Source organism: Podarcis vaucheri, assembly GCF_965113315.1.
Source record: "Podarcis vaucheri genome assembly, chromosome: 17".
Classification (NCBI taxonomy): domain Eukaryota; kingdom Metazoa; phylum Chordata; class Lepidosauria; order Squamata; family Lacertidae; genus Podarcis; species Podarcis vaucheri.
The window spans coordinates 1,196,968-1,337,900 of record NC_138755.1 but is presented as its reverse complement, the minus strand read 5'-3'; the positions used below and the strand labels follow the sequence as shown (position 1 = coordinate 1,337,900).

Here is a 140,933-nt window from a genome sequence, read left to right as displayed (position 1 = left end):
GAAACACCGTTTACCTTCCCGCCAGAACGGTACCTATTTATCTACTTGCACTTCGTGCTTTCGAACTGCTAGGTTGGGAAGAGCAGGGACCAAGCAACGGACACTCACCCCATCGTGGGGATGAACAAAGTTTCAAAATCCAATCCTAGGCAGTCAAATTTAAAGCATAGGAATTAGGCTGTAAAACCTAATTTAGAGGAAATCCAGCTATGAAGTAAGCTGGCTCCCTTTCTTACCCCCCTTAATAATCACACAACAACATGGGAAGTAAGCTTAGAAATATTATTTACTTGCTTCTTACCATGTTTTAGTTTATGGCAATGGTGGCAAGTTTTGGTATCCATCCCAACTTCAACCCCTCCCCAATGATTAGGTTCTAAATTATAGCAGTCTTATTATGCCCCATGCTGGCATTAAATGTGTATGCAAAACCTTTTATTAGCTACTCTTCAGCCATTGCTTTCAGAGTGGCTTACCAAACAAAACTATAAAAATACAGTAAGGAAGGAAGATGGCAGCTAGTTAAATGTCCAGTATAAAATAAGCACACACTAAAAGGTTGCCTGTCTGTTTGGGATAAAACATAATAATCTTTGATTTGGTTTTCTTTAAGCGTAGAGCCACAAACCTGAACCTCTAGTGGTAACTCAGGGACACAGTCCAAATAAAGATCTACCTAACATATATTTTCTCATATCAGATGCTTAGCGTTGGAATGCCATTTGGACTTTCCGTCTGCACTGTGGTTGTCAAGGGGCTTGGGGGCATCAAGTGTACTGCTAATTCAAGGGGTCAGACATTTGCAAGTCTTAGTACTCTAGATTGTCCACTGCTTTTTATTTTTTTAACTTTCACAAAAAAACAGTACCATCTACAAAGTTCAAAACAAGGCAAATAACAGTAGTGATTTTTGAATTTACTTATACTGTAGTAATGGAAAAGCTCAGAAATGTAATGGCTATAATGCTGCTGAAATCTCAAAACAAGGGATAGAATTGTTTAAAATAGCTTGTCAATTAAACTGTAAACCAGCTGGATCCATGCAGGGAGGGGGAGACATTTCCTCCACTAGTGAGGGGAAAACTCCACAGAACTTCAATCCATTTGATTTGGCTTCTAAGGAAAATGTCACTTACAAAGCAGAATTTCTGCAATGCTGAAAATTTCTGCCAACATGAAAAGGTATCAGTTTTTGAACAGGATAATAGAAAAATGAAAGCTATCCTTGTTTGGAAACTAATTTATTGAGGTGGGGCCTCCTGTCAGTGGACAATCTCCCTGAGTATACCCACTTTCTCCTCACAATTGCCTTTAGGTGGTTTAATACTCAGCAAGGTAAAAACAAATATGGGCCAATGTTCTCTAAGACTAAATGACAGAAGAAGGGTTTGGATTTGATATCCCGCTTTATCGCTACCCTAAGGACTCTCAAAGCGGCTAACATTCTCCTTTCCCTTCCTCCCCCACAACAAACACTCTGTGAGGTGAGTGGGGCTGAGAGACTTCAGAGAAGTGGGACTGGCCCAAGGTCACCCAGCAGCTGCAGGTGGAGGAGCGGAGACGTGAACCAATGGGAAGGTGGGTGGAAGAATGGGGCAAAAAGACAACCAACTGGAATAATCATCTTTATTTATTACTTTTGCAAATTGAGATGAACTTATACTAAGACACAGTTCCTGGGGGAACAGAGGCAGAGAAGGGTTGAATATTTGGAGCAGTGAAATCAACCACCCCAAGAGAAACTGTTTTCTCTCAAACTCTCCAATCTGCTGTCCCTGTAAGTACATTCACCCTACTCAACTCATAAGGGTTTCCTCAGTTACAAACGCAGTTCCTGCTGCCACCACCAAAATGCCCAAGAGACTAACTCTTCTTCCAGCATATCACATTGAAAACGTCCCCTCTAGGAAGGGCTGGTGCCTAAAGGAAGATGTCCCTTCTGGTCTCCTCAGGCAAATCTTGGAGACCTTGGAGTTCATGCAAGCCCTGCAGAGAGGAGTTGGGAGAAAGACAGTCTGAGCCTAGGATGGTCTGCTGATTTCCTAGAGCATCTCTTTCATACTGCACCATAAGTTAAGTGCTATGGGGTGCAGCACATCTCGCTTTCAGGCTGAGGGAGCTGGCATTTGCCCACAGACAGCTTTCCAAGTCATGTGGCCAGCAGGACTAACTGCTTCTGGCACAAGAGAACGCCACAGCAAGTGCCAGAGCACATGGAAATGCCATTTACCTACCCACAGCAGCGGTACCCATTTATCTACTCATCAGGGGCGCCGACTTATAAAAAATATTGGGGGGGCCCATATCGGGGTCCATACTGGCGGCAGGATGGCAGTGGTGCTTTTGCATGCAAGAACCGGCCTGCCCTCCCCAGGCTTCGCGCCGGCCACCCCCTCCTACCAACGTCACCTTAGCCGAACCCAGAAAAAAAGCCCCGCTCCGGCGGCGGGAACTCCCGTCCCCTCCATTCTCCCCTCACCCCGGTCCCTCGCCGGCGACGAATACGCCGTTGCTCGGCCCCGCGGCTCCATTCCTTTCTAAAGTCCCGCCGCTGGGGGTCTTCCTCTGACTGACCGACCTGCCCGCCCCTTCTCAGGAGCTCCTGGTCACTTTGGGAGGCGTGCGCCGGAGTCCCCTGCACGGTTTTTGGCAAGGTGCCTAATAATTTTCTTAAATTATTGGGGGGAGCAGAGCCCCCCAAACGAATTTTTGAGGGGGCTCGGGCCCCTTCAGGCCCCATGGAGTCGGCGCCTATGCTACTCATGCTGGTATACTTTCAAACTGCTAGGTTGGCAGGAACTGGGAGAGCAAAGGGAGCTCACCCTGTTGCGCAGATTCAAACTGCCGACCTTCCGATCAGCAAGCCCAAGCGGCTCAGTGGTGTAGATCCCAGCGCCACCAGCCAGTCCTAAGCACCAGAAGTAAACATGCTTCCCACACCATAGGCAGCACTCCAAGGAAAAGCAGGCCACAACTTTCTGCTGCTTTCCTCCTTCCCCTGCTGGATTCCTGCCCAATAGGAATCTGTCTACTTTGAGCAAGGAACACCCATCATTACCTCTAAAACCATCCGAATATTGGCTTTGATCTTGGCAGAGTCTTTGGTAAGGGCTTCACTGAGTCTGTTGGAGACAGAAGAAATTGTGGGTAAGGAAGGAGGGTGGATGCAGCCTGAAACTCTAAAGCAGGCTTCCTCAACCTCAGCCCTCCATGTGTTTTTGGCCTACAACTCCCATGATCCTTAGCTAGCAGGACCAGTGGTCGGGATGATGGGAATTGTAGTCTCAAAACATCTGGAGGGCCGAGATTGAAGAAGCCTGATCTAAAGACTCTTGGACCATTCACAAATTAGGGCAACATGCTATACCGGGAGGAATTTGCCTGAGCCCACTGAACACAGTGGAACTTTACCTTCAAACAAACATGCTCCAGACTAAGTGGCACAAGGAGAGAGAGGGCAGAGTTTGCTTGTTTCCATCTAAGAGATCTCACCTGTGCTTTTCTGGCTCTTCTCATTGCTTTGGGGGGCTCCTGCCATCTGCATTCCCAAAGCATGGTCTGCTTGCATTAGCCAGATAATTGGTTGCAAGAGATCGTCACCCTAAGCTATTGAAGAGTGCTCTTGTGAGGCCTGCCAACTAAGATTCCTTGGATAGCATGGGGGGCACAGTGGGACAACTGAATTCCTTCTACTCACTCTGTTAGTAGCTTGTTCTTCTTCTCAATGAATGCAAGCGCCTCAGGAAGAGTCAATTCCACAAAGAACCCATAACCCAGTGCTACAAATATGGTGGAGGCATCAGGCCTGCAGGAAGAAAAGGTATTTAAAATGGCATGAATTTATACCACTGAGTATAAATGGGAACACTTACTTTGGAAGAATGGATTACTAAAAATATGGGATATTGGGTGCATGGTGAAATTAACGAATATGCAAAATGAAAATGATATACAGGTGGTACATGACCCCAGTCAAGCTTGCAAAAATCTATCATTTGCCCGATAATAAATGTTGGAAATGTAAAGAAATTGAAGGTACATTCTTTCACCTTTGGTGGACGTGCCCAAAGATTAAGGCTTTCTGGGAAATGATATATAATGAACTGAAAAAGGTATTTAAACATACCTTCCTGAAGAAACCAGAGGCCTTTCTCCTGGGCATTGTCGGCCAATTGGTGCCAAAGAAGGACAGAACTTTTTTATGTATGAAACAACAGCAGCAAGAATACTTATTGCAAAGTATTGGAAGACACAAGATCTACCCATCCTGGAAGAATGGCAGATGAAGGTGATTGACTACATGGAATTGGCAGAAATGACTGGCAGAATCCGAGACCAGGGAGAAGAGTCGGTGAAAGAAGACTGGAAGAAATTCAAAGACTACTTACAGAAACATTGTAAAATTAATGAATGTTAGAAGGATGTTGGATAGAAACTAAGTGGTTTCCAGCTGTAATGCTTTAAGAGATATGAATTTTTTTTACAAATGGGTAAAAGTTTAATGGTAAGGATTTGCTGAACTAACAAATCGAACTGGAATACAAAGAAGGGAGGTATGAGGAGGTCCGAGGAAATAAGTGTATGGAAGATATGTTATTGAAAATCAATGTGTGTTTTTAACTGTTTTTTATTTTGTATGTTTATTTTTCCTTTTTCTTGTTATATCTTAAAAACTTTTAATAAATATCTTTTTTTTAAAAAAGAAATTAACGAATATGTGTAATGAATGTTATTTTTTTCTTGAAAGAGAAAACCGCTGTTTTCCCAAGGGCAAAATACTTATACCAGCTGGGCAGAGAGGTGTTTGGCCTTGCAAAGGCTGAGCCTGAGCTATGGCAGCTACCCTGCCATTCCTCCCGGAAAGACCTGGCTTTTAACTTCCGAGTTTCTTCTGCACAGATTGAGCCGATCTCCCTTTTCCACTTGTCCTGATCCACAAGCCCAAAGGAGTCTCTGTGTGAGTGGTTTGATGCAGGGCCACCAAAAATGCTAGAGTGATCAATTCTAGTGCTTTATTAGAAAAAAGTGAAAATGGCAAGCCCTCCTCATAATTTCTCCGCAAAAGGCTAATATACAAAATGCAGGCTACGTTAGTTGGCCTCAACAGCCCAATTAACTCACCCCTAATTTAGGGGCCCTTTCCCAACTCTCACCCATCTCTCAGAAAAGGAAGTAGTGGGCGGGCAGGCAGCTAGTCTCCTGACTAGCTAAATCGAAACTAAGGCTCAAAACTTCTAAGCAAGCAGATAGGTACATATGAGCTCATTCTTGCAGCAAATAACCATTATATATATATATATATATATATATGCAGGTTTTGGTGTCTTCGGGTGTCTTCCCGTGTAAGAGTCGGGGTGTCTGTGCGACGTTTCGACGAGGTCTCACTCGTCATCTTCAGGCTGGTGCTTTCGGCTTCTTGTTACTTCTAAACTTGTCCACATGGCTCCTTGTGTGCCTTGGGGTGGGCAGGAGGGAGACACAGCTGTTTTTACAGGAAGGTTATTTTTGTTCTGCCTGGCCTTCCCCCTCTTCGTTGCTTTCCAAGCTTTCCAACGAAGAGGGGGAAGGCCAGGCAGAACAAAAATAACCTTCCTGTAAAAACAGCTGTGTCTCCCTCCTGCCCACCCCAAGGCACACAAGGAGCCATGTGGACAAGTTTAGAAGTAACAAGAAGCCGAAAGCACCAGCCTGAAGATGACGAGTGAGACCTCGTCGAAACGTCGCACAGACACCCCGACTCTTACACGGGAAGACACCCGAAGACACCAAAACCTGCATTCCTATACCCGTGAAAATCTACGAAAGCAAATATATATATATATATACACACACACATACATACACACACGTTTTTATTAATTTTTAACATATCAATTCCAACAGTCATAGAACATAACTTCTCATCTTATACAATATTTTTAGACTTCCGTCAACACCTCTGATTATTTTCTGTTTTTATCACTTATTATGCATTTAATTTCATATTACCTTTAATTATCCTTAACTAATATTTCTCCTCATTGTCTTTCTTGCAATATTTCAAATAATTCCCCTTACAAAACTTCTTGCAAACCTACTAGCATAATCTGTTCATCACAACTGCTTTTCAAATAGTTCGTAAATTTATTCCAGTCTTCTGAGAATTTCTGGTCCCGCAGGTTTCAAATCCTTCCTGTTAATTTATCTAATTCTGCGTAGTCCAACCATTAATCCTGTTGTTATCTTGACTACCAAGATGGCATTTACAGGGCTTCAGGAACTTTTTCACTGTTTGCTACCACACACCACTGCCTGATCCAGTTAGCCCAGCCTGATTCAGTTAGCTGAAATCCTCCTTAAACTGCTACTCACATTCTCATGAATAACATTTATAGAGCAGTGAAAGTGTCCAAAGTATTTCACACAGCTTGTTCCACTAAATCTTACAATAACTCTGAAAAACAGGCCGTGTTACTATCCCCATGCTGCCGATGGGAGACTGAGACATGCTGGGTTACCTGGTTAGCTTGTGGCAAAGGTAAAATATGCCTTCAATGACTGACAGATGTTCCAATAATGAGGAAAGCTATCTACTTCCCCCTCCATAGTAGATTCCTCAGCTTCCCTCAGCAAGAAGCACAATTTGTCTGCCTGCCTGAGGCCTCTGAAGCTTGAAAAACATCATACACATACACAACACATCTGCTTTCTGATTGTGGCACATAATCTGGATTGAGTAGGATTATCCAGAGATGCCTGCTTTGTTAGAGGGAGCTGGATTAACTGGCCTTCTGCCCTTTCTCAACTTTTAGGATCCTAGTGTCACACTTTCCTTACACGCAAGGATGCCATGAAGGAGATGTGCAGAACCTTTTTCAATGGAGAACTACCGTATTTTTCGCTCTATAACACACCCTTTTCCCCTCCTAAAAAGTAAGGGGAAATGTGTGCACACCGATCCCTCTTGCTCTCCTGGCTTCAGGGATAGCCGCCCGAAGCCCCCTGAGCGCAGCGGGAGCCTCCCGCTGTGCACAGGAGGCTTCGCATTGCTTGCGCTGAAGCCAGGAGAGCAAGAGGGATCGATCCCTCTTGCTCTCCTGGCTTCGCGTCGCTGGAGAGGTGCTGTGCAGCTTTCCTCTCTGGTCAGCGCCCCTTCAGCGAAGCGGGAGGAGAAGTGGAAGGGGCTCTGCTTCTCCTGGTGCTTCGCTGAAGGGGCGCTGCACAGAGAGGGAAAGCTGCGCAGCGCCCATTCAGCGAAGCGGCAGGAGAAACGGAGCCCCTTCCATTTCTCCTCCCGCTTTGCTGGAGAGGTGCTGAGCAGAGAAGGAGAGAATATTTTTTTTCTTGTTCTCCTCCTCTAAAACTAGGTGCGTCTTATGGTCGGGTGCGCCTTATAGAGCAAAAAATACGGTGCATTCCCTTGTGGATGATTCCATGGGCAAAACATTAGATGCAATTTTTCTTTTTGTATAGTAGTTTATACTGTAGTTGCACAACTGAAATAAATATTTCACATGGCAAAAGCACTTGAGGACAGTGTGAAGAAGGTCAGGTGATGGGTGTGATTTAACATCCAATACCCATTTAAACACGTTGTGGGAGGGGGTGGGGGAAGGGGAGTTATTGGTTTGTTTTGTTCTTGTTTTTATTATGTATATTGTGTTTTTATTTTGTGAACTGTTCTGAGAGCGACGGATGAAGGGTGGTATACAAATGCAATAAACAAAGAGGCCTGGAAAATCCGTTTGGGACTGCGGCTCCCCATCCCTGCCATAAATAGGGCCAGGCAGTATCTGGTTTTCAGCATCATGATATATCAGCAATATATCATGATATCTGAAACAAGGATGGAGTTATGTAGAGGAACTGCCTGAATTCAGGGTTTTTCCCACATTGTGATTTTTGCCGGCGCCTGTTCTTGTGATTCACCGCCCAATGCAGGAGGCAGGGGAGAGCTGAGCCATTAAGGGTTAACAAGGGCTGCAGGAATCAAGAGAAGCACTGGCTGGCTTCACTCCCCCCACCCCCGTGTGTGATTTTTGCATAGCAGATACACCATGATTCACGATATATTGCCAGGTCAAAAGTTATGAAACAGTTACCACAATATGGATTTCAAACCAGTTTTGGACAATATATTTATATATCACCCAGCCCTAGGCATAATCCTTACTTTTTATATCAAAGACAGGTCTCTCCTGTCACTGGAGCAGACAGGAAGTCAAGGGGCAAGAATACATGTGAAAATGGATACAGATGAGCTCTGTCTTTGTGCTACTCACACTTCTGCATTGACATAGAAATTGCAGCCTAGATCCACTTGAGTTGTCAGCTCCTGGCTTCCTGTCTCCTGGGAGAAAAGGAAGAAACGTTTACCGATCTCTGCTCTCTGGAGTAAAACAGCTGTTATAGTAAGTAACACGCAATAACATCTAAACCCCCGCAGAACACTGCTGCAGATCTTTCTGTGTAAAGTGCTGTAGGCAGCTTAAAGAAGTTTTTAGTTACCTGCAACCGCTCAATAATATTCTTGAGCTGCAGGTACTGAGCCATCTTTTCATAGACCTGATCCCGCTGCTCCAGAACCTTCCTGGGGAGAAACACCAACAACGGTCTGGAAGCACGAGCAGAAAGCGGAGCACAAGAAGCCGAGGGCTCCATCTCACAGCCGGGGGTGGCGGCGTGAGAGGCGCCCGGGAAGGAGACACTCACCGGAGGTCCCTCTGCAGAACCTCGCTGACGAAGGCCTCGTACTGAAGCACCTTCTCCTGCACCTGCCGCTCGCCCGGCATCCCGGCCAGCTGCCCGCCGGAGATCGGCGCCACCAAGCGCGGCAACTCCGCCTTCCTCCCGCGGAGACCAGGAGACGCGGGGCGCCCCGTCTCTCAGCTCATGGCCGGGGCCCGAGGGAGGCCAGGCGCGGGGGCGCTCTGCTCGGCAGACTCTATGGCGCACGCACGCGCGCTGGCAGGCGGGGCGCAGAATGCGCAGGGGCGGAAGGCGACTTCCGGCTGCTACATCCGGGTTCCCTTCAGAGGGGGAATCTTGTAACTGAAAGAAAACGTGCCTCTTTTAGGCCCAAAAAAGGATTCCTCTCGTTAGAAACTGCTCGCCCCTCTACGTAATTCAAGAGACGTTTCTTTTGGTAAACAAAACTGTGTTCTGAGCCCGCAAATACGGTGCAGGAAATGACGTCGTTTCCGCTAGGGTCAACCTCCGACCCCCTTTCTCCTGCTATAGAGACACATCATCTCCATTATCGCCACAAAGCTGGAAACCGTGGCGGGCGCGAGAGAAAGGCGACCGGAAGTCGGCGTTGAGTCAAAGGCGCAACTTCCGGCGCCCTATTTGTGCGTTTCCGGCCCCAGGAGCCTCTTCTCTCAGACGCCATGGCGGCTCCGGAGCTGCGCCTGGACGGCTCCATCCGCTTCTGGGTTCTGCTGCCCGTGGCTTGGATCGCGCTCGCCATAGGGGTTCTGCGCCTGCGCATAGCGGGCCTGCTGCGCGGCGAGCGCGCGCTGGGCTGGCTCGAGCAACGGCAGGACACGTGAGCGGCGGCGGGGGGCGGGGCTGAGGGAGGCCACGCCCACATGCCAGGCCCCTGAAGTTGGAGTCAGGGAAGAGGACGCGAAAGGGACGCCTCCCTGTTTCCCGGGATGGGGGTTTCTGGGCGCAAGCTTTTAAGCTTCACAGAAGTCTGAGCTACACTAAGGTTTCCAGATTTCTTTCAACGAATCTGGACACTTTTCAACTAAATAGGTGGATTTTACCAGGATTTTACCATTTGTAAATCCGAGGTCTGCCCCGGGATCGGGACGTCTGGTAACCTTAAGCTACACATGACCAAGAGTCCTGTGACACTTTGCAGCCTGCATGTTTGTTTTCTTTATGTATTGGTAAGTTTGAAATAGTGTTTCTGCTACAATCAAGTGTAACAGCACCTTGCTGACAATCCAGAAAAATAGGCACACTTGGAATAAAAAAGCACAAACCACCATAATAAATGACAACCTTCCATATGCCATCTTCCTCCAATAATAGAATCATAGAATTGCAGAGTTGGAAGGGACATCAAGGGTCATCTAGTCCAGCCCCCTGCAGTGCAGGAATCCTGCCCACAACCGCCCCTTCCAGTTAACACCCAGACACCCTGACCCGTTGTGCTGCTGGGCTGTCCGCGTCTCGTAGCCACAAGGGCTACGTTCTCCTTCCATTGTCAGAGGCATCACACTTCTGAACACCACTTGCTGGGAATTGCAGGCAGCGGCAGAGCATATGCCCATGCTGCCCAGGGCAGGCACGCTCCCGGGGGGGGGGGCGTGGTGTGGCGGGTGCCCTTCTGGGCATGGTATAGCCACTCAGGTGCATGGAGTTGCACACGCGCCTTGCAGCCTGGGGCGGAGCGAGCAGACATTGGGCGCACTGCCCATCCACAACTGCCAAATGCCCCCTCCCTCAGCGAAGACACCCCCCTTCCTCCACCCCGATCACAGGTGGACAGAGTACTGTGTGTTCATGTCCAGCTTGCAGGCTTCCAGAAGGTTGTGAGAACAAGGTGCCAAATAATGAAAAAGCACAGCTGCTTAAAATATTGAAACCCTGCCTCCTTCCAAAAGCAATCTGGAGCAGGGATGCTTTAACCCAGGGGTTGGCAAAGTTTACCTCGCCTGGTCCGGTTCACTCCATCAGAGATCCCTCTGCGGGCCGAATTGCGTGCATGTGTGAGTCCGTGCACCCGCAATTTCCAGCATCTGCGTTTGTGCAGACGTGATTTCTGGCACTGTGGACGTAGGTCCCTGCACCGCGCTGCGCCGATTTAGCGCAGCGTGGGGACTCGCCAAGCGGGTGGCTTGGTTCGGGGCGGCTTGTGGGCCGGTTAAATGACCCCCTTGTGGCCCATGGGCCTTAGGTTTTCTGATGAAGAGGAAAGAGGCCGCTAGACAGGCTTTGTTGTGGAGGTGTTCCAGGACTGCTGCAAATACCTGCTGGCCACTAACCCCCAAGGAGAAGCAGATGATGTAGAATGGAACAGGGAAAGGAAACTTAATACTATATCTATCATTTGTGCATGTCTCCACTCCATGTAACTATATGCTACTACTACTATATCCTTAAAGGACGCGGGTGGCGCTGTGGTCTAAACCGCAGAGCCTAGGGCTTGCCGATCGGAGGGTCGTCAGTTCGAATCCCTGCGATGGGGTGAGCTTCCGTTGTTCGGTCCTAGCTCCTGCCCACCTAGCAGTTCAAAAGCACGTCAAGTGCAAGTAGATAAATAGGTACCGCTCCAGCGGGCAGGTAAACTGCGTTTCCGTGCACTGCTCTGGTTTGCCAGAAGTGGCTTAGTCATGCTGGCCACATGACCTGGAAAAACTGTCTGCAGACAAACGCCAGCTCCCTCGGCAACTGGACCTAATGGTCAGGGGTACCTTTACTTTTACTATATCCTTGAATGATAAAACGTAACTTAAGTAAAATAATAATGTTGGTACCTAGGATTGTCAAATGAACACGCTCTGTCTAACCGCCTCGACGACTTTGACAGGTCCTCAGTGCCACCTTCTGGGTCTACAAAGAACCACATGAATCCATGAACTAAAACACTCTTTATTGAATGGGTCATTCATAAAAAGCAGATAAAAAGCAGATACACCATTCAGAAATGTCAATAGCCCATTCACAAATCCTTTTTTTTAAAAAGGATATTTATTAGAATTTTACAAACAATAAAAAGTTACAGAATTAAAAATAAAATAAAAAACAGAGTAACAATAATAAAAGAAAAAGAGATACAAAAATACAAAGACAAAATACATAAAAAGTAAAAAGAAGGTTAGAAAAAAAAGGATCAATATTTTCATGTCTTATATTTCAATTACTTGTTTCCTGACCTCCTCACACACCCCTTTTTTGTATTCCAGTTCAAATATTTAATTCAGCAAATCCTTACCCTCTATCCTTTATCTTTACTTAATATCTTAACCTATTTATAACTATATATTTCCAACCATTGTCAATCCGTATTTACATATTCTTATTAATCTTTTTACCAATACCGCTTATTTTCAATCCAACATCCCTTTAACATTCATTAATTTTACAGTATTTCTGCAAATAGTCTTTAAATTTCTTCCAGTCTTCTTCCACCGCTTCTCCCTGATCTCGGATTCTGCCGGTCATTTCTGCCAGTTCCATGTAGTCCATCACCTTCATCTGCCATTCTTCCAGGATGGGTAGATCTTGTGTCTTCCAATACTTTGCAATAAGTATTATTGCTGCTGTTGTTGCATACATAAAAAAAGTTCTGTCCTTCTTTGGCACCAATTGGCCGACTATGCCCAAGAGAAAGGCCTCTGGTTTCTTCAGGAAGGTATATTTAAATACCTTTTTCATTTCAAATCCTTCCTTTCCCCTTGAACAATAGCTGTAAATTGTTAACGGCAGGATCTGGGAACCCCCGATCTTTATCAATAACCTCAGAATCCTTTTGCCCACCAAGCATTACCCCCAGCGTCACCGTCCCTGCAATCATAAACAAAAGAGTGATCCTTAGCACCAGGGTGGGCAGTATGGGACTCTCAAACACTCAGACATCTACATATGTGCTCATGCTTTTGTATCACCAAAACGTCAACATTCTAGCAAGCTGCTTTTGTCTAACAAACGCTTACCTGTAATCTCCCCAATATGTGTTTTTCCTTCCTCCTCGCATATCCCGAGGCGTGGGAACCAGCGACTGCACTTGAAATGAAACTGTATATAAGTATATATTGCCAGGCTCTACATTACAGCCGTAGGAGGGAGGCAGTGGAAGACAGGAGTGCCTGGTGTGCTCTGGTCCATGGGGTCACAAAGAGTTGGACACAACTAAACGACGGAACAACAACAGCAACACATTACAACCGCATCTGTTCCAACTCTACAGACAGGGATTCTTACCTAAGAGATCTACAGCAAACCTTTTTGGAACTAAAATATCCGCCCAATGAAGTTAAACAACAGATCAACAAAGCCAGACTGATACCCAGAGAGAACTTGCTGCAAGACAGACCCAAAAAATAACAGAACACCACTAGTAATCACATATAGCTCCCAAGTTAAAACAGTTCAGCACATCATCAGATATTTACCACCTCTCCTAGACAACGACAGTTCACTTTCTCAAGCTCTGGGAGGAAGACCTTTCATCGCCTACAGACAGCCACCCAATCTTAAACAACTCCTCACCCACAATAATACAACAACCAGACTTAACATGGACACTGGTACCAGAGACTGCAGTAAACCCAGATGCCAACTTTGCTGCCACATACACCCAGACAACACCATTACTGGCCCCAACAACATCAAACATACCATCTCAGGCCTATTTAATTGCTCATCTTCTAACATTGTGTATACCATCAAATGCCAGTACTGCACTTCAGCTCTCTATATTGGACAAACAGGCCAAACCCTACGCCAAAGGATAAATGGACATAAACCTGACATCAGGAATCACAAGAGAGAGAAACCAGTAGGACATTCAATACGAGATCTCAAAGCAGCTGTCTTATTCCAAAAGAATTTCAGAAATAGACTTGAAACCAAACTGAAAACTATGGGGAGCCCTGGTCTGAATAGAGATATTGGATTCTTGTTTCATTGCACATGCTAAAGCTATTTTTGGTCATCTGCATACTATTCATTGCTTTTTCCTGTAGGACTAATTGCAGTCGTTAACAGTCGTCAACAGGTTTACCATACACATTAGCCAATCACCCATCTCTACTACCCTTCTGAGAAAAAACCCACCCCACCCTCCCACTATATATAAGGGTCTGGTGACTTTTGCTTATACCAGAACAAACGTACGGTACCAGTTACAGATAGGTAGCCGTGTTGGTCTGCCATAGTCAAAATAAAAAAATTCCTTCCAGTAGCACCTTAAAGACCAACTAAGTTAGTTCTTGGTATGAGCTTTCGTGTGCATGCACACTTCTTCAGATATGTGTATCTGAAGAAGTGTGCATGCACACGAAAGCTCATACCAAGAACTTAGTTGGTCTTTAAGGTGCTACTGGAAGGAATTTTTTTATTTAAACTTACAGTAGTTGATCTAAGTTTGGACAATTTTTTAAAAAATATTATTTTTGTATATAAGTGTGTTTTGCCCTTTTGTTCAGGGTTTCTCCTCCATCCTGCATGTGTGAGTGAGGACCCTGTTGCAACAGTCTGTCTTCCTGACAATAAAGATCAGGCTTACTTGCTGCCTTGCTCAGCATATCTCAGGTTGCTCTCTGTTCATTCTCCAACTGATAGAGAGCCTAGCGACCTCTATACAGACTTCTTGCGTACCTCCTACAGGGAAAGAAGCAGGTTTTTAATATTTCTTGATCACAGATGATACAGTGTTATAAGAAAGGAAAAAACCCTGCTCTTTTCCCCTTATGCGGTATCCAAGAGCCCATATAGAGTCCTTAAGTAGGTTCCCTATTGGTAGGAGAAAATAATGGAGGCCAACCAGAGTATATTGAGAAGCAAATCGACTAGTAAGTCTGATCTTTATTGCAATAGAAAAGTACTGTTGCAACAGGTCCCCACTCCCCACACACAGGAGGGAGGAGAGAACCGAAAACAATGGTGCACAAGTCCTTATATAGACTTTTGAAATTACCCACCCTTTAGGCCCCCCCCCCCCAAGGAGGCTGTCGGCAGCAGTGGAGGTGGTCTACAGCAGAAATCCTGTTTGCCAGGATACCTGATGATTGCATTACCTGGGCAGCCTGGCCATTCTTTTGTGATGGTAAATACTTTAGTTCCTGAATCCAGGTCACAGGCTCACCCTATTCATACACAAATATGCCCTTAAGACAGGATTTGTAAGCAAAAAGACAATGGGAAGGCTTTCCCCATTTTCCTCCCATACTGCAGAGGAATATTTGAGGTCTCTGGGAGTTTCAAAATGGCTTCAGGATTGCTCTCCTGTACTATTACAGACATGTGGTTTCTAATGTATGTGTTTGCCTTGTACATTTATGAACATTTATTTTTGAGACCTTAGAATTCTTATAACAACAGTATGGTCTCAGAGGATGGATGCCAGGAGCATGGAGCCCTGGACCCGCACATTTAAGGCTTTAAAAACCAAAATCATCCATTGAAAACAGTTTTCTTCCTTGCAGTATTTAACTTTAACCATAAGGAGAGCTGGTGTGATGCAGTGGTTCGAGTGTCGGGCTAGAACCTGGGAGACCAGGGCTCAAATCCTGGCTCAGCCATGAAGCTCCCTGGGGTGACCTTGGGGGGCCAGGCACGGCCTCTCAGCCTGACCGACCTCACAGGGCGGTTGTGGGGATTGAATGAGGGGAGCAGAACCATGGAGCTCCTTGGGGAACAGGCGGGATAGGAATGCAATAAATGAATACAATTTCTCAAAGTGGTTCACAACATTGAAATCAGATGCATAGATGACAGGTCCTGTGAAATGTGTCCAAATCATACTTAAGTGTGGAGTTCCAGAATTGCACTACTGCTTTGTTCGGACCCCTGAACATATTGCTCCAAGCAGCTGTTTGTCTGTAGTCATGTGGATTGCATGAGTAGCTGTGAGCGGGCCAGTCTTTTACTGCCGCATTTGGTTTGATGATCTGATCCCATTACTTTTGTTTGCAAATTCTGTTGGACCTACAGCTGAGTTGAGTGTTCTTTGTCTGTCAGGCAGATTCTGGCTCGTAGTCGCCTCCTGAGAGAAAATGGACGCTTCCTAACTCATCAGGTAAGGGAGAGTGTGGGTGCAGCTGCTTCTGAAAATTCACTTGCCTCCTTGCAAGGGTACAGACATAAAGCTAGGAAATTTCATGGTCCACACACAACCTCCTTTGGCTTGTGACCCAAATGTGATCTATTCCCCACAGTGGTTCTGGATTAATACTGGAACCACTTGATTGATGCAAGTCAGAGGGGTTTTTGTTTTACTTAGGCTGCTGGCCTAAAAAGAACTGATATGAGGGTTTGAATAGCAGAAGTGAAATTTTATTCCCCTCTCTGAATTTCTTTTGTAATTCTGTCTTTTCATTCTTGAAAAGGAGGGGAAGAGCAAAAGGGTGCTTCTTTGGGGAGGGGTTGGGAGCACCCCTGCCGTGTGGCTATTCTCAAGAATGCCTGTATCATTGCTTGAGACCATAACTATAACAAATGGGGTTTTTTAAATACATCTTTGCAATGTAAATATATTGAAGGGCAGGCCTTTGAACGTCTCCTGCCTTCACCCATCCTGCTCCAAAGCCGGGAATGGCACCCTCAAAAAGGCAGGTGACCAACACTTCGCACCTGTGTGCTTTTACCTGGAAGGAAGCCCCACTGAAGATTTAACTTATTTATTTAACTTCCGAGTACATATGCATAGCATTAACATAAGAAACTGCATGCCCTTGTTCAAATCTTTCCTCTTCCATGAATTTAGTATGTGACATGAGGCCATTCGAAGGTACTATCGGGGAACCTGTAGATGCCGCCGCCCTCCCAGCTCCCTTGGGTCCTAGCAGTCAGGGATGAGAGGAGTTAGTCTGGTTGAAGATGTAAGGCGGTCAAAGATAATGCATATGAAGCCCTTCAAACCATCTCAAATGCAATGATAACCTTCCTTGCTGAAAACACCTTCAGCTCATCTGGATTTCTGAGGCCCTTCCTCTTTCCCCAGGGCTTCCTCATGCGTAAGCATCACTTCAATAGCCCTGAAAGTGGCTTCTTCCGCCAAACGAAGCGTAAACTGCAGCCCAGAAACCTGCTGACAGGTAACCACGGGAATGGGCATGGGAGTACAAGGGGCAGTGGAAGGGTTCTGCTGTCTCATCCCCCCGCCCCCGTCCCGCTTGCTCAATCAGTGCTGCTGTCCAACCATGGGACTGCTGCCTGGAAGCAGTGATAGACTTCATGGGGCCCAAGAAGCTGAAGCTGATAAGGTGGAGGTCCTGTGAGTGGGTTCCTTCTGTGTCCCACCTTCTTCTTGGAGTGGTGGGACTCCCTTTGAAGGAGCAGCTTTGTACTGTGGGAATACTCTGGGATTCCAACTTGCCACAGGAGATTCGGGTGGCTTCTGTGACTGTGCCTTCAGCCCAGCTTTGGGCAACCTGCCAGCTGCAGCCTCTCCTGGGCCATGATAGCCTCACCTCAGCTGACTGCCCATCTGGACTACCATCACAGCCCTCGAAGGTGGCCCAGAGGCTGCAGCTAGTGCAGAATGCGGCTGCTAGGCTGTAAGTGGGGGCACCATGTGGCACTGGTTCTGAAGGTGCTCCTGCACTGGACCCAATTCAAGGTGTTAGTACTAGCGTAAAAAGCCCTAAATGGCTCGGGGACCAAGCACTTTGTTCTCCAGTATAAACCACCTTGGACCCTACAATTGGCAGGTGAGGCTTTGGCGGCAGCAGTGGAATAAGGGGGGGGAGATGAGCTGCCAACCATGAGGGGGCCTGGTTCTGTGTGTGCTGGGGCTGGTGCCTGTGGACAGAACCTGATTTGCCCTCCAGAGTCACCAGCTCAATTTAACAGACATTGGCTGCCTCAGGATATCAAACCAACCAACAAACCAGTTTTTTAAGGCAGGGCTGTGAGCGCTCTGTGCTCAAGTTTATTCTGGACCAACGTGGTGCAAAATCTGCAAGAAAACGAGCGGTTGGATTCTGTGGTCTGTATATAAATTATGCTATTTAAGCACCCTTCCCTTATTTTGGACATTTTGTTCAAGTAGACCCCTGCTTGTGTTTGAGATTTCTGCAGCTATCATACGTCCCCACACGCCCACAAACCCCAAGGAGTTAGAACTTGCTTTTGTTTTTTCTTTTGTAAGATGCTGATATTCACATAAAACCAAATTTTGTTTTTGGCACTTCCTTCTGTGGTTTCCATGTGTCCTTGTGGAATCCCAGTCTGCACAGTACCCTGTTTGACACACACCTCTCTCTCTCCCTCTCTCTCTCTTGCAGATCCCAGCCTGGTTATGGAGATGATGAAGGGCAACTTGGTCCATGTCCTGCCCATGATCCTAGTTGGAGGCTGGATCAATTGGGCCTTCTCTGGCTTTGTGGCCAGTGAGTGATGCGGGGATTTAACACAGGCCTGGAAGCTGCAGGGCGGTGCCCTCGTGGAGACCCATTCCTTGTGCAGCAGAGGATGAAGGGAAACGGTGGCCCTCTAGCTGGTTGCTGGACTACAATTCCCATCATCCCTCACAGTTGGCCATGCTGGCTAGGATTGATGGGAGTTGGGAGTGTCAGGAGCTTGTCCTACACTCGAGTAGGACCCTAGCAGAGACACATGCCCAACTGGCATGTTCCCTCCCTCCTGGTCAATCGTTTGGGAGCTTCAAAAGCTTTCTTCAGCCCGAACATCACAGCGACTGATGCCAACAGACACTGGCACACTTAGGGATCTACAGAGTCTTCACAGCTTGCAACTCAGCACTTTGGCTAATCTACTTTATTTACATATAAACACACACAGAGCATTACAACATGGCTCCCTCTCTCTCTAGCAGCAGACAGCAAAGAGAAAAAGAACAAAAGACAATAGTCCCACTTGGCGAAACACAGTAACACAAACATCCTGTCTCCGTCACTTCCCACTCTGTGCAGTCAAAACATACACCGTCATGTGATAGACAAAAATCCCATGACTGCAATCTTGGAGCAGGAATTCTAACAGGGAGCCCAATAGCCCCTGCAGGGCAACAGGGGACCCCTCCCCCTGGTGGACAATTTTAGTATTGCTGTATGTGCTATTTGATTACAGTGGTACCTCAGTTTAAGAACAGTCTGGTTTAACAATGATTTGGTTTACAAACTCCACAAAACCGGAAATAGTGTCTTCGTTTGAGAATTTTACCTTGGTGTAAGAATGGAATCTGAACGGTGGAAGGGCACCGGCAGAGGGAGGCCTCATTAGGGAAAGTGCACCTTGTTTTAAGAACAGTTTCAGTTTAAGAACGGACTTCCGGAACGGATTAAGTTTGTAAACCGAGGTACCACGGTATTTTGTTTCTAAATCTGCTGCTGTTTTGTTTTTGTTTTGCTAGGAAGAGCAGTATAGAAATATTTTAAAATAACAATATTTAAAGAGATCATTTAAGGCAGGCATTGGCAACCTCCAGCCCTCCAGATGTTTGGAACTACAATTCCCACCATCCCTAGCTAACAGGACCAGTGGTCAGGGGTGATGGGAACTGTAGTCCCAAACATCTGGAGGGCCGGAGTTTGCCTATGCCGCCAAGATGCACTCTTCCAGCATCCGGTGTGTTTCATAGCCTTTGGCTCAGCTTGCCTGTAAAGCAGACCACCACCCCTAGTCGTCCTTTTATTCCAGACCAGAGAGCTTGGGCTGAGGGCAGGTTGCCTCTAGCTAAATTAGGTGGTTATGAATCAGGAAGGCCCCCGTCCAAATCTGCCCTCTGCCCTGAACTCTTAGGAAAGTGATCACCCCTCTCAACCTCTTTCCCTCCCTGCCACCCACCCAGCCCAGTAATTTACTGGGATTCTGTGACCTGCATGAGAAGATTTGGTAAGAAGGGATTGTAGGCCCCTTAAGTTGCTCCTTTGCTTGCAAGGGGAGGGGGCTTTAGCTTGGGATCTGAGCTGATCCGGAGGGTGGCACTATGCGCCAGACAGCTGGGAGCTGTAAATCACTGAGGAGGAGGGTGGTGGGGCAGCAGCCCTAGAGCTTGGGGTAGGCGGGTCCAGCTCTAACCCCTCTCCCTCCCAACCTCCCTCCCTCCCTCCCAGCCAAGGTTCCCTTCCCCCTGACCCTGCGGTTCAAGCCCATGCTGCAGCGTGGAATTAGCCTGCCTTCATTGGACCCCTCTTGGTAAGCACCTGCCTGCCCCCAGGCCCAGCCAGCCCTTCCATGGGTTTGGGGTGGGGGTGGCTTCTGGCCTGGGTTCCCACCCTGTGGGACTGGGGGCCAGGAAGGCTCCCTGAGATAGTCACTGACAGATGTTTTCACTTCCCAGGGTGAGTTCGGCCTCCTGGTACTTCCTCAACGTTTTTGGCCTCCGCCGAGTGTACAGCCTCATCCTGGGAGAGGAGACTGGTGAGCAGCTTGGGGACGGGGAGTGGAGGTGGGGTTGGTGTCTTACTTGGGATGTACCTCTTCAGATTGCAACGTGGAGGGTGGATGTTTGAGTGCTTATTGCGGCACGAGCTTTCATGAACTAGAGACTACTTTGACAGCTGCATGAAGTGGTCTGATACTTTGGGGAACCAGTTTGAAACCATGGGGGGCAGCGCCCAACCGCTCAGGGTTGTAGCAGTCACATGTTGGAACTTGCTCTGTACAGCCACTCATTTCCTGCATTTGACTACTCTTTGAAACTCCACTATTGCTCTATAGGTCAATGCAGAGGAACAAGTGTCAAAAAACCCCATTTCTGCTGAGAGTTTACACCTGACAGTTATCTCTTGCCTTGTTGTCAACTTGCAATATGCCTCCCTCACAAGCTTCCCTGATGTTCTCTCCACAGCTGCAGAGCAGAACCAGCTGCTCCTGCAGGACCAGTTCCTCAGCCCAGCTGTCCCCACCCCACCTGATCCCAACAAGGCTTTCAAGGTACTGCCCTAGTTTGTTTCAATGGTTTCACTTAGGTGAGAGCACGTAGCTGATAAGATTAGGTGCAGTCCATTTGATGCAAGACTAATTGGCTGGATGGCATCTTATCTGCAGGGCGACAGCTGTGCCACTCCAGCTGCTGTGCCACAGTGAGACTTGTGGGCGTAGGCAGCCCCGCATATCCCAAGAGCTGGTGCTGTGGCCCAATATGTGCGCTAGACAAGATCTTTTTAAAGAAATGACAGGAGGGGGGCTCAACATATGGTTGGACTTGCAACTCCCACCAGGCCCCAGACAGCACGGCAGTTGGTCAGCGATGATGTGAGCCAGTTTCCCCTCCTACCTTAAATCATTGCCATGGCTTCCTTGGGTGGTCTTAGGAGAACCCTCTCAGCTATCCTCCCCCCACCCCCAACAAGGAGACAGCGCTGACCTTTCCTATGGGATCATTGTAAAACTGTATTGTGAGTGAGCATGGGAACACTTTGGAAGGGCCATACAAACACCTCGGGAACAGTCAGCGCTGCTCATTTTGAAGCTTAGAGCTTTGTGCTTGCCAGGGCTGTCACCTAGCAAACATCTCTGATGGCACTGGTGTTTGCACACACAGCCACACACATCCTGTTCAGCACAAGAATTTCTGTTTGTGCAATGGGACTTCCTTCTTCCCCCCTCCCCAAAAGTATCCCAGAGGGCTGGGGGAACCATATGGACCAGATTTAAGGGGCACATGGGAGAACATTCCGTTGCACAACCAGAAGTCCTTAAGCTGACGGAACGATGGTCTTGGTGCTGCTGGATCCGACCCTTCGATTGCAGCTTGATGCAGAGCTTGTATGTGCCAGTTTCTGCAGCGATACGCTGCTCAAGGCTGACAGACCTTTTTTCTCCATCCAGGCCGAGTGGGAAGCCTTGGAGTTGGTTTCTCACCACTGGGCTCTGCAGGATGTGGAAGAGCAGTTGATGTCACAGGACCTCAAGCTGGCAGGGCTGCCTGGGCCTGACTGATCCCATCCTGTGACTGCTGCAGGCTACTTCTGTCCTATGGGACAAATGTGTGTGTGCAAGAGACCCTTTCACCTCCTTGGGAGGTGGAAGAGGCTGACCCTCCCTGCATAATCAGTGTGGAACGGCTTTTCATCTTAGAGGCAGGAAGGTTGCAGAAGAGTGCTTGAAGTCTGTAGCATGACCCACCCCCCATCAGTCAGTCAGAGCAGTGGGCAAATAGCCTCTGTGGAACTGGCTCTGGGTGCCTGAAGTCTTGCAGGCATAGCTGGAGCCAGCAAGTTAATGTCAAAAAGCTCCTTTGCTTGTTCTGCTTGCAGAGAGAGAAGCCCAGTGTAGCAGACAGCTTTATGGGATGCCAGTCCCAAGTGTGTGTACAACAAGTTTGGCTATTAAAAGCAAGGTAGCTGCAACAAACCCTGCTTTACTCTCCTTATTTGCAGTCTCCATGTCTGGCCTGCCCCTGGTGGCTGGTGCATAAACACTGCCTAGGTTCTTCCACGCTGCGCCTTGAAAGAGTTTTCGAGAAAAGCATCACCTCCTTAACCTTTGCAGGGAAAGGGAGGACTGAGTGGAAGCTCAGGGCCAGTGTAACTTGAAATATAAGGCACCAGTTTTGAGCAGGGGGGCACACAATGTATTAACTGAGAACTCCAGTAATGCTTCTGCCAAGTTGAACAGGCTACTTAGCACTGTCAAAGGCCTCCACCTCCAGCCTCTCCAAGAACCCAAGTTGAATCCCATCCTGCAATGTGGGGTGTACTCTGCCCATCCAGTTGAGTTCTTTTCTCCTTCCGAGAGAGAATCATGGCCTCCACAGCGCAAGCTGGCCACCACATTGGAGGTTGCTGTCCAGAAGTTGGAAGAGTCATGTTGTGGTTGCCTCTGTCCTGGCTGGCAGAAACCGATGGTTTGGAGAACACAATCCTCCTCTACTTAGGGGTAAATGTATCATAGAAGCTTGCCAACTGTCTTCCTCCCCAGAGGTCAGTCCACTTCTAAGCTATCCAGCACCAAAGAGCATGGAACAGCTTGAAGACTACCAGGGAAGCGTGCACCTCCCTGCTGCTGCTGACCAGATTTGAATTCATTGGTGTGGCATCTCGCTCCCAGACATTGGTTTTCCTTACCCATCCCTCTGCAGAGCAGATGGCAAAAGCAGCAGAAGGAAGTGCAAGTCTACCGCTCTCTTATGGCTTGCTACAATGGCCAGGAACATTTGCAAGAGAAGTCCATGAGTGGCACCATGAATTCTCTCTGTTCCCACACGTGGGCCTAACTAGGATGGGACATGCAGTGGCAGCTTGAGGCTGGAGATGGCGGGGCCTGAGGAGGCTGGAAGTGAGTCAAAGCACTGCCACGACTGCATCACAACCTGAAGCAGCGCAGAAGTCGCCAACACAGTGCCCTCCAGAGGTTGCTGGGATTACAAAGTCCTATAAGGCCGTGGGGGGGGGGGCGTTGGGGGGCATCCAGTTGGCTTGCCCTGTTTGTGGAAGAGTCCTGGATCCAAAGAGAGGAATGAAGCGCTCAGGAGGGAAATGGGGGCAAAAGGAGGCCACATGCCATTTGAAAGAAGTTACTTTATGTACAAGTTTTGCCACATGCCAAAAATATTTTCTTCTGGGGAAAAAACACACCTTCAAAAGAAAAGAAAGAAGCCCCCATAGTCAAGTGAAGGAATATTCTTCCCAAACTCCTTAAGAAAATACCCGATGTGCTTCTGCAGGCCAACCCTGCCTCCGCGGGTGTCCTGTCCCTGCTCTCCCCAAACATTGCACACAGAAACCTATTTACAAGCCAGTGCAATCCCTGAGCCTGGAAGCAGCAGCAGTGGCACCAGAGACACTCGGCAGAGGGGAGAGAACTTCCATGCACTTCTCTGCGCCCAGGGCAGGCGCAACACCCGAGGTGCCAGGGCAGAGAAGGAAGGGGGCATTCAGTGCTGGTGGCGGCGGGTGCTGGAGACACTCCTCCTCTGCCGGGGTGGGTGTGTGGCAGCAGCAGCAGCTGTGACACGGTGCAGGCCCCAAACCCCTCCGTGGCCTTGCCACAGGCTTTGCTGCTAGACTCTGAAGCGGCACCTCGGCTCAGCAGCTCAACCACCACCCCTGTAGCTAGAGAGGGGCTTTGGAAGCAGCCGGCTGTCAGAGAAGGAGGTCCATGAAATGCAGGTCAAGGAGAGCTGCTGGCTGTGAGAGGAAGACGGCGGTGGGGCAATGGCTGGAATTATTGCTCTCGTTGAGGGGAAGAGGAGGCACTTGGGAGGTGAGGGGGGAGAAAACAAGGGTCTGTTTATCCAGCCAGTGACCAATGGGAGGGGTTTTTTGGGGGTGGGGGAAGTGTCCCAACCGGCTGCAGAACCACAGCGGGGCTTGAATAACTTTGCAAAGTCCTGCAGGGCTGCCTAGAGCAGAGGCCCTAAAACCGGGAGCAGCAGAATAAGGGCAACTCCCCCTGATGCTAGAGAGTAAAAGGGGAGGGGGCAGCACCCACAAGGGATCACACGAACGATGCACACATCCCCTCCCCCATGTGAGATGGAGAAGAGGGACACTTCCCCCCTCCCCCTTCGCATCTTATAAAAATGCTGGTGCAAGACAGTGGCCCTGTCAAGGGGGCAGGAGACAGACACACACACACACACACACACACACCCCAAAACACCCCCTTCAGAGCAGGGGAACTATGTGCAAAGCAAAGGGCCCTGTGCCTTGGGGCACAGCAGAGGGGATCCATTCCCCCTCCCCCCTATTCCATAGCCTGAGTAAAGAGCTGCTGCCCTTGGAGAATCCACTGCTGGCTTCAGTCTGAGGAAGGGAAGAGGCAGGGCATGCAGCTGCCCTCCCCGGCTGCAGAGGGAGGGTGGGGGTCAAGGTCAGTCCACATCCATAAAGTCCCTACTGCCTTGCTCTCTGGGGTGGGTCTCGCAGCAGGCCCCGCCGCCACAACCGCCGTCCTGGTCTCTGGAACCTGCGGCACTCGGCGCAGCAAGGAGGACAGGGTGCCGGATCTTGTCCTGGCGCTGGTAGAAGAGCACATAGGCAGCTTTGGACTGTTGGGGGAGAAAAGAAGCACAAGAGGCAGCAGGTGAGGGCAAAAGAGATGCTTGGGAGCCTGAGATGCAGATCAGGGGAAGGGGGGTCACAGGGGAGTTCAAGTGGCATAGGATGGGGCGAGGGAGAGTCAGGGGACATGCAAAGGTCCACACCGTTGAGTTAAAATGTCCTCTGCCGCTTCTTCAAAGAGGATCAAAGCAACTTGCACTACAGGAAACTCAGTTAACAAAGAATCAATGGGGTAGAGTAGATCACATAACCAAGAAGGGGGGGGGGGTTGAGTTCTCCTTGCCCCACATCTCCAGGCCATGAAGCTGATAGAGCAAGTCATTCTCAGAGTTGTGAGGATATTGTTGGGTTGGAGGGGGGAAGGAGAGCAGTCAGATCTCGAGATCCACTGCTTGAGGGCTGCATAACTGCTACCCTGAGCTCACTGGAGGAAGGGCAGAGTGCCAACGTGAGAGAATCAAGGTCCTGACCCTCCATTCTTAGTCCAGACAGACCGCGGTGCCAAGACCTCCTTCCTGCCCCCACTGCACCCCTCAACTTGTTCAGGATAACACCAGGGGGCTCCTGAAGCAGGAAAAAGGGATAAGTATCAGTCTGCTTGAGAAAAGAGACTGGAGGACAACCAAGGTTCTGCTTCTTCCTTGCAAATGAAAAGCCCAGTCTGCTCAGAGACATGCCTTGCTGAGATGCGGTGGAGGTGGTGTTGTAAAGCGATGCACAGGCCATCGAGGGGGAGATTGTGCCAGCCTGCCAGCCAAGAGGGTGGGATGGCATTGCCACCCAAGACACCTGCCAGCAAGTGCCAGGAAGCTGAGCCCCTCCAGGGCTGCCCTGCCTGACTCACCTCAACCTGGACTTTGGAAACTGCAGAGACACTGCTGTCATCAAAGTAGAACCACGTTCCGCTGTCTTTGTTCCGGGCAAAAGTCGTGTCTAGAGGGCACAAAGACCAGTCAGACTCACCAAAGTGCCCCTTCAGGTGCTTCACAATCACAGCACCTGTCAGCCACTACCTAAGCACTTTGGTCCTCCATTTGTGGAACCTTCCTCCCATTTGAAGAGAAAAGAATCGGGCCAGCTGGAGCTTCTGCACAAACAGCATTTTGCGTGGCGCACCCAGTCCTCTGGGGAGGGAATCTGCGTGGTGGGCTCCCTGCACTGCTCCTCTGCTGCATGAATCCTGCCGCTAGCTGAGGCATCTATCAGAAGGGCCTCAGTTTACATTTAAAGCGGAACCGAGCAAGTTCTAAGCTGAACTAGTGTCCACTAATATCTCTGAAACTACAAAAGGGCTGGTGAGGTCTTAACAGTTGGAGAAGGGATTTTCATTCCGCACTGAGCTTTTCCCCTCCCCTCAGGGACACCACTTCCTACCCGCCCCTCTTTCATCTACCAATAGCCAACATTTGTTTGCACTTAGCCTTTTCTAATAGCAGCTGTTTAGTCCCCATGTGAAATTCTGCAACAATGAATTGTTCCTTTCTAGACTGTTACTGTTTTGTTCCCCCAAAAAGAAATAGCTCTCGCACAGGCACACAGGCCACATTCACCTGCAGTGCTAAAGAATGGTTTAGCATCCTGATAGGCCACAGCAGGCCGTGGGCTTGTGTTTTGGGCAGGGGAGCTGCAAGACACTTCAGTTTCTGTCCTAATTAGCCAGAGTTCAGTGTGATGTCCTAAACTGAACTTAATCATAACTATGGTTACAGAAAACAAGCTGGCTTCATAAACCATGGTTTGAAGTTGGCTGGTTTTCACTAACTATGGCTAAGACTAATTGAACCGACACAAACTGCGGATGTCACAACAAGCTGAGGTTACCCCCTTCCTCAAGGAGTTTCACCCCATGTCTCATTTAATTAAAGCATCTGCTCTGTTGTATCTGTACAGCATGTCACCAATGCTGGTTTCATTTAGTTGCTTCTACTGGCTCAGAAATGTTCTCTGCTCTGTTGGTTTGTACAGTTTTTAATGCTGAATTTTATTATTCTACTGTTTGATGTGAACCCCCCACCCCTGGGAGGGGTTCTTTGTAACTAGAGGGTATCATATAAGTATTACAAGATGGTGATAATAACAATATAGATTTAAATTCAGTTTACCGTATTTTTCTGTGTTTAAGATGATGTTTTTTGCTAAATTTTGTTAGTCAAAAATTGGGGGTCATCTTATACATGGAAAAATATGGTATTTCCTTGATCTTCCTGCAGCCGCCAGAGAATGCTTCCACACATGCCGCCCTTTCTCACATGCACACACATATGTGCCGGGTCATGGGCTGCGCTGCAAACCACGCAAAGTTACGGGCAGCAACTGGAGCACTGAAAGGCAAGTGCATCTGGGGCCCGCTCCACTCCTTTGCTTGGCATGTGTGCCCTGGAGAAAGAAACCGAGTGCCAACGGCTGCCTGGGGAGACTTCAGGCTCTCCAGCAGTAAAGCACAATGTCCCTTCAGTGCCACCGCCAGGAGAATGGGGGTTGCGGTCAAAATTATCTCAACAGCTTTGAGGGCAATTGCCCCCCAAAAGCTGAGCAAATTCTTAATTTCTTAGTTTGAGGTTCAAAAAAAATAGGGGTTGTCTTATACATGCAAAAATATGGGGTGGGATTCACCTAATAAGCGCTGCCCAGGGACTTCCACAATGGGGCTTTCCTTCCCTCTCCCCTCTCTGAGCTCCCCCTGAAATTGGCTCTGGGGGCATGTGGAAATTGAGAGAACTCGCCAGAACAGCACACAGGGAGGAGGGGAGGGATCGTTCCATCTGGCAAGCTGAAATGCTTGCGCAGACAGAATTACTGGAAAGCCACCCGTTAGATCTCAGATTTACCTGTTGTGCATTTTCACTTTGTAAAGGTAAAGGTACCCCTGCCCGTACGGGCCAGTCGTGTCCGACTCTGGGGTTGTGCGCCCATCTCACTTAAGAGGCCGGGGGCCAGTGCCATCCAAAGACACTTCCGGGTCACGTGGCCAGCGTGACATCGCTGCTCTGGCGAGCCAGCACCAGCGCAGCACACGGAAACGCCGTTTACCTTCCAGCTATAAAGCGGTCCCTATTTATCTACTTGCACTTGGGAGTGCTTTTGAACTGCTAGGTGGGCAGGAGCTGGGACCGAACGACGGGAGCTCACCCCGCCGCGGGGATTCGAACCGCCGACCTGACGATTGGCAAGTCCTAGGCACTGAGTTTTTACCCACAGCGCCACCCGCGTCCTTTCACTTTGTAGGAAGGATAAATGAACCAAAGTCCTAAGTCTTCGGCTACCCAACAAAGCAGGCTCTAGTTTTGCTGTTAACCATTTCATTTCAACTCCAAGTGTCTCTTCCCCACCTTGCATTCATTCCTTTCAACACAAAAGGAATACATACAGCCCCAAAATAATACATACAGTGCCCATCTCGGAGACCCCCGTAGTGGTTCGACACGGCGATGAGGTCATATTTGTACAGTGTGGGGTCAGTGTCTTTCTGTGGCTTGATGACGAACTCTGAGAAATCGAGATCCCTACAGGATAGAGACGATAATGCTGCTGTTTTCTAAGGCCAGAGGGGGATCCCCTCAGCAACACCCTCCACATAGTTTTGGGGCAGAACCAGCACTGGCATCAAAAGTCACAGCCACCCTCAAGGCATATTCCTAAGCATCATGCTAACTTCTGGGGTTTAAGGCTGCACTTTCCTGAAGTGTTTTCAAGAAGACCTTGAAACACAAACACCCACTCAGAAATTCTCTCTCCCCCCCCCCGCCCCCGTAAGGCCCGTTACTTCCTGCCGACAGCTGAGGACAGTCTTGTGAATCAGCCCATAGAAAGTTGCTAGCTTTCAGTTGTTTTTACTAGACTGCTAAGAGGGAGAAGAAAAGGCTAAGGAGTAAACCCCACAAAATTTTTGAGTGGAGTCCTGCAGATGGCCAAAGGGCACGTTGAACGCCTTCTCCCGGCAACTCCTGCAGGCAAGCTAGGGACAAATGCATTGTTCTGCTTCCTTTGGAGGCCAAAAGGGGGCAGGTCTTGTCTCTGGGCAACCCAGAACTTCCACACTGGCTGCCCAGGCGTGCGCCCCGGAGGGGTCACTTTGGTGTTGCTAACACACTGGTTTGACTGCCCACTCCACTGTCTCTTGAGACAGACGGATGCCAACAAGTGACTTCTAACCTCTGTTTCCCAGCAGGTTGTGATGGGAGAGAAATCCTTTGCTTTCCGCAAAGCAGGAAAATGCAGACGACTGACCTCCGAGCACACTAGTAAGAACAAATGTCTTCTGCCAGTTGGGTTGGTGCAGGAGGAATGCTTAGACATGCTAGTGACCAAGGGATCTATGAATGCCACGAACAAACAAATGCCAGGCTGGCGCAGGCTCCCAAGCACCACACAATTCTGGAGTGCCCTCTGGGTGCCCTGAAGTCAGACATGGGGGGGGGGGGACCATGCTGGACTCTGGACTCTCATCATCTCCACCTTTGGGCCACCCTGACTTGGGCTGATGGGTGTTGAGAGCCCACAGGGCCCGGAGGGCCACAAGTTCCCCAGTCCTGCATGAAAGTCATTTTTTAAAAAAGCAAATGTGCTCCATTTTATCAGGTATCTTCAGAACTGGGGAACTGCTCTCTGCAAGCTGCATAAGCCAGCTCCAGTGGGAAGTCAACATGCCTTCTGAAAAACCTTTATTGATACTGGGTTTGAAAGGAGGAGGTAACTCTTTGGCTCGTGGAATCCTGAAAATTTAACAAGCATGCCTGTTTCCTCTGAAAGATTTCTCCCCAGTGGAATGATTTCAGAGGCATGAGCCACCCAAAATAAGCTGCCCCCATGTCTCTTCTCATCCCTACAAATTGTCTAATGATTTGGACCAAGTGGCTTACTGGACAGGGAACTCCACCAGGGTGTCGAGCTTCTCCCTGGAGAACTTGGTGTAGGAAAAGCGCTTGAGGTGGATGATCAGGATCTCTGGCAGCGACCACAAGTCCAGCTTCTTGGTGGCCAACTGGTGCTTCTTGCAGGTGGGGCAGTACCTGCACGAGAGGAGCTGGGGGTGAGCACAGCACTCAGAACAGCAGAAAAGCCACAGGTGTTTGCATGAGGACTAGCAGGCAACCCATCTTAGGAGACAAAGGAGGAATCCTGAGACGGGTATCTGGGTTGGGGATAGGAGAACAATCATGAAAATGATTTGGGCAGGGCATCCAAAATCCTGCAACACACACCAATTCTGAAAACTGAAAAATGCCTAGCCAAACACTAGGTGAAAAAGAGGGTCATCAGGAGGATCTGCAAAGAGACTGGCATATTTACCCACCAGCCCCATGGTTCATCATCTCTTTGAAGTGAGAAGTCTGGAAGTCTGATGTCATCAGCTGTGATGGACCAGAAGACTCTGCCACTGATGCCCGCTGCACATGAAGGCATGTTGACCATGATGAAACCTATGCACATCCTGTGTGCGCGGAGGGGTGGGGGTTGTCTTCCCCTCTTACATAACAAAAGTGCACGGGGTCACATTGCATGGGGGGGGGACGACTCCCTCCTTCTCAAGATCCCCCGAAGGCTCTCCAGTCAGGCTAGGCAAGAGGGTTCCAGCTGTAAGGCTGCCACTACCAGGCCAGAGTCGAATGGGGCCATCTGCACAGCAAGCAATACCAGGCCTGAACAGTTTCAGCCATAAGAGAATCTGAGGCGCTGCAGCTTTGCCAACCCAGCTGCCTCCAGGATTCGACTCTGCTCCACCGGTAGCTCCTTCCCTTCCTTTCTGCCTCTGGAAGCAAGAGCCCCACCTGACCCACCAGGGCTCTCACCAGGGATTCTCCTCCTCCAGGGTCTCCACGGTGGTGAAGAGTTCGAGGCACTCCTGCAACCTCACTGGATTCTTCCTTGGCGTGAAGTCCATGCAGTCGTGCTTGATGTAGCCCTGGCAGTGAACACACAGTGGGGGGGGGGAGAGGTGAGCAGAAGTGGGGAGGGGGGCGCCCATCACCCTCCAGTTTTTTGCTTGTTGTCCCTGAGAGCCAGGCTGGCAGGAACTGGGAGTCCAGAACCCTCAGGAGGTCTGCCAGGTCCCTGTGGCTGAGCTGGAGGAGGGCAAGGGAAAGAGAAAGGAGGACGACTGGGGGCAGGAAAATGCCTCGCCCTCACCTCCGCCTCCGCCTCATTGTAGTAGCGTTTCCTCATGTTGGAGTCCCAGTCCATGGCAATGTACGGTTGGGCTGTGCCAAGGGGAGAAACTGTGGTTAAAGTGGCAGGAACCCCGAGCATCTCTCAAGGCAGTGCAGGGGGAAGACATTCATGAAACCCTAGGCTAGAAGGACCCTGAACAGGACTAATCCTGCTGCTCTCCAGTCGCCACTGCCACACCCACTACAGTCCCACCCCCTACAGGAGTATCCAGAGGGCAGGGTGTCAGAAGGAAAGGGGCCAAACAATGAGGAATTCTGCCACTGGAGCAGAAAAGGGTTTCTAGCCAAAGGGCCATTTCCCTTCCAGGTAATCTTTCGTAGGGCACATTTCACTGGTGGCTGCAATTACTCCAGCAAGGCAGCCATTAAGACCCTATACGGAGCCTTGACACTCACTGACCAGAAGGTGGAAAGGGCTGTATCCTTAAGAGCACAAGAGCCCTGAGAGATCAGGCCAAGGCCCCGCCTGGTCTGGCATCCCGTTCTCACAGGGGGAGACCCCAGGCAGGACCTGAGGGCAGCAGCACTCTCCCCTCCTGCAAATTTCAGCAACTGATAGGACCACCAAAATTAGTGGACCTAAGCGAGTCGTGTTCATTCGTGCCAACGGGTCCACTCTGGTTAGGACTGACCCGGGACACAAGCCTTAATCAACATTCCAGTAGATGAGTGTTTGCATATCTGAGCTGGAGGCCGTTAAACAAAAAAGGTGAACCTGAGAATGTCAGAGAAGGGGGCTGGAATAGCCCATGGACACGTGTGCAGCCAGGCTGGGAGAAAGGCTCCGAAGAGGGCCCCCCCACCCCACCTGTTGCTGCAACACCCGCAAGGGAATCCCAGAGACTCTCCCGCCCCCCAATATTGGGAGCTTGCATGGACCAGGAGCCAGAGGGAAGACTCACAGTTGAAGGAGACGGTGCTGCCCTCGTCCTGGGCAGCCGTCCGGTCACTGGTCCCGTTGGAATTGACGGCCTGGAGGGTGAAGAGCAGCTTGCGGCGCTTCTGGCAGCATTTGCGTTTGGCCTGGTTGGCTGTCGGGGGGCTGGGGCTGGAAGAGGGTGTCTGGGGGGACTGAGGGGGCTGCTGAGGAGCTGGGCTGGGGCTGGGCCTCCCCTCCACGCCAGCCCCTTCCTCCCCCACAGAGGCGTCCGAGGGGTTTTCCTCTGCCTCCGAGCTGGGCTCCTGGCTCGTGGAGCCTTCTGCCGTCGTCTCTTCCTCCTCCTCGTCCTCCCCTGTTGTGCATTTGGAGAGGAAAGGACAGGCAGCAGCCAAATTAAAAACCTGGCCAGCCCCCCCCCCATCAACACTCTGCCCTCGCACCAACCCCTCACCTTCGCTCAGCCCGTTGGGCCTCTTGTTGTAGAGGTCCTCCTCATCCTCCTCACTCGGATCCTCCTCTTCTTCAGAGTCTGGTCGTGTCACGTAGCGGCTGCCAAAATGGGGGGAGAGGAAGCAAGTCACACCCTTGGCCACTAGGGGGAAGCACTGTCATGGGCAAGATCCACAGCTCTCCCCTGTGGCAGCACTGTACAATGAAAGGTGCTGCTGGATGAAGATTCGAGTGAAGAAAGCAAGAGACACATGTTTGTCAACTGGGAGAGGCACAGGGCTGGAGGGAGAGCAGGGGCAAAGCTACTTTGCAGAAAAATAATGTTAAAAGAAGATTCCGTAAAGTTTTTGCTTCAGGCATGAACCAAGGTTTACTAGGTTTAATAGAGAGCAGAGCGTTTGAGCATGAATGGGCCACATCTCCCCCTCGGGAGCAAAGTGCCCCAGATCATGCACTGAACGCTTCTCGCTTTTTGGTAATAGGAATATCCCTCTGAGCATCTGGAGATCAAGGGGGCGCAACTATGGTGCCCTGCACTGCCAAGTGCAGCAGCAAGCCCAAGGCTGCTGCAGGGAGATGGCAGGCAAGTCCAATACAACACACCTGCCGGCCCCAGGGCAGTTCTTCCATCTGCCATAACTGCAACCACAGCTCCCTGTGAAGATTTCTCTCCCCTGCAAGCAGCAGACCTAGAGGGAGTGGCCTCCCTGCTTTTGAGGGGCCTGAATGGGGAGTTCAAACTCAAACTGGAACCAACAACCCAGCTGGACTTTTATATCTTCTCGCACACAAGAAGAGAACCTAGATTGCTGAACCCAAACCAGTTTTTAGGGTCATGCAGGAGCGTCCCCAGATCCAACCCCTGGCATCTCCAGGGAGGGCTGGGAAAAGAGCCCTGCCTGAACCCCTGGAGAGCTGCTGCCAGCCAGTGCTGACAATACCAAGCAAGACAGACCAGTGGTCCAGCTGAGGGTAAGGCCGTTCCCCATGTTCCTTTGTTTCTACTGAATTCTGTGCTACAAACCACAAAGTGCGGCTGAAGCCGTTCAGGAAGTGCCCTGCCAAAGATGTCAATCTTGAGGGACATAAAGAAAAAAAGGGGTGGGGTAGGAGGAAGCACAGCATAGGGGAAGGCAGATATGCTTCAGATATGGAAAAGTACCAGAAAGGGAGCAGACCCCAGCAAGGAATTCCTAGGAAACAGTACAGCCCCAAGGGGAAAGCACCTCGGAGTAAGGAAAGGAGATTCCCATCCCACAAACCTGTGGGATGGAAGGAGCCATTACTTGCAGGGGACAATGGGCGATTGGGGTTCAAATGCATCCTCAGCCTTGAATGCTCACTGTGTGATCTTGTCTGTGAAAGTCACCCAGGGCTGGTTGACCCATGCGCAGAAACATCATTTTGAGGCCTACCATCAAGCATGAATGAGGCCACCAGAACCAAGGGTTCCATGTCCCCTCCAAGGTTTATGAAACAAGAGACTGTTCAGACACACAAGCTGCTGGCCCTCCAATATGGAGTAAAATCAAGAGATGGACACTGAACCACCTGGATCTCACCTTCTGGCCTTCAACTTGAAAGTTGGGATCCAGGAGTGGACAGCACCCTGACCACAGGTGAGCCGCACCAGCACCATACAAAACGCAACACAAACATTCCCAAGTTCCCCAAATACATATGTTTGGGCTAAGGGTGGGTCTCAGGTCTAGACAAAAGTTGAAGACTACTGGCCTCCCTGATGCAAAAAGGAAAACAAAGGCAAAAATAACCTAGGGCAAAACTCTAAGTCTCCCCGCTGCCTTTGGGCTGCAGGCACATCCTAGAAGGCAGGCCCTGGGCAAGGCCCTTCACCCTCTTCAAGCAAGGCAGCCAAAAGCAGGAAGGGCGCTCGGTCTGGGAGGCATTGGAGGGCCAAGGCTGCTGCCAGGAACTCACGAGAGCCGGTGCAGCAAGAGCTGATAGAGCGAGTCCCAGGAGAGCTGGTCCCGGGGCACAGACACCAGGAGCGGGTGACCAAAGAGAACCACCCCATAGTAGGTGTTGCTGTAGTCGCGGCCCTGGGTGCGCTCGCGGAGGTACACAGGGAGCACCACTGCATCTGCCGTGGCCGGATCCTCCAGTGTGGACACAGACACCTCGTATCTGGAGGGAGAAGGAGACAAAGATCCAGAGGGGGCGGGAAACAAGCAATGCCCCCCTTGCCCTCCCCCAAAAGATGAGACATGCATATTACCAGGAAGTTGGAGTAAGGCTTTGAGTGCGGTGGCACCTGCCCCCTCCCTTGACATATTAGACCGGTGCCGCCTCCGTTGTCTTTTTGGCACCTGCAAGACCTCCCTCTTTCACCAAGTGTTTTAGATATGCTGGAAGCTGCCCAGAGTGGCTGGGGAAACCCAACCAGATGAGTGTGGGGTAATTGTTACTGAAGTGGAGATCTTTCTCCCAGGCTGAGTCTGCATTGGAGCTATTTTTAACCAGTTCTATAAACAGAATTGTTTTGGCATTGTATATATATATATATATGGAACTATTTTTCTTTCTACACTTTTCTTGTTTTATGTTCTTTGTTTATGTAACTGTTCTTTGTTTCATTTTACAGTGGTATATTTCATTGTTCTAACACACCTTGGGGCATTACAGTAAAGGGTGGGTAAGAAAGCTAATAAATATCCAGAGGGCAGGCCCTGCCAGGCCTCCAGATACATTTCAGCAGCAGGCAGAAAGAATAACAGAATTGCAGCGCTGGAAAGGACCCCAAGGGCATTGCAGCGTTCGGTAGCTGCCTGTATGCTACAAAGAGCCACTTCTGTCCCTGCCCAGAGATGCTCTTTCTAGGGCCAGTTTCAATTATCTCACTAACTTCCATAAGGCACTCTGTACACATGAGCCCATTTCTCCAACTCTGGCCAACATCAGGTTCCAGAGAGGTACTGCAAAGATGCCCCCCTCCTCAAAGAGAGCCCCTCCCTGCTGGTCTTCAGGTGCAGCCAAGACAAACCCATTCTTGCAGATTCAGGTAGGTAGCCGTGTTGGTCTGACACAGTCAAAATAAATAAAAAAATTAAAAAAATTGTCCAGTGGCACCTCAGAGACCAACTAAGTTTGTTCTGGGTATAAGCTTTTGTGTGCATGCACACTTCTTTAGCTGCACCTTCTTGCAGACCTAGCATGCCTAGGCATCTTCCTTCTCCAGTGGATCTACTCCAACCCCCTCTGCTCGCACACTCACATGAAGATGTCGTCCCGGTCCAGGATGCAGCTGAGGGATTCTTCCATCTGGTAGATCTTGTAGAAGCGGTGACTGAACACGTCAGCCACCATCATCTGAGAAAGAGAGACACACCGAGTCACCACAGAGGGAAGAAGGAACTAAGGGAACTCTTTTACTGATTATTTATTTAACCAGATTCAATCAAAATCTCTAAGCAGTTTACTTAACATACGCACTAAAATTACTGATTAGAAAAACCAGATGTTTTTCTCTCTGCCCCCAAACTCACCCGCTCAGCAGGCACCTCTGTATGCTTGGAGAGGCTGTGGCAGAGATCTAGCACTTTCCCGGCCTTTGGGACAATCAGTCTGTGCTGTAAAGAAAAGAAAGGGAAAAAGGAAGTTCAACGTAGTGCTGAGAGTCTGCCTGGAACAAAGCCAGAAGCCCAAACCCAAGACAAGTTGCTGTGAGGTGACCTGTCTCCAGCCCACGCTGTCTCCTTGGGGACCACCTCCCAAGGCTCCCTTCAGCTCACGGCCAGATATGAGCAAGTCCTGCCCCCGCCTCTGTGGTGCACCCTTGTTCATTGTCCCCAGGTAGGAAGAGTATATACAGGAAACTGCTGGGTACCAAATCACACTATTGGTTCCCTCTAGCTCAGCACTGCCAGCAGCTCTCCAGGGTTGCAAACAGGAGACATTTGAAGCCCCACCTGAAGGTGCTGGGGATTGAACCAGACTCCAGGCAAGGCATTGGCTTTCTGGTCCTTACTGCAAATCCCAGCGACTCAATCCTGGTTCATGCAGAAGCCCTGCTCGTCTTGCCAGGCACCTTCCCTGACTAGTTGCTTACCTGTTCGGGTTTCTTGCTGGGGTCCATGGACACGAAGAAAACCTCCATCACCCGGTCCTTGCTGATGGGCAGGGGAGCACTGAGGTAGCAGAAGGGATCAAAGGTCACTGAAACCTTGCCACATTCGGGGCACACCAGCGTTGACTTGAAGAGCCCGTGGAAGATGTCAACAATGATGGAGTGGTTGCGGCGCTTGTGGTTCCGCCACGCTTCCTCCGCTACTTCCTGGGAGGGAGAAGGAAGAGCTGAAGGAAGGACAGGGCTTCCCTCTAGCAAGGGGCACATCACTGCCAAGGGGTTCCAAAATACATACATCCAAAACCCAGGCACAAGCCTAGCTGATAAATCAGTTTCTAGGACGCAAGGCTGGCAGTCGAGACCTTTGTCCTACTGCTGCCCTCCAGGGGTTTGGGGCTACAGCTCTGTGCTGGTCAGGGTGGTCATTGCAGGCCAAGCATCCAGAGGGAGGAAGGCTGCCTTAGAAACAGCACTGAGCTGCCCGCAAAGCACAAAAACCTCCTGCAAACCCCCTCAAGGACAGAGCTCTCCTCCAGCTTCCCTCCTGCCTCACTCCTCTCGGTAGGATTGGAAGCCCAAGAGCAAAGCTAAGCTCCTCTTTGCCAGCTGTGGAGGCGAAGGTGGGATGTGCCGTCACCTGAGATATTGTACAGTGGTAGAAGGCTCCAGAAAATCATTAAGATTATGAACTGAATTGAGCATACAATGACAGAGTATTTCCTGCACCCCACCTTCTATGGCAGCAGTAGGGGACCTGCGGCCTTCCAGTTACTGTCAGACCCCCAAGTCCCATCAGCCACTGTCCGTGTGGTCAATGGCTCAGGAATTGCTGTCCACCAGAAATCTCAAGGACCACAGGCTCCCCATCCCTGCTCAGGGCACTGCCTCAAACATCCTCCAAATTCCATCATTCGCCAGTGAAAAAGCTTTGGCCGAGTCAGCACCTCTGTTTTCCACCGCATGTTACAGGGAGCTAGTGACCTGCTCCGTGCGGCTACACTGAGGATCAAGACTACCGAAGACTTGGCACATCACTGAACTTCCTATGGAAGCAACACACAAAGAGCATGGAAATCACAACTGAGAAGGTTGCGAGTTTGCCCAGGTTTACTCCCAATGTGCCGCATTCATTAAAAAAAACAACGCAACAGTGGATGGGCCCCAGAGTTGAAATCCCCAGCGCTGCCAGGCCCTGTACCTCCTGCTCACCTCGTCTGGCCTCCCTGCTGCATCCTTCAGCTCGATGTACTCCTTCTTCTTGACCCGGTTGAGGTCCTCATGCAGCCCGTCAAGCAGAAAGGAGAGCAGCTCCTGGGAGTCGTGCTGCTGGTAGCCAAGGAACTGGGAAGCAAAATGGCCCACTTTGGTCTGCAGGGAAGAGGAACACCAAGAGGGTGGCCTTGAGCCCCAAGGAAGATGGCAAGAGAAAGCGCAATGGCGAGGAAAAGGAAGCTCACCTTGAACATGCGAGGCACGATGGAGCGGTGGTGGCCGGACCACTGCTGCTTGATGAGGTCAGCGTAGGCCTCTGCAATCTCACCCTTCATGCCCAGGGGGTTGTTGAAGTTCAGCTCGTCCAGGTAGCGGTTGTTGAGGAAATACTCAGTAAGAGGGGGCACATTGCTGAGACACTGAGAGAGAGAAAGAGGACCATAGTCCATAGAAGGAGGAGCTCAGCAATTCCAGAATGGAACAGGTCTTGCATATCCTAAGAGCCTCAGCTGCTTGTGTATTCCAAGAAAGTCTTTAGGTACAAGAGAGTGAAAATAAACTTCCAAGTATGCACTGAGACCTGCACAGAAGACTCATTCCCCCAAGCCAGGATATTTATCCTGGCAGTTCTTTGCCCCTTTGCTTCCTGGCGGCTCCTCAAGCAGCTCAGAGAGCACACGGTAAGGACACAATATTAAGCGGCTCACCAGTCCGGGGGGGGGGGGGGAAACCTGCAGAAAGAAGATGACCACTTGGCTTCTCTGCCTTAGGAGGATCTAGTTCCCATGCATTAACCCACCAACACCTTACCCGAGATCTCCCGGTGTAGGGCAGTAGACAAATTTAATAAATGGTAATAGTAATAACTGGAGAACTGCTTCAAGTCTTTCCAGCAGACAGCAAGTTTTGCTATTTTACTCCCCACTAGTGGGCAGACAGAGAACTGCAACAGTGCACCCTGCTAGAGAGCTCAAGCAAAACCCTCCTTTTGGCCGAGGGGCTCAGCCTCCAAGCAACAGCCCCCCCTCAAGCCTCCATTTTTATTTACTGTGCTCATGTCCTACAAGGAGCTCAGGGCTGAGTCTGCTGCTCTTCTCCCCACCAGCCTCCATCTTTATTCCCACAGCAACCGGAGTGAGGTGGGTTAGGCGTTAAAGAGACAATGACTGCTCCAAGACCACCTGGCGAGCGCCACGGTCGAGTGGGAAATTTGAACCCAGGTCTCCCTGGCCCTAGTCCACCCACTTAACCAGCTACGCTGTCCTGGCTCTCAGCTCTGCACCTGCCACAGCCTGCGCCTCCTACCTGCAAAGCAGAGTTCATGAAACAGGTGTTGCCTAAGTTGGTGAGACCGCAGACGCCAGGCTGGCCCTGATAGAGTTCCTCGTCCTCGAGGGAGTTCTTCCTGGGGGGGGGGGAGAGGGAGACTGTGAAGAAGGGCAGCCAGCAGGATGAGGCCCAGGGTCAGGAGCCAGCCCACAGTGAATCACACAGCACAAGTTGCAGTTAACTCTTTAATTGCAAAAACACATTTGGCACAGGAGTGTCAGGCCTAATGAGCACAGTGGCGCATCTCCAGTAGGTTTTGCCTGCATGAAGCCAACACTGAGACAGAAGGTCCCCACCTCTCTCAGCTGCCTAAGCCCCCTCCTCTCCAGGGTTTCCCCCAAGCAATTGGAAACTGTGCCGGCGTGAAGCCAACCTCTCCTCCACCCTCTTCATGCCTCTTCTGGTTCTGGGACACCAGGGGGAGGGGCTGCAAGAGGAGGAGGAGACCCCCCCCAGGTTCCTTTTTATTACTTATTTATCATTTTCATTTTTTTACAACTTTAAACAGATAACTTTGTCCAAATACAAAACATACATTTATCGTTGATTTCCCTCCCACCCCCATCCGTGGTTCATTTTCTTTTCTACTACATAGAATAGAATCATAGAGTTGGAAGAGACCACAAGGGCCATCGAGTCCAACCCCCTGCCAAGCAGGAAACACCATCAGAGCACTCCTGACATATGGTTGTCAAGCCTCTGCTTAAAGACCTCCAAAGAAGGAGACTCCACCACACTCCTTGGCAGCAAATTCCTCTGTCGAACAGCTCTTACATATTCTATTCCGCCGCCACCCCACCCCATTCTCATTTTTCCAATTTTGTATCAATATATTTTTTACTGCTGAATTTATTCCAATGCTGTTAACATTTTAATGTTTATATTGTTTTTCAAATATCTTTTCCAATCTTCCTTAAAAATCTCTTATTTCTATACAGTGGTGCCTCGCAAGATGAAAAGAATTCGTTCCGCGAGTCTTTTCGTCTTGCAATGTTGTTCGTCTTGCGAAGCACGGTCCGTCGCAACTGCGCCTCTTCAAGCGGCTTTTAAAAAAAAACGCAAGACGTTTTCGTCTTGCGAAGCAAGCCCATAGGGAAATTCGTCTAGCGAAGCAACGCAAAAACGCAAAACCCTTTCGTCTAGCGAGTTTTTCGTCTTGCGAGGCATTCGTCTTGCGGGGCACCACTGTATATTCTGCCAATTTCATCTGCCATTCTTCCTTTGTTGGTGTCGTGCCCTCTTTCCATTTCTGTGCAGACACCAAGGGTGCTGCTGTAGTTGTGTACACGAAGAAATTTTGAGACCCCCTGGATTCTTCACCAGCTGGACTCTGCTCTGCCTCCGAGTCTGGACTGCTCTCTGCCACAGACTCTCCCTGTTCACTGAGACCTGTTATACCCCTTCAGCTTCCACCACCTCCTCTTCCCAGCCTTCTTCCTCAGACCACGCATTGTCGTCCCACCACAAATCTCTGGGCTATGAGCCTTCTTCCCTTGGGGGCTCTCCAGCTGGCTCCTCCCACCATTCCTCAACATCCATGACACCCAACTATCTGCTGGAACAAACAACAGCCAGAGAACAGCAGCACCTGCAGCCTCCCACAGTTCAGGCTCAATCTGCTCCTGAGATGCAGCAGCCTCTCAGGCAGGGAGGCAGAGTCTGAAAGCGCTGAGGAAAGCCAGGTGCAAACACCACATGCAGGTACTCACATGGTATGTGGTCTAGAGCTGGGCCAAGTGCCGTCCTTACTCCTGGTCTCCATTACCACCACCTGGCAGGAGTGCAGGTGCCAGCCGGGGGAGGGGAGGAGAGACAAAGGAAGGAAGGAAGGAAGGGCTGGATTAACTGCCGTGTATCCGAACAAGCGTCTCCGAGGGGCTCATAATAGAAGCCTCCATTCTTTCAGTCCAAAACAGATGGGCCCAGAAAAGGCCAACTGGTGGCAAAGCATCTCAACGCACTCATATACACTTTTAAACTGTTTAACTAACTCCAGCACACTTTGTTTTAAAAAAAGGGAAATGGGGCAGTGAGGGAGAGGTGCTAGCGCAGGTGTCTGTCTGAAGGCAACTGATTCTTCTTTTTTTGCCCCCTCGGCCTCACCTCCCTCCATCACTCCTCCCAGTTTTGTGTTGTTGGTTTTCAATGGCAGGAACAGCAAGAGGGTATGGGCTGGTTTTAAATCAAGCTTATGTGATGGACACTTCTCTGTTCTTTATTAGCATCCAATGTAGTAGAGGGGAAGACAACCCAGCATCCAAGTCCAGGTCAGGCCAGCCTGTGGCTTGTGCAGGGGGGGAACTGGCTAGAGATTCTGAAGGGTGCTCCTCATGATGGTGTCAAAGCCTCACACAGAGGCTCCACACTGGGGACCCCAAGAGGATATGAACCCATCCTTCCTATCCCACCCAGGCTATTTTTCCCTCTAGCCCAAGCTGACCAGTGAGCTCAGAGCAGACTAGACCAACTGGCCATAGCTCTCCAAGGCCAACTCAAACCCTTGGACTCAGGTGTGGAAAACCGTTGGCCCTCCAGATCTTGCTGAACTGCAATGCCCATCCCTCTTGGCCCTCCTGGCAGTGGCTGGTGGCAGTTCTGGTTCAGCAACATCTGGGCAGAGGTTCCTCACACCTGCTTTGAATGGACATGCCAGGGATGGATCCTGAGATCTTCTGCCCGCAAAGTAGCCCCAGACCCTGGCAATAGGAGCGTTACCTGCCCTGAACTGAGGCAGGCATCCAACACCGTCATCTGCAAGTTCCGTAGCCGCTCACATGAGCCGTCTGAGTTTTTCACCCACAACCTTGTCTCAGCCTCTGCTGGAACGGAAAACTGGCGTCGTGCTTCCTTCAGCACCGTTTCTAGGTGAAGGAAAGAGGTTGTTTTATTTATTTATGTTTAAAATAGATATGTGACCAGTGCTTTTTTCTGGAGGTACATACCCCTAAACATTTTGTGAATCTAACAGAAGAAACTAAAAAAAATTTTTTTTAGTTTCTTCTCTAGCACGGTGAATCATCCATTCTGTTGCCACCCCCGATGGCAGCCTCATTTCCTGTCATGGTGTTTCCTGAGTCTCAGAGGGAAGCGAGCGTTTAATGTGTGGAGCAGGAGTTGGAATCTAGCGCCTCACGGCAATGTGGAAGTTACTGTGAACTGTCAGCTGTGTAATATAAGGTAATGCATGTTCTTTGTACTTTTGTCCAATTTAATGTATTAATTTTTCCCAATTTGAACCACAAAATGGATTTTCTTGAGTGAAAATGAGTGTACCCCTAAACATTTTTTTTAGAGGGAAAAGCTCTGTACGTGACCAAAGGAGAAATGGTCCCTCTGTGAGAATCCTGGGCCTTCTTCCTTCTCCTCACAGCCCGTCTTGTCTCCACCATCTGGGTCCTTACCGATAACGTCCATTCGGCTAAACTGGGCAGTAACAGGGTTGTCCATGTCACTGTGCTGGCAAAGGTAAAGTTCCACCAGGTAAACCTCCACTTTCTGCATGCTGGAAAGATCCACCACCTGAGAAGGAAGAATCAGAACTGCATCCGTCAGTAAGAGACCGTGTACCATTAAAGGGGGTGGGGGAAACCTGAAGCAATTTCTTCTCTGCCAACACCAAGGGATCCTTGAGGAACATCAGTATTTCTGAGCAATGTGGAATACGTTGTTCTGTTGGACTCTACGACAGGAAAAGCACGTGTCTCCACAGTGAGTTTCTAGTTCTCATGGCTGTGAGGCAAAAGACTGTGCAGGGAGTTTCTGCTAAAAGCTCAATAAAACTTCACAGCCCAACTCCATGTGCCGTTTTGCTCAGAGGTGATACTGCCCCGCAATCTGAGCTGAGGTAAGCACAGGACTGCACCCTTTAAAGCAAGGGGAGCTAAGGTCCGGAGAGACAGAGAGAGAAAGAGGGCCCACTGTGCACCAAAAGGGAACAAGCAGAGCACTTGCTAGGATACTGGGCTCCACCAGAGAGCAGGAATGGCTCCAGAGGGGGCTGTGTCCAGTTAGTCTCTCTCCAGCCATGACCCCAACAGGCCCGCCAATCTTTTCAGCGCCCCCTGCAAAACAGGGCCGCTGGCGTAGATTGCAGGGACGTGGTAAAAATTTCTGAGAGAACGTTTATGAAGGACGCCGAAGGAACCTATGCTGCCCAGGGGTTGCCAGCCTTTTGGCGCCCATTGGGGCACCTGCAAAGCACCAGAAGTGACATGAGCACCGCGTGCGGGAAACGCCCTTGCCCCTGGGCCAGAGTTAGGTTTGCAAAAAGCCACCAGCTGGCCAAAGGCTCCCTCTGGGTCTAGTTCCAGCAAGGGGAGGGCATGGGACCTTCCGGGTGCCGGGGCCAGCCTCTGCAGGCCCTGGGGATCAATGATAAAGCACACTTCCAGTTAAAATTCTTCTTATTCCACACAAGACAGCTGCTGTCACTGACATGAGGAGAGGAGTTTCACACAGAAAGTCCTGCAGCCTCTCCTCACATTCCTGTCACACTCTTGGTACAGTGGTACCTCGGGTTACAGACGCCTCAGGTTACAGATGCTTCAGGTTACAGACTCCGCTAATCCAGAAATATTGTCTCGGGTTAAGAACTTTGCTTCAGGATGAGAACAGAAATCGTGCAGCGGCAGCAGGAGGCCCCATTAGCTAAAGTGGAACCTCAGGTTAAGAACGGACCTCCAGAACGAATTCAGTTCTTAACCCGAGGTACCACTGTACTCTATAACCAGTGCTCCCCCCCCCTAAAGAAATGTTCAGGGTTTTTCTCATTTTCCTACTCATATTGAAATACTGCCCCTCAATGAGGCCAAACTTGGATTCACAAAATGCTTAGGGGTATGCATACTCCTGCGTCCCCCCAGAAAAAGAGCACTGTCTATAACCTAAGCTAAATGGCCTGTTATTACATCCTGGCAAGTGCTGGCCATTACAATGGCTGGAAAGCGGGCAAAGAAGGAGAGCTTCTGCGTTGGGAGCAACCTGAGCTAAGGGTGGAGATGCCAGACAGAGGGGGCCAGACATCAGTTTCCAAGGGCTGAGGGTCCATTAACCTCAAAGAGGGTCTCCAGGGACTTTTCTGCATAAGAGTGAATGGAAAGCACTAGGCTGCACAGGTGAAAATAAAGGCTGACCTCAGGGATACCTTTGGCGTGGGGACTCTGCCAGTTGCTGAACCACCAAGACTCTTGGGCAGCCCTCTCTCCACTGAGAACCAAGGGAAGTCCCAGCCAGTATGGCGGAAACTGGCTTCTAGATAGATAACCTCTCTCACACACAATATGCACATCAGGTTTGAATGGGGTGGGGGGGGAGCCTCTCCTCCCCATTCTCTACCTCATTCTCAAAAGCTCCATCTCTCCTCCTCTCCCTTTGTCACAGCAGAATATGCCAGTGCTGAAGCTCTGGGCTGGGGGGGGGGGGAGACAACCTGTGGCCACCCAGACGTTGTAGGAATCCAACACACAACCAATTGCTCAGGGATGTGATGGCAGCTAGGAATCCCAATATCAGGAGCACAGATTCCTCAACAGTCCATGCTCTCTAAGCTACAAACTTCTCACCTTGCGTTCAATGGCTGGCTGGTCATGCTCAAGGCCATACCAGGTCACCAGCTTGTTCCAGACCTCCTCTGGCACCAGAACGTATTCCTCATGCTCCACCAGTCTATCCTTCAACCGGTACGACTCTGTATCTGGGAGGATGGAAGGAAGGAAAAGGGCTTGAAATCCAACAGGGCCGTCTGTCTGTGGAGAAGGAGAAAGGCTGGCACAGGACCTTCATCAGCAGAACTGCCTGCTGTAAGACGGGAAAGCTACTTCTCAACTTCCAACCCATTTCCCCTCCCATGATACAGCAGCTGCATCAAGGAGCCAGCTCTGGGATGGAAAGCCAGGCAAACAGCTGACTGGGCATCTTTGGATCTGTTGCCACATCTTAGCCCACTCCCCACCCCACAGGGTTGCTGTCTGGATAAAATGAATGACATTCTGGGCTCCTTGGAGGATGGGGGTAAAAATGACATAGTGCTGGTTTTCATCTAGCCGTGCTGCCCTGGGAATGTATGTCAAGGGAAGAAGGGAAGAATCTCAAAATAAAATAATAGGACAGAGGAAGCTGTACCTTCAAAGAGCTCAGCATTGTTGATCCGTCCAGGGAAAGAGATGGAGTTTTGATCTCCAGATTCCACGTATGCTCTCCACTGTTTGTACCAATGATTCTCCAGCAAATACCTGTGGGCAAAGAAACAGCAAGTTCAAATCCAGAACCACACCAGTGTGCATAAACATAAGCAGGCAAGTCTCCCTCCATCCTCCAGCCCAACCAGGGTCAGGAAGGATGCCTCCTCCACAAGGAAAGCTAAGGTCTCAATCCAAGGCCTTGCAACTGTGCCAAATACTGCACACATCTGCTTGCAGCTTATCAGTCCAGACAACTGAGAATTCCCACTATTTTGATTGAAATAGAAAATTTCTAGTCCTCTTGACCACAGAGATAAGCTTTAAAAAGGTAACAATCACACCATCCAAAGGCTCAGATAAGGAGGAGGCAGGTCATGGCTCCCTTCAGCTGCAACCACTCTTTGCAGCTTCCTGTCACAGACCCAGTACCAGCTCACCCAGGTATGCTAATATCCAAAGTCCTCCTCTCCTCCACTTCCCTAGACTATGGCAGTAAAGATGGGCAACACAGTCACAGCTTCGACTGAAAGCAAACAGGTGTGCCTAAGAAATCATAAGTTATTTCTAGGCCCATCATCTAAAAATATTTAGTTAAGTAAACACCTTGAACCAAACTATGGCTTAACTTAAATATATATATACATATTACCCACACTTCAATCTATGTGCTTTGTTGCAATGCGAAAGAATACACAAGGTAAAGGTAAAGGTACCCCTGCCCGTACGGGCCAGTCGTGTCCGACTCTGGGGTTGTGCGCCCATCTCACTTAAGAGGCCGGGGGCCAGCGCTGTCCGGAGACACTTCCGGGTCATGTGGCCAGCGTGACGAAGCTGCTCTGGCGAGCCAGCACCAGCGCAGCACTTGGAAACGCCGTTTACCTTCCCGCTATAAAGCGATACCTATTTATCTACTTGCACTTAAGAGTGCTTTCGAACTGCTAGGTGGGCAGGAGCTGGGACCGAACGACGGGAGCTCACCCCGCCGCGGGGATTTGAACCGCCGACCATGCGATCGGCAAGTCCTAGGCACTGAGGTTTTACCCACAGCGCCACCCGCGTCCCAATACACAAGGTAACTTTTGCTTATTAAATTGTGGATTGCCACATCATTAGAAGGAAAGACCCTCACTTGCAGCCCCACAGAATAAAAGAACCCCTTCCAGTTGCTCCTGGTTCAAATATCAAGTTAGCCAAGAATTTACCAGGCAAGCCCCTGCCATTCAGTCTCAACCCCAATCCTACAATTTGCAACTACTAGATAGAAATGACCATTCCTCACACCAGGGACAGGGCAACGGCGGTCCCTCCAGACATCAGCTGCCATCACCCTGACCAGCATGGCCAATGCCCTGCAAAAACTGGAATTTTAGCCCAGCCAAGACCCGGAGGGCACACATTTCCTCATCCCATTTTGCAGGGTCACTGTGTAAGAATTAGACTGCAATCCAACACTCACCTACCTGGGAATAAGCCCCACTGAACTCAGCAGGACTTCCTCCTGAGACACGCAGAGTATTGTGCAATGTATAAGAAATACTTGGGACGTTCAAAGTAAGAGTCTTTCTATTAAATGGATTAAATCACGTAGCCTCAATTATTTGCATAATTTATTCTTGCATTCAACTTGCAGATGTGGATTGTCTACAAAAGTCAGTTTTAATTTTCTGCTTGGCAGTAAACCAAGATCCCTGCCCTTAATCTCCTTCCTTCTTAGTCAACAGCCTGGATTTCCATGGGCAGAAAAACCTGCATTCCACCCCCAAGGTGGTTGATTTTATATTACCCCTTTATACCACCATAGGGTCAGCTCAGACCATGAAATATGTGTCCCATCCTGAAAAACAGTTCCCTCTCCTATTGCCCTGGGGCACTATATTAAGAAGTCCACAGAAGGGAACAGGCTGTCACCTTAACACCAGCCGCACGATGGCAAGGAGCAACCTGACAGCAGCGGAGCCTCTGCCTGATCTTCCAGTCACATCTCTGGCGGCTCAACACAAACCACAGGGCCATAAAAGGGGTCGGCACAATCTCAAATACATATTTGGTGCGTTGTAAGCAGACCACCTCGAAGTTTCCACCCTTTTCACGGAGGAAACTTTGTTCTAGCAGCAGCATCAAGGTTTGGACCCCTTCCTCGTAATATTGCCTTGGACATTAATGTAAGTTCAAGTGCAGAATGTTCAGCTTCCGTCCTTTTGTGACTGTGCAGGGGTCTCTGGACATTAAGGAAAGCAGGTGGGGTAAGGGGAAGACCCCCCCTCTCCTCTTCCCTACATCCAATGGCACACTCTCACCGACTGAACTCAGCCCTGGGTGGTTCCTCCATGGGGCCAGGAGGAATGGGAAGGGCTGAGGAGGGGGAACCCAAAGGCAAGATCACAGCTTGCAAGTGTTACGCTGGCTCAACATCCACTGGCACAGTCCCACTGAGAACCTGGGAGCGACAGCATCTGATACAGCCAGCATCCTTGAAATTCCTCAAGGCTTTGGCCCGCATGGAGAAGCAACACATGAAATGAAAGCATGCCTTTTAGTTAAGACAGACATCAGCCCAGCAAAGAGTTCTATGTAGCTAAAAAGCCTGCCAAGTCTAATATATGGTCTCTCTTTCCTTTGCTCACGATTTCAGGCCCAGATTAGTTCTAACTCAAGATCAATGAAGACCATTAATTGGCTGGGAAACATTTTTAATGCTAGGAAAAAGTTCTAAGTTCTTCTCAGGCTGGGGAAACCAGTGGCTGGGGAATCCCTCAGGGCTACCACAGTGGGACAAATCTTAGGAAGGAAAGGGCAGAACAGCTTGTTGAAAGCAGTTCACCCCCCCCCCCCCGGGTGAGAGTCTGCACCAGCTTCCCAGGGAGCTACATATTGATCATGACACTCATTCACTGCCATGCAAGGCTGGCTGCTCCCACTAGTGAGTCATGGGGAGGAAATTAAATGGGGAACCAAACTGGATCTGTGCAAGCAGGAACTGCGGCAGCTTTCTTGTCTCAGCCCATTGTGTGAGCAGGAGCAGAGGGGAGAAACAGCAGGGGAGCCTGTGCAGAATGAAGGGCACAGGAGAGGCGTAGAGAGCTTTAAAAAACAAGGACTAGAACAGTGGTTTTCAACCTTGTGGGGTCCACAGCTCCCTCGACCAACCACATTCTTTCTGCAGCTCCCCTGTGGAAGCCACTTACCCTGGGGTTCCATTACAGAACGTGCATTAAGTGGGGACTTCTCCGTTCTGCCCTGCCCCTTTTTGGAGCCACTTTTGGACACGTGCAAGGGGGAATACAAGTGTCAATGAGAACCCAAGCAAATGTGTAAAACTAAGGAACTGTTATCATTACTGAAGTTGAGGAGGATTCTTGTTTGTGTGTAGGGAGGGGGAGATTTTAAGAAGATCAACAGTCAGGCAAAAATGTTTCCCCACTTTTTTTGCCATTGTTTTATTTCAGGAAGATAATGGGCTGCAAGTTAAAGGTGTCGACTCCCCCGAATGTTCCTCAGAGAGAAAAATAATGCAGGAAGATATGGGCTGCAAGTTAATGAAAGGATGCCCCCCCGGGCTCCCCTGAATGTTCCTCATGTCACCCCAGGGTGCCACAGCACACTGGTCAAAAACCAATGGACCAGAAGCTTGAAGTTGGTATGCAATGTGAACCGACTTACTTGTCCCACACTTATCTCATTTACGCTGCAATCCTATGCACACATTTACTAGGAAACAAGCTCTTTTGAACTCAGTGGGATGACTGGCTTCCAAGTAAAGGAGGGTGAGATCAGACTACGCACCTCATGGAACTGCAGAGTTTGAAGGGACCCAAAGATCCTGCAATGAAACGAGGAAGCTCTGCCTTTCTGCTCTGTGACAATGGAGGTGGTTTGTTTCACTACTGGGGCTGTGGTTCCCCAACTGTCTTCCCCGAGACACAAGTGCATGTTAGTTGGCACAAAACAGGTGGAGAGGTAAGATTTCTCTAAACCCCATCTAGGAGAAAAGTAGATGTAGCTGACACAGGGAGTCTAGGTTCAGTGACAAAAACAGGAAGTTTGCCAGATTATCGAGGGTGAAATTAAAACTCATTCCACAGAAGATAAAGCCACACAAGGATACAGAAGACCGCCAAGCGCTCATGCAAGAGAGACAGGGGGTGCTACCAAATGAGGCTGGCCTTGTAGGGGGGCAGCTGAGAAACTGAAACTTCACTGCACTTGGATGAAGCCACTAAGAGGGCGGAGGGGGGGGTAAGAAAGCTTTGGAACCAAGCCCACAGCAGGTCTATGGGGGATCACCCACCTCCAAAACTAAGGTAGCCCTTAAAAACAACAACTCAGTGCTGGGGGGGGGGCAGGAGCAGCTCTCTCCAACAGTCACTCCATGCTAAGTACCTATTGACATTCTTTCTGACTCAGACACAGACACAGAAGCCTTTTCTTGGGGTGGGGATCACCAAAAGGTCACCTCAATAACCCTGCTAAACAAGAAAAAACAAAGGGGGGGAGGGAGGTGACTGGTTTTCAATCACATAGTTGTTTAGAAATATTTGAATGCTACAGCAAAGCACACATTTTGGCAAAGAGTTTAGAACCACGAAGTCTTTTTTTTAAAAGGGAAAAAAAACCATGTAGGAAGAGTGGGTCGCATTCACGAAATCCACTGATGTAGTTGGAGTGTCTACCCAAGACACAGGAAGGAACAGAAGAAAATGAATTAAACAACCAAACGCAAGAAGATGCCAAGTTGATTCAGAGCAGCTATTGCCTCCCAAAAGAAAAAAGGGGAATAGCATTTTCATTCCGGGAGTGAACATGTCAGCAGTACGAGAAATGTGCTCCGGGAGAACTGGAGGCTTTGGCTTCCCCCGGAGACTCCGGGAGCCGAAGCAGCGCGTCTGAAGGGAGCAAATCCCGCGAGCTTCCCGGGAGAGGACATGCCGGGCAGGGAGGCCTCCCGGGAGCCGGCGGGGGATTCCCCGAGGAAGGAGCTCGCGACCCCGTCCCAGGAGGGGACTCAGCGCCGCTTCCCGGAGGGGTCTCCTCGCGAGGAGCCTCCGCCCGCCCCGCTCACCACTTCTCTCCGGCGCGCAGCGGGCGCTCCCTCCCGGGCTGCTCGGGCCCCTCGCCCTCCACCTGCCGCCTCTGGGCCTCCAGCCCCGGCCGCCCCCGCTCCGCAGCCATCGCCGCCTCCCGCCCGGAAGCCCGTCGAGGCGGCGCCCGGCTCCCGCCGCCACGCCCCCCCGCTTCCGCCGGCCCCGAGAGGTGGGGCGGGGAAGGGGAGCTGGCCGGCGCCATCTTGAGGGCGGGGACTCGGGCCCGGCCTCCTGGCTGCCCCGTCCCTAGTCGAAAATGGACGCGGCCTCTTTTTCTCCGTATGCCGGGTGCCGTCAGAGAGAAAGTAAAGGGGACGCCATGCATTCTCTTCCGCAAAACCAGGCCCGCGTCCCAGGCCGGAAGCTTTTGCTGCCATGTTTGTTGAGGGCATGTTCCCTGCGCTAGCCCGTCTGAAGTCAACCATCTTTGGTGCTGGTAAATGTGCGGGGCGGACAGAGACGCCATCTTGAGAGTGGCATGTGTGATTTTTTCCCCCCCTTTCCAAACCTTAGGTCCTCATCTGTTTAGTCGTTTAGTCGTGTCCGACTCTTCGTGACCCCCTGGACCAGATCACGCCAGGCACTCCTGTCTTCCACTGCCTCCCGCAGTTTGGTCAGACTCATGCTGGTAGCTTCGAGAACACTGTCCCACCATCTCGTCCTCCGTCGTCCCCTTCTCCTTGTGCCCTCCATCTTTCCCAACATCAGGGTCTTTTCCAGGGAGTCTTCTCTTCTCATGAGGTGGCCATAGGCGCCGACTCCATGGGGCTTGAGGGGGCTTGAGCCCCCTCAAAAAATTTTTTGGGGGGGCTCAGCCCCCCCAATAATCTCGGGCGCCGCCGCCGTCCCCCGCCTCCTCCCCACCTGCTCCCTCGCCAGCCAGCCAGCAGCGCGCCCAAGCCGGAGAGCCCCGGCCGTCCCCGGGGGCGGGGGCTCCTGCCTCTAGCCCCAGGTTTCCCGCATATCAGCTGTTCCGGAGCTGATAAATAGGCAGCAGCACGCTCTCCCCTATTCGCTCACGAGGGGGCGGCGCCACTTTATTTGCATATTCATGAGCTTATTTGCATATTCATGAGCTTATTTGCATTTCACGAGCTTTCCCGGCCCCCCCAATATTTTTTATAAGTCCGCGTCCCTGGAGGTGGCCAAAGTATTGGAGCCTCAGCTTCAGGATCTGTCCTTCCATTGAGCACTCAGGGCTGTTTTCCTTCAGAATGGAGAGGTTCGATCTTCTTGCAGTCCACGGGACTCTCAAGAGTCTCCTCCAGCACCAGAATTCAAAAGCATCCATTCTTCGGCGATCAGCCTTCTTTACGGTCCAGCTCTCACTTCCATACCGGGAAAACCATGGCTTTAACAATATGGACCTTTGTTGGCAAGGTGATGTCTCTGCTTTTTAAGATGCTGTCTAGGTTTGTCATTGCTTTTCTCCCAAGAAGCAGGCGTCTTTTAATTTCGTGGCTGCTGTCACCATCTGCAGTGATCATGGAGCCCAAGAAAGTAAAATCTCTCACTGCCTCCATTTCTTCCCCTTCTATTTGCCAGGAGGTGATGGGACCAGTGGCCATGATCTTCGTTTTTTTGATGTTGAGCTTCAGACCATATTTTGCGCTCTCCTCACTTTCTGCCATCAAGGTTGTGTCATCTACATATCTGAGGTTGTTGATATTTCTTCTGGCAATCTTAATTCCAGCTTGGGATTCATTCAGCCCAGCCTTTCGCATGATGAATTCTGCATATAAGTTAAATAAGCAGGGAGACAATATACAGCCTTGTTGTACTCCTTTTCCAATTTTGAACCAATCAGTTGTTCCATATCCAGCTCTAACTGTAGCTTCTTGTCCCTCATAGAGATTTCTGAGGAGACAGATGAGGTGATCAGGCACTCCCATTTCTTTAAGAACTTGCCATAGTTTGCTGTGGTCAACACAGTCAAAGGCTTTTACATAGTCAATGAAGCAGAAGTAGATGTCTTTCTGGAACTCTCCAGCTTTCTCCATTATCCATCGCATGTTTGCAATTTGGTCTCTGATTCCTCTGCCTCTTCTAAATCCAGCTTGCACTTCTGGGCGTTCTCGGTCCACATACTGCTTAAGCCAGCCTTTTAGAATTTTAAGCATAACCTTGCTAGCGTGTGAAATGAGTGCAATTGTGCGGTAGTTGGAGCATTCTTTGGCACTGCCCTTCTTTGGGATTGGGATGTGGACTGATCTTCTCCAATCCTCTGGCCACTGCTGAGTTTTCCAAACTTGCTGGCATATTGAGTGTAGCACCTTAACAGCACCATCTTTTAATTTTTTTAATAGTTCAGCTGGTATATCATCACTTCCACTGGCCTTGTTATTAGCAGTGCTTTCTAAGGCCCATTTGACTTCACTCTCCAGGATGTCTGGCTCAAGGTCAGCAACCACACTACCTGGGGTGTACGAGACAGCCATATCTTTCTGGTATAATTCCTCTGTGTATTCTTGCCACCTCTTCTTGATGTCTTCTGCTTCTGTTAGGTCCTTTCCACTTTTGTCCTTTATTATGGTAATCTTTGTACGAAATGCTCCTTTCATATCTCCAATTGTCTTGAAGAGATCTCTGGTTTTTCCCATTCTATTGTTTCCCTGTATTTCTTTGCACTGCTCGTTTAAGAAGGCCTTCTTGTCTCTCCTTGCTATTTTTTGGAAATCTGCATTCAGTTTCCTGTATCTTTCGCTATCTCCCTCACATTTTGCTTGCCTTCTCTCTCCCGCTATTTGTAAGGCCTTGTTGGACAGCCACTTTGCTTTCTTGCATTTCCTTTTCATTGGGATGGTTTTCGTTGCTGCCTCCTGTATAATGTTACAAGCCTCCATCTATAGTTCTTCAGGTACTCTGTCCAAATCTAAATCCTTAAAACTGCTCCTCACTTCCACCGTGTATTCATAAGGGATTTGATTTAGATTGTATCTTATTGGCCCAGTGGTTTGCCCTACTTTCTTCAGTTTAAGCTGGAATTTTGCTATAAGAAGCTGATGATCTGAGCCACAGTCAGTTCCAGGTCTTGTTTTTGCTGACTGTACAGAGCTTCTCCATCTCTGGCTGCAGAAAATATAATCAATCTGATTTTGATGCTGCCCATCTGGTGATGTCCATGTGTTGTATTGTTGGAAAAGAGTGTTTGTGATGACCAGCTTATTCTCTTGACAGAACTCTATTAGCCTTTGCCCTGCTTCATTTTGAACTCCAAGCTGGACTACAACTCCCATCATCCCTGACCACTGGTCCTGCTATGACGGAAGTTGCAGTCCAACGGCAAATGGTGACCCTGGGCGGAGAAAGGCGGAGCTTAAACAGAGATGGAGGAGGCTGGCTCTTTGCATTTGCTATGCAAATAAAACCATTTTTAAGGGGAGGGAACCCTCACCAATTCCTTGCTCTTTTGAAAAGGAATGTGGAGCAAGTACTTTTGGGTAAGTATGGAGATATCAAAGAAAACCCTGCATAAAATGCAGATTTCCTGCTTTCTATTTCTGTGGCAATCGGAGAACTGGAGTGCACAGGATAAGTTGAGAGAGAGAGAGAAGTGTGTTCAGTGTTTTCTGATGAAGTCTGGTATTAATAATAATCTCTCCAGGAGTAGAACTGGCCCGAATCTGAGCCCCCCACTAGTGTGGAGCCCTCTGTGGACCAGGCGCCTTTGGTGGGCGGAGCCAGAGGGGAATGTGGGTGGAGCAACAAATGTATTTTACCTTTGTACAGGAGGCTGATTTGTGCCCCACACTCACCCCTTTCCATCCATCCAGATAAGAAGAAAGCCGCATCGGTGTTGAAGGGCACATCCCAGGCAGGCAAAAACTCTTGGGGTGGGAACCAATGTCAGGGAAGGGTGTGGCCCTTGGAGAGTTATGAGGGCCAGACAGACAGAGGCCTGGGGGGCTATATTGAGCCATGGGACTGATGCCCCCCCCCCCATGAATACACCATTGCAATTTCAAGCAAATTCCCCTGCGAAAGGCAGAGGGAGAACTTTATGCTGGAATAGGCCCCTTTTAAAGACATGCTGTGGTGCTCAATTATAGGATTTGGGGGTTTTTTACCTGCAAGTTTCTTTAGTATACCAGATGTCCCTCCATCATCAAGACTGTGCCTAGATCAGCAGTTTTTACACAAGTTGCTGTAAAATGCCCAAAGTCCAGGACACACCTGGCAAACTCTTTGGTGCTGCGCTTCCTGACTTCCTTGTGCAAAAACACAGCCTCGTGTATTTTTAATCATTGTTGGAAGCCGCCCAGAGTGGCTAGGGAAACCCAGCCAGATGGGCGGGGTATAAATAATAAATTATTATTATTATTATCAGTATCATCATCACCATCACAATTTTAAAAGGGGGAACATTTTGTATAATTGGTTTAATCTCACAATGTACCTCTTCTGGGCAATTTTCCTGCCTATTTTCTTTCACTAGCAGAGCCCTTTTCAGGTTTTGTTGGCGTGACTTTGTGACACAGGGGAAGCTGGAGTGAATTACAAGCCTCACAACCCCACAAATGCTTGCATTTTGCAAATCTGGTTTGTCTGAAATCTTTATGTTATGCATCTGCATCTGTACACATAAAACACCATATTCTGCCTAAGATGTTGTGTTGAAATGGTATTTGGGCAGGAGTCTCCCTGGAGATCATAGAATCACAGGGTTGGAAGGGGTCCTGAGGATCACATAGTCCAACCCCCTGCAAGGCAGGGATATGCAGCAGTCCCATATGGGCTTGGGTCGGCAAACTAAGGCCTGCAGGCCGGATCAGGGCCAATTGCCCTCTGGATCCAACCCGCGGACTGTCCTGGAATTGCTGCTTGGATCGACCTGATCATTTGGGCGGCACCATTTTATTTTATCAAAAAATTTTAGGCGCCATTTACCCCCCCACACACACACCATTACGGTGCCTCCTCCCTCCTGGCTTCTCCCCACCTTGCAGAGGGAGCTGGGCTTTGATTGGTGCCAGCCAATCCGAAGCCTCGCCACCCGTGTGCTGAGGTGCAGCCCAGACTCGCCACCCACCCACTGGCCTCTCCATCCATGGCCATGCTGTGGGCATCATGATGGGCGCATTGCGGGGCTTCGGCTGGAGCTTGGCACGCCTGTTGGCCCCATGCCTGGTGCCTGGGAAAGCTGGCCTGGAAAGGAGAGGTACCACCACCACCGCTGGCTCCCAACCACAGGCAGAGTGGCAGAGGAGGTAGGAAAGCGGGGAGGGGGAGGGGCTGGGGGAGAGAAAGCCCCCCTCCACCACGTGCGTGTGTGTGCATGCGTGCGCGCAGTCAAGCCCACCACAAGGTCTGAGGGGCAGTGAACAAGCCCCCTCCTAAAACAAGTTTCCTCACCCCTGCATATGGGGATCAAACCTGTAACCTTGGCATTTGTATTGCTCAAGCAATACCCGAAAGTGGCGTTTCTCAATCTCGAGGTAATTGCAGCAGTAAATCTTTAACTATCTCTCTAATGTAGTGGCCGTGGCAGAAATCTGTCGTTAGATGGTGCATCTGCTTCCAATGCAGCTTTGCTATAAATCTACCTGAACAATGAGGAGTTAGTTGGCGTCAAGCGCAGGTCTAGCCAGCTGGCCTGATAAGCAGAGGAGTCAACTAGCGGACAGGGCTTCCTTGACCCAGCCACTGAACTGGCACTTTGACATGAAATTTGGCTTGCTGCTGAGAACAGAGGGGAGGAAGGATGGTATCATGCGAGCACCTGTACAACCTGGCATGGAGTCCTTTCTTTTGTCTATAAAAGCACCGACCTGAGGAGATGAGTTTAGTCTCTGAAGAAGCACCGAAGAGCTGAGAAACTAGAAGGAACAGAAGAATCAGCAGTGCAGGGACCGACCTCTTTCACCACCCAGGTGTGTGACCTGCCCACCAGCCTGAAGTGTCGGAGCAGTCTCTTAGTGGTGGGCAGGATGTGCAGTTGAGCTCATGCCCATTAATATTGTTAGTATTTGCCAATCAATAAACCACTTCCTCCTTTATCTATCAGTCCACCAGTCTTCCATCTGCTCGGATCCAAAAGAAATCCCTGCTTGCTCTAACCATTAGACAGCAGAGCACAGCAAGACAGTATTATCAGCACCATGCTCTCATAAAATGAGCAACCAGGCGATGCAGGGATATTGAGCTTGAGATCTTTTGCATGCAAAGCTAGAACTCTACCGAGAACACAAACTGCCTCTGAGAAGTTGTGTACTACTAAGAAAGAGATGTCAATGAGCTCTTCAGGCAATGGCGAGTGTGAGGTTGGAATGCAGAAAGTGCAGCCCTGAAGGATTGGCCAGAATCCAAGATCTGAAACCACTGTTTGAATTGGTGCTCATAAACCACAGGTTATACTTCCGAAGGCTAAATGTTGCATCTGATTTCAGTAAAAGCCCAGCTGTGAAGCTTTTGTAACTTTGCAGCAGGGGCAAAACACCTGGAAGAAACAGCACTACCAGCAGCAGAATATTCCACGGGGAAAGGCTAGGGAGGGGGATTTCCCCCCTCTTGCTCCTTGTAAAGGACAGCCTGCTCCAAGGGTACCACCAAGGCTGAAGCAGAACTCCTTCCTTTTCACCAAGACCCACTCCATAACCCAACCAAGCCAGAGAGTGCTCCTGCCACGTGGGTCCCAGCGAGAAGCATCAAACACCCAGGATTGTTGGAGACTTTTTATTCAGTTCCGTACATTTGAATATGGCGCATTTGTTCACCCTGAACAGGGGCAGAGGAAGCACCTGGGAAAGAGAAGTCTGCCCATGTCCTTCCACAGGGAGTTTTCTTCTGCAATGATAAATTTTTTATTTGATAAATAGAAGGCTGCTCCCTCAATTCAAGTTATGTACAAGAACAAGAATTCCCTTTTCCGTACCAGGACAACTGATCTCCATATCTACTCTGTCAAAGGGGGCAGGGAAGCACATGAAGATAAGTCCGCTCCAAATGTGAATGATTATCTGCTCAAGGGTTTCAGTTTGCTGCAAGGAAGGGTTGGTTTATCATCTCCAGCCCAGAAACAAATTCTGGGGAACTCCCCTACCCCCGCCACACACAAAAAAGCAAAGTCCAGATCCTCTGTACATTCATTGTCCAATACATCGTTTTGGGTTTCCCTCTCACACACAGAGATCCAGTCCAGATGTTCTTACCCAGATGTGCCCCAAGAGGAAATATATGCTGGTTGAATTCTTGTGGCATTTGTCCCCCCTTGTTCACCTCTGAGAATTCTCAATCTGGGGGTGGGGGAGGGGCTTTACATTTTAGCCCAATCAGAACCCTGGCACTTATTTGAGTGGGGGGGGGGACCAGTGAATGGGTGCAGCACATCTATGTCCCCCTTTTGCTACAGTTCCCTGAACTCTAGAATCTAGAACTCTAGAACTCTAGTCTGCCAACAGCAGACAAAATGGAAAGCAGTTCCATGAACCAAATCAGATTGGATTTTGGACCCCCCTCAAAAAAGTGGCACCATGTATTTTGGCCAGCCTCTCCCACTATTCTACCCAGGCTGCACTGAAAAAGGAGCTCCCACAGGCCCAATGCAGACCCAACACTTAATTAACCATGGTCCATTGTCCTCAACCACAATTAAGTGTTTAGTCTCAGTACCTAAACCGTGGCTAGGGGATAGGCTGCAAACCAAGATCTGAAACCATGGTTTGTAGTGGGGCTAATAAAACAGTTTATGTTATTAGTAGCTAACCGTTACATCTGAACTGAGTGAACACCATGGTTAAGGCAGTTTCCCTGCCCCTTTCTTTCCATATTACTGAGATGCACCCCGTGGGAGAAGGATTTAGCTTGGCAAATTCAACAGAGGTTTCATTGGATACCTGGAACCTTAATCAGCATTAAGGCAGCAAACTACAGCCAGGGCTAAACCACAGGAAAACATTCTGCCTTCACTGTGTAATAGTAAAGGTGCAACAGAACACATGCGCCTTGAATGGAAGTTCCCATGGGAAATGGGATTGATACCCCAGAGATGGATGAAGAATTCAGAGGTCGAAAGAGCTTTTTGCATCACCACAGCTCTTAAGGAAGAAACAGGTAAGAAGAGGGCAACTGTGGATGGGCTTCAGAAACAAGCCCACCTAGCACAATTATGGTGCACCCGATGGAAGAGACTAAATGGAAATGGGAGTCTAAACTGGAACAAGCAAGGAACGGGGGGTGGTGGTGTCATTCAGGCAGGTTATTGGGCTAAACAAAGACCCTTCGTTGCTGTTCTCTGATCCGAAGGGCTGGCGTTTCCTGCTTATTGGGTCCCCTTTGTAAAGACACCCTTGGCCTTGGCCTATTCACAGCAGCTGTCCTTTGGCATCAGGTGACCATGCCTTGCATGCTGGGGGCTCTCAGATCTGTCTGCCCTCCCAGGCAGGTGCCAAGCAGAATTTCCCCTGTGCTGTGGAGTCCTTGAATTCCAGCCCAAGGCATATCCTCTATGGAGGAGACTCCTTCCCAGATATATTTTATGTTGCCTGAGGGTTATAATAGTTGTAATCATCATCATCATCATCATCATCATCATCATCATAATATGGCTCTCATTGTGGGAGGGTGGAGATTTGTGAAACTTACAAGTGCTTCATGCTGTATATAAAAATGGTTACATATGTACATATAAACACACACAAACACACTCACTCACTCTCTCTATGCTGTGATCAAAGGGAGAAGGCCGGGTGCCACTTTGTCCAGAAACATGGAGAGCGCAAATGGGCAGCCTTTGGATCTGCTCCCTTTAGTTCTTCACACCCAGGCCTCTGTCCTGAGCTGGAAAGGACAGTCCTAGCCACCTGGGAAGCTGCAATACAGTTGGGGTTTGTAAGCTGGGGACAAGTGTGGCTGACATTTCCCTCTTCCCTTGAGGCACCTCTCGGCAGCGGAGTAGGAAGCATAGTAAGCCGAAATCTTTGGAGATCCCTCAGGCAGGCAGGAATCTCCAATGTTTCCTTTGCTCAAAGGAAGATTTAGTGTAAGGAGAGATATGGGAATGACTGGCCTTTCAGGAACTGATAGCTTGCTTCAGGGATGGAGAACCTGTAGCCCTCTAGATCTTCCTGGACTACAACTCCCATCATCCCTCATCATTTGCCACACTGGCTGGGACTGATGAGAGCTGGAGTCCAGCAGCTTCCAGAGGGCCACCAGTTCTGCACCACTTGCTTTTGTGTTGCAAAAAACAAGAGGAGAAGCTGAGATGAGTAAGTCATTGGAGTCAAGACTTAGCATGAGGCCAAGCAGTGTCTGATGATACAAGCTGGGCTTAGCCCTTGGGCAGGAACTGAGTGACGTCTGAGATCACTGCATAAAGAGCTGAGCCAAGGGCCCATTAACCCTTGAGTGGCTGGCCTGTGAGTGAAGGAGTGGAAGTTGGTGAGCCTCAGAAGAGCTACTGGTTTACTTTTCATGTGGGACAGAGTAGGACCTGGTCATTGGATTACAGTCTGAGAAGCAACTAAGTAAAGGTGACACAGAAGGGGGAAGTGTTAAGCTTGCAGAGACCGACACAGACTTCTGTGAAAGAAAATACAGTGGAATAGGGGCCAAGACAAGGGTTCTCTTCATGAAGACCATCTAAGGAGTGTCCCACATGGTGCTCTGCAGATGCTGCCGGACTACAACTCCCATTGTCCCTGACCACTGGCCATTCTAGCCAGGGCTGATGGGAGCTGGGGCTCAGTAACATCTGGAGGGCACCTCAGTGTCATTAGATCAGCAAAAAGTTTGGGTGGTACCATTAAAAACAGAGCTGTTTGGATTCAGGAAACATGGAACAAGCAACGAAGAGTGATCATCTAAGCACTGCAGGACAAGTAAGTATGAAACGGAGGGTGGGGGGTGGATGAGGCCCAACCCACCAGGGACGTCTCCTACACATGCCTGGTTGAAATAAATGGCACCTGTGTTTAAGTTCCTGGTGGACAGGGCCAGCAAAGGCAAAGGAAGAAGATCAAACCCTGAGTAATGCAAGTAATGCAAGAGGCATGACCGGTCGACAGGAGTAACTCAGCCGAGACTGACAGCGTGGACTGAGGGTGTGGGGAGAGCCCAAGCGAGGCACAAATCAAGACCAAAGGAAGACACAAGCAAGAGAAGGAAACATGGGACTTGGCTTTGGAGTGAGGAGAAAATCGGGAGGAGCAAGTAAGTGGCAGATCTAATTGGAAGCGGGGGGGGGGGGGCTCGCTGTAGCAGAAAAGCCAGACAGATGAATAATCTTGATAGGGATTGAGTTGGCTAGGAAAAGATGGGATTGTGTTCTGTTCCTTGAGGATACCTGCTTGCCTGTTCAACACTTGGACTCCTAAACAAGTATCCGCAACGGGAAAAGATCTTGCCCCAAGTCCACAGAAAGGTGATTGAGACTTGGGGGTGGGGGAGACAGAAAATTCACATGAAAAAAAGAGCTTCCCTTCTTCCAAATCACTGACGTTGTTCACAGCTCCAAGATATACAGCGGATTAGGACCCAGACCACAGTGGGCCCTATGCTTCTCCTCCCTCCTCCTCCGTGCTTCTCTCCCCCGGTCCAACCAAGTGGGGAGGGGGGTGGGCTCCCTTGTAGTTAATACTGTACACTCCCCAGAAATGGAGAGGCGAGGGCAGGGGTGTCTCTCTATAGATATTTGCAAATATAATATTTATAGTATTGCATTGAAAAAATAAAACTTAAAAAATAAAATGAAACACCACGTTGGGGGGGGGGGAGTCCATTCCACAGCAGCAGAGGGCATCTGTGCCTGGCTGTCAGGTGCTGGGGCAGGCTGCACTTCTACTTGGCATCGTTGCCCCCAGCCCTCACCCCTACGAAATCCCAGCACAAGTCCTTGCTCCACCGTCTGATATGGAGAAGCCGGCAGTGGGAGTGTCCGCGGGGTGGGGGAGCTGTCTTAGCTCCTGCCCCCACCAACCCCAATCCACAGGTTTCAAAGCAGCAGGCTTGGTCGTCCGTTCTGCCCATTCACTGCAGGAAAACAGCAAAGGGTTATGGGCATCTAAGAATCATCTAAGCATCTAAGCAAAGGTTGGGCAGATTCCCTGCATTGGCAGGGGCTGGACTAGATGACATTTCTGGATCTATTCCAGCTCCAAGCTTTCTGGAAGGCTTTGACCTCCCTGAAGTGTTTCCCAGAGATTCTTACAACTACGTAGGGAGCAGCTCTCTGTCAATGCATGTTTTCCATACGTTATCTCGGTCATCCTTACAATCACTCTACAAGGTAGATGAGCACCATATTCCCACAGTGCAGATGAGAGACTGAGACTCAGTGCGGCATGCCTGAGGCCCTCTTGGTCCTGAGCTGGTGGTGGCGGGCCGTCCTGGCTCACAGCTCAGCCTCCAGGCCTCCGCGCTCTGCTCCGTGTGCTCCTTGCACCCTGGCTCCCTCCCCGCACCTCTCCTCTCCCTGCTTCTGATCCCAAGTGATACAGCGCCCACGAGCTGGTGTGTATCGGGGTTGGTGGGATCAGGGGTGCAGAAAGGACCACAACCATATGCTGATGAGAGAGGGGGGAGCCACCTTGTCATGCTGAGAACAGGAGGGGGTGCTGATGGAAGAGAGGCGGCACATATACCTGACCTGGTGGCTAAAATTCAGTGTCCACTACCCGGAACGCGGCGCTGCCTGTGGGAGAGGAGAGACCGTTCACCGCACAGTTGTAGACAATTGCTACAGGGACTGTACAGCTGCATCTCTAACCTGGAAGGTGGGACCAGAGCTCTCCCCCACCGGTCGCTGGCCTTGGGGGGAGGAGAAGGGGCAAGAGGCAAGGAAGAGGACCTTACAATGCCGAGTGGCAGGACTACCTGCTCACAAGAGGGAGGATGGAGAGAGCTTCCGTCCAGAGCCAAGGCAGAGAATCTAAGCAGCCCCCATTCCCCTCTCATGCATTAACACCCAGGGGCATAATCTGCGGGGAAGTTCTCCTGCACAAGTCTGTGGTGGAGCCTCTCTGCTTCCTGCTCTGGCAACTGCAGCTGCCTCGCCTTGGCCTCACCCAAGGACTGACTCTGGCTTGGGTGACTTCTGAGTAGGAAAGGATGGGGAGGAACGTTTGGGGAAAGTGCTGGAGTAAAAGTGGGCGGGGCTCTCATTGCTCAGGCAGTAGCCTCTCACCTGATTCGGGCAGGGAAGCCGATCTCAGGCCCGTCTCTTTCTGTAACTGAATCTCCTTTAGTGCAAATATTGACGTTGCTGCAAGAGGAGGAGATGGAAAAGAAGAAACACAAGAGCAGGTGAGAGCCTTTTACAGGAGCTGCTAGTCTGCAAAAATAATGGGAGAAAGCATCTGAACTGCAGCTAAAATCCATTTGTGTGGGAACTCTTCTCAAAATTGTGGGTTTTCCCTACTGGGCTCCTTTGGGGAGGTGGGATATAAATTTAATAAATAAATAATTAGATCTCTAGATCCACATTTTTTAAACACATTCTTCAATTAGGGATGGGGCAGGTTGCCCCTCAACAGTGGCACTTAATATATTAAAAATTCAGATCAATTTTGAAAGTGTGTTAAATCTTATTGCAGCTTAGGCTCAAACTATACATTCTTCATCAACCTTCAGCGTTAAGAGGAAAAAATAATACGGTGATCAAATGATTTTTTTTATTAACTGCTTACGTAAGTTAAATGATTAACTGATTAAATTTAAATAACCTTTCCCAATTAATAGTAGGAAATGCCACCTAATCTCCTGCAATGATTTTGCAGTTTTTTTTGCAGATAAAGTCACTCATATTCGGAAGGAGGTAGACTCCACCGTGGGAGCAGGGCCGGGGCGGGAGAGTGCTGGAGCCCTGTCTGGTCAAGTTGCATGGAATCAATTTCAATCCGTTACCCCCGAGGATGTGGACAGGCTGCTTGGACGCATGAAACCAACCACCTGTCTCCTTGATCCTTGCCCATCCTGGCTAATAAAAGCAAGCCGGGAAGGGTTGGGCGATGGGTTCTGTGGGGTGGTGAATGCTTCCCTCTGTGAGGGAACATTCCCAGATCCGCTGAAAGAGGCGGTCATTAAACCGCTTCTTAAAAAAACATCTTTAGACCCGGCCAGTATGGCCAACTATTGCCCAGTCTCAAATCTTCCATTCCTGGGCAAAGTGATTGAGCAAGTGGTTGCTGAACAACTCCAGGCACGCCTGAAGGATGTGGACCATTTGAATCCCTTCCAATCGGGATTCAGGCCTCATCATGGGACTGAAACTGCCTTGGTCGCACTGGTTGATGATCTCCGGCGGGCTAGAGACAAAGGTGAGAGCTTTTTCCTAGTTCTGCTGGATCTCTCAGCGGCCTTTGACACCATCGACCATAACATCCTTCTGGACCGTCTAGAGAGGCTGGGAGCTGGGGGCACTGTCATACAGTGGTTCCGCTCCTTTCTCCTGGGCCGTGTTCAGAAAGTGGTGGGGGGGATGAGTATTCAGATTCCTGGGCTCTCACTTGTGGGGTGCCTCAGGGTTCTGTCCTCTCCCCCATGCTTTTCAACATTTACATGCAGCCGCTGGGAGAGATCATCAGGGGGTTTGGGCTGGGTGTTCATCAATATGCAGATGATACCCAGCTCTACCTCTCTTTCAAATCGGAACCAGTGAAGGCGGTGAAGGTCCTGCGTGAGTGTCTGGAGGCAGTTGGAGGATGGATGGTGGCTAACAGATTCAGGTTGAATCCTGACAAGACAGAAGTACTGTTTTGGGGGGACAGGGGGCGGGCTGGTGTGGAGGACTCCCCAGTCTTGAATGGGGTAACTGTGCTCCTGAAGGACCAGGTGCGCGGCCTGGGAGTCATTTTGGACACACAGCTGTCCATGGAGGCGCAGGTCAATTCTGTATCCAGGGCAGCTGTCTACCAGCTCCATCTAGTACACAGGCTGAGACCCTCCCTGCCCGCGTACTGTCTCGCCAGAGTGGTGCATGCTCTGTTTATCTCCCGCTTGGACTACTGCAATGCGCTCTACGTGGGGCTACCTTTGAAGGTGACCCGGAAACTACAGTGGTGCCCTGCAAGACAAATGACTCGCAAGACGGAAAACCCGCTAGACGAAAGGGTTTCCGTTCTTGAGCTGCTTCGCAAGATGATTTTCCCTATGGGCTTGCTTTGCAAGACGAAAACGTCTTGCAAGTGTTCCGATTTTTTCCCGCTCCCCCCCTTTTTCTAAGCCGCTAAGCCGCTAAGCCGCTAACAGCCTTTTAGCCGCTAATCCGCTAATCCTTTAATAGCCGCTAAGCCTTTAATAGCCGCTAAACCGCTAATAGCGCTAATCCGCTAAGCCGCTAATAGGGTTGCTTCGCAAGACGAAAAGACCACTAGACGAAGAGACTCGAGGAACGGATTAATTTCGTCTTGCGAGGCACCACTGTACAACTAATCCAGAATGCGGCAGTTAGACTGGTGACTGGGAGCGGCCACCGAGACCACATAACACCGGTCTTGAAAGACCAACATTGGCTCCCAGTACGTTTCTGATCACAATTCAAAGTGTTGGTGCTGACCTTGAAAGCCCTAAATGGCCTCGTTCCAGTATACCTGAAGGAGCGTCTCCACCCCCATCGTTCAGCCCGTACGCTGAGGTCCAGCACCAAGGGCCTTCTGGTGGTTCCCTCATTGCGAGAAGCAAAGCTACAGGGAACCAGGCAGAGGGCCTTCTTGGGAGTGGCGCCGGCCCTGTGGAACGCCCTCCTATTAGATGTCAAAGCGATAAACAACTACCTGACATTTAGAAGGCAGCCCTGAATCAGAGAATCATAGAGTTGGAAGAGACCACAAGGGCCATCGAGTCCAACCCCCTGCCAAGCAGGAAACACCATCAGAGCACTCCTGACATATGGTTGTCAAGCCTCTGCTTAAAGACCTCCAAAGAAGGAGACTCCACCACACTCCTTGGCAGCAAATTCCACTGTCGAACAGCTCTTACTGTCAGGAAGCCCTGTTTAGGGAAGTTTTTAATGTGTGACATTTTAATGTATTTTTAATTTTTGTTGGAAGCCTCCCAGAGTGGCCGGGGTACAAATAAATTATTATTATTATTATTATTATTATTATTATTATTATTATTATTATTTGCCTCTAACTCTAATTGGCTCAACTGAGTTGATGTTATGGGTTGCCTATAAACATTCCAGCTTCATAGGGATTAAACCTCTCAGCAGCAAAAAAGGTCTACAGTCCAATTTCTGTGAAACCAGATACTTTGCAGCTTGTCTGGGATGAAAGTCTCCGTATGAGGAGAAGGTTAAGGACCAGAAAGCTGCCTGTGGTGAGGGGAAAGCAGGAGAGACAAGGAGAAGGCTGAAGGAGAGCTGCAGCAGAAGCTGAGATACATGCACGCAAGAGGGCAGGTGGGTGAAAAGGCTTCCCGGGCTGAGCCTAGGCACCAAAGGGCACACCAGGTGGCAACACCTGGACCCTGAGAGAGCTCCTGCCCACTTAAGGGTGGCACGGAAACTGGTTGCTGCTCTGGAAACAAACCAGCTGGCGGGAGGGGGCAGAATTCCACCTCTTGCGCTGGCCAGCCAGTTCTTTCCCTTCCAACCAATCAGAAGCAAAACGGCTTCAAAATAAGCTATTCTTCCCTTAACTTTTAGCCTCACAGATCAAAACTTGCCTTCACCAATTAATCAAGCAAAGCTCATCTGCCATTTAAACAAATCAAATCTGGCAGCCCTACAAAATAACAGAGGAACCTGAGAAATGGGGGTGGGGGGTGGGGTCCTGCACTCCCACTCCAGGGACAAAAGATCACAGAGCATTATCAATACCATAGACCCTCACCCTGCTGGTCCGCACTCAGAGGCCAAGACCACCTGCCCTTCCGTACATTGATATGCCCATCCCCATATCCCATAGTGCCGGCCTCCTTCCCTCTCTCCCTCCCCAGCCTGCACCTACTGTCTGGGAGTTTGAGGACTCGTTCGCCCAGACTGTGGAAGAACAGGTGCCGCATGGCCTCGTCTGCAGAGATCCGCTTCCTGCCCTCAAACTGCGTCGGGAGAGAACAGGGAGGGGGAAGAAGAGAAGACGAGAGAGATCAACTGCTGTGCTGCAAAGCTTCTGCTTCCACCAGGAATGCCATTCTGAGCGGAAGTGGGAATATATAGCCATTTACCCAGGAGTAAGCTATGCCCAGCAGTCACCTGGCTGGATAGAGAGGACTCCTTCACCACATGTTCTAACCCCCACACCGGCTTTCCCCAGCCTGGTTTCCATTTTGTTCCCAAAGGGCAGCTGTGTTACGTTTTTCTTGGCACAGACAACAAGCCCCTGAAGATGGACAAGTGCAATGCCACATAAGGCTCCCAGTCCTCAATCCATTCTGCAATTCCCTGAGGAGGGCAAGGCCAGGCCATCCAGCCCCAGCAGAGAAGGCCTTCCTGTCACCTGAAGCTGCAAAGACAATAAAGGTCCGCATCCAGCCGGAGGGAGAGACAAAGAGGGGCCACAACTTCTCACCTGCAGCAGCTTCCCCAGGAGGTCAGCCCCTTCGCTATCCAGCCTGTGGAGATCCAGGAGAAAAGGAAGATCAGGCTCTGGAAGGGAAAGGGAGGCCCTGCTTCCCAGGTGGAGGTGCTCAGCTGCTCCGCAAACAGCATTAATAGGGGCTTGTAAATGAGCAAAGTACATCTCAACTACGGGTTGACAACTGGTTTGAAAAAGGGGCAGGTCTGGAGCAGGACTCAAGGGCCAGCAAGGTCCCCAGACCCTTCAGAGCCCAGACACAGGCAAAGGCCTTGTAAAGCCCCCAGAGTCAGTTTTGGCTCATGCATCAGTCAGCAGAGGAGGGGCACAAGCCGCCATTTCTGACAGAATCCATGTTCTGGAAAGGAGAGGGATAAAAAGCCTTTGATCTGCACCTCTGCTCAGGAGAAAGCAATGGAAGCCAGTGCATAAAAGGGGGGGCGGGTGTCTCTGGGATCAAGGGCCAAGTAGAAAAACAGCGAGAAGAAGAGGAGGAGGAGGAGGAGGAGGAGGAGGAGGAGGAGGAGGAGGAAAGAAGAAGAAGAAGAAGAAGAAGAAGAAGAAGAAGAAGAAGAAGAAGAAGAAGAACCTGTAAGTACTTGGCAATCATTTCTAATGATTTCTATGCAATTTTACACACATTTTACTTACTAAGCTAAACTAAATTACATTAATTAACAAAAGTATCTTTTGAATTCCCACCCTTCATTTGGGGAATTGGAAAGTTGAAAAGTTCAACCCACCCTAACATTCCCTGAATGGCAGGTTGACACTCACCTTGGGGCATGGTTGATGAGGGCCTCGGGACGGTATTTAGGGTAATTATAGGCTCGGAATTCTTCATTAGACTGGATTCCAGGCCACGTCTCTTCGTTGGGAGTCCCTGGTGATGCAGAGGAGAGAGAAGGAGAGACCAGAAAAGAGTCATCTCAGGACACAGGCAGGTTGCCCTGCTGCCCTGAGCAGGAGAGCGGCGCTGATCCTGAAACAGGACTTTTAAGGAGCACCCACAGCAGCACTTCTGCCATGTTTACTTATGTATATGTTGTCCTTTATTGATTGACTAGCAGAGTTGTTTGGGAATTCTAAGAAACAAAGAAATCAGTGGTTAAAATCAGTGAAGTCTTGAAAGGCTCAGCCTGCCATCTGGATCCAAAATGGCATCCAGCTGAATCTTTGATCTTCTTTGATCTCAGAAATCACCATGCAAAATTTGGTTACAATACCCTAAAAGCTATCCAAATTCATAGCAAGTAGACAAGCAACTTGCTAAAATATATAATAGACTGGTTATCGTTATGGATTTATTATGGTAATTGATTATTGATCAACTGAGTTGTATCCCCCTCCTTGTCTAGATTCCTCAAAGCAGCTCAGAAGACTCCTGTGAATCAGCAGTCTAGTCTTCTGTAAGGCCCTCCTGCTTCTCCCCACTGATCTCTCGGCAACACAGCAGTCCCATCAAGGTCACCCCAGGACCATACCCAATATCCGAAAGATGAAGTGCAGCTGCTCCTCAACTGTGGAGCCTGGGAAGAGCGGCCGTCCTGTGGACATCTCATAGAAGATGCAGCCCACACCCCTGTGAGGAGAAAGACAAGGACATCACTGGGAGGAAGTTCAAAGCAAGGCTTTAAATCAAAACCCTGATTCTCTCCACTGGATCAAAACAGTATGTTCCAAGAAAATCCAAATTCTGCCACTTGAATGTGCTATGCGACTTAACCAAATATGTATCTATTTCTTCATTTTGCAGCACCATTTTCTGGTGAAGAAGAAGCAACATTCCACAGTCAGTGGGTGGAGCAGCTTCTGGATTCTGCACAGATCTTTGTCCCACCCATGAAAATCAGAAGCAGAATTAGAAAGATATAAGAAAATATGCAAAATTCACATAATTTCAAGAGGGTACAGAATTAAACTTTTCTTTTTCTTTTAAAATCTTAATTATCATTTTTAATCATACAAAATTTGCACATTTACATTTACCAAAATAGAAACCAAACATTTAACACCAACTTCTCTTCCATGGTTTGTTTTCATTATCCTATATGTAAGGGATTTTCAAACTTGCTGCCTTTAGAGTATACTTTTTAGAACTAGTCGGCCAAAGACCTTCCCTGCATCTCTGCCCTGGACTTGAGCCTGCATATTGCAGAGGATTCTGGCATGCATTGAGAAGGGCCAGAAATATCTCAGAAACAAGTAGGGCCTGCAACTAAATGTTACAGCGCAGAGTCCTCCTCACTAGCACCATGGCAATGCTTAGTCAGCATCTATGGCCAGTGAGCATTCTTCTCAGACTTCATGAGGCGAGTGGGGAGGGGTTTCTCTCCTTCTGTCCACTCCTGACCCCTCCCCAATGTACAGTGGTACCTCAGTTGTCAAAAGTAATCCGTTCTGGAAGACCGTTCGACTTCCGAAACGTTCAACAACCGAGGCGCAAAGAGCGGTCGGCAAAGCCAATGAAGAAAAAAGGGGGGGAACGCAGCGGAAGCTGTTTGACTTCCAAGGCGCGTTCAAAAACAGAAGCAATTACTTCTGGGTTTTTGGCATTCCGGTTCCGAAATGTTCGGCTTCCAAGACGCTTGAAAACCAAGGTACCATGTACTTCTTTCTGCAAACCTTTGGATTCCCCTCACCGTGCCCCAAGCTTTCTGGTATCTCCCTTTTGTTTGACGAGGGTACCATTTTGGAGCTGCTGTTGGAGAGTCTCATTAACTCTCTTATCCTCTTCCCTGGCAAATGTCCCCTTGGGAGGCCACCTGACACTTAGAATCCTTGTTTTGAAGCATAGAAGAGAAGGCATTCCAGGGCAGGGGCAGCCAATCAGATGTCCTCTAGATGTCGTGGACCACAACTCTCATCCTCCCTGACCTCCGGCCAGGCTGGCTGACTAATGGGAGCTGGAATGCAGCAAGAGCTGGAGGGCACAACGTTGGCTATGCCAGTTCTAGGATGTGCACCCAGTTCACCACACTTTGCATGCTCTTGTTCCTGCACATTACAGGGGAATGTCACATGGCAGTGGGCAAGTTGTCCTTCAGAATGGCTTGTCTGCCACCCCTGGTCTCCACATGGAGGGATTGGGGACAAACCTCTAAGGAACTCCACCACAGTTTGTGTTCCTAGCAGGCCACTGTGACTCAGCTACTGGCTCCATGCATTTGTTTGCCCCTAGCTTCAGTCTCCTTTTTTAGCTCTGCAGTTTCCTCAGATCCAAGCGGCTGAGCTCTAGGTACCGTACTTTTCGCTCTATTGGACGCAGTTTTTCCTCTCCAAAAATTGAGGGGAAATGTGTGTGCGTCCTATAGAGCGAATGCAGGCTTGTGCCATAGCCGCGCGCAACCCCTCCGGCAAGGAGAGGCTGCACGGGGCTAAAGGGGAAGCCAAAACAGCGAGCGGGATGGATCCCGCTCGCTGCCTTGCCTTCTTCCATAGCTGCGCGCAACCCCTCCGCAAGGAGAGGCTGTGTGGGGCTATGGCTTCTTTAGCCCCACGCAGCTTCCCCCGGCAAGGAGAGGCTGCACGGGGCTAAAGGGGAAGCCAAAACAGCGAGCGGGATCCATCCTTGGCTTGTGCCATAGCCACACGCAACCCCTCCAGCAGGGAGAGGTTGTGTGCAGCCTGTACGCTGCTCTTTGGGGCTGGGGGGGTATTTTTTTCCTTTATTTCCCCCCCTAAAAACTGGGTGCGCCCTATGGTCTGGTGCGCCCTATGGTGCGAAAAATACGATATTCACCGCTGTTTTCCTTTACATGGCCTCTGTTTACTTACGGTAAAGATAAAGGGACCCCTGACCATTAGGTCCAGTCGTGACCAACTCTGGGGTTGCGGCGCTCATCTCGCTTTACTGGCCAAGGGAGCCAGCATACAGTTTCCGGGTCATGTGGCCAGCATGACTAAGCCGCTTCTGGCGAACCAGAGCAACGCATGGAAACGCCGTTTACCTTCCCGCCGGAGAGGTACCTATTTATCTACTTGCACTTTGACGTGCTTTCGAACTACTAGGTTGGCAGGAGCAGGGACCGAGCAATGGGAGCTCACCCCATCGCGGTGATTCAAACCGCCAACCTTCTGATCAGCAAGTCATAGGCTCTGTGGTTTAACCCACAGCACCATCTGCGTCCCTCTTTACTTAAATCACCTTTTAAAAAGACAAGAACCATGCAGAAAACAGACTGCACCCCTGGATGGGGAACCTGTGGCCTCTCAGATGTTGCAGGACTACAACTCCCATCTCTCCTAACCATAGGCCAAGCTAGCTGGGCTAAAGAGAAAGTCCAACAATATCTGGAGGGTCACAGGTCCCCCATCCCTTTGGGAGATGACAACTGATGGGCAAATGGAAAGTACTATCAAAATTCACGGATTTCAACCACAAGGAGGGAGAGCTGGCCACAGGCTGCTGAACCCTTACCACATGTCAATCTGGGTGGAGTATTCTGTCGAGCCCAATAGTATATCTGGGGGTCGGTACCAAAGTGTCACCACTTCATTGGAGTAGGTCTTGGTGGGAATGGATTTTGCCCGGGCCAGTCCTGGGAATGTTAAGTTGCATTGCATTACATTTTACATTTCATTACATTTGTTAGTAAATGTTGCAGAGCAAGGGCAGAGAGATAATTAGTACTCACCAAAATCTGCTAGTTTGAGCTCCCCTCTCTCATTAATGAGCAAGTTCTGGGGCTTGAGGTCTCGATGGAGCACCTTCTGACGGTGGCAGTAGGCGAGGCCACGCAGCAGCTGGAACAGGAACAGCTGGAGGAGGGAACAGAGCCACCTCAATGCCTTTCCCTCTAGTTCATCACTAGATCTGCCATATACAGTACTTCTAACCAGCTATGGATGCAAAACGAGTGCATTTAGGAAAATGTTTCCAATTCATATAACTTCTTCAAACAGTGGGATTTTCTTTAGAAACATGCCTTTATTTTCTCAGGACAGTTCCACGTTCGTTTGATGGGGTCGTCACCAATAACCAGAGCATTGAAGGAGAACATGCAAAGCAAGTATCAAATCCCCCAGTGCAATCTCATGCTGAAGTGAGCTTTTGCCAGCAACATCTGTAAAGTTGCTTGCTACGCAGTAAAAGAATCCACTGAAACAGACTCAGATGGGAGTCAGCAACTTACCTTCACATTGTGCATATTTATTACATTGCCGCAGTCGTCAAGATACTGTTTCAGATCTTTATCCTGGGGTGAAAGAAGACACAGGATTGACAACTTTCCTCTTCATTAATTTAAAATGACTGATTTGTGCAAACAAGTCTGCAATCCTAAGAGCACCTACCTGGAAGTTAGTCCCATTGAATTCAAGGGAATCTTACTTCTGAGTAAACATGGGCAGGATGGCACCCCTTATCGTTAAGACTATATGGGAATCCTTCAACCTAGAGTGGGCATGGCATTCCCATGCAGTGGACTTGCCATAGGACTCAGCAGAATTCCCCCACCCAGGAATGTGCTCTGGACCAATAAAGTGAACAGAAGGTTCATACATCCCACATCCCCATCCTTTCCCCTGTGCCGACATGGTTTGCACCAGGCTGAGCAAGAGGGCTGGGCGGGGATGTGGGAGTCACGTCCAAGCTCTCACCTCCATATTGGCCCAGCACTGGTAGTGGTCTCAGGGGCAGGGAACTTACTTACAGGAGACTACCCTTGAAAAACTCGCCCCCACTTATGCTACAATAATTTCCTACTGAAGTGGCTGCTTCAGGAGGGCATTGAAAGCTACCTTGAGCATTCTTAAACCTATCATAAAACTGTAATTCCCAGGAGTCCTTGGGAGGAAGCCATGACACTTTTAACACCCTCTCAATGTGCACTGTAGGCAACATCTTCCTTCAAACCAGCCAGGCTGTTCAAAATACGGGTTTTCTGAATGTTCAGCTTTCAGTCGTAAATAATTTGAGATGTTTTCATTCATAAAGAAGTATAAGTTACAGTTACCATGCCCGCCCCTGTTTACTCACTAAATACTCGAAGACAAGCGTGAGGGATTTCTCTGTATGGATGATATCATGCAGGGTCACAATGTTGGCATGTTTCAGATCTTTCAGAAGTGAAACTGGAAAACAGAGAAAGAGAGGCACGTTGTGGGACGCGCAACAGAAGCACCTCTAAAGAGTTTAATGGAGCCATTCCTAAACTCTGGGCTTTGAGAGAAGAACAGCAAGCACACGACATGAAAGAGAAAGCTAGAAAGCTCCAGGAAGCCTAAAGCCTAAAGCCTAAAGCATCCACCAGGGAGGAGGTTGTCTGCTGTGTCCCTGCATGATCCACTGCTCTGAACTTGCCGCTGCTTGGGGTGGGTAATTTTGCGCCAGTGTGCGCCAGTATGCCGTTCCCCTGCCTCTCCTGTTCTCTCTCAGCCTCGCCAAGGGCAGCAGAGTCCATCTTCCTCCTGCTCCCTGCAAACTTGGGGGGGGGGCTTTGGGTCTGCCCTCTAGACACCTACTGGGTCCTGCTGAGGCAGGTAAAGCTGTGAGAGGGAACTGGCTGAGCTGGGAGGGGCAAAGAGATCTGGTCACAGATCAGAAAATGACCTCTCTCGGCCTCTCGGCTGTGTGTACATTGGCTCCCGTCTTCCTTCCCCTCTTCATGTGAACCACACATGGGGACAGACATCCTTCTCTTTCTGTCTAGACCTCTCTTCTTTTGCTCCCTAAGTTTTTTAAAAAATGGTTTTACCAACATGTAGTGGACGTGTGAACTAGGAGAGGGGTGAAGATAACTTCAGGTCCAACAATTAAATCATGGCATAATAAGGTGTGGGATTGTGTAACAATGGCAAAAACTAACCTGTTTTAATTAGACTTAGAGAAAGAACATAAAAACAGTTAAAAGGAAAATATTTTTTTTCTAAAGTGGAGTAAGTTTATTTGACAATTGCAATTTCTATGGAATACCTCTGTGTGTTAAAGAAGGGATTTTCAGTACTTTGACTGGAGATTAATGGTATCCTAGTTCTAACAACACACCCTCACTGGTTCCTTTGATTTGTTGCCTTGTTTTTATGCTTCTTTGACTGACTGACTGACTGATGATGATGGATCAAGTTCTGCTAACCTCAGTTCCCCCAAGCCCACGGATACCTCCTCCCTCCTGAGCATGGGAAAGGTGTGTGTGCACATGTCCTTATGGCTGCGCATGCACCCCTGACCTTCACTAGCGAAGGAAAATGATAAAAACACTCCAGGTGATATTCCTCTTGTCGGCCACATCTGACTTACCCCAGAGTCTCTACTGCCCTAACATGAATTCCTCTGGACTTCTGGCTGCTACAGTAATTTTTCTGGTCAATGCAAATATCTTATGACGAGTCTTTGTGTTCACCTGCATTTTCAGTCTGGGACCCCCTCCATTCATGGATGCAGCTGTTTGGCTCATCCAAACGTCTGCAGCCATTTCCACTTTCCACTGGCTGTGGAATTCTTGCAGCTGCTCTCTGAGACAGGCAGAAGGTGGAGGGGTCTCCACAGATGGAGCAGGAGCCAAAGAGAGGCAGAGTTTCCCCCCATCTTCCTCTGCCTTGAGTTCTACAAGGGCAAACCTGAGACTGGTACAGGACGCTGTCGTCCAAGGCCATCCCTTGGACTGGGTACAAGGAAGGAAGTGGTCTGGTGATGGCAGAGTGCCCCAATGGACCAGAACCCACTGAAACTGGCTGACCCTTCTGATTTCAGGGAGTGTTGATGTACCTTCCCGAATGGCTGTGCAAGGTGCTCCTTCTTCGTGCTCAAGACGGATCTCCTTCAAGGCCACCAGGTTATCGGTGAGTTTACTCTTCCCCTTGTAGACCGTGGCGTACGTCCCCTTAATGCAGCAAAGACAGAGCTCAGGCTAGCAGCCCAATGCCCAACCTCTAGTCAACTGGCCTCACACCCCAACTCTCCTCCAAGTCCCAAGTTGCCCTGCAATTTAGTTATGCCCCCATGCCAGCAAAGAATAAATTTCACCAAAAAACCAGAGTGCAAAACGTCGTCTATGTAATTGCAGAAAGATGTCCTCAACACCAGGCTGGTTTGATCAGGGGCATGATTTACTCTTGAATTCATAATCTTGGGTGCAGTTAATGCAATTCCCTTCTCTCATTTATCCTCTCAAGAGCCCTATGATGGATTCATTAATTGGCCCATTTTACAGAAGAAAGAGTTGAGGCTGACGAGAGATATGGGTCAACAAGGAGTTCTGGATAAGGGTGTTAGTGGCAATCCTGGAAAAAACGAGATTTCGTGTGCTTTAACGTGTTCTGAATGCATGTGCTGGAAAGGATGGGTGACTGAATGGAACTCCCCAAGGCCATTCTGGAATTTGAACCAGGACCTCTTAAATCCACTGAACTAAAGGTACCCTCCCAGGCTGAATGGATCAAATCCACCGTGAGAAGTGATACTAAGGTGGGATTAGCTGGAAGTCTTGTGGAGATAAAGGAACAAATACCCTGGACTGGCCAAGCTCACTGCTCTCAGGCTAAGCCAGGGTGGTGTCCTGGGCTGAGTGCTGGGGAGATCCAGATTCAAACCCCTGCTCCCTGACCTATGGCACGCCACCCTTTCGTGGCCTATTCTACCTCACAGGGTTGTTGTGAGGATATTAGGTACACCATCCTGCACTCCTTGGACTTGAAGGAAGAGCAAAGTAGAAATCAATACATTAAAAAGAGAGAGAGAACTATATTAAAATCAGCGTGAGAATGACCCTATCCCAGGTGCCCTGAGATGAAGCAAGCCGAGCTGAGTGGTCATCCCCAGTGTGTTCTAGACTGGAATTCGTTCTCAGCTCCGCCTTCCGGAGGACGGTCAGGGCACTCACTTCTCCCAGCTTGTCCAGCTTCACATACGTCTCCAGCTTCCCAAAGCCAATCTCCGACTGCACAAGAAAGCACAAAGAGACAGGGTGGGAGGGGCTGCCTTCTCCAGCCGGGGGGCCCTACTGCACTAGCACCCCTCCAACGTCATAGCAGGAGGACGGTTATAGGTGACAGAGACTTTATCCCACCTTTTTTGTGCTGCAGAGAAGGTGGCAAGCAGGTGGGAGCTCTGGGAAAGAATGAATGTGACTCTACCACTAAAGCACCATTCCAGCATCAATGACCCATTGCAGAATCCACCTACAGTCGGGAGGGGCTCCTGGTCACTGTTCCTACTGCAGTGAAAGGACAGAGTAGGCAGTTGGGGGGAGGCTATAAGTACTTGGCTTAGCCTTTAAAGCCCTGAATGGCATGGGGCCAGGTGACCAAAAGGTTGCCTTCTCCCATACACACCTGCCCAAACCTCTTTAGAGACCCCCAGCAAGTGAGATAAGGAAATGGCTATTAGGAGAAGGGCCTTTTCAGTGGTGGTGCTCTTTAAGCTCTTTCTGGTGCCAGGTGAATGCCTTTCTTTATTCTCCCATGCCTTTATAAACTGTGATCTTTAAAGATCTGAAAGCTGGATTAGCGGAGGTGCTGTTTGCGCAAAATGAGGCCCCCTTGCTCAATGCGACTCCCCACCTCCTGCTGCCCCACACCCCCTAAATCTGCTGTAGAGGGTTGGAGGAATCCCCAGAATGGGGCAGGGCAGGGAAGAGGGTGAAAAGTCCTGTTTTGCACACAGACTTCCTTCGACACACGCAGACCCACAAAGCACAATGGCAAATTCCAACCTGAATTTTGATCCCAGTGATTGCATATTTTGTATTTTTAGTTCTACTGTGAATTTTATTTCAGCATTCCTGCCTCTGCTGAAAATGTATACACAGTCATTGTTTTCATGATACAGTTAATATTGTGTTTTATCGTTTTATTTGGCCAACCACCCAGAGAACTATGTCATGGGAGAGGGGCACTATAAAGAAAACCCAAGTGAACAAATTGCATTTAAATCTGACTTACCAAAGAGACTCTCCGTAACCGTCTGCTCAAGGGCTTGTCAAACAGGGGGCTGTTTAGAGTGAGCTTCTCGAGGTAACCTTCCGGCAGGCGGATATCAGCGGGAAGTGACAGGCGCTTGTTAATGTCCTGGAGAGGGAGGAAAATGGGGTCCAAATTCTGGGGGCAGAACTAGAACTTGTAAACCCTAAATGAAGACTGGTGTCTTCTGAGGGCTTTCTCTGCTGTTGGGCCACTGCAGGATTCCCTTCTGAAGGGCACGCCTCAGGGTGTCTCAGCTGGCAGAGCCTGAGACTCTGAACCTCAGGGTTGGGGCTTCAAGATTCCTGCCTTGCAGGGGGTTGGACTAGATGACCCTCGTGGCCCCTTCCAATCCTACAATTCTATGAATCAGGCTTTCACACAGGCATTCCTCAGAGCATTAGGAGATAATTCAGCTGCATCGGTGTGACTTTTACCTGCCTGATTTCGCAGAAGGTTAAAAGTGCCGGCTGAGGGGACTATGGTCCATGTATGGTGGGGCTGCAAAAAAGTTAAAAGATTCTGGGAATGTATCCACAATGAGTTAAAAAAGATGTTAAAAATTTCTATAGAGAAAAAAACCAGAAGCGTATTGGGTATCTTAGGAAAGGATATCCCACAAGATAAGAAAAAAATTATTCTTATATGCCACAGCTGCAGCTAGACTTGCAAGGAACTGGAATGGAAATATTATCCCCACAAAGGAAGATTGGATATGTAAATTAAGCAAATTTATAGAGTTGGTGAAGTTAACAGCAACCATAAGGCACCAGACTAATCAGAATTTATGGTCGGAATGGCAATGCTTTGAGGATTACATGCAAAAATTACCTGTTCTAAGGATAATATGTTGATATGTATAGACTAAGTTTGTAAAGTAGAACTAGAAAAAAGTAATATATTAAGGATATTAATGTTAAAAGATGCAATGTTAATAAGAATCTAAAGATTAAGAGATGATGAGTAATGGGGGAGGGAATGTATCCTTTGTTTTTGTTTCTGTTTTTGTTTGGTTATTATTTTGTATTGTTATTGCTAATTGAATATTGTGTACCTTTGGAAAATAAAATAAAATTATTGGCGGGGGGGGAGTGCCAGCTGAAGGAGTCTGTGAAAAATAAGTATATTGCTAGGTAACTGAACAATTCACACTATTTTATTTAAGGTTTCTTGGCGCAGACTTTGTTATTTCCTGGCTTTTTTATGGGGGGGGGAGAGAGAATGAGTGTGGGTCATATAAGTGGTACTTCTGGTTACGAATTTAATTCGTTCTGGAGGTCTCTTCTTAACCTGAAACCACTCTTAAACTGAGGTACCACTTTAGCTAATGGGGTCTCCCGCTGCCACAGCCGCAAGATTTCTGTTCTCGTCCTGGGGCAAAGTTCCTGTCAGGGGTTCAGAAGCAGAGACGCAGAGAAGGGTGGAAACAGAGAGCGAGGGGGAGGAAGCCGAAGGGAGAATGAGTGATGATGACGACCCGAGATCTCCAAGCCTAAGCAGTGAGTCAGAGGACTCCCAAAAGGGAGCCCCAGTGAGCAGAGCAAGGGGGGGATCCGGGGGGACACCCCAGGAGGAAGGGAACAGAGGAGATTCAGAGAGCAGCAGCTGGAAGTCGGGACCCACGCTCATAACTGAGGGCGGCAGCAGCTGGAAGTCGGGACCCACGCTCAAGACTGAGAGCAGCAGGGAGGAAGGTAGCCAGGCATCGGGTTCCGGAGGCTGTCAGCAGGAGGGAGGGCACGAGTCAGGGGTGGTCACGCCCTCCTCAGAGAGCGAGGCAACGGTTAAGAGGAAAGTAGAGAGTTGGGCGCGCGCGCCAAGTTCAAATGCAGCGGAAGCTGGAGCAGTAAGCAGCCCGGAGAGTGAGCCAGGTCCTAAAGCCCGCCGCAAGGAGGCAGAAGGATCAGGGGGGTCAGCGTCAGAGGAGAGTAGAAGGGAGGAGGCCCAGGGGGGCAGAAGGACCCAGAGACGTAGGGAGAGGCGAAGGAGGTGGAGCAAGGCTAGGGTATTAAGCTGGTGTGCAAGAGGCGGGGACTCAGACGGGTCTTCGCCGACCTAGAGCAGAAGGTGTAGAGCTGCACGCTGCAGTTCGGAAATGAAACCTGTAACTCAATAAAGACTCTTTTAAAGTGGACGCTGTGTGGCGTGGTCCTATGTGAGCTGGGACCTGGTAGCAGCTCTGACAGTAAGACCCGTCTCTTCAAAGCTTCAGAAACCTGAAACCTCGCAGCGGGAGCAGAAGCCGCTAGGGGAGGAAGAGGGGTGTCTGTAAGCGAGCTCACAAAGGTTAGCAAGATGACGGAAGAACAGAGGATCTCCGCGCTGCAAGAGGCAGTGACCCAGTTGTCCTCAGAGGTATTGGCTTCCAAGAAACGGGAGGAGGAGACTACAGCCGCCTACAGAGACCTACACGCCAGGTTTGAAATGCTTGTTAAGCAAGGGCAACCGGGACCCAGACCGGAGGGCGTGGGATTGGCACGGAGAGCAGGAGGGCTTGTGGCTCACTTCGATGGGACTTTGCAACAGTACCCTAATTTTAGAGCAGACGTAATGTGCGCACTGCAACTGCTGGCAAAAGACTTTAGAGATGAGGAAGAGAAGGTGGGGTTCATATTGTCCCATTTGCATGGGGATGCCAAAGCCTGGCTGCGCAATTTGTGGAGGGATAAAGATCCGGCGCTTCAGAATGCAGATGCCTTTATCAAAGCGATGGATGCGTGTTTTTTGTCTACTATTGATGTGGATCTTGCCAGACGGGAGATTCATGGACTAAAACAAGGGAGGGCGAGCGTCCGGCAGTATCACGCCCGATTTTTTGCGCTGGTCAGTGCTTTAGAATGGGATCGGGATTCGCCCCCTGTCAGAGACCTCTTCTGGGAGGGTCTAAGTTCAGCGGTTAAGGATGAAATTGCAAGGGGGGAGAGGCCCCGAAGCACGCAGGAGGTGGTCCAAAGGGCGCTGACTGTGGGGGTGAGGCTGGAAGAACGTCCATGGTGCAGAGATGAAGGACGTGGAGGGCGCGAAGCAGCGAGAAGTTTCTCTTTCGGTCCGAGGGAAGCAGCGCGTGCGCAATCCACACCTCCGCCAGGAGGGGGAGGGGAACCGATGGAGGTTGGAGGTGCAAGGGCTCAGTCAGCAGCCAGAGCCCTAGCACCGGCAGCAGGGAAAGCGAAGCCTCCTAGAGGGAACAGGAAGTGTTACATCTGCGAGGATCCAGGCCATTTGGCGAAGGAGTGTCCCCGGAGGCTCCACAAGCACACTGCAGCCTCAGCAATGGTGACTGCAGCAACGCAGCAAGGAGAACCACAGCAGGGAAACGACGATGTCTGGCTGGAGACGGAGGCACTGGGGCCCAGCCAGACGCATCTGTGAAGCAGTCCCCAGCAATCTTGCAACCCACGGATCCCCTCCCACCCAAACCAGTAGTGCAGCTCACAGCATCTCTCCAGCTACCCGACGGCGTCACTATCGAAGTGCCGCTTTCTGTGGATTCTGGAAGCAACGCAGACTTTATAGCGCAGAGCTTTGTGGAGCAGCACGCTATACAGCTATTGCCTGCCACTCTGCCCCTGCAAGTCGTCACAGTGGATGGCAGAGAGTTGCTAGGGGGGCAGGTGGTGAAGCAGACGCCACCGATGGTGATGCGCCTTGGCAACCACAGGGAAGTCATCAGTTTTAATGTCACCCAACTGTCGGACACGCCCATTGTGTTGGGCATGAGTTGGCTGGACAGGCACAGTCCGACACTGGCTTGGTACCAGAGACAACTGATCTTCGGCTCCTCTTATTGCGCAGAACACTGCATCCTGCCCCGACGGGAGGGAGAGGAGGAGGAATCACAACTGCAGTTGGGAACGTTGCAAGCGGTCCCCCACAAATACGCGAGCTTTTTGGAGGTCTTCTGCGAGAAGGAGGCGGACAAGCTACCCCCTCACCGGCCATATGACTGCAAGATTGACCTCCTACCGGGGGCGACGCTGCCGAAGGGGCGGCTATACTCCATGTCTGAAGATGAAATGCAGGAACTCAAACAGTTCATCGAGCATAATCTGGAGCGTGGCTTCATCAGAGAGTCCAAGGCAGTGGGGGGCAGTCCCGTTTTCTTCGTGAAAAAGAAAGACACGCCCCAAAAAAGACTAGTTGTGGACTACCGCCTTTTGAACCAGATGACCAAACCGTCTGATTACCCCATGCCCAGGATTGACGACCTCCTCGCGACGGTGCGCAAGGGACGCGTGTTCACCAAGTTGGACCTGCGAGGGGCGTACAATCTCATCCGCATGCGGGAGGGCGATGAGTGGAAGACGGCCATGTTCACACCGCTGGGCACCTACGAATACAGAGTTATGCCCTTTGGATTACAAAATGGCTCTCACTGTTTTCAAGCTTTTATGCATCACGTGTTGGAGGGACTCCTCTACAAGACATGCGTCTGCTTCCTGGATGACATCCTGATTTTCTCTGACTCGCAGCAAGCTCACGACCGAGACGTGAGGGAGGTGCTCAGCAGGTTGCAACAACATAGACTGTACGCCAAGCTGGAGAAGTGCCAGTTCGACACGACGGAGGTGGATTTCCTGGGATACAAGTTGTCGGACAAGGGGATAGCCATGGACAGCACCAAGGTTCGTGCGGTATTGGATTGGAAAAGCCCGCGCAACCGGAAGGAGGTCCAGCGGTTTGTAGGCTTCGCCAACTTCTATCGCAAGTTTATCAAGGGGTTCGCGATGCAGACGGCAGCAATTACGGACACGCTCAGCTCCAAAAAAAAGAAATTCATCTGGACGGAGCAGGCGGAACAGTCCTTTCAAGCGCTCAAGCATCTCTTCGCATCGGAGAAGCAACTGCTGCATATCGACCCCAGTAAACCGTTGAGGGTAGAGACTGACGCGTCAGACAGAGCCGTGGGAGCTGTCCTGCTGCAGCGAGACCCGCAGGGGGTGTGGCGGCCGGGAGCGTTCTACTCCAGAAAGCTCAGCAAGTCGGAGCAGAACTACACCATCTGGGACAGGGAGTTGCTGGCCATTCATGCAGCTTTCAAGGCGTGGAGGCACTTCCTAATCGGCGCCAAGCACACGGTGCAGGTCTGCACGGACCACAAGAATCTGGAGCACTGGCGCACGGCTCAGTTCCTGAACCAGAGGCAGATACGTTGGGCGGAGTTCTTTGCTGACTTCAATTTCCGAATAGAGTACGTCCCAGGCGACACCAACATCATGGCGGATGCACTGTCCCGAAAACCGCAATACCTAGAAGAGGTGACGCCAGCGGCGGCCATGCACATCTTCGCACCGACGGCGTGGGCGTGTGCCTCAGCTACAGTAGACCTGGATGCGGTGCGACGTGCATTGCGGGACGACTCATTCGCGCAAGACAAGATGGCGGAACTGCTCAGAGGCACGGCTACCACGGACGAGTTCCAGGTGCGGGACGGCTTGCTCCTACGCAAAGGGGCTGTCTATGTACCAGGAGACGTCCTTCGCGCCAAGGTACTGCAACAGTTGCACGACGCACCCACGGCCGGTCACTTTGGCACAGAGAAAACGATGGAATTAGTCGCGAGAGACTTCTGGTGGCCCAGGCTGAGAGGAGAGGTCGCGGACTACGTCGCGAGGTGCGACACCTGCCAGAGGGCCAAGCCGGTACACAGACCACCGGCGGGACTGTTAGAACCGCTGCAAACACCGTTTGAACCGTGGGAGAGGGTGGCCCTGGACTTTGTGACGGATTTACCCAGCTCGAGAGGCAAGACAGCTGTGCTAGTGGTGGTGGACTTGTTCACCAAGATGGCACATTTCATTCCGTGTGCGAAGGTGGCCACGGCGGAACAAACCGCCAAACTGTTCATAGATCACGTGTTCAAAGTGCATGGCCTGCCACGGTCTATCCTGTCCGACCGCGGACGCCAGTTCATCTCGTCTTTCTGGCAGAAGCTGATGGGTTTTCTAAATGTCAAGGTCAATCTGGCATCAGCAAGACACCCGCAGACCAACGGGCAAGCAGAGAGGGTCAATGCCATCATGCAGCAGTACCTGAGATGCTATGCCAATCAACAGCCTGCGACGTGGGTGGATTACCTGCCGCTAGCCGAGTTCGCTTACAACAACACGAAGCACGTGTCCACAGGAGTGACGCCGTTCTTTGCCAACAATGGGAGGAATCCCAGAACCTTCCCGGGACTGGAGAGAGTGGGGGAAGGAGAACCACAGACGGCGGACGCGTTCGCGTCAGAGCTGCAGGCGGTCCACGATCAACTCAGACGGCAGCTGGAGCTAGCTAAGCACGCCTACAAGGTGCAAGCTGACAAGCACAGGCGGGTTGGCGAAGTGATCCAAGTGGGAGACTGGGTCTGGTTGGCAGCCCACGCAGTGCCGACCAGGTCGCTTGCCAAGAAGAAGTTGGGGCACAAGCAGATCGGTCCGTACCAAGTCGAAGCGCAGATCAACCCGGTAGCCTTCCGACTGGCGCTGCCGGAGGGTTCCAGAATGCATCCGGTGTTCCACAGGTCGGTGCTCACTCCCTACAAGGCACCTCACAGGTTCCAGGAGCCAGGGACGGCGCCAAGTCCGCTCCGGGAACGGACGGAGACGCGGGAGGTGAAGCACCAGGACCACATCAACGAGGTCACGGAGATTTTGGACTCCAGATGGGGGGAAGAGGGAGTCGAATACCTCTTAGCCAGAGAGGGCACCCGGGCCAGCGCCAATAGCTGGGTACCAGACTACGCTTTGGAGGAACCCCTGCTCAAGGACGAGTTTCATGCCCTCTTCCCACACAAACCCATGCCAGCGAGCTTCTTCGACGACTGGTTGTTCACACCCACACTTTCTTCCAGCACGTTCCATGGATTCGACTCAGAAGGGGAACCCGCACGGAGCACCCGTTCCCCAGAAGGTTCACCGGCAGGTTCGGCATCAGGCAACTCGTATTGGTGGGACGATCGACCAGAGGAGCGATGGCGCAGGAAGTGGCTGGAGATGCCAGGTCGAGCGACCGACGCAGAGACTGACATGGACGTGTTCGGGGAGGACCTCGGGTTCGAGCACGGCGGTACAGAGATGGAAGAGCAACAAGTCCACGTCGACGACCGCGAGGGGGAAGACTCGGAGGTCTTCAGTTGGCGGCCACCCACGGGGAGCGACCTGTATCCAGCATTCCCTCCCATGATGATGGAGCGCCCAGCACCCACACCTGACAGCGGGGAGGGGGGAAGGGGGGGCTTCGAGGGGGGGATGGATGTCAGGGGTTCAGAAGCAGAGACGCAGAGAAGGGTGGAAACAGAGAGCGAGGGGGAGGAAGCCGAAGGGAGAATGAGTGATGATGACGACCCGAGATCTCCAAGCCTAAGCAGTGAGTCAGAGGACTCCCAAAAGGGAGCCCCAGTGAGCAGAGCAAGGGGGGGATCCGGGGGGACACCCCAGGAGGAAGGGAACAGAGGAGATTCAGAGAGCAGCAGCTGGAAGTCGGGACCCACGCTCATAACTGAGGGCGGCAGCAGCTGGAAGTCGGGACCCACGCTCAAGACTGAGAGCAGCAGGGAGGAAGGTAGCCAGGCATCGGGTTCCGGAGGCTGTCAGCAGGAGGGAGGGCACGAGTCAGGGGTGGTCACGCCCTCCTCAGAGAGCGAGGCAACGGTTAAGAGGAAAGTAGAGAGTTGGGCGCGCGCGCCAAGTTCAAATGCAGCGGAAGCTGGAGCAGTAAGCAGCCCGGAGAGTGAGCCAGGTCCTAAAGCCCGCCGCAAGGAGGCAGAAGGATCAGGGGGGTCAGCGTCAGAGGAGAGTAGAAGGGAGGAGGCCCAGGGGGGCAGAAGGACCCAGAGACGTAGGGAGAGGCGAAGGAGGTGGAGCAAGGCTAGGGTATTAAGCTGGTGTGCAAGAGGCGGGGACTCAGACGGGTCTTCGCCGACCTAGAGCAGAAGGTGTAGAGCTGCACGCTGCAGTTCGGAAATGAAACCTGTAACTCAATAAAGACTCTTTTAAAGTGGACGCTGTGTGGCGTGGTCCTATGTGAGCTGGGACCTGGTAGCAGCTCTGACAGTTCCTAACCCGAGGTACTACTTCCGGGTTAGCGGAGTCTGTAACCCAAAGTGTTTGTAACCCAAGGTACCACTGTAGAGCCATCTCTATACATCCCTTCCATGGTCCTCTCTAAAAAGTGACTTGTGCGAAAGGGAGATGGAGAGAGCCCTCAGTGACAACTGCTCTGAACTTTGCACGCCCATCTTTAATGCTCGCACCTCGGTGGAGATCTTGCGCGATGGGTTGTTCCTCATGCGCACTCGGACTGGAGATTGCACCTCATCAGATGATGTCCCTGACGCCTGGTCGCTCTCACCATCTGAACCCATCTTGAGGTCTTCGTGGACGATTTCTGCATCACAGAGAGATGGAGACAGCACAGGCAGGGAAATTAAAAACCTTCTTCTCAAGCAACTCCCTCTAATACCCCTCAAGGATCTCCCGTGGTTCTCAATATGTCATTGTACCTTCCCTTCATGGCCACCTACCCACTGCCCCCCACCTTTGCAAAAAAAATTCCATTCTGTGGGACAGGCTGTCACTACAATTGGCCTCCCACAAGCAAAAAACAAATGGGTCTGGTCTTTAATGTAGCAGACTTCTGAATTGGGCTGTCACATTTTGAAATGCTCCCCTATCTACATTGAAAGCTCCTCGCAAACAGAAAATCAGTGCAGGAGGCAAAAGTCTGGGCTAGAAATTTTCTTCCGGATGTACCTGTTTTCTCTTTTCAGTTAATTTTTCAGTGTTAGACCATTCAAAAGCCACTCCCTCCAGTCCCCTCTGTCTGCTGCTTATGTAGACCAAGCCCAAGACCTAGCTGGTTTGAATAACATGCCCCACATGCACAAATTTCCCCTTTCTCACCCCAATCCAATTTGACCATGTGTGTTATAAAGTACCATATTTTATTAAGAAAAGTCCACTATAGCCCAGTATGGTATTAAAGTAGCCGGTGGTTTTCATTTTTTAAGTAGATTGTTATGGTTGATACAACAGAAACTTGCACAATGTCATGTAACGAGTTCATGGCCAAGATAGGTGACAGACCCAGGTCCACACCCAAGGCTCTAGAGCAAGGATGGGAAATGTGTGGCTTTCCAGGTATTGCAGCACTCCAAACTCCCATCCGCCCCAGTCAGCCTGGCCAATGGTCAGGGATGATGGGAGTTGTAGTCCAACAACATCTGGAGGGCCAGAGGTTCCCCATCCCTGCTCTAGGCACTGAACATGTTTTAAATACCAACAGGGATTGGGGTTGGACTTGATGGCCCTTGCGGTCTCTTCCAACTCTATGATTCTATGATAGGGACCTTATAACCTGTGTCTAATAAACTGTTTCAATAAAAAAATTTAAACAGCTAGATGTTGGTTTCATGTCAGTTTCACTTCCATTTCACATCACACCACCCTGTTCTGTGTGACATCTTACCTGATAAAGAGCTGAGGAGATTGCAAAAGCCTGCCACACTTTTTTTTACATTTTGGTTGACTCTCGTAAAGGTAGAGATTGGGGAGCTTTCACTCCTGGGGATCTGGAAGGACAGGAAGCCGCTTCAGACCAAGTCATTCTGCTGGTCCATCTCGGTAAGCAGCAGTTTTCAGACAGGAGACCTTCCAGTCCTTCTGGAGATGCCAGGGACTTTGGCAGGCTCCCTCATGGAGCCACAGCCCTGTCCCTAGGAGCCTTTGTGAAACTGAGATGAAACCGAAACTGACGCAACATTGAGTCACAAATCTTAAGATCTGTGTTGATAAGGAGCTAGCACCTGAAACCAAGATCCCTGGGAATAAGGCCCCTAAGCCTTCTGAAGCAAGAAACAGAAATGAAAGGCTCAGGGTCCCCAGACTTCTTGCTCAAGGGATTCCCAGCTCTGATGCAGCCCAGCTTACTGACGAGAGGCCCAGGTTGAAAGGATTTCAGGTGGGACTCCAGAAAGGCTCTCCTTTGGACCGGCCAGCACAGGCCAAGCCCCTGCCCACACAAGGCGGAGGTGCAATAGTCACCTAGTCGGGCGGAGCGGTTGAGGTGGGCGCTCAGGCTGCGGCTGACGGCCAGTCGGGGCCTGCGGAAGGAGCCTGTGTAGCGGTGCAGGAAGGCGTGGACGCTGCGGGAGGTGCTGGGGCGCACGCTCTTCCCTGTGGGGCCTGGGGGGAGGGAAGCGGGGAGGGAGGGAAGCCCGCACATGGATAGCCAGATGGGGCAGGTGATACAAGAGTGATGAGAGGCGCCAGAGAGTCAAGCGGGCAGCGGGATGGAGCGGGATGGGGGGCGGAGGACACAGCAGAGGCAGCGTTGGCATTGGGGAAAGAGCCCACCCAAATGTCCATCGCGCCACCCAACCACAAAGGAGAGTTTAAGGGATTGAGAAAAGAAAGTGTGATATAAACAGGGAGGAGGGTGAATAGGAGGCAAATAGGAATCGCAAACACTCCAAAAGGAGGGGAAAAGTTTGGACCCAGTGGAAGAGAAGCACAGATGGCAAAAGCTCACAGGAAGATAAAGCAATATGCATAAAGAGGCAGGGAGGGGAAGGGAGTCACACCACCAGAATGAAAGGAAGGCAGAAATAAAGCAGATACACAAAAAGAAACAAACAGAGGGAAGAAAAAGAGAGAGAGAAATATGAAGGAAGGAAAAACAAAAGAAAAATCAAAGCAGAACGGGAATCAAACTTAAAGTGGAATGAAAGGGGTGTAATGGAAAGGCAGGACTTACCTGAGAGGGGCAGCCTTCTCCCCACAGCTCTGGTAACCTGAGACACCCCCACTTCAATATTAGAGGAGTGGGGTGGACGGTTATAATGAACCCCAATGACCACCTGATCTGCTTCCATCACAGCCGAGGACCAAACTTTCCAGCATCTGATGCCAGAGCCACATCAAGGCCTTTGCTCTACCTGGCAGGGACAGGTGTCTATATGGCTTAAAATCAAGAATGTTTTCTAGCGTGGTCTCTGGAGCACCTAGCCGATACCTTGGAATCCCCAGGTTTCACTTTAAAAAAGAAAGCCAACACGTTTCTAGTCTGCAGTGTGACAGAGATAACCTAAAAATGGCAAAGACAACTATAATCTGAATACACCTATGAGAGACTTCTGGTGATAAGGATTGCCCCCTCTTCACAGTTCCTTCTTCTTTCCTCAAAGGGAGCGTTCCCTCTTCCCCATCCCTTCCTCCTGGTTTTCAATGCTGAGTGACTGGATCAGTAGCCAGCCATTCTCTGTGGTCTTTCCCTCCCTCTGACTGCCAGAGGATTTGCAAGATGGGAGCAAAGGCCTCTTACTGGGCTTCAGTGCAGCCAAAAGCAGCCAAAAGCCTCTTGTGCTGCTTCTGCTGACACCAAAGCTCAGCATAGACAGAGAGAAACACTCCCTGCCCCCATGTGTCTGCTGCATCCATCCAGCGTAAGCAATCTCATCCGCATTCTCTGCAATTCATAAAACCAGGAGGAGGGGATCCGTGCGCTGCTTGACCTCCTCTGTCACGCTGCCAAGGAGATTTGTGGAAGGCAGCTGATGAGTCCTATTCCCACTCCCCCTTCATTGCCACCCTCTGCAGTCAAGGCAACACCTCACCCTAGCAAAGGCGGTACAGTCTTATAGGAAGTGGCCTCACCTGGGCAGAAGAGAAGACCCCTCGCCAATTTCCAGTGGCCACCTAGTTCTGGTTGCCAAGATCTTTGCAAAGAATACTGGACAGAAAGCTCTTGCCAAGTACTTTCTGAAGCAGGGAAACGGAAGCTGCTGTTTGACTCCACCTCCCATCATCCTTGATCATTGGCCCTGCTGGCTGGGGTTGATGGGAGCTGCAAATTCAGCAACATCTAGGGCTGCAGGTTCCCCATCTTTGTTCTTAGGATAATCCAGCGCTTTTTTTCTTTAAAAAATGTTTAGGGGTACTCTCATTTTCCTCCTCATATTGAAATAATGTTTAGGTATATGAATACTCCTGCATCCCCCCAGAAAAAGCACTGGATAAATCATTAGTGAAATATGATGGATAACACTCATGGAAACTTGAAATTGGTTGGTTAGTAGGTGGAATCTATTAAATGTCTAATTCCCAAATCAGTAACAAGCCTGCGTTTTAAGTCAACAAACTGTAATATTTCTGTAATTCAAAACCAAATGGATTAGGGGTTAGTTTATATTCTGCATGACTAAGCTTCCAAGCACCACTGTTTTTCACATGCTCTGGTGTTGGTTGCTACCCCCCTTTGTTTTTTTGAGAGAAATATGAATGTCCCATTTTATGTTAGTCTTTTGACTGCCCTAAACCAAACATTTTTAAAGGTTGGATCTGAAACCAAGCAGCGACCTATCATGTTTGACTAGTATCTACCTGGCAGATTCAACATTTCCTTTTCATATGGTGTTCATTTCTGATCCAGCTGTTTGATTTGTGGTCAAAATCTTTCTTGCATTTCACACTGAAAAGCAGCTCCTTGTTGTTTGTTGATCAGTAAACCTTTAGACTCGAGTGCTGGATGCCTTCCTCTCCAGGTTAGTAAACAGAGCAAGCAAGAAAGCAGATGCATGACCCTGAGACAAGCGAGCCTGGGGGAAACCACCATTCTCAATAATTGGCACATTAATTGAGATCTTGAATTAACAGATAAGGCTGCATCCAATGCGAGTCCTGAACAGAGCACTCACTGAAATTAATGGACAGGACTAACTCAGGTTCATATATGTCAATGGGTCTACTCTGAGTAGAGCTAGCTATAACGTTTGACTGAGTTTGTAACATGGTGAGCTAATTACAATTTCTGACAGGAAAAGTTTACCCAATGCCAGCAAGACTGAAAACAATTACAGTGGTACCCCGCAAGACGGACGCCTCGCAAGACGGAAAACCCACTAGACGAAAGGGTTTTCCGTTTTGGAGGCGCTTCGCAAAACGAATTTCCCTACGGGCTTCCTTCGCAAGACGAAAGCCCATAGGGAAATCTCCGGGACAGCGGGGAAGCGCAGCGCGTCTTCCCCACTGTCCTCGGACCTCCTCCGAAGGCTGGCGGTGGGGCGGAAAGCCCTTCTCCCCGAGCCAGCCTTCGGAAGGCTCCTCCGAAGGCTGGCGGTGGGGAGAAAAGCCCTTCTCCCCGCGCCAGCCTTCGGAAGGCTCCTCCGAAGGCTGGCGGTGGGGCGGAAAGCCCTTCTCCCCGCGCCAGCCTTCGGAAGGCTCCTCCGAAGGCTGGCGGTGGGGCGGAACCTTCTCCCCGCGCCAGCCTTCGGAAGGCTCCTCCAAAGGCTGGCGGTGGGGCGGAAAGCCCTTCTCCCCGCACCAGCCTTCGGAAGGCTCCTCCGAAGGCTGGCGGTGGGGCGGAAAGCCCTTCTCCCCGCGCCAGCCTTCGGAAGGCTCCTCCGAAGGCTGGCGGTGGGGAGAAAAGCCCTTCTCCCCGCGCCAGCCTTCGGAAGGCTACTCCGAAGGCTGGCGGTGGGGCGGAAAGCCCTTCTCCCCGCGCCAGCCTTCGGAAGGCTCCTCCGAAGGCTGGCGGTGGGGCGGAAAGCCCTTCTCCCCGCGCCAGCCTTCGGAAGGCTCCTCCGAAGGCTGGCGGTGGGGCGGAAAGCCCTTCTCCCCGCGCCAGCCTTCGGAAGGCTCCTCCGAAGGCTGGCGGTGGGGCGGAAAGCCCTTCTCCCCACGCCAGCCTTCGGAAGGCTGCTCCGAAGGCTGGCGGTGGGGCGGAAAGCACTTCTCCCCGCGCCAGCCTTCGGATGGCTGTCCTGAAGACTTGCGGTGGGAGGAGGGTTTTCCTTCCCACCGCCAACATTCAGAATGCTGTTCTGAATGTTGGCGGTGGGGAGGAAAAACCCTCCTCCCACCGCAAGCCCCGGGAACAGAGGAGAAGCGCTGCGCCCCTTCCCCTCTGTTCCCGTACCTGTCCTGAAGGCTTGCGGTGGGGAGAAAAGCCCTTCTCCGCACCGCCAGCCTGGCAAGCGGTTTCCATAGGAACGCATTAATTGATTTTCAATGCATTCCTATGGGAAACCGTGCTTCGCAAGACGAAAAACTCGCAAGAAGAAAAAACTTGCGGAACAAATTAATTTCGTCTTGCGAGGCACCACTGTATGTAATATTTGCACACATTAAGCTACTTGCATCTTCTTACAATAAGGGTGTTTTTTAAGAAGTTAGAACTTTGAACCAGAAATTCACTGAAAAGTACAATGAAGCTATGAAGGCAAAAAGACAGGGACTGAGGAACCACCAGGAGACACCAGTGCCTGTATGATGTATGCACTGAATTAAGTACACTTACGGTTTTTCTTTATTAAGAAGTTTATAAACTTTTCCAAATAAATAAAAGTATTAAGCAAAAAGGTCCCAGCACCTGACCACTGAAATCCTCAGCTTGAACAAACTGCAAACAATCTTCCCTGTGTCCGACTCCGCCCCCCCCCCCCCCGCTCCTACTCTCTGAAACATTAAGGGCTAGAAACTTGCTCTTTTAGCAATACTTCAAGTTGGAGGGTTCCATAGTAGGCAGCAGACTCTGAGCAAGATGTGGCCCTCCTTAGTGCGTTCCTGGGCATGTGAGAGCATCGGGGGAGCTCCTCCGCCACATGCACTGTTCTCCGCTGCTGGCAATCGAGGGCACTCACCATTATCGCTGCTGTTGTTCTCCTCTAGGTTGATGGGCTCATTGAGGTTTTTCTCTGCTGTCCGGCTCCCACGCAGCGTCATGGACAGCTGCCGCTTGATCTTCTTCATCCGATCCATGGTGGGGAAACGGCTGAAGTCACTGCACGTGGCAACAAGGAAACAGGGGGTTAACCCACAAGGTGAGCAACTCCCAATTGACAGGGAATGGGGACGGGGAAATGCCAGTCCACAGGGCAAGATACAAATCCTAACCCCAATCCACTCTTAATGTAGGATAAGCCAGATGTAGCAAAATGTATGCATATACAGTATACTTCATTATGAATCACCCTGTATTCATCATTTTAATTCTGCTTCTTTGCCTACAAGGTGGCCCATAAAATATTTCAATGCTAAAAAAACACCCACTTAAAAGTCTGCATATATGCAGTCAATAACACACGTAGGCAGGGGGCTAATCCAGGGACACAAGAGTGCACTGTGGATCCTGAATACTTCAAGGGGAGGGGACTCCTGGGTCCTTTGAAGAGCCATCTCACGTGCTACTCATGTTCAAAATGCATCTGCTTCTTAAACTGTATTTTTAGGCATGTAAAATATTTATGTCTCGAGTTGTGTATTATGGTGACTACAGTGAAAGAACTAAAAGTAAAAAGTCTCTGGAAGTATGTGGGGAAGGAATTTTACAAAGTTAAGAAAACTATCGATCAGATGCCTGGAAAAATAAAGAAAAGGTCTGCACATGTTTCTGGAATGCAGGTAAGGAGGGGGAAGTTTCCACAGTTGTGGTCCCCCCCGCCCCGGAGAATGCCCAACTGCAGGACCCTTAACAGCACAATCCTTTTTTTTTTTTAAATAGTTTTTATTTGCTTTTTTTTCCAAGGTCAAAATACATCGTCATTAACACAACAAAAGCAGTTTTACAAAAAAGGAAGAAATTATAAAAGAAGAAAAGAGAAAAAGAAAAAAAAAGAAAATCACTTTTCCAGATCTATTTTCATAATCAACTGGACTTCCCCACATCTTCCATCCCCTGCTTTCTTTACAATGAAAATAAATAGCAAATTGATACCTTATTTTATGTGTTTTTGTACTTTCATTTGATTATATAGTCTGTGATTTATGTTTTTCAGAGTGCTAACTTAATTTCCACCATTTACCAATCTCAATACTGAAGCATATTTTTCCCAAAAACTTAACAAATTCTCAACATTCATATAACTTATAATGTTTTTGTAGATAGTCCTTAAATTTTTTCCAGTCCTCTTCCACCGCTTCTTCTCCCACATCTCGAATTCTGCCGGTCATTTCAGCTAGTTCCATGTAGTCCATCAGCTGTGAATGCCACTCTTCCAGCGTGGGTAGCTCCTGTGCTTTCCAATGTTTGGCTATAAGAATTCTTGCTGCTGTAGTTGCATATAAAAAGAAAACTCTATATTTCTTTAACACTCTCTGGCCCACAATGCCCAGGAGGAAGGCCTCTGGTTTCTTGTGAAAGGTGTACTTAAACACCTTTTTCAACTCATTATAAATCATTTCCCAGAAAGCCTTCACCCTCTGGCATGTCCACCAGAGGTGAAAAAAGGTACCTTCAGCCTCCTTACATTTCCAACATTTATTGTCAGACAGATGATATATCTTTGCAAGTTTAACTGGGGTTATGTACCACCTGTATACCATTTTCATAATGTTTTCTTTTAGGGCACTACATGCCGTAAATTTCATACCGGTGGTCCATAACCTTTCCCAGTCTTCAGACATAATGTTGTACCCAATGTCTTGTGCCCATTTTATCATAGCTGATTTAACTGTCTCATCTTGAGTATTCCATTTAAGCAACAAGTTATACATTCTTGAAAGCACTTTAGTCTTAGGTTCAAGTAATTCTGTCTCTAGTTTTGATTTTTCCACCTGGAAACCAATTTTCTTATCTTTTTTAAAAACCTCTAGAATTTGGGCATAATGAAACCAGTCTCGCACCTTTCCCTTCAATTTTTCGAAACTCTGCAACCTCCAAGTGTCACCAACTCTTTCTATTAACTCACAATATTTTGCCCAGCCACTCTCCATGTTATGTAGTTTAATGGCCTTGGCCTCCGTCGGTGATAGCCACCTCGGAGTCTTATTTTCAAGTAAGTCCTTGTATTTTGTCCAGACCATGAATAGAGCTTTCCTGACAATATGGTTTTTAAACAATTTATGAGACTTTGCCTTGTCGTACCACAAATAAGCATGCCACCCAAAAGCGTTGCTATGCCCTTCCAGATCTAGGACATCTGTGTTTTCTAGCAGAAACCAATCCTTCATCCAGCAGAAGGATGCAGCTTCATAATACAATCTTAAGTCCGGCAGGGCAAATCCCCCTCTTTCCTTTGCATCTGTTAATATCTTAAATTTTATTCGGGGCTTTTTGCCCTGCCAGACAAACTTCGCAATATCCTTCTGCCACTTTCCAAAGCATTCCACTCTGTCCACGATCTGGAGGGTTTGAAACAAGAATAACATTCTTGGCAATACATTCATTTTAACTGCTGCAATCCTTCCCGACAAAGAAAGTTTCAATCTTGACCAAATTTCTAAGTCCCTTTTAATTTCTGACCAACATTTTTCATAATTGTCTTTAAACAAATTTAAATTTCTTCCAGTCAAGTTAACCCCCAGGTATTTCACTTTTGTTACCACATTTAATTCTGTTTCCTTCTGAAACCCATCCACTTCTGAAGAAGTCATATTTTTTGCCAAAACCTTGGTTTTTTGTTTGTTCAGCTTAAATCCCGCCACCCGACCAAATTCAGAAATTAACTCTAAGGCTCTTTTTGTACTGGTTTCTGGCTCCTGTACTGTCAGAACCAAATCATCTGCAAAGGCCTTCAATTTATATTGTTTTTCTCCGACCTGTATTCCTTCCACCTGTTGGTCCTTCCTAATCAAATTCAGCAGCACCTCCAGGACAGAAATAAATAACAACGGTGATAGGGGGCATCCCTGTCGTGTCCCTTTTTCAATTTTAAACTCCTCTGTCACCACATTGTTTACTATCAATTTAGCTTTCTGTTCTGAATAAATTGCTTCAATACCATTTTGGAACGCCCTTCCCACTCCCATTCCTTCCAAATTTTTCTTCATAAATTTCCAAGATACATTATCAAAGGCCTTCTCTGCGTCTATAAAAATCAAAGCTGCTTTTGTGTTCATATTTGTCTGTAATAACTCCAAAACGTCGACAATGTTCCTGGTGTTGTCAGACAAATGCCTACCCGGGAGAAAGCCTGCTTGGTCTTTATGTATTACTTCATTTAAAACTTTTTTCAGTCTATTTGCCAGAATATCAGCAAAAATTTTGTAATCCACATTTAGGAGTGAGATGGGACGGTAGTTCTTAAGTTGGGTCTTTTCAGATTCCAATTTTGGTATCAAGGTGATGAATGCCTCTTTCCACGATTCTGGTGCCCCCTTCCCTTCCATGATTTGATTACATACCTCCATTAGTGGCTGAACCAAATATTCCTTCAGTGTCTTATAATACTTGGAGGTAAGCCCATCTGGACCTGGGGATTTGCCTAATTGCATATTCTGAATGGCACTTTCAATTTCCTGTTGTGTTATTTTATAGTTCAGGGCTGTTTGTTTATCTTGTGTTAGTTTTTGCAGGCCATGACTTTTTAAGAATTGGTTTATCTCAGTCTCTACTTGGTGTCCTTGGGCAAACAATTTTTTGAAATATCTCTGGAAACACTTTCTAATTTCTTCTGGTTTCTGGATACATTCTCCTTCAACCTCTAGATTGGTAACAAAGTTCAATTTTTGTCTCTTTTTCAGCTGCCATGCCAGCAGCTTCCCACATTTATTTGCCGATTCAAATGATCTTTGCTTCATCTGTTTAATTTTCCATTCAACTTCTTGATTTATTAGTTTCGCGTATTGTGCTTGATGGAATTTTATTTCCCTTAAAACCTCTTTTGATTTTGGGTTTAGTCTCAATTTTTTCTCTCCGTCTCTTATCTTCTCCAAGATCTTGTCCTTTTTACCATTCCGAAGTTTTTTCTTGATAGAATTCTGTTGTATCAGAAACCCTCTCATAACAGCTTTACTCACGTCCCAGATTATTCTCTTTTCCACCGAAGTATTCAAATTTATTTCAAAATAATCTTTCAGCGTTTTTTGGGCCTGCTTCACAATCTCCTGATCTCTAAATAAATAGTCATTCATTCTCCATCTGAAGGATCCGGCTGGTGTAAGTCTCAAGTCCATTTTCAAAGCATTATGGTCGGAGCAGGTTTTAGGGCAGATCTCTATTTTTTTAGTCTTAGGTGCCAGTCCTCTAGATATCCAGATTTGGTCGATTCTTGTCCAAGATAGGTGGGCTTCAGAAAAGAATGTTCCCTCTTTACCTAAAGGGTTCTTTGTTCTCCAGATATCAGTCAAGTCCATATTGTCTGTAAGTTCAAAGAAAGTCTTTGGGAGTCTGCCATCTTTGGTCAAATTTTGGTTTTGTGACTTGTCCATGTAAGTGGAGACAACCCCATTCATATCTCCCATCAAAATGATGTTAGAATAGTCAATATGGTCCAGCATTATCTCATGCAGCTTCTTATAGAATTCCGATTTCCCATCATTTGGCGCATAGATTCCTACTATCAAAAATTTTTCTCCTTGTGCTTGTATTTCAATTGCCAAAATTCTTCCAAATTCGTCTTTAAACACCAACTTTGGTGCTAGGCTCTCTTTTGCATAAATCACTACTCCTCTTTTTTTAACTTTGTCAGATGAAATAAATTCTTGGCCTAGTCTCTTATTAATTAATACTCTCCTGTGGAGCCTAGACACATGAGTTTCTTGAAGGCAAATGACGTCTAATTGTTCTTTTCTCAATATATGAAAAATCTTTTTCCTTTTTTCCGGGGAATTTGCGCCATTAATATTCCAGCTGAGAAGCTGTAGAGACATCCTGGATCAATTTATTAGCCGGTAGGGGCTTCTCCTTTATCGTCTTTGACTGGAGGTGGAACCGGGTTGAAGCCAAACGAAGGAGGTGGCCAGGCTCCTACCCCTTTCCGGAGGTCCTCCCCGTGATCGTTTAAGAACTTTTCTTGCTCCTCTGATTCTTACCTTCTTCCCTTTCCAGGAAAAAGATAGTCCTTGAGGGAATTCCCACCTGTATGGTATTGTGTTATTCCTCAATAGGCTTGCCAAGTCTTTGTATGTAACTCTTAAATCCAATAGCTGTTTTGGTATGTCTCTGAAGATTTCTGTTGTTTTTCCCTGGATTACCAATGAATTTTTAAAATGTAGGCCGAGTATATTGTCTTTTTCCTGCTTAGATCTCAAAATGATCAAGCAGTCTCTTGGTTTGTCCTTCTTGGCCACTCTTCCCAATCTAAAAGCGGTAACAATTTTTAAGTCCTTCTCTTCTGTCAGATCCCAGAACTTAGATATTTTTGTTGTCAAGAAACCAGTCAAGTCTTCTTTTTCTAATTCTGGGATATTTCTCAGCCTAAGGTTGCTCTCCCTGTTTTTCAAATCCGCCATGGACAGGTACGCTTGTTGTTCAGTGACCTGTCTACTCAGTGGTCTTACTTCTCCTCTTAGTTCCTCAATCCTTTCTTTATTTTGATCTGCTTTAGTATTTGCTTCCAAAGCTAATTTTCGATTTTCTGTTGTAGTTTTTTCAATATTCCCTAGTGCCTGTGTATTTTGGGCGACTTGGTCTGTCAGTTTATTAATTGTAGCTGTTACCTTATCAAATTTAGCCGCTTGCTCCTCAAATTTAGCTGCTTGTTCATCAGCCTTTTTATTTAACGCTGCCAACTGATCCAATATTTCTTTAGATACAGGGTCTAGCCCTCCTGCTGCCATATCCCCAAAAGTTGGCTGCTGGAGTTGTCCTTCTTGCAGACCCGTCACAATAGGAACAGATGATCTGCGTGGCTGCACAGGCAAAGTTGTTTGCAAAAGTTCAGTTTGTTTTGCTTTCTTAGCAGCCCTTGTTTTTCCTGCACCACTCATTCCACAGCTGTCCAGGCGTCAAGGTCAAATTGTAAATCCCATGGGAAAGACAATCCAAAAAAAGTAAACATCCAGACATAAGAATTCCAAATCGAACAGCAGTTCTCAGAGACTAATAATTCCACAATCCAGCAGGGGGAGCTCCCAAAAAATTAGGAAGAAGGATAGGAAAATTCCACCATTAAAGTCCAGCAGAAAAGAAGGAAAATCAAACAAAGTCCAAAACTGGGGGGACCTTCCAAGTTCAGTTTTAACTGCAGAGAGTAAAAGTTCTTTACAAAGGTGCATGCAACAGTTCCTTTTTTACAGCTTACAAAGTAGCCCAGTGTAACTTTATATATATTTTTTTATCTATAGTTACCACAGTCCGATGTTTCTTTGTATCCAGACAGGTCGAGAGCAAGGTTTTTTAACTTATAATCCACAGAAAAATAGATGGAAGAAAGAATCACAGTTCTTATCCACTTATAAAACTGGTAACTTTTCTTTAACTTTTAAGCGATCAAGTCCGAATTTGCAAATATATTCCAGCTTCTTTTAAATTCCTTTCAACGCTTCCGCTTTAGAAAGTCTTTGCTTAATACTTTAAACAGAGCCGGAAGACTGACTTCCTTTTTAGCGTCTCCCGCTTTCAGCCGAATTTCGCCAAATTTAAGTTCAAATAAAGCCTCAAGTTTCTTACTCACGAGTATGTTGTTTTCGATTCAATTGTTAAAAGAAGAAAGGTCAGCGCCGATCAGCAGCAGCCGCGCGGCTTCGCTTCCGCGGAAAGAGCGATGGTTTCACAGCACCGCTACCCCCTCCACGTTCTGAAACCCCTTACGGGGTCCCTTCTGCGTTTCCGAGGTCGCTCCTGGTGCCCGCCGAAACCCACGGCCACGAGCTCACTCTACCCGTGGTTTTTCTGACTGGGTCGTCGCTGTGCCGCAGCGCACGACCCTTTTCCGCGGAGCCCCTCTTCAGCAGCTGAAGAGGACCGCCATTGCTGAACGCGCCGCCTCCGGAAGTCCTTAACAGCACAATCCTAACCGCCTCTACAAAGAAATAAGCTCTACTGAATTCAATGGGGTTTACTGCCAGGTAAAATAGGTTAGGATTGCAGCATAATCTGGGAGCAAAGAAGCACCTGGAAATGGATATATTTATGAAAGGCAACTTTTGCCTTTTAATTTGCTGTTTCAGTTGCGTAGCTGAAAAACCCAGTCTGTCACTCAATTTCTCCCAAGCTTTTCTTTCAAACAAGGTTGCAAAGAAAGCTGATAAGAGGTTCCTCAAAAAAAGATTAGTAACTGCTTGAAGGACAGCTTGCCCAGGACCACACAGCTCCAGCCGCTAAATCCGAGTCCAGCCACTTGCGCTCAAGCTGAGGATTCCCAACACTTCCAGGCAGGGGACATTTCCAGCCCCATTTGGAGAGGCTGGGGGTTGAGCAGTGGGGATACGAATACTACTACGTGCTCTCTGTTCATGTAGAGCTTGAGGAGGCCTAAGAGAAGGGAATGTGCAGTCTCAAACACTCCCCAGAATCCTCTGCAACATACAGGGGCTCCATAGCAGATTTGGGGTCCCAGGCTGACAAAAGGAAAAGGAAAGTGTTCCCCCAAAAAAAGAGAAAATCTGAAATCCACTGCTCTGAGGCATCGAAAATTCCCAAGGCTGCACATATTCACATTTGAGGAGTTTACTCTAGATTTGGGGGGAAATGAGACACAGGGGGAGAGAGAGGGGTGACCCAAACCCTTCCTTTTGTAGAAGGATGGGTTTTATTTTATGCTTATCACCATATTTGGAGCTGGGAAGAAATTTTGCCCCAGGGCCAATTGGCTAGCGACACCATTAAGCATAATTCATTCCAAGCGCATAATTTGGAGGGTGTGTGTCCATGCTCATCATACACACAAAGAAGAGAAGGAAAATGATTTCATTGGAGGCTTGAACCAGCCTCGTTTGGTCACAAGTTGTATTTTTGGGTATTCTTGCTTTCATCTGCCTCTTGAGCCTTTCCATAATGAATGGTGGGGTTAAATATAGCCCCAGGAGCCGGAGAGTGTGCGAGGAAACCGCCCAGTCTGGGTATTCAGTTGACAGATGGAATCCAAAGGCAGCTTAAGAAAAACACAGGTGATGGTCTGCTTGGGGTCAGGTTCTTCAACTGTAACACACACGGACACAACTGAGATAGGTGCAAGTCAGAGGCTCACCAGCAGCTGTGACAATTTCAACCAACCCTGCAGCACTGGGAAGTCTTGGATCCAGACTGCAGTTATTCTGAATGACCAGAACTCTCATGAGACGCCAGCAGTGTGTGAAACTCCCCTTGGTCTGGGCGCATTTTGCTACCAGGAATTTCATTAGCGTGAGCAGTTTCTGAGCTCCGGACACAGTACTGTGCCTAACATTTCAGATTAAAACTGCAGAGTGGAAAGAAAGGAGGACCTTTTTCTGCCTTCCCACTTCCGGCCACTCTCTGAAGACTGGAGAAGAGACCCTCTTAAGAATATCAGGGGGGTGGGCAGGGGAAGGACACTAGACCATGTGAAAAATGAACATAAGATTTTAGCTGCAGTTCATTCACTTTCAGCTTTGTATTCTTGTTCTAAAAAGTGTGTTGTTGCACCCATAATATCAATTTAAGATGCTATTATGAGAATTATAAGGTCTAAGATATAAAATAAATGTTCATAAATGTACTAGGCAAACACATACATAAATATATAAACCACATGTCTTAAACAGTACAGGAAAATAGTCCTGAAACCATTTTGACTCTCCCAAATTGACCTCAAATGTTTATCTGCAAAGAGGAAGGAAATGGGAAAACCTCCCCATTGTCTCTTTGCTCACAAATCCTGTCTTAAGGGCGTATTTGTGTATGAAATGGGTGAGCCTGTGACCTGGATTCAGGAACTGAGTATTTACACAAAAGAATGGCCAGACTGCCCAGGTAATGCAATCAGTGACCATTATCAGGTACGCTGGCAAACAGGATTTCTGTTGTAGACCAGTGTTTCCCAACCGGTGTTCCGCGGCACACTACTGTGCCGTGAGACATCGGCTGGTGTGCCGTGGGAGGGAGGCGGGCGAGTCGGGCGGCGAGAGGCGGCGGCGGCGAGGATCCGCGTCGAGCCGGGGGCGGCTCCGCGGTGGTGGTGCCGAGCGGTGGGGCAGCGCGCGCAAAAGGGAGGAGCGCGAGACAGAGGAGGAGGAGGAGGCCGGCATGTCCGGGCAGCAGCAGCAACAGCAGCAGCAGCAACTCCCGGCGACGGCTCCTCCTCCGCCCGCTATCGCCGCCACCACCACAACAGCCGCCGCCGCCTCAGCTGCCGCCGTCCCTCTGTCCCTCGCTCTGCTGCCTCCTCCCACCCCGGCAAGGGGAAGGGAAAAAACGTTCACTTTTGTGCGTCCCTCCCAGCGTGACACTGCGCGCTGACGTCACGGGGCGGGGCTTTAATGGTGGTGTGCCGCGAGATTTTTTTCCGGTAAACAGGTGTGCCGTTGCCCAAAAACGTTTGGGAAACACTGTTGTAGACCACCTCCTCTGCTGTTGACCGCCTCCTTCTGTGATGTATGTATGATGTTTTGGGGGGTGTCTTGGGCTACATGGTGGGCAATTTCAAAATCTATATAAGGGCTTGCACACCAATGTTCTGGGTTTCTCCTCCCTCCTGCTTGGGGGTCTGAGCACCCTATTGCAACAGTTTAATAAAGATCAGGCTTACTTGTCGCTTTGCTTCTCAGTATTCTCTGGCTGGCCTTTGCTATTTTCTCCTACCGATAGAGAACCTACATAAGGACTCTCTACGGGCTCTTGGGAGCAGTTTTTTCTTATAACAGTGCCATTTAGCTCCAAGCTTCCATATCTCAGTTTCTAACACTGGACAATGGCCGTCATTATGGACATGGTTCATTCACTAGGGACTCAAATTGCTACTGTCAATATCAATAAAAGAAACTACGTGCACTTACTGTCCTTGCAACAGCAGATGTTGGCAACCTGGCTGTGAGCCTCCCCCGTCCAAAACAGCCCATTATTCAGCTACAGTGTGTTCTGTTCCGGAGCCCTGTTCGCATCCTGAGTAGCATGTAGGACACGACTGCGCATCTGCACAGGTCGCGTTTCGACACTTCCGCACATGCGCGTGATGTCATTTTGAGCGTCTGTGCATGCGCAAGCAGCAAAACCCGGAAGTAACGCGCTCCGTTACTTCCGGGTCGCCGCGGGGCACAACCAAAAAATGCTTAACCCGAAGCTACTTAAACCCAAGGTATGACTGTATTGCAGTTAGTGAGGAATTCAACAGCCTTGTAGTTGTTAAAGGTAAAGGGACCCCTGACTGTTAGGTCCAGTCATGGACGACTCTGGGGTTCTGGCGCTCATCTCGCTTTATTGGCCAAGGGAGCCGGCATACAGTTTCCGGGCCATGTGGCCAGCATGACTAAGCCACTTCTGGCGAACCAGAGCAGCGAACGGAAACGCCGTTTACCTTCCCACCGGAGTGATACCTATTTATCTACTTGTACTGGCGTGCTTTCGAACTGCTAGGTTGGCAGAGCAGGGACCGAGCAACGAGAGCTCACCCCGTCATTGGGGGGAGTCGAACCGCCAACCTTCTGCTTGGCAAACCCTAGGCTCTGTGGTTTAACCCACAGCGCCACAAAAAAATGAGAGGAGCTGCAATCAATATAGTACTAAGAAGATGGTGAGAAACGTAATATTCTCCCTCTCTCCTCCCCCTGCCCCATCTGTTCTGGAGGTCCCCTCAACCTTCCAGAGCAGGTTTGGGTGTGGTACAGGGCATGCACAGAGGGAGGGCGAGAATCCTCTTCTGCCAGAGAAAAATGGTGGCTGAATAGTGCCCATGGTTTATTAACTGCACTCCAGCCCATGTTGTTTACTGACTGTAAAAGAGAGGCCTGCTTTTACTCCTTAAACTGCAGCCTGATGAGCAGACATCAGCAGGTGAAAGTTTTGGCAGCAAGGAGATAAACATCAGCACCTATTCCAGCCTGTGGTGAAAGACACAGCTCCAAATGGTTGCAAAGACTAACTTAGGACATCAGAAGCAACGTCTGACATTCTCTGGCACAGGACCTCTCAAGGTCCTAGTGCTGGTTGTGCCGCTGGGGCTGATGAAGCAGAGGGCCTTGGGCATCACATTGTGTGTGTGTGTGTGTGTGTGTGTGTGTGCGCGCGCGCTGATGCAAGGGTGTGCACTAGGGAGATGTTCCCAGCACTGGGAGTTCATTTGCCACCTTGGTGTGGGGTCAACATGTGGTCACAAGCAGAGTTCGCGACTGGTGGCCAATGGCACAATTTCCAGGGGTGCTGGGGGTATACCTGACAGCTTTACCCTGTTTTTTGCATTGTCTACTTCCAGACTGAGCCTCCATGGCTATGGTGTATGCACTGCTGGCAAAGCAGAAAAAAATGGCCCACTTCCAGGATGTTTCCCCCTACAAATAAGAAGATTGTCTTCTTATGTGAGCACCAAATTTAGCGTTTCTATTTTGTGCAGAAATATCCTGACACTTTTGCTTTTCCATAGAGTTAGCCCCAAGTGTCTCTCATATATACCACCAATAACTGTTAGGCCATTCACAAGCATTAAAAATGCAGTCTAAAAAGCAATGTACAATAAAGCAAGAATGGGAAGAATACAATGCTATGCAGGCAAAAGTCAACATGTTTAAGTACAAAAGAGAGACAAACTCAAGTTGGAATACAAGGGAAGTGAGAAACAAGTTGGTCTTGGAATATCCATGGTTCCCTCTCTGTTCCTCTTTGGCTTTCTGTCAAATGGCTGTTCATAGTGGTATTTAGCATATTTCTGACTACTAAAACTTGCTGGAAACTTTTCCATTCCATCAGGCTTATGCAGGAAACTAAGAGCAGACCTTTCCACAACACTGATTTCTGATTTTTTATGTACAATTGTTGTAAACTGCTCTAGTTTTCTTAATGAATAAGCTGTATATAAATACTTTTGATAAATAAATCCTTCTGCCTTTCTGCTGAGTAGACACACAGACACACACAGACACACACACACACACACACACACACACTGCTAACAATATAAACATCTTATTTATTTTAAATACTTATGTTCTGCCTTTTAGGACAAAGGTCTCACAAAGCAGCTTAACAAAATAGACACTAAAAGAAATGCAAAGAAATGCAATGCAATGTGTGCGTCCTTCCACGGCTGTGTTTTTGATGCTGATCAAGACAAAAGCATGGCTTTTTTGTTCTGAAACCTTAGCAATGTACAGCCCTCCTCTGAGTATAATTTGAATGGATTGATTGAATTTTAAGGACAGAAGCTATGGATATTGTCCAGCCTTCGAGACAAATGGCACAAACATTATGTGTGTACTGTGGTCGATTACATTTTCCCAACCTCTAACCTTTATTGTTGTTGGCCGCTCTGAGCCCGGCTTTGGCTGGGGAGGGTGGGATATAAATAAAAATTATTATTATTATTATTATTATTATTATTATTATTATTATTATTATTTCTGGGTATCCTTGACGTTTAAAACGATGGCGGTGAGGCTGGCAGAACACGATGGAACCTTGAAACCAGGATCAGCGCTCATTCCCTCCCTCTACCGGCAACACACCTTCCACCAGAGACTGAGGGTATGAAGGGCTGGTGGTATCTGCTGCGTCTTAACCCCCCCCCCACTAAGTCACCCCGGGCTCCCTCTCTGCCAGGCCGGCACGGCCGAGCCAGTGCGATGTGACAAGCTGGGCGCCCAGGGCCATGAAGGAGGCAGCAAGCGGTGGATGCAGGCTGGTCTGTCACTCTGTGTTAAACAGGACTGGGACAGGGGGTGGGGGGAGCCCCCGTGGCCCCCAGTGGCAATCACAGGAAGCGGAGAGCAATGCGCCTCGAGAGCACGCACCTCATGCAGAGTCAGAGCATCGCAGAACGAAGCTCAGCAATTGGACTCCAACTCCCATCAGCCCCAGCCAGGAGGGACAATGGTCAAGGGGGGTGGGAGTCGGAGTCCAACCAACATCCAAAGGTCACAGCTTTGCCATCCCTGGTCTACAGTGCCTGGCAGTGGCTCTCCTGGGTCACAGGCGGGGGCCTTTCACAGCCCCTACCAGGAAATGAATGGGATTGACGGGATTCTCTGCCACTGAGCTCCGGTCCTTCTCCAACAGTGGCTGCAATCCTAGGCCCTGCTGAAATCAATAGGACTCACTTCTGAGTAGCCTTGGTGAGGACTGTGCTGTCAGACAAATGAGCCTGGCTACGTTAGGGTCCCCTTCTGCCCCACATCAGACAACGATCAATAAGGGCCCACCCCCATCTCCCCACTTCTTCACCAGTCCTAACCCATACATTCCTGCGCTGCGATGCCTACCCCTGATCTATAAGATGCCTTGCAAGGGGGCTGCTAGGAGCAGGCATCTGGCACAGACATTTGCATCCGGATCATCTAAATTATTTTACCTTACCCTATATTATTTCTTCTGGCTTTATGCCCCGTTGTAGTGCTATCTGGGGTATCTGCTCTTCCAGTTGTACTGCCATCAAGCCACACAAACTCTTCCACTCTCTTAAAATGTTTCCTCCTAGTCTCCCTGTCTCTCATAAGATCTCCCCTTGCTGCAGTCATTTGGTTTTTTGAAAAAGAGACAGATCTGCAGCAAGGCTGTCCTTCATCTAGGGGTCGGCAGAGTTCAAGCTGGTGGGATCTGCTTCTACAGCCCAAAGACTCAAATTTCCACCAAGAGGAGCCAAATGTCAAACAATGGCTTAGGGCAGACATGCACTTAGAACTCAGGAAGAGAGCAATTCTGAAGGCACCTTGGCCCAGTAATTTGTTTTCACGATCAGAAACAGAAAAATCTGCTCCTGGTTTCCCCTGAACTTTTATTATTTTCAGCAGCCTTTTGCAGCAGGGAGGATGTTGATATTACTAGAGTTAGACAAATTGCCCAGAGATCCACCAGGAGACCCTGATTGTCAGGGATCGACTGGCAGAGAAGGGGGGAGAGACCGGAATGTACACCTGCACTTGAGGGAGAGGAGAAGGGGCTGTCAGGAAACACAGAAAATGAGATCCAAAGGCTGGTATAGCAGAGAAAGGAACAGCCTCTGATGCTTAGGTTTTCACGTAAGGAGAGGAGGAAAGGGAGCTTCTCTGCTGGAAGGGGAACAGGCGCGAGCCACTTCCGGCAACTGATAGCGACTGAGGCAGACATGCTTTTAAGAGCTCCGTACTGTGCATAGTTTGGGACTTAATAAATCTTGTAAAGACTGGCTGGAATCGCGGGCTGTTATCTCGGCAAGCACCCACATATCATCCTGACACTGATCAACCTTCCACCCACATGGTATATGAAACTACTGTGCTAGCACCCTCACAGCAGCACATACAGCTCCAAGCCTGGGAAGCCTATAGAAAACAGCATTTCCATAATTTCAGCTTTCTTTTCATTAAAAGCAAGCTTCTAGCCCTCTTGCTTGCACACACAAAACCAGAGAACTTTTAGGCAAAATTTTCAGAGTCCTGTGAACAAAGCATTTCAGAACTGGACAAGGCTGGATCTGGCCTAGGACAACCTGGGTTCAAATTCCTGTTCAGCCACAGAACTCTTGGGGTTTTTCTTGTGAAGACAGTATTATTTTATTATTTATTATTATTTAGTGAATTTATACACCGTCCTATACCCGAAGGTCTCAAGGTGGTTCACAGAAAAGATCAACATAAAAATCGCAATATATATAATCAAAATAAAAACAACAACCCAATAACATATCCCCCCCCCCCCCGCAAAAGAGACTCACATTTTAAAAGGGCATACTAGATGTGCTTGCAAGTGCTGGAAAGCCAGGCGGGCATACAAACGTAGTGAATAAATTACACTATGAACTGGCTCAGTTTATAAACAGGACAATTATTTAGTAATGAAATAATTGTCTGAAGCAAGACAGTTTAAAGAAGGGCAAATAACCTTGTTGCAAACGACTCTACTCCTCAAATCACACATGGACATGAATCCCAAACATGATTCAGCATGACTACTCCTTGTGGGCAAAGAAGGCTGCATCATGGCAGAAGAGCGGGAAAGCGTGCGGCTCTGGAGCATGTGGAAAAGGTGAGCCAGGCAGCTCTCACTCTTGCTCCAGCTCCAGCCTCTGCTGTGGGGCCCAGGTAACCAACGGGATGCTCTCTGGGTGCTGCTGGATTACAGCATCTGGAGGACACTGGAGGGCATCTGAACTTGAGACCTGCTTCTGGCTGATTCCCACTGGGGTCAGTCCACATCTAGCATTGATACATCACTCCATACAGCCTGACCAAATCAGAAGAGCACATGGGCAGTGCAACTAAGGACAAATGTTTCCAATATTTAGCTTCACCAATCACTTGGGATTCTCCAATTGCTCTGTCATGCAACAACTTTATGCTGGTACCTAGAAATGTTTTTGCTTCCCTGACACCCTAATTCAACACGGAGAAAAAAGAAAACTTCAAAATGCACACAAAAACATTCCAAGATGTTCTGCATCTGCAGTGCAGGCATGGCTCATGCTGGTTCCACCACCCCACCCCACTTGAGCAGACGCTCCCAGCCCTGGCCCAATAAACTTCCTATTTATACCTAATCTTCTCTAAGCTGGGCCCGAGAAATCAGCAACCGGTAGCTACACATGAGGCCAAATATATCCTTGGGGTTGCAGTGCTTCCTTCCACCGTCCACACTCCAGGCACTGACTCTCGTTAAGAGAAAAGTATGGGAAGTCCTCTCCCCAGATCAGAGAATCCCTTCCCTCTGTTATCCAACTAACAGGTCTGGTCTCCTGCCCGTCTTCTGATAAGCAGCCTTGACCCTTTGATGGAGAGGCTTTAGTCTAAGGAGTTAAACAGGGACAGGACTTGTCTGCCAGAGTGTGCACTCAGCTGTGTTTGCATCCTCCAGGAATCTGAAGTTCTGCTTCTAGTTTGGAGAGTGAAATAGCAGCATCCAAATGGTTAGGTTTGGCACCCCATGGTGGTAAAATTAAATTCCACACAATTAAAGAACCAAAACTGGTAAAAAAAATAATTCCTTCATTTCAACAGATTTTGCAGATATACAAATCTAATTAATGCCTTGCTGAATCAAAGCAAGGTCTGTCTAATTCAGCAATCTGTCCTGAACAAGATCATCCAGATGCAAGATAAGGCACAAAGGTTATGACTGCCCCCTCGACTGCGTCTCAATATCTGCTGCTCAGCAATATACTGCCTTCTACAGAGGTTCAATTTCACTATCACAGCTGATCCTTTGCTATGAATTTGACTAATCTATTTTTTAAAGCCATCTGTGACTGAATTTAGATATGCAGCACAACATAGTTAGACAGCCAGTACACGGAAATCCATTTCTGAATACTCCCCTACGTGGAGAAATGGCCCTTTAGTTCTACTGCCAACAATTTCATCCTGTCAGGCAGATAAGGGCCTAATATTTTTTTTAAATCATCACTTCACGGCCTTGCAGTTTAGTCCTGATGCCACCCTGGGGTGCTTCTCAGGAGGAAGCGGCATGCAAGCAAGTGTTAAAAGTTTGCAGTACAGTATCTGTGAAATCGGGGGGGGGGGGGGCTTTGCTCAGCATTGCTGGGCCTGTGGAAGACAATTAAGGGGGATGCATGGAAAAGACTGCTCAGTTTCTTTCTGCTGAGAGATATATTCATTTCATTTTCTCCTTATGTTTATGTTTATATCCCACAGAACAAATTCTGTGCTGCTGAATGGTGGGGGATGAGCAATGGCAGACATTTTTTTAAATTGCTAGTTTGACCCCATTGTGTTTTGAGCAGGTCTGCTGCCTCGGATTAGACATGCAGAAGGTTTTTGACTACCAGCATTGAGTAGCTAGTAGAAAGTCCTGCTCCACTCTGTAAAATTCATTTTGTTTTTTTCACTTGCCACGAGCAACAAGCAACAATCCAGGTCACTGAAGTTCCAAACCCCTGAAAATATTGTTTGGCTTCCTTTCTGGCTTCTGAGATTTCAGCAGGAATTGACCACACATTTTGGAGCAGGACTGCGGCTAGAAACTTGAGGGTTTTTTTTTAAAAATGAAAGCTGACATTTGCAGGAAGCCAAACCTTCTGCCTTTACTGCGCATGCCCTTCTCTGCTCTCTGAGAAACTGCAACATCTACACAGGACTTCCCATGCATTTCTCCCTGCCTGTCAGAGAACCGCTGCTTACCAAATGTTCCTCAAAATCTTTCTAAAATAGCAGCTTCCAAATAAAGCACACAGAAGAAGGCTGTTGACGCAAATCTGGGCAGCCCCATCAGTCAAAAGGACTGACTCATTAAGGAGGCAAAAAGAAGAGAAGGCGGCCTTGAGCTTGAGGCTCGACATCCTCATGTTATCATCAAAGGTAAGAAGGCTCATGCTTGCTCTACGTATGGTCCACACACACCCCAATATGTCTCAGAACAATCCCCACATGGTCTCCCTTATTAGAAATCCCCTTCCAGGTTTTGTTAGTGGAAAGTTAGTTCCTCATCAAGGGCAGGACTTCCACTTGCACAGCCGGCTTCCCTCCTCCCCCCTTCAACATGGGGTTCCTGGGGCTGGGAGACCGCTCAGAGCAGGGCACAAGGGGGTCCTTCCATCTGGCAAGCAGAAATGCCTAAACAGACAGAATGGTAGGAAGAGCAGGACGTTGAATTCCACCCAAGCTCACTTTCCTGTTGTAGACGTCAAGTTACTAGGAGAGCCAGCTTATTGTCCTGAACAGCAAGTTCCTAACTTACCTTTGAGCACATTTGTCTCACCTGACGCTGACTACTTTGTACATATGACCTCCATATGATACACAGTAGAGCAGAGGGGCAGGCAAGGAGAAAATCAAAAACCCAAGAGTGAATCAGCTGCAACAGGGGGCCACTGGTTCTATCTCCCTTTTGCAGCTTGCTCTGCTTTCAATAAGTTCCAGAAGAGCTGAGAGATGCTGCCCTGAAAGTGTTTGCAGAGTGCAAGTCAGCCTTCCCCAACTTGATGCTCTTTCGCTGTTGCTGCTGGTTGGCAACTCCCATCAGCACCAAGAATCAGGGATGACAGGGCAGTAGGACACCACACATGGAGGCCGCCATATATTGGCTACACCTGTTGGACACTGCCCTGCAGCTGGATGGGGAAGAGTGGCACAGAAATGTATAAATAAGTGCTGTACAGAGAGGGAGCAGAAGGCAAATTCTACGGCCAGGCAAAGGAACTGGGAATGTTCAGCTCAAATGCCCAGTGGGGGGAAACACGGTGGCATTTCTTATGTATTTAAAAGGTAAGTTTTGTTTTGTTTTTCTGGGGGTGAAGTATGAGATTCAGAGCAAGGCAGAAAGGCTCATGCTTAGATATATTCAAGATTAAAAGAAGCTCCAGCAGTGCATTGTACGAGTGTGGGCTTTTTACACAGCATAACTTCAACAGTGTTTTGTACAGGGATTTGTATCTTTTGCACGAGTAAATATAGAATGCCATGCACACACCTATTTAATTCTTTAGAGCACCATCACTCAGTGTGTAGAATGAATGATACGGTCACAGGCTTAAATACTCCTGATGAACCATCACACAAGGTTTGAAACACAAGGTGGAGGGAACTGTCCTCTGCCACCCCTCCCTAAATGGCACTTCTGGCGTCAAAAAGGAGGACAAGTCATTCCTACTGTTCGCTGACAAAAGGACAGAAAAAATAGTTTACACTTCACAAACTGCAAGGCTGCATCCCTAGACTGAAAACTGGGGGAGCTCTTTCCTTGCTTTCAGAGCAGCTCTCCTTAGTGGACAGAGCTGCCAAGGAAGGTTCTAGAACTGCCCCGCTTGGAGTTATTCAGGAGAAGGTTGGACAAGCTTCTGCCAGGGTTGCTTTAAACAGAGAACAACCTGACAAGAGAAAGCAGGTTGATTTCTCTTTTCCCCAGGAGCCCGAAACAAGGCCAAATCTTCAGAGGCACAGTTGGACATCAAGGTCCATCTTCCACTACCAGGGAAATGAGCACCAACTGGCAGCCTTAGGCGTTTAGCAGAGGAAATGCTTGTCTCTGTGTGCCCTGACTGCAACCATCAGTTTCAGAAACCCCAAACCAGTCTTTGGGAGCTTGGTGATGCCATGGGGAGAACAGTCTGATGTAGAATTTGAATTATGCACTCCCTACCTACTTCCCCATTTTTTCCATCAGACAGAACACTGTGATTGGGACAAATTAACCAGGATCAGCACAGTCTTAGCATAGTACTATATTTCAGTAATTTATCACTACAGAAACCATTTCATTCTTGGAATAATAATAATATTTAAAGGCTCAGAAACCTAGAGGTGAAATAAAGGTATAAGATATCGACAGGCAACAGGAGCTGCATCGCACCTTACAGCAGACACCGCCAATGGCTACGCCACTTTTTCCTCCCGCTATGTGCACAGGGGGGAAGTACCATTAGTCCCAGCTCCCTGCCGCACACTTCTGTGATTCAGATGCAGTGGAAATCACCTCAGGGGACATACTGGCACATGGAAAGCCTTTTACCAGAGCACCCACTTCTTCTGCAATGCGTGAAGCGGACCTTTGGAGTGTGGGAGTGAGCAGGGTAAATGAAAACCAATTCTTTCATTTAAAAAAAAGCTGTGATATGCATTACTTTTTAAAAATAGCCTGGTTTTAAAATGAAATCTGAATACAAACATATTAAAGTCTACACCTACAGTTTTTTACAGTTGGATTGTAATCATCCATCAAAGACGCTGTGTTCCCACAATACATGGAGAGGGGTAGCTAATGCCACTGGGCTCAAACTAACACAATGAATGCCAAAAGGGACCAATGTCAGGTCCTTCACTTAGGCAGGAAGAACCAAGTGCACAAATATAGGCTAGGGGACACCTGGCTTATTAGCAGGACATGTGAAAAGGATCTGGGGGTCTTGGCAGACCACAAGCTTAACACGAGTCAGCTGTGTGATACAGCAACAAAAAAAGGTAATGCTATTCTTAGCTGCATCAACATAAGTCTAGTGTTCAGATCAAGGGAAGTAATTCCTTCTGCCTTGGTCAGATCACATATGGAGCCAAGTGTCCAGTTCTGGGCACCACAGTTTAAGAAGGACAGGCTGGAACATGTGCAGAGGAGGGCGACCAAGATGTTCAAGGATCTAAAAACTAAGCCTTATGAGGAGTGCTTGAAGGAGCTGGGTACGTTTAGCCCAGAAAAGAGGAGACTGAAGACGACAGCCATATTCCAATATCTCAAGGGCTGTTACATGGAGCATGCTTCTTTTCTCCGGTTCTGGAGGGTGGGACTTGAGCCAATGGCTTCAAGTTATAAGGCGGTTCAGACTAAACATTAGGAAGAACAGTAAGAGTCGTTTGACAGTGGATTCCCATGAGAGGTGGTGGACTCTCCTTCCTTGGAGGTTCTTAAGCAGAGGTGGGATGGCCATCTGTCATGGAGGCTTGAGCTGAGATTCCTGCATTGCAGGCAGTTGGACTCGATGATTTTCAGGGTCCCTTCCAGCTCTATAATTATATGAATGTAAAAAATAATAAAGCATAAGGAAAAACATCTGAGCCTAAGCATTTTTAGCGACACAGTAAGTCATGCACTGTGTTTATTTACCGTGGGTGACATTTCCTGGATCTCGGCATTCATGATGAATTGCCAGATCCTGAGTCAGTAGGAGCAAAGGTGGTGTTGGTAACCTAACAGATACCTGCATTGGGTGACTTCATTGAATCAGTCCAGCCTGGAAGAAGGGGTCCATAAGACCGAGGTAGTGTGTGGAATAAGAAAACTTCCTCCCCAGAAAAAGCTCAGTTGTTGCAAATGGAAACAGTATTGCCAACATGATAAGGAATTTTGTGAAAAGGATAAAGGACGCTTACGGAGATTGGCTGAGGTGCCCTAATATCTCAGACAAATAGGGGCCCCTGCCGGATCAAACCAAAGGTTGGCAGCATCTGATTTACCCCAGTGGCCAACCCAACTCCTCCGGGAAGCCTGCAAGACAGCATGAAGGCAAAATCCCACGGCTGTTCCTTCGGAACTGGCGTTGTGCTATTCTGCCCCAGAACCTGGGGTAGGATAAGGCGTCCCCTTGAATTCAACTCATCCCCTTTTAAAGCCATCACTACATCATGTGGCAGCAAATTCCACATCTTAATTATGTATTGCACTGAGTAAAAACAGATTTTACTTTGTCTCTCTTGAATCTCTTGCCCAATTTCACTGGAGGGCCCCAAGTGCTAGTATTTGGAGAGATGGAGAAATGTCTTTTTTCATACAATACACAATGTTAAAAACTTCCACATGTACTTCCTTACTCACCCTTTTTCTTATCTAAAAAGCCCCAAATGGTTTAGCACACTCATTTTGTTTTCTGCATCTCTTCCAGGTGTGCAATATCCTTTAGAATGCTACAAGCCGGGAAACAGAACTGTATACAGGATTCCAAGAGTGGCTGCAACATGAATTTGCATGGGGACATTACTGAAGTGGGAGTTTGACTTTCTGCCCCTTTACTAATCATCTCTAGCATGGAATTTGCCTTTTTCACAGCTGCTGCAGACTGGGCTGACATTTCCAAGTGTCTCTGGCTGCCATCTTCTGAGTTTCTCAAATCCTAGAGAGAGGTAGATCAGGCAGGAAGGCCTAGAAAAGGAAAAGTAGGAAAGGGAGGGCAGAGAAGAGCTGTGCCCCCAGCCAGGCTATGCAGACATGCACAGGACCAGAGTTCAAATATTGATTTGAAATACATAGCCAAATAATTGACTAGTCCTCATCAGAAGCAAAAACTCATCAACGGCTACTATTCTCCCATAGGCCTTCTTGCCACATTCTGATCTGAATGCAAGCCTTTAATCATGAGAACCACGCAGCCATGATCTGGCTTATTAGGGCACACAATTCTCAAGCCCCTTTTGAGTTTATTTTGGTCAAAAAAAGCATACATCCCACTACAAAAATCAAGACTCATATTCAAAAATCAAAAATCATATTGTAAAATCACAGTAACATTTTTCTTAAAATATTGGAGTCTTCAGACTGATGCAAATGTGTTGCTGTTGCATCATAAACATAATGTGATTTTGCTGCACTGCTGTGGGTACAGCAATTTCACCCTGGTAAATAATAAAGCTGCTACAGACCAAGCCTGGACAAAGACTCAGAGTGTGAAGCCTGGACAGAGGAGGAGAAAGAACTCTCAGTCCTTCCCACAGCCACCCCAAAGGTTAGCTACTTAAAAGAGGTGCTGGGCCGCAAACCAGCCTGAAGATGATGGCCTCGGACTTGGGAGCATGGCTGTGTTGCTGTGGCACTCTGCACACGCTTGGTTTGACACTCCATTTATTACTTCAAATGGTGTATGGGGATTGAACCATGATGGCTCTGCAAGCAGGTCTGAGCCAGAGTCCTTTCCCCCAACCCCAGTGCGCAGTGCAAGCGCTGAGAGGCATTTGCTTCCTTCACACCCATTCCTTTGAACCACGAAAGAAAGTCGAGCCAGCCAAGAACCAAATTCACTTAGTTGCTGGAGCCACAAACGCCTTTTCTGTACTTTTTATGTATTGGACCCAGGTTCCCATTAGTCAAGGTTGCATCCTTTCATATTCAGGCATACATGGATTTGTCACGGCTGTCCCCTCCCAGTTTGGCCCTTCAGGGACCTCCAGCTCAGCTGAAGCACAGAAACCACAGCACCCCAAGCAGCAAGCCAGGTCTTCTCATAGCCTTCTCACTAAAAGCTAGGGCGGCTGAGAGGGCAGAGGTAGTAAATGCACTTACTGGCAGGGCTGATGGATAAGCAAGGGTGAATCCCCTCCAGCCCCCACCCTTGCCTTAAAGGAGCAGGCGCAAGGAGGAAAAGAATCCTGCTGCAATGAGAGGTTCCATGCGGCACGCAAGGACGGTACTCATCCTTCTATTAATACGCGTGGGAATAACTTGGCCAACTAAGAGGCAGAGATGCAGCCCTGCAGAGTCCCGGGCACACAGCCCAACGTTGGCTGGACACTGGGGTGAACGGCTGTGTGCGGAAGAGAAGGCGAGGAGCCCTAGCCTCTCCACCCGGGACCAAGCCCATTTAAAGGTCCTGTGGTTCTGTCAGGGGCATGGCTAGTGATGTTAAATTCTCAAGAATAATCATGGGTAAACTTGTTCAGATGGCAACCAAAAACTGTACAGATACTTTTATTCAATGCGGCAAAGAATTCACATTCTTTGATTTTTTGCACCAAACTTGAAATTGAAAATTCAGTGTGAATGACTCACATTAATCACTAAGCCTTCCACTAACCGTATATTTACCATCAACTTTGAATTCTAATTATGTTGTGTATGTATGAAATGTACCTTTTAAAGTAAAAGGAATATAAAACACAAGACACACTAAACAACTGAAGATGATTGACAGTGTGGATGGGATCATGGGAGTGGGAGGAGTCTAAAAAACGCTTTCTTATTGGTCAGCAGGTCAGCACTGTTGACATTTAGGGAAACTTTTTGTTTAGTAAAGGAACCACAGTGAAAATATATAAGCCTACTTGTCACTTGCAAGTTTCAAATTAAAAAGTAAAGTCCTGCCCAGGAGGACTCCCCTGCTGTGGGGTCCTGTCCCTGCCTCTCACCTTCTGGCCCAGGGTGGGGCCTGCCCAGGAGATCTCAGAACAGAGCAGAGTTCTTTTTATAATGTTTTTTAAAATTTCTTCTTACCTTTTAAAATTATTTTTGGTGTGGGGGATGGGTTGGATGTTCAGTTGGATTTGGGAATTTGTTTTAATTTTGGTATGGTTGTAATTTTTACGGTTTTTGTTTTTTGTTTTATTGGGTTGTTTTGTTTTTATATAGGTTTTATTTTGTTTTAAGGGGAGGAGTCAGGGCTGCCTGGGAGTCGGTCCCAGCCAACAAAATGGCTGGGGCAGGTTCCACAGGGGGTGGGGGGGATGCACTGGGACAACCGATCTCAGTGATCACAGGTAGGAGGAGGAGTTACGCTAAGACCAGACCATGTCATTTCCAAGGAGGCAGGTTTAGTCATTATTTGATGACTATCCTTGCCTTCGGGTCTGGCCTTGTACAGACGGATACTGGAATCAGCAAGGGATACCCACACGACCTGAAGGTGCTGCTGTGCAATGCCAGGTCAATGATTCATAAGACCACAGCCATCCATGACTTGATCATGGATGGAGGACTTGACCTGGCATGTGTAACAGAGACTTGGTTGGATGAAGCTGATGGGCCTGTCCTTGCCGCTGCTTGTCCACCAGGTTTCTCTTACGCACAGCAACCCAGGCCTTGTGGGCGGGGAGGGGGGTTGAAGTGATTTTTAGGAAGTCATTAGTTTGCATCTGGCGTTCTATTGGGAAGACCCAGTTTTCTGAGTGCATGTTCTGGAAGTTGGGCAATAGGGGCAGTACAGGATTCCTTTTGGTGTACCAACCTCCCCGCTGCACCAAGGATTCCCTGCCCGAGCTGCTTCAGGTCGTGGCAGATGTTCTCCTGGAGACACCTAGTTTGGTCGTCCTAGGGGATTTTAACATCCATGCCAACACGACCTTACAAGGGGCCGCTCGGGACTTCGTGGAAAGCATGGCCTCCATGGGGCTGTCCCTGAATAAGTCTGGCCCAACTCATAGCCGCGGACATGCCTTGGACCTGGTGTTCACCTCTATGGATGTTGGTGATCTGACACTAAGTAAAAGTGAAACTAAAGAAGTACCATGGTCAGATCACTTCCTGGTGCAACTGGATTTCTCCGCGACCCTTCCCCTCTGCAGTGAGGTGGGGCCGATTCGGATGATCCGCCTCCGCCACTTAATGGATCCAAATGGTTTCCAAAGAGTGGTAGGGGATATTTTATCCCATGTTGATGGCCTTTCAGCTGATTCCCTGGTGGTCTGCTGGAATGTGGAGTTAACCAGGGTTATTGACTGTTTGGCTCCGAAGCGCCCTTTCCAATTGCATGGAGCCCGGACAGCCCCATGGTTTTCCACGGATCTGAGGGCAATGAAACAATCGCTGAGACAGCTAGAGCGCTGGTGGCGGATAACTCATTCTGAAGCTGACCGGACACGGGTTAGAGCTCAATATCGAGCCTACCAAGTGGCGATAGGTACGGCGAAGAAGACTTTCTTCACTGCCTCTATTGCATCTGCAGAAAACAGCAGCAGGAGACTCTTTCAGATGGTTCGCACTTTAACGGAACCACCTGCTCCATCGGGGCCCAGTATGGGCCACATGATCTCCTGCAATGATTTTGCAAACTTTTCTGCAGATAAAGTCACTCACATTCAGGAAGAGGAAGACTCCACCGGGGGAGCAGAGCCGGGGTGGGAGAGTACTAGAATCCTGTCTAGTCAAGTTGCATGGGATCAATTCCAATCTGTTACTTCTGAGGATTTGGACAGGCTGCTTGGACGAGTGAAACCACCTGTCTCCTTGATCCTTGCCCATCCTGGCTTATAAAAGCTAGCTGGGAAGGGCTGAGCGATGGGCTTCGCTGGGTCGTGAATGCTTCTCTCTGTGAGGGAGCCTTCCCAGACCCGCTGAAAGAGGCAGTCATTAAACCGCTTCTTAAAAAAACAACTCTAGACCTATGGCCAACTATCACCCACTCTCAAATCTTCCATTCTTGGGCAAGGTGACTGAGCTAGTGGTTGCTGAACAACTCCAGGCACACCTAGAAGAAACAGACCATTTGGATCCCTTCCAGTCAGGATTCAGGCCTCATCATGGGACTGAAACTGCCTTGGTCGCGCTGGTTGATGATCTCCGGCGGGCTAGGGACAAAGGTGAAAGCTGTTTCCTAGTTCTGCTGGATCTCTCAGCGGCTTTTGATACCATTGATCATAACATCCTTCTGGCCCATCTAGAGGGGCTGGGAGCTGGGGGCACTGTTATACAGTGGTTCTGCTCTTAACTCCTGGGCTGCGTTCAGAAAGTGGTGTTAGGGGATGAGTGTTCAGACCCCTGGGCTCTCACTTGTGGGGTGCCTCAGGGTTCTGTCCTCTCCCCTATGCTTTTTAACATCTACATGCAGCCGCTGGGAGAGATCATCAGGGGGTTTGGGTTGGGTGTTCATCAATATGCAGATGATACCCAGCTCTACCTCTCTTTCAAATCGGAACCAGTGAAGGCGGTGAAGGTCCTGTGTGAGTGCCTGGAAGCAGTTGGAGGATGGATGGCGGCTAACAGATTGAGGTTGAATCCTGACAAGACAGAAGTACTGTTCTTGGGGGACAGGGGGCGGGCAGGTATGGAGAATTCCCTGGTCCTGAATGGGGTAACTGTGCCCCTGAAGGACCAGGTGCGCAGCCTGGGAGTCATTTTGGACTCACAGCTGTCCATGGAGGCGCAGGTCAACTCTGTGTCCAGGGTGGCTGTCTACCAGTTCCACCTGGTACGCAGGCTGAGACCCTATCTGCCTGCAGACTGTCTCGCCAGAATGGTGAATGCTCTGGTTATCTCCCGCTTGGACTACTGCAATGCGCTTTACGTGGGGCTACCTTTGAAGGTGACCCGGAAACTACAACTAATCCAGAATGCGGCAGCTAGACTGGTGACTGGGAGCGGCCGCCGAGACCACATAACACCGATCCTGAAAGACCTACATTGGCTCCCAGTATGTTTCCGAGAATGAATTGTTAGTGCTGACCTTGAAAGCCCTAAATGGCCTCAGTCCAGTATACCCGAAGGAGTGTCTCCACCCCCATCATTCTACCCGGACACTGAGGTCCAGCACCGAGAGCCTTCTGGCGGTTCCCTCATTCCGAGAAGCAAAGCTACAGGGAACCACGCAGAGGGCCTTCTTGGTAGTGGCACCCACCATGTGGAACACCCTCCCATCTGAAGGCAGCCCTCTTTAGGGAAGCTTTTAATGTTTAACAGATTACTGTATTTTAATACTCGATTGGAAGCCACCCAGCCAGATGGGTGGGGTATAAATAATAAATTATTATTATTATTATTATTATTATTATTATTATTATTATTATTATTATTTTATTGTTAAAGTTAAACCATTATAAGGTGATGGCACCGGTAATTATCATGTTAAGGTTTGGTAAAAGGAAACTCTAAAGTTAAATCATATTTTATTCTTCCAACAGAATATGTACATGTTATAGGACAAGTCAAAAAATACAATTGGCATGTTAAGGTTTGATACAAGTAAATTCAGTAATACGCTATCTTGTGCTTCTAATAGCTCTAACACTTAATAGCTATTTTGGTGACTAAAACACAGCTTGATAAACAAAACCATATGCATACATATAAAAAAGAAGCCATTAACATTAAATATATTATCATTATATGATAATATATTTCAGTATGTCAATCTCTGGTAAATGGCACCTTGTACCATTGAATGGCACGGCAAAAACCAGTTACTGGCAGTAAATAAAAATATGGAAATGTCAACTGTTTAAATCAAGGGCACTCCAAATGCTCTTTCGCATAATAGGTACTTTAAGTGTATAAAGCATTAAAGCTACTTTCTGGGGGGGAAATCACACTGTATGGCCAAAGGGTACAGAATTGGTAAGAATAAGGGCACACCAAAATAGAAACAAAAGGCTATTACATATAATTGAAATACATACAAATTCATATGTTCATCAAATTAAATGAATAGCATTTTTAAAACTAAAAAAAAAAGTGTTTTCTGTAGCTCACATTTCAGAACTGCCAATGGTGAATAACACAATGTCCAGTAATGTAACTGGATAAAAAAAAAAATCATGATTCATTACTTACACTGGCAAAATCACAGTTTGACTTATTATTTACTAGATTTTTTTTAATGTGGGTTGTAAAACTGGTTCTTACATTAGAATTTACAGTTTGTGGAGAATATTCTCCGGAGAATTTTCTCACTTCACATCACTAGGCACGGCTTTCCTCTCATTTTAGGGAGCACCAAGGACCCTTTGAGATTTAACCTGGGACCATGTACAGACTCAGCAAAAAAGAGTTCGGGTTTCTAGGCAACACTGATTTTAATCTGCCTGGGAAATGTGCTTTTTGGATGGAGCACAGAACTGAAAACATTGGGGCAGATACAGATATGCAGCTGCCCAATACTATGCCACAGGGCTTTTTTCCAGCTGGAGCTTACCGAAGCTCAGGCCTAGCACCTGTCAGGTGGGCACCATGGCCGTTCTAGGAGAACGAGGGAGGAGCTCATGGTGGGCTCCAGAACCTCTTTTTCTAGAAAAATAGCACTGTTGCATCAGACTATTGGTCCATATGGTGCAGTATTGTCAGGGGTTCAGGAGCAGAGGCGAGGGCAAGGGAGGAAACAGAGAGCAAGGGGGAGGAGGCAGAAGAAAGGATGAGTGATGACGACGACCCGAGATCTCCGAGTCTTTCCAGTGAATCAGAAGATTCACAAAAAGGAGCACCAGTGGCCAGGGCAAGGGGGGAGACTAGGGGGACACCCCAGGAAGAAAGAGCCAGAGGGGACTCAGAGGGGAGCAGTTGGAGATCGGGACCAACGTCACCGCCAGAGAGTAGGAAAGAGGAAGAGCGCCAGGGAGCAAGCGCTGGCAGCTCGCAACAGGAGGGAGGGCACGAGTCAGGAGTGGCCACACCTTCATCGGGGAGCGAAGTGACGGTTAGACGGAAAGTGGAAGGTTGGGCGCGCGCGCCAAGTTCAAATGCACAGGAAGGTGGCGCAGTAGGCAGCCCGGAAAGGGAGCCAGGTCCTAAAGCCCGGCGCAAGGAGACAGGAGAGTCAGGGGGGTCAGCGTCAGAAGAATCCCGGAAGGAAGAGACCCAGGGGGGCAGAGGGACCCAGAGGAGAACTGTCAGGCGGAAAAGGTGGAGCAGGGCTAGGATATTAAGTTGGTGCGCAAGGGGCGGAGACTCAGACGGAGCTTCGCCGATCTAAGCATAAGACGTAGGGTTGCACGCAGCAGCTTGAGAATGGAGACTGTAACTCAATAAAGACTTTTATTTAACGATCGCTGGCTAGCGTGATCCTCTGTGAGCTAGGATCTGGAAGTAACCCTGACAGTAAGCTCCGTCTCATCAAATTGTGGGCATCCACGGCCTCGCGGAGAGGAGGGAAAGCGGGTGCCTACAAGAGAGCTCACGAACGGCAGACAATATGACGGCCGAACAGCAAATAACGGAACTCAGAGAAGCAGTTTCACGACTGAATGCCGAGGCGCTGGCGTCCAGGAAGAGAGAGGAGGAAGCAGCTGCCGCCTACAGGGATCTCCAGGTCAGGTTGGACGTGCTTACGAAGCAAGGGCAACAGACACCCAAATCAGAGGGGATTGGGTTGGGGAGACGCACAGGCGGTCTGGTCTCGCACTTCGATGGGAATTTGCAACAGTACCCCAACTTTAGAGCAGACGTAATGTGTGCACTGCAACTACTGCACAAAGACTTTAGAGATGAACAAGAGAAAGGGGGGTTCATCATGTCCCATTTGCATGGAGACGCAAAAGCATGGCTGCGCAATTTGTGGAGAGATAAGGATCCTGCGCTCCAAAATGCAGACGCCTTTATTAAAGCAATGGATGGCTGTTTTTTATCAAGCATTGACGTGGATCTTGCCCGAAAGGAGGTGCATGGACTAAGGCAAGGGAGGGCCAGCGTAAGGCAGTATCATGCCCGCTTTTTCGCTTTGGTCAGTGCCCTGGAATGGGACAGAGATTCGGCTCCTGTCAGAGACCTTTTTTGGGAGGGCTTGCACAACTCGGTTAAAGATGAGATTGCGAGGGGGGAGAGACCCCGGACCACGCAGGAGATCGTTCAGAGGGCGCTGGCGGTGGGGGTGCGGCTGGAAGAACGTCCGTGGAGCAGGGACGAAGGGCGCAGCGGGCGCGAACCAGCCAGGGGCTCCTCCTTCCTTCCCAGAGAAGCAGCGCGTGCGCAATCCACGCCTCCAACAGGGGGAGGGGTGGAACCGATGGAGGTTGGGAGTGCAAGGGCTCAGTCAGCAGCCAGAGCCCTAGCACCGGCAGCAGTGAAAGCGAAGCCTCCTAGAGGGAACAGGAAGTGTTATATCTGCGAGGATCCAGGGCATATGGCGAAAGAGTGTCCCCGGAGGCTCCACAAGCACACTGCAGCCTCAGCAATGGTGACTGCAGCAACGCAGCACGGAGAACCACAGCAGGGAAACGACGATGTCTGGCTGGAGGAAGAGGCACTGGGGCCCAGCCAGACGTGTCAGTGAAGCAGTCCCCAGAGATTTTACCGCCCATGGACCCCCTCCCGCCCAAGCCAGTAGTGAGGCTCACCGCATCGCTCCAGCTACCCAATGGAATCACCATGGACGTGCCAATCACCGTCGACTCGGGAAGCAATGCAGACTTCATAGGGCAGGAATTTGTCGACCGGCACGCTATACAGTTGCTGCCTGCCACGCTGCCCCTGCAGGTTGTCACGGTGGATGGCAGGGAGCTGTTAGGGGGGCAAGTGGTGAAGCAGACGCCACCTATGGTGCTGCGGCTTGGAAATCACAGGGAAATCATCAGCTTCAACGTCACTCAACTCTCGGACACGCCTATTGTATTGGGCATGAGTTGGCTGGACAAGCACAGCCCGACGCTGGCTTGGTACCAGAGGCAGCTGACCTTCGGCTCTTCCTTTTGTGCTGAACACTGCATCATGCCCCAGCAGGAAGGGGAGCAAGAGGAGTCACAGCTGCTGCTAGGCACGCTGCAAGCGATTCCCCACAAGTACGCAGAATTTTTGGAGGTTTTCTGCGAGAAGGAGGCAGACAAGCTACCCCCCCACAGACCATATGACTGCAAAATTGACCTGCTGCCGGGGGCGGCGCTGCCCAAAGGGAAGCTGTATTCCATGTCTGAAGACGAACTGCAGGAACTCAAAGAGTTCATAGATCATAATTTGAAGCGCGGTTTCATCCGAGAGTCCCAGGCAGCGGGGGGCAGTCCTGTATTCTTTGTGAAGAAGCGAGACACGCCCCAAAAAAGACTCGTAGTGGACTACCGCATTTTGAACAGTGTCACCAAGCCATCGGACTTCCCCATGCCCCGAATCGACGACCTCCTCGCAAAAGTACGCAAGGGCAGCGTGTTCACCAAGTTGGACCTGCGAGGGGCGTACAACCTCATTCGCATGCGGGAAGGAGATGAGTGGAAGACAGCCATGTTCACGCCCCTGGGCACCTACGAATATAGAGTTATGCCTTTTGGATTGCAAAATGGCTCCCACGTTTTTCAAGCTTTCATGCATCACGTGTTGGCGGGGCTCCTCTACAAGACGTGCGTCTGTTTCTTGGATGACATCCTGATCTTTTCGGAATCGCAGCAGGAGCATGACAGACACGTCAGGGAAGTGCTGAGCAGGCTCCAGCAACATAGGCTTTACGCCAAGCTGGAGAAGTGCCAATTCGACGTGACGGAGGTGGATTTCCTGGGCTACAAGTTGTCTGACAAGGGGCTCGCCATGGACAGCGCCAAGGTTCGAGCGGTGTTGGATTGGAAAAGCCCACGCAACCGGAAGGAGGTCCAACGGTTTGTCGGCTTCGCGAACTTCTATCGCAAGTTCATCAAAGGCTTCGCTATGCAGACAGCGGCCATCACGGACACGCTCAGTTCCAAGAAAAAGAAGTTCATCTGGACAGCGCAGGCGGAGCAGTCCTTTCAGGCACTCAAGCGTCTTTTCGCGTCGGAGGAACAGCTGCTTCATGTCGACCCCAGCAGGCCGATGAGAGTTGAAACAGACGCCTCGGACAGGGCCGTCGGAGCAGTCCTGCTGCAGAAGGACCCGCAGGGGGTTTGGAGGCCCGGAGCGTTTTACTCCAGGAAGCTCAGCAAGTCCGAACAGAACTACACCATCTGGGACAGGGAGTTGCTGGCTATTCATGCAGCGTTCAAAGCATGGAGGCACTTCCTGATTGGAGCCAAGCACACGGTGCAGGTCTGCACGGACCACAAGAATCTGGAGCACTGGCGCACGGCACAGTTCCTGAACCAGAGGCAGATACGTTGGGCTGAGTTCTTTGCGAACTTCGACTTCCGAATAGAGTATGTCCCGGGGGACACCAACATCATGGCGGACGCGCTCTCCCGTAAGCCACAGTATCTGGAGGACGCCACGCCAGCGGCCGCCATGCACATCTTCGCGCCAACAGTGTGGGCGTGCGCGGCGGCGACAGTGGACCTGGAGGCGGTGCGACGAGCGTTGCAGAATGACTCCTTCGCGCAAGCAAAGATGGCAGAGATGCAAAGGGGCACGGCAGCGACCGACGGGTTCCAGCTGAGAGATGGATTGCTCATCCGCAAAGGGGCCATCTACGTGCCGGGAGACGAACTTCGCGCCAAGGTACTGCATCAGCTGCACGACGCGCCCACTGCCGGGCACTTTGGCAAGGAGAAGACGGTGGAATTAGTCGCCAGGGATTTCTGGTGGCCCGGAATGAGAGGGGAGGTCGCGGACTACGTGGCGAGGTGCGACACCTGCCAGAGGGCCAAACCAGTGCACAGACCGCCGGCCGGACTGTTGGAACCGCTGCAAACTCCGGTCGAGCCATGGGAGAGAGTCGCCCTGGACTTCGTCACGGATCTGCCCAGCTCGAGGGGCAAGACGGCCGTGCTGGTGGTGGTGGACTTGTTCTCCAAGATGGCACATTTCATCCCGTGTGCGAAGGTGGCCACGGCGGAACAAACCGCCAAACTGTTCATAGACCACGTGTTCAAGGTTCACGGTCTGCCACGGTCTATTCTGTCCGACCGAGGGCGGCAGTTCATCTCGAATTTCTGGCAGAAGCTGATGGGCTTCCTAAACGTCAAGATCAACCTGGCGTCGGCGAGACACCCGCAGACCAACGGGCAAGCGGAGCGGGTCAATGCCATCATGCAGCAGTACCTGAGATGCTATGCGAATCAACAGCCTGCGACGTGGGTGGATTACCTGCCGCTCGCCGAGTTCGCCTACAACAACACGAAGCACGTGTCCACGGGGGTCACGCCGTTCTTCGCCAACAACGGGAGGCACCCCAGAACCTTCCCGGGACTGGAAAGACTGGTGGAGGGGGAGCCGCAGACAGCAGATGCGTTCGCATCGGAGTTGCAGGAGGTCCACGATCAGCTGCGGCGGCACCTGGAGCTGGCCAAACACGCATACAAGGTGCAGGCAGACAAACACAGAAGGGTTGGCGAAGAGATCCATGTGGGAGACTGGGTCTGGTTAGCAGCCCACGCAGTGCCAGCCAGGTCGTTGGCCAAGAAGAAACTAGGGCATAAGCAACTGGGGCCCTACCAAGTCGAAGAGCAGGTCAACCCGGTGGCCTTCAGGCTGGCGCTTCCGGAGGGTTCCAGAATGCATCCGGTGTTCCACAGATCGGTGCTCACTCCCTACAAGGCACCGCACAGGTTTCAGGAACCCGGAACGGCGCCGAGTCCGCTCCGAGAGGGAACCAGGCAACGGGGAGTGGCACAGGAGGTGCGCCTCAACGAAGTCACGGAGATTTTGGACTCCAGATGGGGGGAAGAGGGGGTAGAATACCTTCTCGCTAAGGAGGGCACCCCGGCCAGTGCCAACAGCTGGGTGCCGGGCTACGCTTTAGATGAACCTCTGCTCAAGGAAGAGTTTCATGCCCTCTTCCCCCATAGGCCAATGCCAGCGGACTTTTTCGACGACTGGCTTTTCACGCCCACGCTTTCAGCCAGCACGTTCCGGGGGTTCGACTCGGATGAGGAACCGACACGAGACGCCCGTTCCCCGGAGGGGTCGCCCTCGGGATCTGCTTCAGAACCCTCGTATTGGTGGGATGATCGACCAGAGGAGCAGTGGCGCAGGAAGTGGCTGGAGGGTCCAGGACGAGCAACGCCTCCAGAAGGAAGCGAGGGAGAGACGGACATGGACGTTTTCGGGGACGACCAGGGTCTCGAGCACGGCGGCACAGAGATGGAAGCAGAGGTGACCGTCGTCGACGAGAGCAGGGAGGAAGAACCGGAAGACTTCGGATGGAGGCCCGCCATGGGAAGCGAACTGTACCCGACATTCGTTCCCTTGACACTGCAGCACCCAGTTCCCGCACCGGAAGGAGGGGAGGGGGGAAGAGGGGGCTTCGAGGGGGGGATGGATGTCAGGGGTTCAGGAGCAGAGGCGAGGGCAAGGGAGGAAACAGAGAGCGAGGGGGAGGAGGCAGAAGAAAGGATGAGTGATGACGACGACCCGAGATCTCCGAGTCTTTCCAGTGAATCAGAAGATTCACAAAAAGGAGCACCAGTGGCCAGGGCAAGGGGGGAGACTAGGGGGACACCCCAGGAAGAAAGAGCCAGAGGGGACTCAGAGGGGAGCAGTTGGAGATCGGGACCAACGTCACCGCCAGAGAGTAGGAAAGAGGAAGAGCGCCAGGGAGCAAGCGCTGGCAGCTCGCAACAGGAGGGAGGGCACGAGTCAGGAGTGGCCACACCTTCATCGGGGAGCGAAGTGACGGTTAGACGGAAAGTGGAAGGTTGGGCGCGCGCGCCAAGTTCAAATGCACAGGAAGGTGGCGCAGTAGGCAGCCCGGAAAGGGAGCCAGGTCCTAAAGCCCGGCGCAAGGAGACAGGAGAGTCAGGGGGGTCAGCGTCAGAAGAATCCCGGAAGGAAGAGACCCAGGGGGGCAGAGGGACCCAGAGGAGAACTGTCAGGCGGAAAAGGTGGAGCAGGGCTAGGATATTAAGTTGGTGCGCAAGGGGCGGAGACTCAGACGGAGCTTCGCCGATCTAAGCATAAGACGTAGGGTTGCACGCAGCAGCTTGAGAATGGAGACTGTAACTCAATAAAGACTTTTATTTAACGATCGCTGGCTAGCGTGATCCTCTGTGAGCTAGGATCTGGAAGTAACCCTGACAAGTATTATCTATTCTGATTGGCTGCAGCTCTCCAGGGTTTCAGCCGGGGGTTTTTCTCCCAATCCTGCCATGAGATACCAGGGTTTATTATTATTTAGTCGATTCACAGCCCATCCTTCCTCCTGAAGGAGCCCAGGGAAGCAAACATATCAATTATAAAATCATTTTAAAAACTCTAAAATAGTTATATCAGGATTGCCAGGAACAGCCTCTTTCAGGCATCAAAAACCTAGGTAAACAGGAATGTTAAAAAAAAATTCTCTTGAAGGTCAGTAATGAAAGAGACAGAAACCTCACCAGAGAGGGCATTCCACAAATGGAGTCACCACCAGGAAGGCCCTGTCACAGGTCATCACCGACCCGGCAGCTGCTAGTGGTAGCACCAGCAACAAGGCCTTGCCTGCCAGTTGTGGGGTCCAAGAGGACCAAGATTGGGGAAGGTGCTCTTTTAGGACGGAACAGAGAACCTTTTGAATGTGGAGCATGTGATACAACACTAAGCTTTCCGCAGCCCCCCTACAATGGTTATTCTTTTAACACATGTCTATTCCACCTTTCAGCCAAGTTGGGTTTCCAAAATGGTTCAGTTAGCATCCAAGCAAAGGGATAGGAGGGACATCCTGGCTTGTGGAGCAGTCCCTGGCTGCCCCTGGCTGTTGGCACTAACAGTGCAGCCTCTTCCAACCAGAGGGAGCAGCAAACGGAGGGGCAGCCGTGTTCAGGGCTTGGCAGGTGGCAGAAGATGCCAACCCACAGAAACAGCCCTTCTGGTGATCTGCACAGCCTAAGAGAAATGGCTCCACATCCTGGTAGAACTGGAAAAAATTCAGGCACCTAATAATCCAGGAACATCCTGGAAATGAGATACGGATGCCTAGGAATTTCTCTTTTACGTCTTAAAATATGCAACAGAAGGGAACAAAGTCATCTAGCGGCACTTTTTACATTCAATATTTATTATTCAAAACTAGCTCCTGATGACCCATCCTCTTCTCCCAAATACTCTTTTGCAATCTATCTTGAGCAAAAAAAACTAGAACCCATGGAAAAGTTGCACAAATTGGGGCTCACTCAGTTCTTCACAGCTTCCTTTTCTATGGGATAAAGCAAGCAGTTGTAAGGTGAAGGCACAGTTGCGGGGGTGGGGGGGCAAGCATTCTTCTCACTCCAGATACTAAGGGCACCAGGGGACAGTTTAGCCTCCACCCCCAAGAGAACATACAACCCCCCTCCACTTAAGTGAAAGACTTCCACTTCCTTGTATAAGAAAAATGAAAGGACAGCACTTGGAGACTTAACATTGGGGGGGTGCAGATACAGAGATCTCACAGGCGCTGGCGGAGGAAGAGGAGTGTGGGGGGAGCACACCGCTCCCGGCAGCGCAATCCTGGTGGGGTGCCATCATGGCTGTGCCCCCACAGGCCGTGTGCCACACCCCTGAGACGCCAGCCCTGCCTGCTCCCCCCCCCCCCGTGCCAGAGCATGACGCTCCACCGCTCCACCACTGAACACAGGGGAGAGAAGTGCCCCTCCTCAAGGCAGATTCACCAGCTCACACACACAAAAACAGGGCTGGTTTTTCTCCTATGAGGGGAGTGTTGACTTAAAGCTAAAGTTGTATTCGTGGGGGTAAAATAAACCTGGCTGTCTGGCTGTCTCCATCTATCATAATATGCGCGCACACACCTCTCTCTCTCTCTCTCTCTCTCTCTCTCTCACACACACACACACACACACACACAAAGAGAGCTTTTCATTCACCATATAGAATACCAATTAATTCAAGATTGTGGGTTACTGACAACTTCTACAGTATTCTTTAGTGTGAAAAGCATGGTATTTATTTCATCCTCACACAAAAAAACCAGCAAAGTTTTGCATTGTATTTCCCAATCTACAAAAAAAGTAGGACCAAGACTACACAGGGGTCACCCAGAATTCATATGTCTCCTTCAAACCTGTGGCCATATATTTTGTTGAAGTAGTGAAGGTGAGCTTTTATGTAACAAACTACTCTCCAAACTGCATGTTTTGCCTTCCATGTTTATTTAGAAAATAATAAAAACATTTTTAAAAAGTAGAAGCCAGACCGAGAAGCAGCATCCAGACTGTAAATGGAGGAGCCTAGATTTGAACTTGGGTTTCTTGTTTATTAATTCCTACAATCTGTGTGCCACTTAATCCCAATTGCCTCTAAGCAGCGTACAGGAAATGCAATACAGTAAGATGGAAAAGGAGGTAAAGCTACAAAATCAGAATTCAATGAAAAAGCCTACTGCAATAAAAAAGTATTTGTTCAACAGGGAGGGGGCTTTGTGTGCTCCCTCCACCCCACAAAACTGGGTGCAGAATACAGCATGCCTGGCTCCTTGTGGATCTGAGTCATTCATCCAAGCCATGGGGGCCACTAACCGTAAGGCCTCAGTGATGGAGCGGCAGCCCCTGACGTATCCTAGCATTCCCCAGGGCAGGGCAGCCACCATCAGTATTTTTATGGGGTGGGGGAAGTGAAAAGTTGGTGGGGATTTTCACTCCCAACCAGTATTTTTCTAGCAGTGGTGGCCTCTTGTCACCAGCTGAGGCTTCCTCTCCTCCCCTTTATTTCTGCTTCCCCATGTGCCTGCACTGGGTGAACCCATGTTACTGACCAGATGGGGATTCAGGGAGTGAGTCAAAGATTGCCACCCCTTGCCGGCATGAGGAATCCTCATTCGCCTCACCCTGGATTAAGGGATCATATGCACAGTTGCTAGATTCTCTCTGGAAGGCAGGGCTCACGGTGCCATAGAGGGAAGACCTTGTTCCACTTACAAGCGTAGGAAGAACTCAGCTTCTACTGAGCCAGACCACTGGTCTATCCAGCTCCGTTCTTTCTACACGGACTGGCAGCTCCTCTCCAGGATTTCAGGCAAAGGTCTCTCCCAGCCCCACCTGGAGATGCCAGAGACTGAACCCAGGATATTCTGCACGCCAAGCAGATGTTCTGCCACTCAGCTTTGGTCCTTCCTCTGCTTCAGGGACACTTTCCAAGGAGAGACCAAGGCTGAAGGTCAGGACCCCCCAAATCCCCCTGAAGCGGAGTAGCAGGTCTAATCCCCACCCAGCACTCCTCCTTCCCCACTCCCAGCCTTTCTGCCTCAGAGTTAGCAAGAGAGGAGCCACGTTGCTTTCCACGACCACAGAAAGAGAGAGAGCAACTTGCAAGTGACACAAGGAAGGTAAACTGGGGGGGGGGGGCACTCCAAATGGTCCTTTTCCCAGGCCCCCAAAGGGAAGCTGCAGAAAGAAAACTAAAGTATCCATTAGCCTCTGCTGTACCCAAAAAGCAAGATGACAGCCAGAACCCAGCACTTGTGACTGATTTGCTTACGGAAGAGCCATGTACAAAGCATCCCATGTACACCCTGGAATGCTTGGCTCTTGCAGGCAGCAGCTGCTGTCTCAGCTTGAGATAAGCACCTCTAAATACTGGTAGTGAGACTGGGCTCCAGAGACCACCTTGTGGTCTGGAGATTGGCAGTGATCTCTGGATCACTCCCACCCCTTCCTGTCCTCCAGCCCACAGAGAGAGGGAAAGGATTAAGAGTCAGAGGTTTCTTTGATGTTGCCCTCGGATGCTGAAGAAGCAATCCACTTTTCATATTCCGTTTTAGAGCAGGAGCTTGCCTCTTCAACAGTGCCAAACTTTAAAGACACCCCAACCCTCTAAGCCCTCACTGCTGAATGCACGTCTCATCCTGTGGAGCCTGTGGTTGGAGCATGTGTGCCTACAGCTCAGCACCAGATCCCCAGTCAACTCTGGGGAAGGGTCTTCTCATATCTGGGCAAGATGGAGGCAAGACAGCATATTAAGGCATCTCAGGGTCCCTCAGCCCTAACAGAGGGACAGGATAGAACTTCATGGGGATGGAGGCTTTTATGCAGCTGAAGCCAGGAGGAAGGCATCTGTTAGGATATTCTCCTATCAAGGCTCAGCAGATGACTCAATCAGGAATTGAATTAGAAAGGCTCCACCATGGATGGACCACTCATCCTTGGGGTCAGCTGCCTGGGCTGCACAGGTCTTAGTTAAGCTTCAATACATCTGCATCCCAAGCCCATGAAGAGACATGGCACTCCTTTGAAATAGCTCTCCTTTTTTTATTTTGGTTCTCTTGGCTGCTTTGGCAATGTGGGGATATTGGGCTATCCTTGTCGAGACTCAGGTGGCTCTAAGCACGCCTTCCAGTTGTCAAGACTTTTGTTTAAAGAAACAACCATGAAATGAATCAGCACTGTTGAAATATCTGGTAGTTTGAGCAATTGGTCACCCATCTCTAAATCTAGAAAGCTTCTGAATAACTCAGCCAGGGTAAATAACAATCTAAGTAGTAACATCACTGTCAGAACTTGCAGCATGGCACTGGAAGAGTCTCAGAAGATAAACTTTGGTTTTTAGGTAGCCCTGGTGCATTTGGTAACTAGACCCTCTCAGGCACATGAAGATGTCCGCTCATGTTCAGTATGGATGGAGCAATCACTTGCCCCAAGGACTCTATTTCACTCTGACAAAAAAATAGACCGCTCTATCACTGTATCTTGAGTCTGTATTCCTAGATCCTATGCAAGACAATGGCCAGCATTTTCACTGATGTATTATCAATTAAGACCGGGGGGGGGGACGGGACATGTGGCCTTTCAAATGTTGATGGATTCCCATCGGCCCCAAGCAGAGTGGGCAATGATGGGAGTTACAGTCCACTCCAGCAATACCTGGAAGGCCACCAGGTCCCCATGCCTGTAGGACACGGGTAGGAACACTAAGGCCCGGGAGCCGGATGCGGCCCAGTCACCTTCTAAATCTGGCCCACAGACGGTCCGGGTATCAGCATGTTTTTAAATGAGTAGAATGTGTGCTTTTATTTAAAATGCACCTCTGGGTTATTTGTGGGGCACAGGAATTCATCCATTCCCCCTCCCCCCCAAAAATAATCCGGCCCCCCACAAGGTCTGAGGGACAGTGGACCGGCCCCCTGCTGAAAAGGTTTGCTGGCCCCTGCTGTAAGATGTCATTCATTTTATGTCTCCAAGGAGCAGTGTTAGAAACACAGAAATATAAGCTAATTTCCAAAAGGCACCTTGAACATGGGTTATGGTCGCCACAATGGAATGTCTATGTGCCCTTTTTTGCAGTGGGGTTATGTTGTTGTTGTTGTTGTTGTTGTTGTTAAGCTGTTAAGAGGCATTCAACCCTGCTCAGACTTCCAACCTGAGATCCCCTCAGAGGAGAGCAAGAGGAACAGGAACTACCAACAGATCTGCACCTTACCAGTAACCCTGAAGAACCAGTGGATCTGGATATCCCTGCCCTTGGACTGGAGGTCCGCTCAGCAGCTGCCTCGGTTTCCCCCCTTCATTTTCGCAAGAGCCACAGCAGCAGAGACAGCGAGTCAGGAAAGAGAGCCTTTTGGGGTGAACTCTGTACTGTGTGACCAGCAGTGGCATACAGACAAGCGATCTTGGTGACAGCTCTTCAACTGGATACCTGCCTTTCGATGTGACTGAAGCCCAAGCCTGTCTACTTTCTGCAAGAAGTGCAGAGCTCTTCTCTCAGCAGATGTTTAGTAGTCGGCATAAAGCAATGGCATCTTTAAAAACAACAGGGCATTGCTCGTATCAAGCATGTGTGATTTAACAGTTTTAATGCACCCCGAGCACATGGACAAAGTAAGGTGGAAGCTGCACCAAGATAAAATTTATTGAGTCTTCTCCTCCTATCTGCTTTCTGGTCAAAGGACAGATCAGAGAACGCAAACTACTCATGCACACAAGCCAGATCTGGTCTCCAGAGACCCAATTTTAATCCTTGGTCTTGCTTTTTAAGTCTGTTAACAGCTCCACTTCTAACAAAAAGCAAGAAAGAGTCCCCACCTGTATTATATTTATTTCACTATTACATTGCCAGCTCATGCTCATTCTGGGATGGCAACAGAGGACAGGATAAGTTTCTTGAAGGGATCATGCAAGATGCATATTCATTCCAGTTTCTCTTCCTCCATCCCCAGTCAAAAATCAAGGACATACCTGAAAGGCTCCCTCCTTCCTGACAAACCTTCCTGGGTGTCAAGCTCAGCAGAGCTGGCAGTTCTACCACCCTTTCTCTGTGGCAGCCCCTAAGGTGTGGCATTCCCTCCCCACAGAGGTCCACTGGGTGCCTTCACTGTATAGTTTGCATCCTATGCTGAAGAAGCGCCTCTTTACCCTGTCCTTGGACATGTGTGATATAGATTTTCAGGACTCACCCTCCTATGATTATTATTTGTTTTAAACTCTTTTGAATGTTATTTTTAAGTTACTGCAACCCACCCTGGGATCAAATAGTGAAGGGTGGGTCAGAAACCAAATAAATAAAAATAAACTAATAATGTCACCCCTGTGCCTGGGAAGTGATGTCACGCATACTGCAGCATCTGACTACCTATGTCCAGGGAATATAGGGAGCCCAGGCTCTCAATAATGCATCCAATGGCTTCCAAGCTGGGGCCATATTAATTTGGGCCATGTAGGGCCCCAAATCCACTGTTACTCCAAAATAAACACTGAATGGCAAAAGGATCATGTGGCTTTGAAGCAGCCAAGAGCAGTCATGGGGAAACAAAAGTCAGTATATGCAACAAAGATTTTCTTAAAATCAGGACTGTTTGGGCTCAAAAGAAAGGTAAGATTATTCATCACAATTCTGTGCCAAGAAAAACCAGCATATGGTATGGAAATTAAGCCACTTTGCCTATAGTTGCTAATTTAACATAATTTATTCCCCTAGCCAGGGGGTGGGTCAAGAAGCTACAGTGGTGCCTCGCAAGACGAAAAGAATCCGTTCCGCGAGTCTCTTCGTCTTGCGGTTTTTTCGTCTTGCGAAGCAAGCCCATTAGCAGTTTAGCGGATTAGCGCTATTAGCGGGCTTAGCGGATCAGCTGATAAGCGGCTTAGCTGATAAGTGGTTTAGCGGCTTAGCAGATCAGCTGTTAAGAGGCTTAGCAGATCAGCTGATAAGCGGCTTAGCGGCTTGGGGAAAAGGGGGGAAGGGGGGAAACGCAGGAACTCGCAAGACATTGTCGTCTTGCGAAGCAAGCCCATAGGAAATTTGTTTTGCGAAGCACCTCCAAAACGGAAAACCCTTTCGTCTAGCGGGTTTTCCGTCTTGTGAGGCATTCGTCTTGCAGGGCACCAGTGTACATAAGGGCACTGAAACTCCTCCTTCCCAGGCCCATCTTCCCTATTGGGAGATTTTATTTATTATTACATTGTTCAAGCCTTTTTTTTTTCAGACCGTGGGACCCAAAATGGGGGCAGACTAATGAAAGCTGAAACTACCAGGATCCTAAGCTTAGTGTTTGTGTGAGCTTGTGGGATACCCAGGACCCCTTCCTGGACACAGAAAGGGAAGCCAGGAAGATCAAGAGCCAAAACAGCCCAGAATGTGCTTCACAACTGGACAGACTACAGCACAATCCTAACCAAGTTTACTCAGATGTAAGTCCCAATTAGTTTAATACTGCTTACTGTCAAGTATGTGCACACAAGGACTGCAGCCTTACAGTGCAATCCTATACACATCTACTCAGATGTAAGCAACATTAACTTCAGTAGGACATGCTCCCAAGTAAATGTGTATAGGACTGCAGTTTAGTGACCGTGACCACCACATGACACTCACAATGCAGTTAAAGAATAGCAAGGAGGTTCTAATTCTTATGAACGGCAGGGGTTCTAATCTAGGTTAGCAACTGAGGGTGTGCTACCAGGCCAGGGGGTGGAAAGATTACTCCAGGTTTGTTAACACAGAGTACAATCTGATAGGCAATACAAGTTTAAAAGTTCAAAATCCACTCACTAGGTAGCCTTGGGAAAGAGACTTATTTATTCACCATCCACACAGTGGGGAAATTCTCAAAAGGTCACTGCAGAGGTGAATGAGAAACATCATCATACACTGAGACCCCCCCGGGTGTAGGGCAGTATATAATAATAATAATAATTTTAGAGCTATAGAAATAGCATAACATGATGAGCCAGGATATTAAATATTGGATATGGGAATGCAAGAGCCAGGACAAAACCCACACTCAACTGTGAAGTTCACCAAGTTGCCTTCCATTCAGCAGAGCCCAGACCATTGTCCTTGCTGGCAAAGGCAGATGGAAGTTGAAATCCAAAATACCTGGAGGGCAACAAATATTCACATTGGAGAAGACTCATCTTATGAACAAATCAGAAGAGAATAATAAAATACTCTGGTGTACAGAGCTACAGAAGTAACAATTTCTTTTCTCTGTGGCTTTCTTGTTTGTCTCTTCCTCTGAAATATACAAGTTGCCTTTCCTCTCTGCTTTTGGGGGCACATTTTGGGCAGTTCACCTGATCTCTGCCTGTGCTGTATTGTGCTCTGGCTTGTATGGGTTCAGTTGGGGTTGGAAGTAGGTTTGTCCTGACTCGGGGCAAGGAGAGGGACTAAGTGGCTTTTTAGACCCATTCTGATTCTATTTTCAGTGGGTTCAGCAGTGAGCCAAAGCAAGCTAAACAGCAACTATATCTGAAAGACCAGATAAGAGCCATCTAAAGAATGGAGAATCTTTTTTCCAGTGGGTTAGGATCTAAGAAGACATCCAAAAAATGTAAAAACTCAGAGGGAGGGAGAAAATTAGCATCCTTTCACCAGTTGCAGCCACTCTGCTTTTCTTCCTTCTCCAAACCAGCTCAGCAGCTAAGATGTTGTCATTGCAGCTCTCACTGCAGAACCCTGCGCGAGACCTGGCACCGGTGCCAACTCCACGGAGTGCCAAAAGCTGGTCACCAGGCCCAAGTTGGCAGGGAAATAAAAAAGGAGCAGTAGAAAGGAGCACCTTAGCATGGATGCAAGCACCCATGTGTTTGGGGGAAGGTGGGTGTTCCCAATAAGTATGCCTGACACACACCTTCCTCACAAGAGAGCAGGCAAAAGGTTGGCAAGCAAATCTGGACAAGCCACCAAGCACAGTAGCTGCTAAGCTGTCAGCTCCAGTCGAGCACAGCAGAGGGTCAGGAAGGGAATGGCAGCCTTCTGGGGAACTCCTGGTTACAAGCATGGAGGCAAATGGAAAGGGAGGAAAATGAGAAAACCAGCCCCCCTCCCAGGGGCCTCTGCACCAAACATCTCCAGGGCTAATACTGCCAGCAGCTGCCCCAAAAGCCAATCCCTTCCCAGATAAGCCTGATCCCTGCCAACCTCACAGCATCATCACAGGACCCATTTGCCTACCAGTGCATCATTAGTCGCACACAGACGCAGCATAGGGTGAAGTGGGGAGGAGATGGAAGCGCCCCCCATGACATCATCAGGCTCACGAAGAGGTGAGCAAAGGAACTTCCTCCCACCAGGAGCAGCTGGAATTCCTGAACAGAGAGCTAAGAATCCCCTACGGAGACTCCCTGTGGTTTCCCCTCCTGCATTCTCTCTTCTGCACCCCATTTCCTAGCTGTGGTGCCCTGAGAACATGCTGAATTGGGGAGCATCCCCCATCCACCTCTTAAAGGCCAGGAGGGGCACACCACCTGCCCTCCAATTTGGACGTGAGGGGGTGTGGGAAGGAGAAGAGGAAAACTTGGTCACTTGCACAAAGAAATGGCTCAAGCCAAGTAGCAGAGAAGCAACAAATCCTACAAGAGATACGCCTCCTTACATTTCCAGGTCCACAGTCAGAGTGAGGGAAGCAATTGGAAGCCAAGGGAATCTAGTGACAAGAGTCAACGTGAAAGCAAAGATCACCCAGCAAGTCCAAACAGAAAGAAACCCCTCGTCCCTGAATCATGAGCCATGAGGCAAACGAGAAGCGCCTCCTCAGAGTCCCCCCAAAGGCCCTTGCGAGGTCAGAGCCAGGCAAAAGCCTTGGGCCAGAAGGAAGACCAGACCGGGGCGGGGAGCCTCCAGGGCACGGCAGTCAACGGGGAGTGGTAGGACTCCGTAGAGGAAAAGACTGCAACACCAACGGGGAAGGAAGGGGCAGATGCTCAGAACTTCAGAACAACCCACCTCCGCTCCCGGATTTAAGCAGCAAGGAGTTTAGCCCAGTGGCAGAAGGGGCGAACCTCCCAGCTGAAGAGTATGGATCTCTGGGGGAAGATTAAGAAGGCGCCCCTAAGTCATGCATCTCCCCGAAGTCCGACGGGGAAAGGATCTGCTCCGACCCTACTGAGGAGGGGCTAAGAAATACTGGGCGCAGCCCTCGCTGGGGGGTGTAAGGAGATCAATGTGAAGCCTCCTTCAGTCTGATGGCAGAGATCGGCATCGGGGATTAAAGAAGCCGAACAGATCTATTGGGGGTGCGGGGCGGAACTAATGCCAGAGGAAAATTACACGAGAGGTCGGAGCAGATCTCCTGCGTGGCCAGAAAGGGCCGAATGGCTTGACAGCGAGCGATCCTATCCCAAGGCAGCAGAGCTGGTCCCTCGGGAGACAGATTCCTAACAAGGGGTCAGAGGTCACGCTGGTGCCCCCCCCCCGTCCGACCCGCGTTTCTTACCTTGGCGGCGGCTACTGCGGTGGCGAGTCCCAGTAGTCCTCGGCCATGGCCGCCGGCCCGGGCCGCGTCTGGACTGGGCACCCCTCAGCCGCCCATGGCCGCCCCCCGCCCCGAGCCCGGATCGCGTGGCTCCGCCCTCCCGGCTGCGCAGAACCACCCCCGGCCCGGCCGCCTCCCGCCCTGCGACTGGCCTGCGCCAACCCCGGGCAGGGCTTCGCTCGCGCCGCCCCTCGGGGCGTACCATTTCCCGGCCGAGGGCGGCGAGCAGCCGCGTCCTCGCCAGCGCCTCCCCATAATTCACGACCAAAGGAGGTGGGAGAAAGAAGACCCCCGTCCCCGGGGAAAGCGGAGATTTATTTGTCTGGGAGAGAGCCGCCAAGAGCGTCCCCCCTCTGTATTTGAGTGGTAGAATCCCAGCCTGACCATTTCTGACATGCGTGAGGGGGGAACTCTCCCCCGGCAAGAACGCTCTCGGTCTCCCCCGCAGTTCACCGAGTTCTGATTACTCCCAGGCCCCCGGGACTGGAGTTCACTGGAATCTCTGCAGACCCGAAGAGGCGCTCAGGGGCGAACTTAAAGTTGTCGTATTCCAGGCGCCTCGCCGCTTGCAAAGGTACATTCCGCGCCGCCGCCCCCCCCCCGCCCCTGACGAGGCGATGTTATTTTTACTTTTCGAGGGGGGAGACGGATAGCTCAGCGATTTGGTTTATCTCTTTCCAGCAGCCTGTTAGTCAACGGAGAAAGGAAATCCCGGTCAACGCGCCTCTCTGGAGTCCTTGGACATGAGCCCGGGGCTTGTCTGGGCCCGCAGCTGATCCAGCTGAATCTCGGCTCACTCCTCCCTCCCTAAATAATAAGCTCGCCCAAGCCGCTTTAGCACTGCAGAATGGTGGGCCGGGACCATTTTAGTAGCAGCACTAAGAGTGTTTGGGATACAATAAATCCAGTTAAAGCAAATAAAAGCGCGCTTGATTGCGATGGTGGGCGAGAAGAAAGCCTTCATTTCTGCCCCCCCCTCCAGCGATTCAAATGGTTTGCTCTGCCTTCAAGCCACGAGCCGTTGGGCACGAACCACAGAGCACATGCTGGGGAGATTGTTGGAAAAAGAACTCCGCGAACAAATCATTTATAACGCGCACAAATCATGTTTAAATACCAAATCCTCCCTAAAATCTTGTCAGTGAACTGGGGGGGGGGAGGGAGCACGAGACGCTCTAAGATATTACCCCCCTCCCTTTTGGTTGACAATGGTATAGCTTTCACAGTCCTGGGGCCGTTGGCTGCTACCACCTCTCAAAATAGGGGGAGCCTCAGACTGTGGCCTTGGCCTCTTCAGCAATAGGTACCTGATAGGTGGTGATGATACCTGGCTCAGGTAAACTTGTCCTTGCCCGCTATTTCTTATTCCAGCTCCAAGCTGGAGCCAAGTGGCGGTGGGCTTTGCTTTTGTTTTATCGAATTAGAATTTTACAACATGAAAGTCTGAGATGTTTTTGATCCACGTTTTGGAGGTGAAACGGTTTATAATAGCTTTTAGAGAGAAATGCTACTTTTTCTATATAAAAAAGAAGAAAAAGCTAGAGCAGGATCTGACAAGAGAAGGGAGAAATGCAAACAAAACGATGTGATTTTTTTAAAAAAGGAAAGCAACACAAAAGCAGACTAAAGAACAATAGGACGCAGGCAAATGAGGATAATATCCTGGTCACTTGGAAGTGTTCTGCCCAAAGGGGACCCTTTAAAAGGCAAGAGGCAAATGATGGCTTTTACTTATTTATTTAAAAATATTTATATACCACCATATTAAAAATGCTTTACAACAATATCAATATGTACTAAAACACTACACTAAACTTTAAAATCAGAGAACATCAGTTATTACAGAAAGATGATTTTTGAACTGCTTGCATAAGCTTGGTGGCACAGACAGGTTTTCAGCAGACATTCACAGGTATAAACAGGAGGCACCTGCCCAATCTCTGCTGGCCGAGCGATGGGTGTTCCCACAGGACTGGGATGAGGGCACTAAGGCTCAGTTTCTTGTCGCCAACTTGGGGGAAGACCAATAACTTTTCTGAAGATGATCTCAGGGATTGAGCTGGGACATAAGGGTTCAGGTGGTCCCGAAGGGCTTTGTAAATTAAGAACAAGGTCTTTGCAGCTGGCTGCATATAGACAATAGACAGCCAGTGCAGATGTTTTAGCAACAGTTTAGCTATGTGCTCCCATCAGCAGTCTAGCCACCACATTCTGCATCAACTAGAGCTTCTAGACTAGGTTCAAGGAGAATGTATTGCAGTAATCCAGTCTCAGTGCATGGACTATATTCCTGTCCAGGAACAGCTGTAGCAGGTGAACCTGACAGACTCTCTGCCACAGAGGACACTTAGGCATCTAGTGACAGAGATGTATTTGGGAGTACCCAGAAGCTGCAGACCTGCTCCTTCCAATGGAGTGCAACCCTATTGAAAAGAAGCAATGCTGTGGGATGGGTCTTAATCGGTAGGAGAGGATATCTTAAATGCAGTTTATCTCTCCAGGCACCCACATGCACGGGTTCTTTTGCTTCCCAATCAAGAAGAAGGTCGTACATGCTGGATATAATTTTTCCTTTTGCTAGTATTAACTTCTCTTCCGATTTTGATATTTCTTTGGAGAATCCTTTTTGTCTATCCTTACCCAATCGTTCAGTAATTTGAAAATATTGGAGCCAATCATTTAAGTGCATTCAGATGTCTTCAATTTTTTTCAATTTTAATTTATCATCTTCCTCTTTTGTATGTTGCCCAAACATTTTTCTTTTTTCTTCACAGTCATGGCTTCTACCAGTGAGGTCCACCAGGGAGTTTTTGGTTCTAACAAGTCTATATTTAAGCCATATTTTGTACAATGATTTTGGAATTATATGGTCTAAGAATCCCCTGTGCACTTTTACCTCATATACCAGATAGGCATGCCAACCAAAACACGTACCTACACCTTCTAGATCCAACAGATCTTTATCTTTTAAGATCATCCATTCTCTGATCCAAGTTAGAGCTGCCGCTGCATGATACAACTCCAAATCAGGCAAAGCCAAGCCCCCCCCCCCCATTTCTAGTTAGGATGTTCATTTTTACTACCAATATTTTGCCCCAGAAGGAGAGATGAAGCTTGCTCCAGATTTCTAAATTTCTTTTCCCGTCATTCCACATTTTGACATAATTGTCCTGAAACAGATTAATGCGTTTTGATGTTAATCAGATGCCTAGATATTTCACTTTTTTCTTTATTTCCAATCCCGTAGTTTCCTGTAATTCTTTTTGTTCATCTATTCCCATGTTCTTGACTAACAAGTTTGTTTCCTTATAATTGATTTTAAAGCCAGCTAATTGTCCAAATTCGTTAATAGATTCTATTGCTTTTGGGATACAATCCTTAGGGTTTTCTGTTGTTATTAATAAATCACCTGCAAGAAGAAGAAGGAAAGTTTGGATTTGATATCCCGCTTTATCACTACCCTAAGGAGTCTCAAAGCGGCTGACATTCTCCTTTCCCTTCCTCCCCCACAACAAACACTCTGTGAAGTAAGTGGGGCTGAGAGACGTCAGAGAAGTGTGACTGGCCCAAGGTCACCCAGCAGCTGCAGGTGGAGGAACGGAGACATGAACTGCAAAAGCTCTTACTTTATAATTCCCCCCACTACAATTCGTTTTATTATTTCCTCCTTTCTGATCTTATTCATTAAAATTTCCAATGCCAAAATAAATAATAATGGGGACAGAGGGCATCCCTATCTTGTTCCTTTTGAAATTTCAATATTTCCTGAGATCATACCATTTATTATCAGTCTAGCCCTTTGTTTATGATATATTGCTTCAATACATTTTTCAATTTTTTCTCCCATACCCATTAAATTAATCTGTTTCTTTAGGAAATACCAGGGTGCATTATCAAAAGCTTTTTCTGCGTCCACGAACATCAGAGCCGCTATTTAACAATTCTAAATTCAAGATATTCTAATATGTTAATAATGTATTTGTTTTCCTGGTAAGTAGCTGGCCTGATTTTCATGAATTATATCTTTCAATATATGTTTGAGTCTTTCTGCCAATATGTCAGCAAATAACTTATAGTCACAATTTAATAGAGATATTGAATTATACCCACTTTTCTCTTTTCCATCTCATTGCAGTGAGGCTATAGAAGTCCTGAAGACAGTAATGGACTGGATGCGGGTAAACAAACTGAATATTAATTCAGACAAGACAAATGTTAGTAGAGCTAACCTTGGAACAGAGGTTCAACCAGTATTCATAGAATCATAGAATCATAGAGTTGGAAGAGACCACAAGGGCCATCGAGTCCAACCCCCTGCCAAGCAGGAAACTGGGTGGGAATAACACTCCCCTTGCAAATGCAGATTTGTAGCATGGGGATTTTGCTGAACTTGGATATTTAGATATCTACTGTGGCCAACTATTGTATTTGTTGTTGGAAAATTCTTTTTAAAAATTGTGCTTATTATTTCAACGTACCTTGTTAGCTGCCATGGGCTCATTGAGGAAAGGTGGGGTAT

The 140,933-nt window shown here is 49.2% G+C and overlaps 4 protein-coding genes and 1 long non-coding RNA gene across 13 annotated transcripts; 2 read left to right on the top strand and 3 right to left on the bottom strand.

Annotated features, from left to right (window-relative positions):
* Window positions 1-1,612: 1,612 nt before the first annotated feature.
* Window positions 1,613-8,839, bottom strand: UXT (ubiquitously expressed prefoldin like chaperone). The gene is made up of 6 exons (XM_082205920.1): window positions 8,692-8,839; window positions 8,488-8,569; window positions 8,262-8,329; window positions 3,698-3,805; window positions 3,059-3,122; window positions 1,613-1,986 (listed from the first exon to the last, which is right to left on the bottom strand). Exons 1-6 carry the CDS (start codon window positions 8,769-8,771, stop codon window positions 1,921-1,923), a joined length of 468 nt encoding a protein of 155 aa, XP_082062046.1. The 5' UTR covers window positions 8,772-8,839; the 3' UTR covers window positions 1,613-1,920.
* A 13-nt stretch (window positions 8,840-8,852) lies between these two features.
* On the top strand, window positions 8,853-21,978 carry LOC309522539 (ER membrane protein complex subunit 3-like). 4 transcript variants are annotated; one of them, XM_082205905.1, is made up of 8 exons: window positions 8,856-9,526; window positions 15,676-15,733; window positions 16,658-16,751; window positions 17,943-18,047; window positions 19,734-19,815; window positions 19,961-20,040; window positions 20,471-20,556; window positions 21,454-21,978. In XM_082205905.1, exons 1-8 carry the CDS (start codon window positions 9,369-9,371, stop codon window positions 21,562-21,564), a joined length of 774 nt encoding a protein of 257 aa, XP_082062031.1. In that variant the 5' UTR covers window positions 8,856-9,368; the 3' UTR covers window positions 21,565-21,978. The 4 variants fall into 4 exon arrangements, with proteins under 4 accessions (XP_082062033.1, XP_082062031.1, XP_082062032.1 ...); XM_082205906.1 differs by lacking the exon at window positions 8,856-9,526 and adding an exon at window positions 9,544-9,875 and having other exon boundaries at window positions 15,680-15,733; XM_082205908.1 differs by lacking the exon at window positions 8,856-9,526 and adding an exon at window positions 9,545-9,875.
* A 1,151-nt stretch (window positions 21,979-23,129) lies between these two features.
* On the bottom strand, window positions 23,130-50,492 carry USP11 (ubiquitin specific peptidase 11). Its single transcript, XM_082205787.1, is given in 23 exon segments — window positions 23,130-24,616; window positions 25,474-25,562; window positions 28,017-28,132; window positions 29,489-29,638; window positions 30,419-30,531; window positions 30,756-30,826; window positions 31,699-32,028; window positions 32,128-32,225; window positions 34,065-34,271; window positions 35,359-35,453; window positions 35,630-35,713; window positions 36,193-36,417; window positions 37,420-37,578; window positions 37,668-37,841; window positions 38,728-38,827; window positions 40,461-40,522; window positions 41,467-41,612; window positions 42,153-42,270; window positions 44,313-44,443; window positions 44,872-44,981; window positions 49,990-50,255; window positions 50,257-50,312; window positions 50,315-50,492. Coding segments are annotated over 23 exon segments (3,240 nt in total). The 5' UTR covers window positions 50,478-50,492; the 3' UTR covers window positions 23,130-24,439.
* A 6,177-nt stretch (window positions 50,493-56,669) lies between these two features.
* Window positions 56,670-136,514, bottom strand: CDK16 (cyclin dependent kinase 16). 5 transcript variants are annotated; one of them, XM_082205845.1, is made up of 18 exons: window positions 136,376-136,514; window positions 90,986-91,125; window positions 86,391-86,531; window positions 84,602-84,735; window positions 76,348-76,473; window positions 75,288-75,344; window positions 74,174-74,288; window positions 72,446-72,540; window positions 71,601-71,663; window positions 71,103-71,226; window positions 70,886-71,006; window positions 67,950-68,047; window positions 67,243-67,348; window positions 66,460-66,502; window positions 65,899-65,989; window positions 62,133-62,210; window positions 61,591-61,640; window positions 56,670-60,979 (listed from the first exon to the last, which is right to left on the bottom strand). In XM_082205845.1, exons 2-17 carry the CDS (start codon window positions 91,101-91,103, stop codon window positions 61,603-61,605), a joined length of 1,548 nt encoding a protein of 515 aa, XP_082061971.1. In that variant the 5' UTR covers window positions 91,104-91,125; window positions 136,376-136,514; the 3' UTR covers window positions 56,670-60,979; window positions 61,591-61,602. The 5 variants fall into 5 exon arrangements, with proteins under 5 accessions (XP_082061971.1, XP_082061972.1, XP_082061970.1 ...); XM_082205846.1 differs by having other exon boundaries at window positions 61,596-61,640; XM_082205844.1 differs by lacking the exon at window positions 61,591-61,640.
* Window positions 136,515-136,568: 54 nt separating this feature from the next.
* LOC309521701 lies at window positions 136,569-140,663 on the top strand. Of its 2 annotated transcripts, none has more exons than XR_014214755.1 (3): window positions 136,569-136,687; window positions 136,888-136,988; window positions 137,096-139,467. It is a non-coding gene; the product is annotated as an uncharacterized lncRNA (long non-coding RNA). The 2 variants fall into 2 exon arrangements; XR_014214754.1 differs by lacking the exon at window positions 136,569-136,687 and adding an exon at window positions 140,550-140,663 and having other exon boundaries at window positions 136,696-136,988; window positions 137,096-138,120.
* Window positions 140,664-140,933: the final 270 nt, after the last annotated feature.

Bases quoted from the DNA above. Each gene is read 5' to 3' on its own strand.
- UXT (XM_082205920.1), bottom strand. From the start codon at position 8,771: ATGCCGGGCGAGCGGCAGGTGCAGGAGAAGGTGCTTCAGTACGAGGCC. The intron at 8,330-8,487 runs GTAACTAAAAAC...CTTTTCTCCCAG, and splicing joins ATATTATTGAGCGGTTGCAG to GAGACAGGAAGCCAGGAGCT. The intron at 3,806-8,261 runs GTGAGTAGCACA...TTCTTCCTGCAG, and splicing joins TTCTATGTCAATGCAGAAGT to GCCTGATGCCTCCACCATAT.
- LOC309522539 (XM_082205905.1), top strand. From the start codon at position 9,369: ATGGCGGCTCCGGAGCTGCGCCTGGACGGCTCCATCCGCTTCTGGGTT. The intron at 19,816-19,960 runs GTAAGCACCTGC...TTCACTTCCCAG, and splicing joins CCTTCATTGGACCCCTCTTG to GGTGAGTTCGGCCTCCTGGT. The intron at 20,041-20,470 runs GTGAGCAGCTTG...TTCTCTCCACAG, and splicing joins CATCCTGGGAGAGGAGACTG to CTGCAGAGCAGAACCAGCTG.
- CDK16 (XM_082205845.1), bottom strand. From the start codon at position 91,103: ATGGATCGGATGAAGAAGATCAAGCGGCAGCTGTCCATGACGCTGCGT. The intron at 75,345-76,347 runs GTAAGTCAGATT...TTTCTTGTGCAG, and splicing joins GGTTACGGAGAGTCTCTTTG to TCGGAGATTGGCTTTGGGAA. The intron at 71,664-72,445 runs GTGAGTAAACAG...CTTTCACCCCAG, and splicing joins CGCTTGTCTTCGAGTATTTA to GATAAAGATCTGAAACAGTA.